Here is a 144,179-nt window from a genome sequence, read left to right on the forward strand (position 1 = left end):
AGTTATTACAATTTCAGAAAAATTGGAAAAGTCAACAGGGCGTTCATCAACCTCTGCCCTTTTTTTTTTTGGTCGTCAGTCTACTAACTGGTTTGATGCGGCCCGCCACGAATTCCTTTCCTGTGCTAACCTCTTCATCTCAGAATAGCACTTGCAACCTACGTCCTCAATTATTTGCTTGTCATATTCCAATCCCTGTCTTCCTCTACAGTTTTTGCCCTCTACAGCTCCCTCTAGTACCATGGAAGTCATTCCCACATATCTTAGCAGATGTCCTATCATCCTGTCCCTTCTCCTTACTAGTGTTTTCCCCATATTCCTTTTCTCTCCGATTCTGCGTAGAACCTCCTCAATCCTTACCTTATCAGTCCACCTAATTTTCAACATTCGTCTATAGCACCACATCTCAAATGCTTCGATTCTCTTCTGTTCCGGTTTTCCCACAGTCCATGTTTTACTACCATACAATGCTGTACTCCAGACGTACATCCTCAGAAATTTCTTCCTCAAATTAAGGCCGGTATTTGATATTAGTAGACTTCTCTTGGCCATAAATGCCTTTTTTGCCATAGCGAGTCTGCTTTTGATGTCCTCCTTGCTCCGTCCTTCATTGGTTATTTTACTGCCTAGGTAGCAGAATTCCTTAACTTCATTGACTTCGTGACCATCAATTCTGATGTTAAGTTTCTCGCTGTTCTCATTTTTTCTACTTCTCATTACCGACGTCTTTCTCCGATTTACTCTCAAACCATACTGTGTACTCATTAGACTGTTCATTCCGTTCAGCAGATCATTTAATTCTTCTTCACTTTTACTCAGGATAGCAATGTCATCAGCGAATCGTATCATTGATATCCTTTCACCTTGTATTTTAATTCCACTCCTGAACCTTTCTTTTATTTCCATCATTGCTTCCTCGATGTACAGATTGAAGAGTAGGAGCAAAAGGCTACAGCCTTGTCTTACACCCTTCTTAATACGAGCACTTCGTTCTTGATCGCCCATTCTTATTATTCCCTCTTGGTTGTTTTACATATGACCCGTCTCTCCGTATAGCTTACCCCTACTTTTTTCAGAATCTCGAACAGCTTGCACCATTTTATATAGTCGAACGCTTTTTCCAGGTCGACAAATCCTATGAAAGTGTCTTGATTTTTCTTTAGCCTTGCTTCCATTATTAGCGGTAACCTCAGAATTGCCTCTCTCGTCGCTTTACTTTTCCTACAGCCAAACTGATCGTCACCTAGCGCATTCTCAATCTTATTTTCCATTCTTCTGTATATTATTCTTGTAAGCAGCTTCGATGCATGAGCTGTTAAGCTGATTGTGCGATAATTCTTGCACTTGTGAGCTCTTGCCGTCTTCGGAATTGTAACCTCGAATTGGATTTGGTCCTTCCTGTGTCCTGCTATCGTACTATGTCATTCTTATTGTAAGAATTAACTTGATTGATACCCAAGGATCAGCTTCTCCCGACTTACGAGACACACTGCAAAACACCACCGCTGCTCCAGACGACACACCTTCCTACGAGGGTTGCATGATGACTCCAAAACTGATCCACAAGCGTATTCAACAATTCGGTCATCAAGTCAATCAGTAATATCAAACGCAGATATTTCTTTCTGGCCGTTTTGTGCTCCAGCCAGTAGAGCTCCTTTAAAATGCTGTTTCATGGAAGTGTTTAACTACTTTTTCTGCAACAGGTGTCGGAAAGACTCGCCCGTCGTTAGGAACCGACTCGATCTTAACATTAGCCTAGTGGTCTCCGACTACAATCCACGTAGCAGGATTAGGGCAACAGTGACCCATCATTTTATGGCCGACCACAACTCCCGTCCCCACATTGTCGGAAACTTGCCAATGTGATTACGTTAGCAATAAGGGATAACAAATATGTTGCCAAGGAAATGATGTGTCACACAGATTCCTATTTTTCGCTGACGGATAAATTTATTCTCCAAGAGTAATCGTAATACTGAAGCCGAAAAATCTGCGCACATGACGTAGCAATGGCTAACTTGTTTGTTCAAATTCTTTAAAACAGTGTCGATCGCAACAAATGTTTATTTTATTAGATAACCGGTTTCGATCTATAATTTAGACCACCTACAGGCCGAATGCACTACAATAGAATAGAGATACGTATTCAGAGGGGTTTCTTTGCACAGAGATATTAATACGACTAAAAATATCTAAAATAAAAGCTACAATAATAACAAAATATGATGTTATGCAAATGACGGCCGGTGATGGTGGTGGGCGGGGCAAGATCCTTTAGAAAACATGCGTCAACAGTTGAACAAGTGGGGAATACATACTGTTAACTCCGCTCATCGCATACTGTGTTACGTCATGGACAACCAATCCTGTACTCATTACGTGGGGCATGTTATATGAAATCGTATAGTTCAAATATGTTTGAAAAAATATACAAAAATATACAAAAAAAAACGCATACATAACTATTCACAAGAACACCTACCACAATACATTTAATCTAAAGAAACGCAATAACAGACATAATTTGTTCGGTTGTCTGTAGATTGCCCTCTATGGGCATTTGTTATCAACTCGTTAAAGGTAATCGTAGCAGAGATGGCTGTATTAGTTGCCGTAGCAATGGCCTGTTGGCGTCGATAGTCCAGCGAGGCCCACTACAGACAGAATGCGGAGGAGGCGGCGGATATCCGATGACTTGGAAGTAGATCGGCGGCGGCGGATATCCGATGATCTCGAAGTACGTCGTCGTATTTCAGCTTTGACTGACGATAGTAGGAAAGAAACTGACCGCCGCAGTTCGGTCTCGAATTGTCACAAGAACATCATTGAAGCGATCGCTCCGAAGAACTGTATGCTACTGTCAGGGAACCTAGTTATAATACTTTGTGGCAGTTAATGTTAAACAAACTATACACTTACGAAATCTAAACTGATGATGGAAGGAAGACTGACGACGATGTATTTATCGAAACAGAAAGCATTTTGTATCTGGCCTCTGTAAGGAATGCCAATAAAATGCAACGAAAACAGAAACATTGGATGAAATCAAAACCTTTAAAACAAGTTACATCTCTCTGTCCAGTCCCATTGATGTGAGAAATATAGAAACACAGCCAGTGAGGTTCTGGAAGGTATCGACAAGGATGTGAAGCCATGCACACTCCAGTGGCGTGACCAGCTGCGCTATGTTTCTCGGTTGAGGATACAAGGCGCGAACAGCCTGATCGCGATGGCCCCACAGTTTTCCGAAATGGTATAATCTGAGGAGTTTGATGGCCAGGGGAGTAAACTCGTCCTTGTGTTCTTCAAATCACGGATATGCACTGCAAGTTGTGTGACACGTTACATTGTCCTGCCGGTAGATGCTATCGTACCGAGGAAAATCAAACCCCGTGTAGGGGTGGACGTGGTCCCCATTGTTAATCCACTGTGCCTTCCATAATGACGAGATCGCCCAGGCCATAACGCTTCCTTCTCCGACCTGGACTCTTCCGACAGTCGAAGCAGTGTTTTTGCTTTCAGACGTTTCACGTCGTCCACGCTAAAGGCCATTTTTCCGATGGAGCATAAAACGTGATTCATCTTAAAAGGCTGTCTGGCGCTACCCAGTGTACTTCCAAAATGCACCCACCGTTTGTGATACAAGCAGTCGGCATAAGTGCATAAAGTAGGCGCCTGCTGCAGAGGCTCATATTCAGTAAGATTTACTGAAGATACTGGGGCTACAACTTTGCTTCCGCCGTTTTTTCTCAAAAGTCGAGGCTTTATTGTGGGCGTCTTACAAAGATTTACGTTTCAAAGTATTGGCTATCGCTTTCGGGCAGCATACAAAGCCCGTGGCGGAAGAACTGGGCATCTTTCGAAAAGATCCATGCATCGATCCAATTTTGCAATTGTTCATATGACAGGGAGCGCTGGGCAGCCTGGTCGTGTGACATTGAACTAAAAAGTTGTTAGGCAAAAGGAACAATGCCTGGAGAAGACGGCGGGTGAGGTAGGACTTCCCATTTCACCGTTTCCAGGTATGTTTTGGCGGGTTTTACGACATGTGGTCGAGGACTGTCATGCTACAATATCACCGTTTCATTATATCGTTGTACTGTGGCCGTTTGTCTTTCAATGTTCGGCTGAACCACATCAATTACTTTCGATAACAATATCCTGTGTTTGTTCCCGTCGCTTGCAGTAGCATCGAAAGCTTTCTCTCTTTGACCACCACGCCGGTCTTCAACGTCAAAATCACCGTTCATGAAGCATGGAAACCATTTTCTGCAAAGTTCTGTCACTATCAGGTGTCTCTTCATAGGTCTTACCCAGCTTTTGACGAGCCTCAGCCCCAGATTTCTTCATATCAAAGCAGAAAATTAAAACCTTCCGCAGATGACGAGAATTTGGCTCGTAAGTTGACATATTCAGCAGAGAATATCTTTAAGATGCAATCAAAAATCGACTGATATTTTGATGGCGTTATGTTCTCAAATGCCTAAGCTTACTGTGTGAAACTTACTACCTGCGACTTGCACCACTACTTTCCACTAATGCCGACAACTGCAAAACGGCAGAAGCAAATTTGTGGACCTAAGAGGTGACAGTCGCGTTAACTTACTGTAACGTGTATAACAGTGGAGCTACCATTAACAATGTCATCTCCGCACCATAGTAGCTCACATTGAAAACACTTCCATCGCGACTTTTACAGAGGACTGCCCTCTCACCCCATCTCCACCCCCTCCTCTCCACCCTACGTCAAATATATGAGAAACTACTGGTAACCCTATCACTTCTTTTCTCCTTGAATCTCTTGGTCGGTTGCTCTACAAACCATACACGAACTAGTTGCACAAGAGGGTCAACAACGTAGGCTGTTGGATTATTATTAGACCGTGGGCACGCTGGACTGCTCTCAGAGGGAATAACTCTGCCTGTACTGGACAAGGAACGATTTCCATGATCTGCTAATCGGCTTGCCTACATTCTCAGTTGTCTCAATCGTCCGTCCCTTGCGCCTCTAAGAATTTTCTAACGTGTCTACGTGTCTGCGCCTCATCGTCGTATTCATATGTTGAGTCTTTTCGCTAATCTGCCTTTCCTCGGGTATCCTGTCATTGTGTTCCCCCCATCCCCTCCCCCCTGAAAAACTTTCATTTATTGACTGCTTATGGTTCCCATGTGCCTCCGTCAGCCAGCTGCTACTAATAGTGATGGAATCAGCGACCCATATGTGACCAGATTATGCATGTGCCATAAACAAGTCACAGTAAACTTGCTGCGATAACTTTCCTTTTTTCCCAAGTGCATTCAGAATGTTTATTTTTGCAACGAAACTCTCCGCTTCACATTTTCTTCTCGGATTCAGTCACTCTCAGAACGTTCCGACACATTGCTCCCGCTGTCCACTTATGCAGTTGTGCTGCTAACCATAAATCTTACTTTCAGTAAATGCGTTGATATTTACTGACCCTTCCTCCAAATCGTCCTGTGAATAATCGAACTTTTATCTTCCCGTCGCTCTTTACGTTACTGCTGAGTTCCCTACTTCAGCCGTATATATTGTAAGTAGGCTGTTTACGCTTTTATGTTGGTAACGCCATATACCGTTCTATATGAAGATCACTGACTGTGCTGTGTGCAGTCTGTGGCTGGTTTGCATTGTTGGAATTTGCTATTGTAGTGTTGGTCAGTTGGCTGTTAACAGCACGTAGCGTTGTGCAGTTGGAGGTGAGCCGCCAGCAGTGGTGGATGTGGGGAGAGAGATGGCAGAGGTTTGAGAGCGGATGATCTGGACGTGTGTCCATCAGTGACAGTAAATTTGTAAGACTGGATGTCATGAACTGATATATATATATATTATAACTTTTGAACACTATTAAGGTAAATACACTGTTTGTTTTCTATCAAAATCTTTCATTTGCTAACTATGCCTATCAGTAGTTAGTGCCTTCAGTAGTTTGAATCTTTTATTTAGCTGGCAGTAGTGGCGCTCGCTGTATTGCAGTAGTTCGAGTAACGAAGATTTTTGTCAGGTAAGTGATTTGTGAAAGGTATAGGTTAATGTTAGTCAGGGCGATTCTTTTGTAGGGATTTTTAAGTCGGATTGCGTGGCGCTAAAAATATTATGTGTCAGTTTAATGTTGATCATAATAAGTAAAGAGAGTAATGTTGAGTACGTTCAGTTTTGCTCAGCTGTTTGAAAAGCAAATAATGTAAGAGGTTTATCAGCACAGTCATTCATAAAATTTTTCTAATGGGAGGCTTCAATATAAATCCATGGGCAGTCGCGCCTATTCCAGCTCTCGAATGCTACCCTCTGGGCTCCCCAGTGAGCATCATTGTGGTAGCACGAAGTTTCTATTTCGCCTCAGAACTCTGTTGCAGTGTCAAAAGCCGGATGCCCGTTACCGACTCTAGCTGCTGTGTTCTGACTACGTGCTTTTATGAATATATTCTCTACTTTAAATATATCTGTACTAATTATAGCGGATAGAATTTCTGTGTCTCCCATTTACTGCGGCGTGTACTTCAACGGCAGCACTCACGACTACGCGATCACCACGCTCCGACAACTCTTTCTAAATTCGCTTAACCAACTACGAGAATCTCACAAATTTCCGCCCATTAATTTTACATCGCCGTCTAAATTCTGAACCGTCCACCATATTAAATCCCAATCCAGTCAGTGTAGTCCAAATCAGCGCCGCGCCGAGTGGTCGCGCGGTTTGAGGTTCCATATTACGGCATGTGTGTGTGTGTGTGTGTGTGTTGTTCTTAGCATTAGTTTAAGTTAAATTAAGTAGTGTGTAAGTCTAGTGAGCGATGACCTCAGCAGTTTGGTCTCTTAGAAATTCACACACATTTGAACATTTCGCACAAATCAGTGAACTGGTTCAGAAATTCTACTGGGTGTGGAAGCTCATCTCCTGAAAATTTGTCACTCTCGGACGCCCGAGTGCCTGCCACTGAATACACCATCTTAATTATCTGCATTGTGCCGTTCTCTGTCCTACTGTATGTATTTTCACCTCCACTTCGTCAAGGTTTATTCCCTTGCATTCACCTGATAATTGGTTTTTTCTGCTGTCCTGACCCGTTTTCCATCCTCTCGTCTATGCTCTCTAAATTTGCTTTTGTTTTTCGACCATAAATTGCGTAAATAGAACCTGACTGTTTTCTGTCCCATCCATTACTTCATTCTCGTTTTTCTCCTCGTTTTCTTTTCATGTTTATCCTCCTTCTCTATTATCTCCTTTCGCTTTTCCTCTTCCCTTCTCTCCTTTCCTCTCCTTCTTCCCTTTTCCTCTTGACTTTCAACGATTCCTATTGTCTTTCAACTTGTCTTCTTCCCGTTTAGTTTCCTTCTTTTCCTCGTCTGTTCACTTCTTCTCCTTGTGCTCATCTTTCGACATTAATTGTAATCAATTCCCCTGGTTAAACGTCATCGCACTATCATTATATTAAAATTACAAGCTGCACCTTGACCTGAAATATTTTATAAATATAAATCCTGAGAATTATAACTCTAAAGAGATTCTCATAATATAAAGAAACATGAGAAATTACCACGGAAAGAAACGCACACAACACAGTCGGAAGCACAGGTGGTGATGCAGCTTTCACATGCTGATTCCCAACTTAGCAAGGCTTCGTCTGCTGCAACATTTGTTCGGCCCGAACCTCGAAGTTGCCGTTGCGTTGTGCGAAGTCACATTCGCGGTTGCAGCCAGAATCAACATCGTCTTGTAATCGGGATGAACGAGAGAAATTACGCGACGTTATGCGCCACAGATTTAATAAAAAACGTATATTGGCGGTCTCGGATTAATTCTCTGCACTGAAAATCAGTCTAAATACTGGTAGGCAGTCTCGCTTTGACTCAAATAATATTAATAAATTTCTCACAAGTGTAATGCCAGTAGTCAAGGCCTTGTAATAGCCCATCCAGTTTCTATAAGTTTTGGTATATATTACATACAAGCAAAAATTGTACGACATATTACAAGACGACACCTACCGGAGAATCGAAGGCGATCCTACCAACAGAGTGAAAAGGAAGACTACTGAGCTTCTCCAGAACACCTTCGAAGATAAGAAGACGGTGAAGAAACTTCGTCCACGTACGGTGTGCGGCGGCTGTCGGGTGAGTGGACTGCTGTAGCCTGTTGTGGGGTTGTATACCACTTAGGGCTACGGCGGGGACGGAGCCTCTACGTCGTTTCTAGGTCCCCAGTTCAATATATACATAGATGATTAAAACACAACGACAGTCTACACAGAAATCCCCTCCTGTCAGGATACCTGAAGAAGAAGCTTTGTCACCACGACGGCAGAGTTCCGCAAGCGGCCGCAGCCTCGGAAGGACTGCGGCCCGTGATCAGTCGCCGATCGCCGCGCTTCCCCCACCACCCGGCGCCGCCATTCCCCCACCACCGGCCGCGGACCGCTCGGAAGCGCCCAGACGGAGGCTGCGGGAGAGGGGTGGAGATTATATAAAGTCGGCATCCATCAGAGATTAATCAGACACCAAGAACGCCTGAAGCTGGCAAGATGTCGGCTTGCCAAAATATCGCGCCTTTTGGACGATGCTACCCGGCTGAATACCCGGGAAGTTTTCAACAAAACGAGCTGTTCATAACAAAATGCTCAGAAATGACAATGTATAGCACCAGTGTTGTTGGACTATGGAGAAGAAGCAAATACATTCCTGTACTTACTGATCTGTCATCATAATTATACAGGGTGAGTCACCTAACGTTACCGCTGGATATATTTCGTAAACCACATCAAATACTGACGAACCGATTCCACAGACCGAACGTGAGGAGAGGGGCTAGTGTAATTGTTTAATACAAACCACACAAAAATGCACGGAAGTATGTTTTTTAACACAAACCTACGTTTTTTTAAATGGAACCCCGTTAGTTTTGTTAGCACATCTGAACATATAAAGAAATACGTAATCAGTGCCGTTTGTTGCATTGTAAAATGTTAATTACATCCGGAGATATTGTAACCTAAAGTTGACGATTGAGTACCACTCCTCCGCTGTTAGATCGTGTGCATAGGAGAGCACCGAATTGCGTAGGGATCCAAAGGGAACGGTGATGGACCTTGGTACAGAAGAGACTGTAACAGCACATTACGTCCACATACTAACACCTTTTTATTGGTCTTCTTCCCACACCCGGGTTCCCGGGTTCGATTCCCGGCGGGGTCAGGGATTTTCTCTGCCTCGTGATGGCTGGATGTTGTGTGCTGTCCTTAGGTTAGTTAGGTTTAAGTAGTTCTAAGTTCTAGGGGACTGATGACCATAGATGTTAAGTCCCATAGTGCTCAGAGCTTTTATTGGTCTTTTTCACCGACGCACATGTACATTACCATGACGGGTGAGGTACACGTACACACGAGGTTTCCGTTTTCAATTACGGAGTGGAGTAGAGTGTGTCCCGATATGTCAGGCCAATAGATGTTCAATGTGGTGGCCATCATTTGCTGCACACAATTGCAATCTCTGGCGTAATGAATGTCATACACGCCGCAGTACATCTGGTGTAATGTCGCCGCAGGCTGCCACAATACGTTGTTTCATATCCTCTGGGGTTGTAGGCACATCACGGTACACATTCTCCTTTAACGTACCCCACAGAAAGAAGTCCAGAGGTGTAAGATCAGGAGAACGGGCTGACCAATTTATGCGTCCTCCACGTCCTATGAAACGCCCGTCGAACATCTTGTCAAGGGTCAGCCTAGTGTTAATTGCGGAATGTGCAGGTGCACCATCATGCTGATACCACATACGTCGACGCGTTTCCAGTGGGACATTATCGAGCAACGTGGGCAGACCATTCTGTAGAAACGCGATGTATGTTGCAGTGCTCTCCGATACACACGATCTAACAGCGGAGGAGTGGTACTCAAGCGTCAACTTTAGGTTACAATATCTCCGGATGTAATTAACATTTTACAATGCAACAAACGGCACTGATTACGTATTTCTTTATATGTTCAGATGTGCTAACAAAACTAACGGGGTTCCATTTAAAAAAACGTAGGTTTGTGTTAAAAAACATACTTCCGTGCATTTTTGTATGGTTTGTATTAAACAATTACACTAGCCCCTCTCCTCACGTTCGGTCTGTGGAATCGGTCGTCAGTATTTGATGTGGTTTACGAAATATATCCAGCGGTAACGTTAGGTGATTCACCCTGTATTTTGTGGTGTGAGAACAGTGCTTGGGTTGCTCTAGGTCAGTGGTTTCCAACCCTTGTTACTCTTGACTGCAATTAGTCATTAGCTAGTACCATGCCCCCTTGCCTTTTCTTCCCTTCCCCCACTACCCCATCCCCCATATTATTACCAACCTTAGCACCTAACTAAACTGTAGAATGAAAGACATTTCGTGAAACCCTCTTATTTTTAAAATGGTTTCTGTGCGTTTGTGTGTGTGTGTGTGTGTGTGTGTGTGTGTGTGTGTGTGTGTGTGTGTGTGTGTGTGTGTGTTAGGACGAATGAAGAAGTAATTAGTGGAGTAGCAAGCCGTGCGGGATTAGCCGAGCGGTCTTACGCGCTGCAGTCATGGAGTGTGCGGCTGATCCCGGCGGAGGTTCGTGCACTTCCTCGGGCATGGGTGTTTGTGTTTGTCCTTAGGATAATGTAGGTTAAGTTGTGTGTAAGCTTAGGGACTAATGACCTTAGCAGTTAAGTCACATAAGATTTCACACACATTTGAACATTTTTTTTGGAGTAGCATAAGTGCTACCACAACTCCTTCTCAGATAAGAAAGCTGATTATCCACAGTGAGGCTAGACACTAGTTACAAGCCATACTTCCCCTGCATTACCCCTCTCCATTGCAACACTTGCTTGACCAGCACATTGCAATCCTATTTAAATTGTGTTCTCTATACTTACCCTTCGTAAATCACGTGATTGCTGCCCTCCTAACTTCTGAACTGGCAGAAAGCGGAGGACTTCGGGCTACGGGCTGTTAATGCTTAGTGTCTGACCAGATCCACTAATAGTAACAGTAATGATAATAATAATAATACCATGTAAGCACTATAGTAGCCGTTATGTACTTACTGCTGTGTCGTGCTCTTTATTCATTTATCTGTTTCGAAACGACTAATTAAGCAATTTATCGATTACTGCAGGTACTATCTACAACTAGAGATATCTAGCATGTCTTACGTATATGTCTCATTTTTATAATCAGCTATGTGCCGGACAAAGCAAAACATATGCGTGTAGCGGATGGACTATGTGAGAAACCTCTAACGCCAAGTGCATGAATGCTACAAACTGAGAAAAATAATTATTAGTCATTTATAAAATCAATGTTATTTTCTTACGAAATTCTGATAATAGTAATGATCTTTCGAAAGTTCGTGATTGAAACAGAATCGAATCGTTTAGTTTTTATCCCTCAGAAAATTTCATTTTGCCCCTCAGGGGTAAATTCCCCCAGATTGGGAAGCGTTGCTTTAGGCACTTAAAACTTAATTTTTGGTTATGTAACGTGTCTGGTCTGAATATTCTTCGTCGGCAATACACCAACGGTGAACTAATATTTCCAAATACAACAGAATAGATGTTTTACTGTTTGACTCAGGGTAAATTCAGTAGATGTTGGTCAGTCAAGATTATACAGTCCTAAGAACTAGTCACTGCCACAATTACAGACTGAAAAGGGGTTTCCCGTTTACATTGGTAAATTTTTACGTTCACTATTGAAATATTTAACTGCTAGCTTTTCGTGATCAATATCTCATTTAAATTCACGTTACAATGAGATACGTCTTTGGTATTATGTTTCAGATTTTCGAATTTAAGTGTTGTGTATTCAGCCATATTGGCCACCCATCTCATTATTTTTGATGCAGGATATGCTATCATGTTATCATGAATTTCATCCATAATTTATTTTCGAAAGAAACCTCAGTCAGTCATGTTGAATGTATCAAATTTACAAATTTATACAACGACGTCTATATCTGTTTGTCCAATAACAGTCAGTCATGAGTGCTGGCGCGGTTGTTCGCATGAACTATCTTAAACTCATCTCGTAGAACCGGGTGTACTGCGGTGGTCCGCGTCTTCCCAACACGATATTTAGACGTATCTCGGCGTCTTCATCAGGTTTTCCCTGAGATTGACCTTGTCCCATATTTATTTCGGTGCAGTGTGTGCCGTTCACTATGCCGTCCGCGTCCACTGTGGCTACTTCCAACGGTGCTATCAGTCTCTAGGCGCTCCATCTTCGGTCCGCGCCCGTTGCGGCTCTCTTCTAAGGCAGCGGATATCCCAAGGCGTTCTGTAATGGGTCCGTGACCGATAGACACGATCCTAGCACTATCATGGCTCTGTTGAGGTTCCTTATGCTGTCCGCGACCGCGGCGGGTTTCTCTCGTGGCCGAGCCATTCTTCTGGCCTTCTGAACCCTGTATGCGCCTGTGAGGTACGTTTCCTGCGGCATGCGGCTGCTGTTGGAGGTGCATGAGATGCATGAAGCAATAGCGCACCACATGGTCAAGACCATGGTTGGAGAATCACTGGGCTCGCCTCCTCTTCGCCTTGAGCGGCTCCACTTCTACTCCAATACGGGCCATCATCTGTAATTGAAAAATCTTCCTGTTTTAGAAGTTGTCTGGTAGGACAAGCAGGAAAAGCAGCATGTCCTGCTTCTTCCTGGGCAACTACATGATCATGACCTGCCAGCTCGTCCTTGAGATGGGAGGTCTCCATCTGCAGAGGGAGAAGGTGGAAGACCAACAAGACCACTGGCACCGTGTTGTGGGTGCAGCAGTGGAGCTTCTCTGCCTCAATGAGCTGCATGGTGGCTCTGTACTCCTCCATCGTCCTGATCAAGAGTCGATACAAGTCTCGCCTGACACATTTGATGTTGGCGGAGGTTGTAACTGTTTCAAATTTGTCGAGGAAGGACTTGTAAGCGTCCTTCTATTAGACCATAATTGGGAGGGGGGTGGGGGGACGGGTGGACGGGTGCCCGCCGCTTTGGTGCCTCGGTGGCCTCCATGGCCTCTGGCTCATCCGCAACGTCTCCGAACGAGTTCACTGTCAGAAGTGGCTGCACTGTCTCAAGCCGTTTGGCCCGAGCATTGTGCCGCCACTTCAGGAAAACGAGCCTATTCCTGTGCCCCTAGTCTGCCTCAGTGAGGGCAGGAATGTCCGCGATCTTCTTATTCTGATTTTCTGGTTCCACCTGTGAACAGACTGAGAGATTTTGGAATAGTCATCCTCCTCTGTAGCGGCAGGCCTCTTTCTGGAAGGCTGCGAGGTGTCCATGCTATCTCCTCCTGAAGCAGGTCACCAAGGTAGACCTCTACTATGTCCTCCTTACTGCAGGAGGCTGTGTTACATGGCAGGACTGTGACGTCTTCTTTCGTCACGACTGGCAGGACAGTGTCCAGTGCATCTGGGGCCTCTTCACTGGAAGAGACGGGAGGGGCAACCAGCAACACACCAGTTTCTTCTGTAACAGGGACTGCTGGGGCATCACCCATTGGGCCGCCTCTGGCAGAACAGTGTCGTCTTCATTCGACATACCTGGCAGGGCTCCTTACGGTACTTTCACCTTTAGTGCGGACATGCGACTCAGTGACTGTAGATACTGCTGGTACAAGCGAAAAGCACGTTCGTCATCGGCACGCTCTGGGCACTCAGTGACTATGGCCAATCTGTGCATAATGAGGTACACATGCTCCACCATGAGAGGGCAGGTATCCGAGGAATAGGCAATGCCATTGTCTGTCGTACTGGGGGGGGGGGGGGGGGGGAGGCAGATGGGGTTGCCGACAGGGCTGACTCGGTCACCCGATCCCGTCCCGGGGGACGGTGATCCGCCGCACCCTTCGCCTGAGTAGCGTGGTGCATCTCGCACGGCATGCTAACTCAGAATGAATAAGGAACGTCGAGAGAGCCACAATAGTGCTAGGATCACGTCTATCGGGCTCGGACACAATACGGAACGCAGTGGGATGTCTGCTACCTCAGAAGTGAGCCGCAACCCTAGCGGACCGAAGATGGAGCGCCTAGAGACTGATACTACCGCCAGAAGTGGCCACAGTGGGTGCGGACTGCATAGGGAGCGCCACACACCGCCCAGGCATAAATGTGGGCAAGGTCAGCTCGTCAACCAGTCTCAGGGAACACCTGATGAAGACGCCGAGTTACGACGTCGAAATATCGTGTTGGGAAGATGTGGACCACCAGCAGTTCACCCGATTCTACGAGATGACAACTTATCGCCGGGAAAGTCTTAGAAACTATATTCCAAGACTCTGCGGGGATGAAATGTGCATGAAAATGAAGTTATTGGACAAGCTACAGCAGCGCAAAGAGATAGTGTTGAGCTCTTTCAACTTCCTACTAAGATGCAGAGAAGAATATGTAGTGCCTGTTTTTACCAAGATCAAACGTCGTATCACATCTAAGGCGGCTAATAGGATCAAGCATCGTGCCTGTATAACCATATCACATCTAAGGCGGCTAATAGGATCAAGCATCGTGCCTGTATAGCCATGGTAAAGGAAAGGATCCGGCACATGCAGCATAGACCGGACGTCAGCTCGGGAGCTACTACGTCTACATCTGGACTTAGCCAGCAACTTGACACCTGAAGACGGGGACAGGATGGATGGTACATCATGGGCGCTGGCGGTATGCATCAAACACAATGCTCCAGCTCTACAGATGGCTAAATTTGAGCACCTGAATAACAGGCTGCAACAAACACATGACACCCGCACAGTGGTAAATCTGAGCCGTCGCACACTTCATGATGTTACCTTGAAAGTACTCAGTAGGGGCCTGAACTTTGGTGTCACTCCCAGAGAGCTACCGGTTTCCAGCTTTATCAGCTCTGAGGAGCAAGTGGTCAACACTCTAGTGGCAAGAGTCGCAGAAGAGATTCAGAGAGAGACATGCAGGGTGCTAACCAGAACCAGGCCGCCCAGAATAAACATCTCAAGAAATGAGAGGATGGCGCTCAGGAGATTGTGTGAAGATAAAGACATGGTGGTGTTACCAGCAGACGAGGGGAACTCTACTGTCAAACTGCTAAAGACTGACTATGACCAGAAGATCTGTCAACATTCAGAGGACCCTGCTTATAATCCATTAGAGAATGACCCCACTGATAGAGTGGACAGGAAAACCTGGTCTCTTCTTAAGGAACGGGATAGCCTGAGGCACCAGTACCACCCACACTGTATGGCTTACCCAAGATCCTTAAACAGGTTGTACCGCTTCGTCCGATCGTCAGTAATATCGGCACAGCTGCTTGCTCTACAACCTCCTACCTTAAGAAGATGTTGGCACCATATGTGGGAAAGTGTTTCCACCACATCCGCCACTCCTCTGACTTTGTGGAACGTCTCAACAACCCGCGGATCTCGGACACAGACATGATGGTCAGTTTGATGAGTTGTCTCTATTCACCATGGTACCACTTCCGGACACACTTGATATAATTAGTGAGAAATTTGACAGAGCCTTGCTGGATCTCTTCAAGCATATTTTGACATAGACGTACTTCCTTTGTGGAGGCCAATTCTATGAGCAGATGGTATGAGTGGCTATGGGTAGCCCCAGTAGCTCCAGTAGTCGCGAACCTGTTTATGGAAAAATTCGAGTATCAGGCACTTAAAACTGCTGCCTACCAGCAGACGTGTTTCTTCAGATACGTTGATGACACGTTCACCATCTGGCCACGTGTCAAAAGAAGACTAGATGCTTTCCAGGACCATCAGACCTCAAGACACCACAACATCAAGTTCACCATGCAACTACAGAGTGATGATCAGGTCCCATTCGTCGATGTCCTAGTAAAGATGAAGGCAGACGGCACCTTAGGCCACAGTGTGTACAGGAAACCAACACACACTATCTACAGGCTGACAGTTGCAATTACCTAAAACAGATGCATGGAGTACTGAGAACACTCGTACACCAAGTCTAAACACTCTCTGACCTACACAGCCAGACAGCGGAATTAGAACATCTACAAAGAGTGTTCACAGACAACGGATACTCCACCAGGGACAACCGCAAAGCGCTCCATCCCACCAGACGACCTGAAGCAATGTTTAGCCTATATCTGCTAAGATATGCTAGATCGTGAAGAAAAACAATATCAAAAGTGTGTTCTGCCCACCTAACAAGATATGGACGCTCCTTGGAACTGTCAAGGATGATTTGGGGTTAAGGAAACCTGGAGTTTACCATATACCCTGTGAATGTGGAATGACTTACATCGGTAAAAGTACCAGAACATTTGAAATAAGATGTAAATATCTCCAGAGGCATACCAGACTACGACATGTAACTAAATTTGCAATAGCTGGACATCGCCTGGACCTTGAGCACACCATGGATTATGGCAAAACCAGGATCCTGGCTCAGACCCCCCGGTTCTGGGCTAGTGTCAGTAAAGAATCGATTGAATTCAAGATGGGGGAGAACTTGATGACCGGAAAGCAGGATATCAGATAAGTACTGCGTGGAATCCTGATTTGGAACTACTACGGAAACAACGGAAGGAAGTTCTCCCCTCCAGGAACGAACTACAGATGTCCAAGCGCGTAAGTAAAGGAAGAGAACGGCATACGCGATATCAGGCGGCAGCAAGCTCGTTGGAGGATGGCCATCATAATATGCACCTACAACAGCAGCCGGATGACGCAGAAAGCGCACCTCTCAGGCGCGTACTGGGTTCAGAAGGCCAGGAGAATGGCTCGGACACGAGAGAAACCCGCCGCAGTCGCGGACAGCATAAGGAAAGTCAACAGAGCCATGATAGTGCTAGAATCGTGTCTATAGGGCGCAGACCCACTACGGAACGCCGTAGGATATCCGCTGCCTCAGAAGAGAGCCGCAACTGGCTCGGACCGTAGATGGAGCGCCTAGAGACTGATGCCACCGTTGGAAGTGGCCACAGTGGACGCGGACGACATAGGGACCGCCACACACCACCCAGGAATAAACATGGGACAACGTCAGCTCGTCAATCAGTCTCAGGGAACACCTGATGAAGACGCCGAGTTATGACGTCGAAATATCGTGTTTTGAAGACGCGGACAACCGGGAGTACACCTGTGTCTACGAGATGACAGCATACCGCCGGGAAAGTCTTAGAAATTATCTCCAACTCAGTATCTCTACTTCATCAAATAACTTTATTTCCTTACGTGGTACCTCAGTTTTGTTTATATTCTTGGAACATCTTATCACTTTTGATGTCTGTAAACCAACAACTGCATATTACATTTGTTTCATTATTTTAACGAAATCGCTTCTCAATAGTCATGACGCATAGCTTAAATTTCCTACAATTTCACAGGTTTTTCGCTACATATGTCAGACACTTCTCCCGACTCAAACAACGTCTTCTAAATGTACGATTTGTTACAAAAAATTGAAGAGCTGGTTTTGCCTATGAGTTCACAAGTGAGCTGACGATAATATACAGTAGCATAAATTACATGTTCTTGGAAATTAACATGAAGCCCCATATCGGCTACGATCCAAACATAATACATATTAAATCGGTTTGCTGGATCACCGGCTATTCGTCCTGTACATTGGGGAGCCAGAGAATGATCCTCAGCCGACTGCCCACGTTCGTCGCAACAAATGCGAGACTGGTGGCACATCATCATCTGAGGAAAGCGATATGCAAATAATTCAGATAAATAGGAGACGGCTGTTTGTGTCCTTTTATGAGAGCACAACTGCTCAACGCCGCTGTCTTCTGTTTCCGTGACAAAACACCGCATTTCTCAGAGCCAGCATTACTCTGGCCAACTCTTGCAGAATCTGGAGGCATCCCGTGCTGTACCTTGCAGAGTTCATAGTCTTCACCTTGAGAGAACGAGTGAGGGCTCTGCCACTAAAGTTCGGATTAAGATAACGTTGTTGAATTGGTAGGCAACATTTGGGAGGCTTTTCTTATGTGTGATCGTTCGTATCGTAATTTGCGACGACCTATGCAGTTTTGCGGTATCACCATACTTTCTCAGGTACTTGTGTGAGGTCGCAGCGTTCGTTTGGCTTAATTCGTGAATTTCATGCATATCACATTTATTTTTTGCAGAAGACGTCGCTTTTGAATAATATCGTTACCGAAGAAATTCTTCTTTTTTTATGATTGTCAAAAAGTAACAAGAACCAACTCTCTTTCGTGATGAGTTTTGAACCTTGTAGTCAACTAGCTGATGGTGCCCATTTGCTGTTACCACATCCGTGAATGCCAGTGATAAACTTTCTCTCAAGTAAAGTCATGACGAACGCTATTACTGTATTATTTTCTGATTATGCTGCATAGAGGCATTATGGATAATTACTGTGTGGTATTTGAAACCAACTGTAATGACCCACAGGAGGCTACCTATCTTGTAAGAAATTTTTGAATGTTATACATTGGGGAGCCAAAGAAACTGGTACACCTGCTTAATATCCTGTAGGGATCCGCGAGCAAGCTGAAGTGCCGCAGAACGACGTGGCATGGACTCAACTAATGTCTGAAGTAGTGCTGGAGGGAACTGACTCCATAAATATTGCAGGGCTGTCCACAAATCCGTAAGAGTACGAGGGCGTCGATATCTCTTCTGAACATCTCGTTGCAAGGCATCCCAGTAATGCTTAGTAATGTTCGTGGCTGGGGAGTTTGTTGGAAGTGTTTAAATTCAGAAGAGTGTTCCTGGAGACACTGTAATAATTCTGGAAGTACTGGGTGTCCGTCGGAATGCACAATGGACATGAATGGACGCAGGTGATTAGAGAGGACGCTTACGTCCATGTCACCTGTCAGAGTCGAATCTAGACGTATCAGACGTCACACATCATTCCAACTGCACACGCCCCACACCATTCAGAGACTCCACCTGCCTCAACACTTCCCTGCTGTCATGCAGGGTCCATGCATTCATGAGGTTGTCTCCATACCTATACACGTCCATCCGCTCGATACGAATTGAAACGAGACTCGTCCGACCAAGCAACATGTTTCCAGTCATCAACAGTCCAATGTCGGTGCTGACGGACCCAGACAAGGAGCAGAGCTATGTGTCGTGCAGTCATCAAGGGTACACATGTGGGCCTTCGCTCCGAAAGCCAGTATTAATGATGTTTCGCTGAATGATTCGCACGCTGACACTTTTTGATGGCCCAGCATTGAAATCTGCAGTAATCTGCTGAAATGTTGCACTTCCGTCAGTTTGAACGGTTCTTATCAGTCGTCATTGGTCGCTTTCTTATAGGATCCTTTTCGACCGCAGCGGTGTCGGAGATTTTTTTTTTTTTTACCGGATTCCTGATATTCACGGTACACCCGTGAAATGTACGTCCGGGAAAATCCCCACTTCATCACTACCTCGGAAATGTTGTGTCCCACCGCTCGTACGCCGACTGTAACACCACGTTGAAACTTACTTGCCGTTGACAACCTGCCATTTTAGCAGCAGTAACCGATCTAACAACTGCGGCAGACACACGTTGATTTATACAGGGTGTTAAAAAAGGTACGGCCAAACTTTCAGGAAACATTCCTCACACACAACGAAAGAAAATACACTCCTGGAAATTGAAATAAGAACACCGTGAATTCGTTGTCCCAGGATGGGGAAACTTTATTGACACATTCCTGGGGTCAGATACATCACATGATCACACTGACAGAACCACAGGCACATAGACACAGGCAACAGAGCATGCACAATGTCGGCACTAGTACAGTGTATATCCACCTTTCGCAGCAATGCAGGCTGCTATTCTTCCATGGAGACGATCGTAGAGATGCTGGATGTAGTCCTGTGGAACGGCTTGCCATGCCATTTCCACCTGGCGCCTCAGTTGGACCAGCGTTCGTGCTGGACGTGCAGACCGCGTGAGACGACGTTTCATCCAGTCCCAAACATGCTCAATGGGGGACAGATCCGGAGATCTTGCTGGCCAGGGTAGTTGACTTACACCTTCTAGAGCACGTTGGGTGGCACGGGATACATGCGGACGTGCATTGTCCTGTTGGAACAGCAAGTTCCCTTGCCGGTCTAGGAATGGTAGAACGATGGGTTCGATGGCGGTTTGGATGTACCGTGCACTATTCAGTGTCCCCTCGACGATCACCAGTGGTGTACAGCCAGTGTAGGAGATCGCTCCCCATACCATGATGCCGGGTGTTGGCCCTGTGTGCCTCGGTCGTATGCAGTCCTGATTGTGGCGCTCACCTGCACGGCGCCAAACACGGATACGACCATCATTGGCACCAAGGCAGAAGCGACTCTCATCGCTGAAGACGACACGTCTCCATTCGTCCCTCCATTCAAGCCTGTCGCGACACCACTGGAGGCGGGCTGCACGATGTTGGGGCGTGAGCGGAAGACGGCCTAACGGTGTGCGGGACTGTAGCCCAGCTTCATGGAGACGGTTGCGAATGGTCCTCGCCCATACCCCAGGAGCAACAGTGTCCCTAATTTGCTGGGAAGTGGCGGTGCGGTCCCCTACGGCACTGCGTAGGATCCTACGGTCTTGGCGTGCATCCGTGCGTCGCTGCGGTCCGGTAACAGATCGACGGGCAAGTGCACCTTCCGCCGACCACTGGCGACAATATCGATGTACTGTGGAGGCCTCACGCCCCACGTGTTGAGCAATTCGGCGGTACGTCCACCCGGCCTCCCACATGCCCACTATACGCCCTCGCTCAAAGTCCGTCAACTGCACATACGGTTCATGTCCACGCTGTCGCGGCATGCTACCAGTGTTAAAGACTGCGATGGAGCTCCGTATGCCACGGCAAACTGGCTGACACTGACGGCGGAGGTGCACAAATGCTGCGCAGCTAGCGCCATTCGACGGCCAACACCGCGGTTCCTGGTGTGTCCGCTGTGCCGTGCGTGTGATCATTGCTTGTACAGCCCTCTTGCAGTGTCCGGAGCAAGTATGGTGGGTCTGACACACCGGTGTCTATGTGTTCTTTTTTGCATTTCCAGGAGTGTATGTTATGTGGACATGTGTCCGGAAACGCTTACTTTCCATGTTAGAGCTCATTTTATTACTTCTCTGCAAATCACATTAATCATGGAATGGAAACGCACAGCAACAGAACGTACCAGCGTGACTTCACTTTGTTACAGGAAATGTTCAAAATGTCCTCCGTTAGCGAGGATACATGCATCCACCCTCCATCGCATGGAATCCCTCATGCGCTGATGCAGCCCTGGAGAATGGCGTATTGTATCACAGCCGTCCACAATACGAGCACGAAGAGTCTCTACATTTGGTACCGGGGTTGCGTCGACAAGAGCTTTCAAATGCCCCCACAAATGAAAGTCAAGAAGGTTGAGGTCAGGAGAGCGTGGAGGCCATGGAATTGGTCTGCCTCTACCAATCCATCGGTCACCTAATCTATTGTTGAGAAGCCTACGAACACTTCGACTGAAATGTGTAGGAGCTCCATCGTGCATGAACCACATGTTGTGTCGTACTTGTAAAGGCACATGTTCTAGCAGCACAGGTAGAGTGTCCCGTAAGAAATCATGATAACGTGCTACATTGAGCGTAGGTGGAAGAAAATGGGGCCCATTCACAACATCACCAACAATGTCTGCCCAAACGTTCACATGAAATCTGTGTTGTTGACGTAATTGCACAATTACGTGCGGATTCTCGTCAGCCCACACATGTTGATTGTGGAACTTTACAATTTGATCACGTTGGAATGAAACTAAAATGAGCTCTAACATGGAAATTAAGCGTTTCCCGACACATGTCCACATAACATCTTTTCTTCATTTGTGTGTGAGGAATGTTTCCTGAAAGTTTGGCCGTACCTTTTTGTAACACCCTGTATAAGCGTTCCGACCGTAGTGCCGGGCTCTTCCAGTTTACATATCTCTGTATATGCCTATAGCAGTTTCTTTGCCGCTTCAGTGTAATAATGTTGGCATAATTTGCGTACATCTTTCACTGTATTAACATGTTCCCTTTGTCCGACCTTCCAACCATGTGGCTTTATGTGGTTGCATAAGAGGCACATTTCTCTATGGAGTATATTCCATCTATGGAGTATATTCCACGCATGCTGTTTTATTACAGTCAGAACTCAATCTGCGTTGCTTCACGACGGATTATCCTGCTGTCTTTGTTAGCATTTACAGCTATCAGGTAAATTACCGCGTTGGCGTTTGCTAATGCATGTAGTTGGCTGCAACGATGTAGCCAGACTAGTCTCTTGATCATCAATGTCACCGCTCTTGTCAAGAGTGGAAAGTTTATTCTGAGTGGTTACTTTCGTACTACATAGATGGCAAATACAGTTCATTAACGTAACAGCGTTCCTGGTCGAAACGTATTAATACGTTTATTTCGGAAACTGTTAAATGAATCTCATTGATACACTTGCGAAAGGACTACTACTGTTAGAATTAACGAATTAGGTGGCTTTATCAGGGAACCATGTCAGAAAATTGAACATTTCAGTTGGCTGTCATTGCCAGTATTTATTTTGGCAGTCTTATGATCATTCCTGTCACATTACCAGGTTTATTGCAAATTTCGGCTATTCATATGTGCAATCATGTCAGTATAGTTTCAGTTGGCTTATACCCTACAAGATTTTTTATCTTTCAGGGGTCTTCTGATTATTTACACCTGCAATTACCAGCTTAAAAGAAAATTGGATAATTAAATATTTAGGAATTTTGTGGTTAACAGTGAGCACACTTGCCACCAATTCAGCGAATATGGTTCATCATGTTCAACTTCAGATAGTCTCAGAATTAAGTACATGCCTGATATTCGGCATCACTGGACTATCTGTTATTAGAGGAATACGCAGTAACTGGAAGAGACTGATCTAATACCTTTCATAAACTGCGTGGATCACATGAATTGTCGTAACCGACATCATTACTCACTGTGCAGTTTCATTCTTGAATAAATCAGGTGAGAACATTTGGTGTGTGATTATTTATTCAATGTGTGAGGTACTACCTCATTTTCTTCGAAGCTTTCTGTCCTGCGCAAAGAACTGAAGCCTATTGTGTTTTGACCAAGTGTTGCAGCATTCTGTTCGGAAAACTTTAATCATCTGGAAGTTATTAGTGGGAATTCGAGCTGTTGTGCAACTCATTCCGTAAATGATTATTTTTTAATGCTACTGCTTCAGCATTTTTGTGGGTCCAGCAAAGTTAACCTATTTTCTTTCCTGCGTCATAAGTAATTTTAATGCGGTGTTGGTCTGTCACGACAGGGACAGAGGTGGTGAGAGTTAATTTTGAATGCTGGGACCATAGTCATCGAATACCTATACATTTCATGTAGTTGTTGTTGAGCGTGTGGGAAATTCAGTGTATAATATGTGCTTTGAACTTTGAATTTCTTGGGGTAAATTTTCAAGTGTAACAGTAATTCTGTGGTAGTAGCTTTGACTTTGCTTTTTGTGGTGCTGTGTAAAAGCAGTCCAGTTTTCATGTGTGTTTTCTGGAGAGATTACATTTCAGGTTGGTAGAATTTCTATGGGATCTTCTGGAAATGGAAAATAAATATTGCATCACTGAACGAGGAACAACATAATGAGCTTGTTTATTTTTGTAAACTTAGAGCGATGATTAAGTTTAAGATCTAGATTATTGTTGAAATTTTTTGCTGCAGCTGCTATTCATTTTGAGACCTTTCAGATGTTATTGTATGTTATATAGATACATTATTTAGGGTTGTTCTACAGAGGATTTTGCTACTGATTACTTGGAACGATGTCTCTTCACTTGATTTTACTTGTAGTGTTGATGCGATCTTAGTACCAAATAGTCTGAACATACTGGGAGGTCCTCATTCTTGTATCTGTGTGGCCTGTTTTCACATATTGCATTTTGTCTTTGTCATTCTTAATTGATTATAATTGCCACATGTAGCCCCATGATTAACAGGTGGAACCTAGGTGTACCTGGTAAAACTGTGAGAAAATTCATTCACCCATTACCGAACTTAATAGGATGGGATTACTGTATACACTAAAGCGCATATACTATTTCAACTATTTTGTGGAGGAAAAAATCAGTGTAAATAAATGTATTTAATCGTTATGGCTGATTTTATGAATTCTAAGCTCTGTTTGATCACATCGATAGGGCTTGTGCGTCATGAACATGTAGTCTCTCGATTGTTCCCTCTTGCCCCTGCGAGTTAAATGCTGATGATGATTAGTGGTGACGGTTTATGTGAATCTTGGGTTGGAACTCGACTGCTGAGATTAACAAGGCCTCTCTTGTGATTAGCACATGCATTATTTGTTTCTGAGTGTACCATGCAGACGTTCGGATTTTGTGTATTTTTTCTTGATAATTTCATTTAGTATTGTAAATAAATGGCGAAGATTTTTAGCTTTATGGTATAACTGATTAATTGTTATTATCAATTACCTTGGGGAATTTTTTGATGGTGTTATCAGACAGGGAAACGGAGTAGGAATGGGAGCGAAAGCATTGCGAGAAGAAAGAATTCTGTATCTGAGCCGTCGCCGTCGTTAAACACTAGTGCAATTCTGATTCCTTTTAGTCTCAGAAAGTGACCCGCCATGTTTAGTGCTGCATTTAGGGGAGTGACTAGTTAAGCAGGAAGTACAGATGTGTGTGGCAACAGAGCTGTATTTGAGAAGACAGGTTGTGTTACTGCTACTTTCAGCGCAGACCTTTGTGGACAAACTCCTCTGCTTCATCGAATTAGTAATCATGAAAACTTGTCAATAGTTAATTTCTTCCATTTTACCTTCGATAGTGTTAATTTAGCTCCTTCCGTCGCGCTGTGGTGCGCGAACTACTGAAATCCGTGAATCCGTTGGAAGATAGATTAGTTCAAGACCCAAAGTAATTCGGAGAGCAACAAAAAGATAACTATAGTGAGTTAAAGTATAAATTTGAAAAATCTGATACATAAAAGTCAATGTTTGTTTATTTCTTTGTATTTTATGCGTAGCCGTACCGTTCGTGCAAATGCTATAAGACTTTATGAACTTATTGCTTTATGTACCTGAAAGAGCATTTTAGCAGTGAGATGTCTGAATGTGTAGAAACAAATACATCATCGTTTTATTATGACTCTTTAATTTCTATGGTGATAAGTGTGACTTACGTCTATTCGAAATTTTTCAGTGCAGTAAGTAATTTTTCTGCTTTTTCAGTAACTCGATGAATGATATTTTGGTTGTACGACGTATATCGTATTAACATATATCATGCTACTTGCTTCGTACTCCCAAATGTTCATCGCGTAGCAGATCTACCAACGTAACACGTATAAACAAGTGAACTGGAGTTTCTCAAACAAACGAAGAACGACAAGCGAGTAACGAAGCATGACGTTTACGAACTGCGCATTCCTGTGCAACAGAAACTCAAGATCAACATACGGCAAGAATCGAAAGTTTACGTGCTACCTGATCACATTCATCACAATCACAAGACCAACATGCAGCGCAAATCAAAAGAGAAGGTTCGCGTATCACCCTATCTCGACGAAAAGTACATATTCATTTGAAGCTTGCTGCATTTCAGTTTGATGTCAACTATGATTGCAGTTTGCATCCCAGTGCAAATATCGGCAAAAATGGACAAGGTGTGTCAGCATTGCTGCTGAGTTAAGTTCAACAATGAACCACCAATAATGCATCTGCACGAATGGAAAACTTAAATTGCCGACACTGCACCCACCACCTGATCCACTGTTGTATTGATGTCGGGTTACCCAACTGATTCCAAACACTTTTTGCAGAACATTCGCAAATATAATTCAGTTTTTCAAATGACATCTTTTGGAGCTGACAGAGTTAGACAACATGAGTCCATACTTACTTTCAAAATTCAAGAAGAAATATCTCACAACGTTGGTTCATTTCTACCCGTCACTGACGACGAACATAAATTTCTACAAATATGTGTGACAATTACACAAGTTTATCAACACCACGATTCAATCCCATGCACCAAACTCCACGTTATGCACGGTGTCCCAGCTATCTTGTCCACCCAAAATATCTCTGGAACAATAACAGCTATTGGAAAACGACTTTCACCGGTATCAATGTAGGGCTTGGGCCCATGAATGTACATATTTGGAAACATTCTAAAACGAAAGCATATGTGTTTTTAAACACATACTTATGTTTTTTAAATGGACCTCCTGTATTTTTTCTTCAGCAATCCATAGCATGACAAGGCACATACACAATGGCGTTGATTGCATCGCAATATTCCCATTACGTCCCGAGATATTGAGACGCGAAGTTGACGCTTGAAACACCCGACATGCGCTGCTATCGCACGTCCTGAGGCTCAGGCGTGAACCCCATGCTACCCGTAATCGTGATGTGATTGACATGTATAATCACACCTCCACACTTATCAAGAGGTCCGAAACGAATAATACGGTCTGCTGCCATCAACTCTCATAAGCACATAATGGTTTGCACGTTTTACGTATCTACGTACACAATATGAACCAGTACCGATCGGTGTACACCCGTCTGGTTGTCTTATTTATCCTGCACACCCAAAATAAGGTACATCTAGGCGTTATACGACCCATTGTGCCTGTCGCGCAGGGCCTGGCTCTACATAGTCAAGTGTCCAATGTAGTTCCCACTACTGCCACAGTTACCACTTCGCCTTGTTTATGATTTGCGACCCATGGAAACTCCTGTACTCCACCACCCTCCGTGCATCCGATTTGTTGTTGCTTTGGCGTGTAGTACACCGCTTGCCAGTGTAGTCGTGCATCAGAGTAATCTAGTGACGGCACGGAGGTAGTACATATTGTGAATAAACATTGTGTTGTGGAACTTACACTGTACAGTATAATGCACACACATGAAGATATGGTAGAAATGCTACTGATCTATGGAGAATGTACGTTGACGGGAAATACGTTATGAGATTGCTTGTTTGTTGATAGTACTGTTAGCGAACATTATGATTATTAAGTTAATATGTCTGTTTTCTACCCTACTCTACATACCTGTACTGTACCCAAACTTTTTTTGCAGATGTTCTCTTTACCGACGAGGCATCATTTTCCAACAAAGGAATTGTCAATATGAGGAATATGCATTATTGGTCCGCAGACAATCCAAAATGGCTCCGTCAGGTAGAGCATCAACGTCCGTGGAAAGTTAATGTTTGGTGTGGGATTATTGGAGATACCATTATCGGACCTTTCTTTATAAATGGCACCCAAAATGGCAGACAATACTCCAGATTTATACGACACAATCTTCCTGTTCTCTTGGACACCGTACCTCTGAACCGGAGAATGGTCATGTGGTATCAGTATGACGGATGCCCTGCACATAACGCCTTACGAGCACGACGACTTCTGAACTGTAAGTTCCCTGGTAGGTGGATTGGACGAGGTGGCCCAGTTATGTGGCCTGCCCGATCTCCGGACCTTACACCGCTGGATTATTTTCTTTGGGGATCAGTGAAGGATGCTGTTTACCAAAATGAACCAACAACACCAGAGGACATGAAGCAACGCATTATTGATGCTTGTACAGCCATCAATGAGGAAACAGTAGCACGAAGTAGGGCATTCTTCATCCGCAGAGTGACCCTATGTATCCAAGCCAATGGGCATCACTTTGAGCATGAGATGTGAACGCTATGTTTAGTATGTAGTGCTGGTATCACAGTGGATGTTTCTACAAAGGGCCATTTTACCCAGTGATGTTAAGAAACATTTGTTTGCGACAATTTGTCATGTAACGCATTAGATAAACATAACATTGATAATTATGTGATAATAAAACTAATTGGTTAAACATGTTTACATTCATCTTCTATGTCCTACCTGAACTTCCCAAATCAAAACATTTTTACCTAAACAACGGTAAAACTTTTAGTCCACTTGCTCGTTTCACTAAAACCATCAACATGAATTTTACTATTACGAGTGAATGATTAACTGTCACTTGCTCTAGATCTACAGTAAAGTAAAGTTTTAACGTTGAACGGCATTACCTTTTTAGTAACGGATTAACGACAAGCGAAGTTACCTTTGGGACTAACGTTGCGGTACACAGATATGTTACAGAACCGCATCATCCCTAGCCTATGGGATAAATACCTGCTGGAATGTACGACGTTAATGCAGGATGGCAGCAGACCGTATTATTCGTTTCGTACCTTTTGATAAGTATGGAAGTGTGATTACGCATGTCAATCACATCGCGATTACGGGCAGCATGGGGTTCACGCCTGGGCCTCAGGACGTGCGCTAGCAGCGCATGTCGGTTGTTTCAAGGGTCAACTTCGCGTCTTAATATCTCGGGATGTAATGGGAATATTGCGATGCAATCAACGCCATTGTGTATGTGCTTTGTCATGCTATGGATTGCTGAAGAAAAAATATAGGAGGTCCATTTAAAAAAAACATAAGTTTGTATTAAAAAACACATACGCTTTCGTTTTAGAATGTTACCAAATATGTACATTCATGGGTCCAGCCCTACATTGATACCGGTGAAAGTCGTTTTCCAATAGCTTTTATTGTGCCAGAGATATTTTGGGTGGACAAGATAGCTGGGACACCCTGTATATTATTTTCAATCCTTTTTCCTCTAACAAAATGCACTGACAAAATTATTCGGAACTTCAGTTGACAACCTACCGGTTGATAATTAGGCAGTTCAAATGCGGACCAATAAAACAATACTCGGACAGCGTGACGTTCTCTGCAACACACCTACCATAAATGAAGTTGGGTTTGCCACAGTTAATGAAGCATGTGATATGCGTGATACTCTTCTTCAGCGACGAAATAATACAATTCAACGTGTCACTGAAACACTTCGATTATAACATGGAATACAGTATCTCTTAATTTTTTGGGAGGTTTAATCGTTGCATATAACTCTATAATAAGCGAATTATTCCAATTACAAGTTAATACAGATAATTTTATTTCAATTTGTGAAATGAAAATATTATTTTCTTTTTAACTTTCAGACATTCCTAAGTAAGATTTACATTTTTTCTTCCCTTTCTTTTTCTTTATATTTACAGGTGACCAGCCCAATAAAAAAATATCATCAGTGAATTATTACTCATACCACACAATCATACCTCAGAATGGAGCGAACCATATTTTGCAGTGCCATCAACTATTTCATCAACACTTGGTCGACACTTATTCCAAAATTGAATTCGAAAGTTTGTTAATCATTCACTTAAATCAAATATCGTTGCTTTCAGAAGAACACACTCATTTACGAGATGCAGTGGCAAGCGATGGAAAAGTTTCTGACATTGGGAAAATGGCCTTGCAGCCAGCAATGTTCAACGGCAGTGCACGTAGTTAGCAAGAAAGGCACAAGATGGCATTACATATGTGCATTCACATGGTTGCACTGACTTTTTCATCACATTTACATGCAATCCAGCTTGGGACGAGATAAAAAAGCATGTATTCCCATTTAAAGTCCATCTGATCAAAACGATTAGACACCACGAATATTCAAGCGGAACCTCACTAAACTGATGAAATTATATACGAAGAATCACATTTATGGTGAAGCTCGCCGATGGATGTATGTGACTGAATGGTAGACGAGAGATGCCCATTCTCTCACATGGCTCAAAACGAAAATACACTCAGCTCATTTCTGCAGAAATTCCTAATCCTCAAGAAGACCCACTGCTGTTTGATAGTGGGACGAAAAAACGTATTGTGCATGGATCATGCGAAGCAATGAATCCACAATGTTCTCGCATGGTAGATAACAAATATACAAACCAGTATCTGAGTGACTTAGTTCATGAAACACACGCCACACCGCTGCTGGTGGATCTCCACAATACAGCCGCCGAAAACCAGAAGATTGAGGCCATACCACAACACTCATAATGAGAATTGCTGACGCTGGAATCGACAACAGATGGATTGTGCCTTATTGTCCATTGCAAAAGAAAACATTAAAAGCTCATGTCAAAGTCGAATATTGTCATTGCGTCAAATCCATCAGATTATATGCAAATACGTCAACAAAGGCAGCTATATGGCAGTAGTCAGTATTGATAGACCTGATACGCACAACTATGAAGTGAGTAAATTCCAAACAGGTCGATGTATCAGCAGAAATGTGGCTGTTTGGCAAATTTTGATTTCCCCAATTCACAATCACCTTCCCAGTTGTTGTTCATCTCAGTATTCATCTTGAAAATGGATAAAGACTCTATTTCACGTCAGTCACTGTACGAAACGTTGTTGCTAAACCAGCGCACGCAACACTAACAGTGGCAAGGGTGTTGAAAGCTATCAAAGTGTACTCCCTTTGTCAGGAAAGTTCCACGGTAGATTTAAATAAAAAAAAATTGAGGACTTCACTTGTCAAGTAATAGACCTAGCTCCTTTCGAAGTAGTCCTCATGGCTATTTGTGCCCAGTTGCCAGCGTTTCTGGTGATATTTGAAGCAAGCAGGGAAATTTTCAACTGAGATGGCAAGGCGGGTGGTTGGGCGAGTATGGTGAATGTGCGATATCAATAGTAACAGAAAGCTTGGCCAGAAATTAGGTAAAAGATTAAGCAGTATTTTTACGCAGTAGGAAACAGCACTGAGAATGCCACAAATCAAGGCGGTGACGCCGACTAGGTTGTTGCACACTTTCAAGACATCCATGTAAAGAGTTTGGTTCACTGTTTGACCTGGAGGGACATACTCGTGGTGAACTGAACATTTACTATCAAGGAATGCGATGAACGTTATCTTTGTTCTTCAAAGCTTATAGTTTGACTTTCTTCGAGGCTTGTGATCCAGGACTCCGCCATTCAGCACTTTCACACTTCATGCGAGTGTGATACAGGTAGCACCAACTCTCACCCCAGCAATAATCATTGGCAGACATGTGCGATCACGTCATTTTCTGTTTGGTAATTCAGCAGAATTTCTTCGACTTTCCTCTTATGTTCGTCTGTTAGTTGGGGACTGGGGGGAGTTTTGCATTAAGTTTCTGTTTTTTTCTAAATCTTGGCATACAGTCTTATAACACACATCACAAGTTAAGTTCTTCTGATATCGCATGCACAGTTATATGACGATCTTCTCGCAATAACTGTCTTACGCGCTCCACGTTTGCGTCTGCATGTGCTGTAGACTGACGATCAACTCTGGGATGGTACTGCACTGAATTTTTGCTTTTATGAAACCTTTTATGCAAGTCGAAAACAAGACCTGTTGAACGTATCTTGCATGTAGATACTTAAGTAATCATTGTCCATGTTTCACGAGGGGTTTTTTCGATCTTAACGCCCAATTTTTGCTCTCATTCAGCGTGCATTGTATCATCGTAACTAATGCGGCAAGAACCAAAACAGTGAGTTGCAAAGCACAGCCGTAGTGAAACATGGCCAAGGTCATTCCAAAGATGCACATATACCATGTAATATAAAAACAATATTTGTTCTATTCAAGTATTTAAAACTCAGAAATTAAAGAAAACCTGTCCTGGAAATTTTCTGAGAAAAGGAATGTATTCCTCTGACGTAGTGGGCCATATTTACACAGTACGTTTAAATAATGCAGACTGTTACTGTTTGAGAATGTTGCTGGTTATTGTCAAAGTTGTCAAAGGCCCTGCTTCACTTGTAGATCTGAGAACGGTTAGTTGTATCGAACGACAGATGTACGGAGAAGTTTGTCAGAAGCTTCATTTGTTCCAAAACGACCAACAATTGACACAATATTGACGGACACGTGTGCCAGCTGTCATCTATAATGAATCCGAAACCTCAAAGATTTGTGGGAACAATTCAGAGAGGATCTAAGCAGAGACCGTTTTCAGCGTGCTCAAACTGTTAGCAATGATTGACCCACTGATTTTACGGATAATACTTTCAATCGATTGTTGACAAAAGCGTTACCGTCAACAACAGAGAACTCATTTTCTCGGCATGACTGCGCATGAACTTTTTACACTCGACCTTTATGGCCGCCATTTAGTGAGATAACAACAGTACAATGTTAATGACTTGTGTGCATCTGTTGAAAGGAACGAACAACTTTTGTTTGTTGAACTTAATTCGCCGGCGTCACAGTTACAAATGGTGGGTCAAATGGCAGAGGTGACCTGTTCTCTCTTGAGCTCCTGGAGGCATTGGGAAAACGTTCCTCGTGAGTTTGGTGTTGGCTCACTTTCGATCTCAAAATGGAATTGCTTTGACTTTTGCTTAATCAGATACTGCGGCTGCAGTGTTAGATGGTGGATGAACAGTGCTTCGGTGGTCAAATTGCCATTGGATATGCATTTCAGGGAAGTTCCAACTTGTAGCATTTCAAAAGTATGTGGCGTGGCTAAAGTTATGAATTTTTTTGCTAGTGCATTGTCTGGGACAAATGAACCGTGACTCATAAGAAATCACTTGAAGCACTAGGTCGAACTCTTACACAGCAATTCGATGGCGCTCTCTTTACATTACTTGGCGACTTTTGACGAACTCTTCCAATGATACTTACATCAACACCAGCTGATGAGCTCAGTACTTGCTCAGATCATCGCATCTTCGGAGAGGTGTGGAAAAACTCACGCCAACATGTGCATACATTTGCAATGCAATGGGTGGATAACCACATTTTCAAAACAGGCATTGAATACTGGTGAAGGAAAAGTACCAGTTCATGCTACCACAAAATATATTTCATTTACATTGAACTTCAGCGTCGTTGTGCCATGCATGGAACAGCTCATTCACAATGTCTTCCCCCAAATTGTCACTAGTTATAAAAATCACAAATGGCTCTGTGTGCGCGCTATTTTGGCAGCAATACATCTATGACAGTGCAGTCAACCATGGATTTTAAAAACAAATTCCAGGTGATTTTGTTTCCTGCAAATGGATTGGCAGTATCATGAATGCAGACAAAGTTGTTAATTATCGAATCGAGTTTATAAATTGGTTTGATCTTTCCGGTGTGCCACGGCACAAATGGTCACACAAAGTCGACGTGCTAATTATTACCTTACGGAACATTAATCAACCCTCCCTGTGAAACGGAGCAAAACTCTCAGTGAAGAATCCGATACCGAATATCATCGACGCACCCATTCTTCATAGAAAGTCGAAAGGAGAAGATGTGATCATTCCACTCATTCCCCTCATTCGAACCAGCATAACATTGGATTTCAAACCATTGCAGTTCCCCATTCGACTTGGGTTTTGAATCACCACCATAAAGGCACAAGATAAGTCACTTAAGTGTACAGATTGACTCTAGAAAATCCGTGGTTTTCACATTACCAGTTGTACATTGTATGCTCTGGAGTCCCACAGCCAAGAAGTTGGCTTTTTCTTGTTGAAGAATGGAATAACAAGAAGTATCGTTTACTCTTAATGACTCAAATAAGAAATTCAATAAAATAAAATGGATTTTGTTTTTGGTCATCACTCTACTAACTGGTATGATGCGGCCCGCCACGAATTCCTTTCCTGTGCTAACCTCTTCATCTCAGAGTAGCACTTGCAACCTACGTCCTCAATTATTTGCTTGACGTATCCCAATCTCTGTCTTCTACAGTTTTTGCCCTCTACAGCTCCATCTAGTACCATGGAAGTCAGTCCCTCATGTCTTTGCTGATGACCTATCATCCTGTCCCTTCTCCTTACCAGTGTTTTCCACATATTCCTTTCCTCTCCGATTCTGCGTAGAACCTCCTCGTTCCTTACCTTATCAGTCCACCTAATTTTCAACATTCGTCTCTAGCACCACCTCTCAAATTCTTCGATTCTCTTCTGTTCCGGTTTTCCCACAGTCCATGTTTCACTACCATACAATGCTGTACTCCAGACGTACACCCTCAGAAATTTCTTCCTCAAATTAAGGCCGGTATTTGATATTAGTAGACTTCTCTTGGCCAGAAATGCCTTTTTTGCCATAGCGAGTCTGCTTTTGATGTCCTCCTTGCTCCGTCCGTCATTGGTTATTTTACTGCCTAGGTAGCAGAATTCCTTAACTTCATTGACTTCGTGACCATCAATCCTGATGTTAAGTTTCTCGCTGTTCTCATTTCTACTACTTCTCATTACCTTCGTCTTTCTCCGATTTACTCTCAGACCATACTGTGTATTCATTAGACCGTTCATTCCGTTCAGCAGATCAATTCATTCTTCTCCACTTTCACTCAGGATAGCAATGTCATCAGCGAATCGTATGATTGATTTCCTTTCACCTTGTATTTTAATTCCACTTCAGAACCTTTCTTTTATTTCCATCATTGCTTCCTCGATGTACAGATTGAAGAGTAGGGGCGAAAGGCTACAGCCTTGTCTTACACCCTTCTTAATACGAGCACTTCATTCTTGATCGTCCACTCTTATTATTCCCTCTTGGTTGTTGTACATATTGTATATGACCCGTCTCTCCCTATAGCTTACCCCTACTTTTTTTCAGAATCTCGAACAGCTTGCACCATTTTATATTGTCGAACGCTTTTTCCAGGTCGACAAATCCAATGAAAGTGTCTTGATTTTTCTTTAGCCTTGCTTCCATTATTAGCCGTAACGTCAGAATTGCCTCTCTCGTCCCTTTACTTTTCCTAAAGCCATACTGATCGTCACCTAGCGCATTCTCAATCTTCTTTTCCATTCTTCTGTATATTATTCTTGTAAGCAGCTTCCATGCATGAGCTGTTAAGCTGATTGTGCGATAATTCTCGCACTTGTGAGCTCTTGCCGTCTTCGGAATTGTGTGGATGATGCTTTTCCGAAAGTAATATGGTATATCGCCAGACTCATATATTCTACATACCAACGTGAATAGTCGTTTTGTTGCCCCTTCCCCCAATTATTTTAGAAATTCTGATGAAGTGTTATCTATCCCTTCAGCCTTATATGACCGTAAGTCCTCCAAAGCTCTTTTAAATTCCGATTCTAATACTGGATCCCCTATCTCTTCTAAATCGACTCCTGTTTCTTCTTCTATCACATCAGACAAATCTTCACCCTCATAGAGGCTTTCAATGTATGCTTTCCACATATCTGCTCTCTCCTCTGCATTTAACAGTGGAATTCCCGTTGCGCTCTTAATGTTACCACCGTTTCTTTTAATGTCACCAAATGTTGTTTAGACTTTCCTGTATGCTGAGCATGTCCTTCCGACAGTCATATCTTTTTCGATGTCTTCACATTTTTCCTGCAGCCATGTCGTCTTAGCTTCCCTGCACTTCCTATTTATTTCATTCCTAAGCGACTTGTATTTCTGTATTCCTGATTTTCCCGGAACATGTTTGTACTTCCTCCTTTCATCAATCAACTGAAGTATGTCTTCTGTTACCCATGGTTTCTTCGCAGCTACCTTGTTTGTACCTATGTTTTCCTTCCCAACTTCTGTGATGGCCCTTTTTAGAGATGTCCATTCCTCTTCAACTGTACTGCCTACTGCGCTATTCCTTATTGCTGTATCTATAGCGTTAGAGAACTTCAAACGTATCTCGTCATTCCTCAGTACTTCCGTATCCCACTTCTTTGCGTATTGATTCTTCCTGACTAAAGTCTTGTACTTCAGCCTACTCTTCATCACTACTATATTGTGATCTGAGTCTATATCTGCTTCTGGGTACGCCTTACAATCCAGTATCTGATTTCGGAATCTCTGTCTGACCATGATGTAATCTAATTGAAATCTTCCCGTATCTCCCGGCCTTTTCCAAGTATACCTCCTCCTCTTGTGATTCTTGAACAGGGTATTCGCTATTACTAGCTGAAACTTGTTACAGAACTCATTCCTCTTTCATTCCTTGTCCCAAGCTCATATTTTCCTGTAACCTTTTCTTCTACGCCTTCCCCTACAACTGCATCCCAGTCGCCCATGACTATTAGATTTTCGTCCCCCTTTACATACTGCATTACCCTTTGAATATCCTCATACACTTTCTCTATCTGTTCATCTTCAGCTTGCGACGTCGTCATGTATACCTGAACTATCGTTGTCGATGTTGCTCTGCTGTCGATTCTGATTAGAACAACCCGGTCACTGAGCTGTTCACAGTAACACACCCTCTGCCCTAACTTCCTATTCATATCGAATCCTACACCCTTTATACCATTTTCTGCTGCTGTTGATATTACCTGATACGCATCTGACCAGAAATCCTTGTCTTCCTTCCAGTTCACTTCACTGACCCCTACTATATCTAGATCGAGCCTTTGCATTTCCCTTTTCAGATTTTCTAGTTACCCTACCACGTTCAAACTTCTGACATTCCACGCCCCGACTCGTAGAACGTTATCCTTTCGTTGATTATTCAATCTTTTTCTCATGGTAACCTCCTCCTCGGCAGTCCCCTCCCGGAGATCCGAATGGGGGACTATTCCGGAATCTTTTGCCAATGGAGAGATCATCATGACACTTCTTCAATTACAGGCACCATGTCCTGTGGATACACGTTACGTGTCTTTAATGCAGTGGCTTCCATTGCCTTCTGCATCCTCATGTCGTTGATCATTGCTGATTCTTCTGCCTTTAGGGGCAATTTCCCACCCTTAGGACAAGAGAGTGCCCTGAACCTCTATCCGCTCCTCCGCCCTCTTTGACAAGGCCATTGGCAGAATGAGGCTGACTTCGTATGCCGGAAGTCTTCGGCCGCCGATGCTGATTATTTATCAAAATTTAGGCAGTGGCGGGGATCGAACCCCGGACCGGAGATGTTTTGATTATGAATCAAATACGCTACCCCTGGACCACAGGTATATGGATATCATGTATAAAATGGATAGGACTTATACTGTACTGTTATATAACAGTAAGTTCCAATAAATGTATTCCCTATCGACATTGATGTAAGTATCATTCTTTCTATAATTCCTAATTAAACAAGATAATTTTTTTCTAATTTCTACCGATATTTGCACTGTTATTTCTTCTGCTCATGCAACGTGCTGGGTCATCAAAATGTGTCAGCATTCGAAACATTCAACGAAACATTGTCGATATGGACTTTCGAAGCCGAAGGCCGACTCGTGTACTCTTGAATACTGCACGACACAAAGCTTTACACCTCGCCTGGGCCCGTCAATACCGACATTGGACTGTTCATGACTGGAAACATGTTTCCTGGTCGGACGAGACTCGTTTCAAATTGTATCAAGTGGATGGACTCATATGGTTACGGAGACAACCTCATGAGTCCATGGACCATGAATATCGACAGGTGACTGATGAACCTGGTGAAGGCTCTGTAATTGTGGAGGGAATGTGTAGGTGGAATGATATGGGACCCCAGATACGTTTAAGTATGGCTCTGACAGATGACACGTACGTAAGCATCCTCTCTGATCACCTACCTATGTTCAAGTCCAATGTGCATTCCAACGTACTTGTGCGTGTCTGCCGGCCGGTGTGGCCAAGCGGTTCTAGGCTCGTCAGTGTGGAACCGCGAGACCGCTACGGTCGCGGGTTCAAATCCTGCCTCGGGCATGGATGTGTGTGATGTCTTTAGGTTAGTTAGGTTTAAGTAGTTCTAAGTTTCAGGGGACTGATGACCTCAGATGTTAAGTCCCATAGTGCTCAGAGCCATTTGAACGATTTTTTTTTTTTGGGCGTGTCTAGCAGAACAATACGACATCCACACGTCCAGAATTGGTACAGAATGGCTCCAGGAGCACTTTTCTGAGTTTACACTTTTCCGCTGGCCACCAAACTCACCAGACATGAACATTATTGAGCATGTCTGAAATCTCTTGCAACGTGCTCTTCAGAAGAGATCCCCAGCCCCTCGCACTCTTACAGATTTATGGACAGCCCTGCAGGTTTCACAGGTGTCAGTTCCCTGCATCAGTACTTCAAACATTAGTCGAGTCCATGCAATGTCATGATGCGGCTATTCTGCGTGTTCGACTGGCCCTAGACGGTATTTGGCATGTGTACCAGTTTCTTTGGCTTTTCAGTGTATACACAGACGTTGCCGACCGCAGCGCCGTATTATGCCTGTTCACATTCCTCTGTATTTGAATACGCATTCCTATACCAATTTCGTTGGGGCTTCAATGTAGCTCCTAATGAATGAGCCAATTTCTCACAAGATAAGTGCAATGGTATGTACTTCAGGGCGAAGGAGTGAGATTAGTATCTGTCTAATTCCATATCCATGTCAAAATATTTTCGATGTTTAACAAGTGAAGTTTGAAGCATTATCTTGCAGCACGACCACAGGATGGCTGACTGGTGATGTAAATTGTTTACTGTGTTTTTAATAACTGGACTGCTGCAGTAGACTTCGTAGTATATAATTTAGTATACATGGGGAAAACCGTCATGTAGTGCCACCAGATGCTCAGCTCTACCTCTAGGTGAAGCAAATCTCTTGCGACTTCAGATGAGATAATCTGCAATAGCTTTGTTGGATTACTAGCCGTAGCCTTGTATTAGAGCATTTGCTTGTTGCTTTGTTATTTGACATAAAGAGCATGGTTTTAGTAGCTGCTGCATGTTTTTTTGATGTTACGAAAATGGAAACATTTCTGATATGTGCAGAAGTACCATTGCGATCCCATATGTTATGTACAAGTCGTCTTTTAAACTTCGATAGTGGACGCGTGCTAGTGTGCCGATCTGTTAGTACGCTGTATGACAGTTGTCGCCGCGCGAAGTAGCGTTTGACAGGACAAGTGGGGCGGTAGCGAGTCACATGGAGGCCGAGCGAGGCCACCGGAAGCTGCAATAGCTTTGTAAGAGGGTTATTTGGAAAGTAAGGAACGATCAGCCGCGAAATGGAAAACTCAGTGAAAATGTGATGAAGCTTTGCACAGATGTGTTGGGCATTGCATCTAGTACGCCCATCGATCGCATCATGTCGCACATTTCAGTTCTGAGCTCACAGTGAGAAGGTAGAGATGACTAGAAATTAGCGTCTCCAGCCAAGTATGAGGTCCTGGAGAAAGATTTCGGCTGAAGCTATGCAATCCACATAACGTAACTGTCATGCGGTTCGTTCTAACGACAATTATCCGCCGCACTCTGCAAGGGCAATGAAGATGCTCCTGCAACGTTTTCGATGGGATGTGTTTGACCACCCACAATACTGCCCGTAATTGGCTACCCCTGAGATTCATCTCTGTTCAGATGAACCGCTGGCTGTGAAGACAATATTTTGACACAGACCACGAGCTGCAGAGTAGAAAATTGTGGAAAAGCCCTGGCGGCTGTCTTCTACAGCGCGGAATTTTAAAATCTGGAACAACGCTAAGACAGATGTCTTAAGTCTAAGCGGCGACTGTGTAGAGAAGTAGCTGGAAGGTGTAGCTAACTGTTGCAAATGAAACAGACGTCCTTTTAGCTGTGCTATTGAAACAGTCAGCTTGTCAATATTCTGACGCTTAACAGACGACAAAACACGCTCTGAAAGGGCGTGCTCGGTATTTCCAGTGCTGGAAGGCCGTTGAGGAGAAATTTCGTTTAAAGGTAGCCATCACAGACTAAATGAACTATTTAAAGATTGGAAATCAGATGTGTAGTAATAAAATCTGAACCCAGTAACATACTGGAAACCCAGTGCCACAGAAACAAAGGGGAAATTACAATGAGTGTGAAGGAATAAGTGGGAACCCATTCCATGAAAAGTTCGCAAGTTATTCTGTGTTAAGCAACTTATAAACTGTACGAAGTTTTAAAAATTATAGCTCGGTGACAACTACACCGATTTTCATAATCAAAGTGTTAGTGAATAAGTCTCGTAGAGACCTATCAGAGAATTAAACCAAAATTTAGAATTATAGACTGGAATGTGTGTTCCATGCTGAAAAATCAGCAGATTTAGCCACAAGATTAAATTATATCGTAAAGGTAGAGGCAGTATTAGAGAATAACACTAGTTAGGAAAGTATAAATAGGGTCTTATTTATTTGCTTGCATTTACTAACAATAATATCTCCAAAAGTAGCGTTATTCATGTTAAAAGTGTAGCTTTTGAGAAAAGAAGTGTGTGTGGTAAAAATCTGATGTCGTCACTGACAAGCTGATAAAATTTGGAAGTGAGTTCAGATGTAATACTTGCATGTATCAATAGATTTATATTTTTACATGACCAGCAAGCAAATATATTCATGTGACCTACGCGAGAATATGAATACCTAGCCGCCACCTTGGTTCGGGCAGGCTGGTTTGGGCAGTATTCGCGAGTAGTCTTTATGTGAGTTGGATAGGCGGCAAGTCGGTCGCTTCATGAAAGTCTTGAGATATTTCTAAGTGTCGAGTTGTGGGGTTGGAAGATTTGCGCTTGTGTCACCAGTGAACACTTAGAAATATTTTCGCATTGGGGACTTGGAAAACCTTCGAGTGTGTCACCAGTGAAAACTTTGCAAATACTGTCGGGTCGTGGACTTGGCAAATCACGTGTTTCCAGTGAACAATTAATAAAATTTTCAAGCTGTAGACGATTCGAACTCTGAAGTTTCGTCGACAATCTAATGTGTGGGTTCTAACTTGTGATTTTTGCCAGTAAGCACCTGACAACTTACAATTTTTCTAGGCTTTGAAGTGAGTGGACACCTACCTGAGATACTGCCTATTTGTTACCGTTCTCGCATAGGGTGGACATTCATCCTTGGAAGTTGATTAATCTCTTTGCTGTGAATCGTAAGGAAAATAAATCTAACAGTTCCGTGGAACTCAAAATCCTTTGAGTTGTGAACTTTGATCACAGTAAATCTTAATTTGTTCACATAGATACAATTACTGAACTTTTCCAAGTGCACCACTATTGCTGGAGGTTCCAACTCTGTAACAGGGTAGGCACGTGCACAAACAATTTACAGCGAGCGACACTAATAACAAGAATAATTTGCGTGCCATATTTTTCACTTAATTGAAATAGACAGGCTTCTAAGCTGGAAATTAACGTATCAGTCACTAGGCAAAAATTTTCGGGCTTGTGTGTATGGTGTAAAACATCACAGTTAACTAAAACATCGTTTATCTTTTGTGCTATCGCATTTCCGCACCTACGCGGCATTTTACTTTAGTAAACGTAATATCATGGTACCATTTAAAAGGTGTAGGTATGAACCTACGAAAAGATGAACATAGGGCAGAAAATGCCTTGAGCTGTGTTTTCGACCTGGGGTAAGGGAAATGTATTAATTCAGAGTCTTGAGAGCAGAGAAGACAGAGGCCCCAGCTCAGCCACAGCTACATACCAAACAAAAAGTCTACAAGAGGAAATGAAACCTCCGGGGTCATCCTCGTTCATTACGGTATTAAAATTCACAACACCAGTATAGAAATTACGATTTGCTAAGCTTTTCCTCTCTTAGAGGATATTGGTACAGTTTCTCTGTCTGTAAAGCTAAGGTTTGCTGAGGCTAAGGCCTTTCAAATTATTCCCACCCTCTGGTTATAAACCCATAAAAATCTGGTACTATTTTATCCTCTTACAACCATCTCATTTTGACATAACTCTACTATTTTCAGGAAGACCAGCCTTTAGAGTTAACGCTGTTGCATGAGTGTTGGTACGGTACGAGGGTCCTCTCGAATATTTGAGGGTTAGTCAAGGTATCTCCTAGTGTTCAATGTTCCTCCTCAACAACTGTTCATCCCTTCTGCTGACATCTCACACTGAGGGAATACTTATTTAATTTAACTTCTTTTACATTCCTGCGTACTTAAGTCAATACTGTCGTTTGCGGTTAACACGATGTTTCTCCATTAAGACCAACAATGGTCACTGCAACTTGTACTGAGCTACAGCATTACGGGACTATGGATCGAGGTCAATATTCACCTTGGATTACCTAGATCCGTAAGACACATGAACTGTCCCCTGCAGGGGATCTGAACATGGGTTTTCTATGAAGTCAGTCATTAACGTAAGGCTTTATTCATCCTGATTTATATAACTTTGGAGAATCACACCAGGAGTGAAGTTCTTTGATGTTATATTTTAGTTGGTAGTTACCTCTACTGCAGTCGCAATTTAACGGGTAATATAATATATGTAACGTCTTTTGTGACTGAAAGAAGAGTCATTTAGACCACGCCTTTGGCTTTATTTTTGAAGTATCTTGTGTAGTAACTTTATCAATGAGGTTTTTCTTGCAGATCTTTTTGCCAAGACTGTAAGCAATTCTCAAGTTTCAAATTTCTGTTGTAAGCAGTTTTAAATCGACACTATTACTCTTTTTTTGTATCCTACTTCATTACTATTTATCATCTACCCACAGGTGTTTCATTTTAGTGCACTTCACTTTAATGACACGGATATTTTTTGTTTCCATGTTCTTCAGACTGACTTACACCTAGTGTTGTTTGGTTGATGCTGCAAAGTACAAATTTCTTTTGTTTTTATGGCTGTGGCAGTATCTGCTATTCCTCCGTGTGAGTGTGTGTTTCCATTTTTCTACTAGAATATATACACACTATGTGAGCAAATGTGTTAGGACACCCCCAGAAACATACGTTTTTCGTATTAGGTGCACTGTACTGCCACCTACCGCCAGGTACTCCGTATCGGCGACCTCAGTATTCATTAGACATTATGAGAAAGCAGAGTGAGGCGCTCCGCAGAACTATCGGACTTCGAACGTGTTCAGGTGATTGGGTGGCACTTGTGTCATACGTCTATAAGCGAGATTTCCACACTCCAAAAAATCCCTAGGTCCACTGTTTCTGTCGTGATAGTGAAATGGAAACGTGAAGGGACATGCACAGCACAAAAGCGTACAGGCCGACCTCGTCTGTTGACTGCCAGAGTTCACTGAAAGTTGAAGACGGTCGTAATGTGTAATTGGCAGACATCTATCCAGACTATCACACAAGAATTCCAAACTGCATCGGAATCCACTGCAAGTAACATGACAGTTAGGTGGGACGTAAGAAAACTTGGATTTCATGGTCCAGCGACTGCTCATAAGTCAGAAATCACGCCGTTACATGCTACACGACGCCTCGCTTGGTGTAAGGAGCGTAAGCATTGGACGATCGAACAGTGGAAAAACGTTGTGTGGAGTGACGAATCACGGCACACAATGTGGCGATCCGATTGCAGGGTGTGGTTATGGCGAATGCCCGGTGAACGTCATCTGCCACCGTGTGTAGTGCCAACAGTAAAATTCGGAGGCGGTGGTGTTATGGTGTGGTCGTGTTTTTCATGGAGGGGACTTGCACCCATTGTTGTTTTGCATGGCACTATCACAGCACAGACCTACATTGATGTTCTAAGCACCTCCTTCTTTCTCACTGTTAAAGAGCATTTCGGGGTGGCAATTGCATCTTTCAACACGATCGAGCACCTGTTCATAATGCACGCCTGTGGAGGAGTGGTTACACGACAATAACATCCCTGTAATGGACTGGCCCGCGCAGAGTCCTGATCTGAATCCTATAGACTACCTTTGGGATGTTTTGGAACGCCGACTTCGTGCCAGACCTCACCGACCGAAATCGATACCTTTGCTCAGAGCAGCACTCCGTGAAGAATGGGCTGCCATTCCTCAAGAAACCTTCCAGCACCTGATTGAACATATGCATGCGAGAGTGGAAGCTGTCATCAAGGCTGCGGGTGGGCTAACACCATTCTGAATTCCTGTATTACCGATTGAGGGTACCACGAACTTACAAATCATTCTCAGCCCGCTGTCCGGATTCTTTTGATCACACACACACATACACACACACACATACGCCTTCATGTTGTTGCGGCATATATATATATATATATATATATATATATATATATATATATATATATATATATATATAAAAGCCGCAACAACATGAAGGTGTTGTTAGGCATAAACAGAAGTTGGCGGGCTTATTTCTACAACTGAAAGATGATAGCTGTTCAAACTTCGTCCCAATAGCGTTAAGAGTGGCACTAGTAGCGCCAGCATGAAGATGCCACTCAGGCTTGCGTTAAATAATAATTGTGATTAGACTGGATGACTTAATGTTAGTGAAGGATGTCCTTAAGGTGAAAACGACGCCATTGTCAACACGTCACTGAGTTTTAACGAGGTCGTGTAATAGGGCTTACACAAGCTGGATGTTCTTTCTGCGATGCTACAGTAAGATATGGGAGAAATGTAGCCGCTGGAATGTCGAAATTAGGTTCTTCATCTGCAATGACGATAGTAAAAAACGTTTCAGTGAAAACCGCAGTATACCATCAAATATTCTTTGTGTACGAAAACATCTCTGATCCGTTAATTTCGTTTTCCTCCACTGAATCACTCAGCTGAAATATAATATCAGAGTCTTCGAAGTTCAAAATCGCTCTATGTTCTGTCAATAAATCCACATCTAGCATAATTTCAGTTGTTAAAAGTGGGACGATCCTAAAAACTGCATAAGATATGTGGCCATGAAAAGCGGATTTCAAGTGTGTCTGTAGTCTTACGTCTATTCCTTTTCCAGAAACTGCAGCTCTGGCTTAAGTCTCTTGTAATGGGAATGAAGGGCAAGAATTACTCACATTATTAAATGCTGCATCACTAATCACTGTAACTGGAGATCCAGAGTCAAGTGGTGAAATGAAGTGCGTCAATTTGTATATTGGTAATCGGATGGTACACATTCATTTGTAGCTGTTTTCTTTTTTTCCTGCAGTAAGGTGTCTATTATGTCTTACAATGTGATAATACGTTCTGCTACTGCTATCATATGGTGTGCATATAATGTTTTATTGTTTACATCTACAGTAAGCTGAGCTTCTGGTCGCTGTCTGTCAGCAGGATAGAAGCGACTATCGGGTTCATTTAATACACAATATTGTTGCTGTCCGTAACTATCAGTTGGCCTGTTGGCATTGCGGTCACTGGGTCTGTAATTCTAATTGTGGTTTCGTTGTCTGTTGCCGTACCATCTGGCGTATGCTACGTGGCGATTGCGATGTTACTCATATATCGATGAACTTAATTGTTTCCCTGATTGTTGTTTTTGTAATTCTGCTGTGATCCGTAATCTTTTCTGAAACGAACTGTGCCTGCTATTATCTTGCTGCTGGAAGTGTTGGTAGTTCCCAGCAACATTTTGGCTTTGTTGCTGATTGTACTGAGGCTGTCCAGTAAAATTTTTTCGCCTGTAATAATTACTCCGATACCTCTGACTGTTGCCGTATCGTCTGTTGTGTCTGTTACTAAATGACCTGTTATGACCTTGATTCCCATTGCCATTGTGACCTCTGTTACTCTGAAAGAAATTTTTGTTAACGAAAGAATAGCTTTGCAGGTGAGTTTCAAGTAATTGAAGTAGATCGCGAAATGCACTGTCTTTCTGTTGGTCTGCGAGCAATGAAACACCTAATGAAGGAGGAAGTTTTGAGATAAGAAGTTGAATGACAACTGACGGTTCTATTGCACCCTGTACTGAAAAAATTGCGTAACCTGAAAATTGGGTAGGCTGATTAACTGGTCTTTGACGCCTCGCTGTGTCGCTTCCGACCAATAAGCCCCTGATTCTTTTCATTCTGCCTACGTTTTGCTCATATGTAAATCCATCTGACTGCCCACGAAAAGTATTTGAAGATTCACAACGGTTTTATTCATATGACACAATTTTTGCAATCTTGGGAAGATTACTTTTTAATCTTCTGTGCTTTTATGTTGTTCACTGCTTGATGGTCGTGTTGAAAATGCCGTAATGGAAGCAACGCTTTTGTTTGCGTTAATGGTGTGGGAGGTGTGTCTGTTGAATTTGAGTCCGTGTTAAGCTCTAATTGCCCGACCTTCTGCGAAACGTCTTCTATTTGTGCTGTAAGAGATTTCGGTTGTGTCATAGTGTCAGTGTCCACTTTATTAATTTCCGATTCCAAATGACTGATCTGTTCCGAATGCTTGAGTGTTTTGTGATGTAGTCTTGCTACTGCAGCACTGGGAACTACTTCATTTATTTTCTTAAGAAGAAAATCTTTCTCTCTGTGCATTGTCTGTTTAATATGTTTTAACTGATTATGTACTTCAACAACTCGTTGCGAAAATAAAGTCTGCAGTTGTTTCAGATGTTCAGGAAGCGCTTCTAAATGGTCAGAAATTCAATTTTGTGGTAATGTGGTTTCTTAGTCGACTCTCTAGTGTCTCACGGTAATTTGTGGTTAGTATGACTTGATACGTGACTAGCTAGCTTTTTGTTATGGTTTTGTTGTTTTCTGCGAGTAAAATCTGAAGCATAATCTTAAGATCATTGGCCCATAAAGAATTGCCGTTAATCAATGTGTGATGACAGAACTGTTCATCAATATTCTCATTTTCTATGTCCGGTCTCACTAGCCTTTCCAATGTCTGTGTTGTCGTGGTTTCGGCTGTCTGGACTCTTAAAACTTGTAAAGCTGAAGTAGGTCCATCATTGACGGAAGGAATACTTAGACTTGCAAACTCATTCCTATCCGAATTCGATGACATTTCCATATTGATCGGAACGTGTCTGCGAGGGAAGGATCTACCCCTAGAATTGCCGAGTTTCTCTCAATTTCTAAAATTGGATGCAGTAATTAGTCAGAAATTGCGGTGTTATTTTCTGTTCAATTGGACATAGCTGTTGGCTAATGAATACTGGTACGAGAACTATTGTTTGTCGTCTTACGCGGCATCGCAATAAGTAATAACATTCACAAGAAAAAGAAAGTCAAAATTAAGAAAGTTGGCCTGTATGGAAAAGAAAACACAAACGATTAATTTATATGTCCAGCCGAAAACATAACCACGAACGAAGTCTTACAGAGAGCAGTGTACATCTCTGACTATGAAATTCACAAAGGATTCCCCTAAACCTGAACCGAAAGGAGCCGTCACCAACTGAAAATTTCCTTCAAAAATAGTTTTCGTTTGTTTGAGATTTGCAATTCGTTCTGGTTAGTGTAACTTCACTGCCGTTCAGCTTTGTGTGGCTGTGCATTTCTAACTGCGAGAGAAACCAAAATACTTCTGCTTACGAGAATACAACATACTGGCTCTGTTTTGTAACTTTTCTATGAAATGTTCACACTGATTAAATCCTGAACTTTACTATGAATATCTTTAATAAACAAAGGGTTCCTGTGTGTTAATGATCTGCCTAATAATGCTGTTCATGAAATGGTCCTTGGGCATTGATAATTGTCGTAACAAATTGACCCTGAAATGAAAATATCTTACCTGTTAATGTAATTGCTTGGAAACTCGGTGCTTGCTGCTCGCTGGTGTCAGCTGCAAATTTCTAAGTACAATTGCTGAGAACTTACTGCAATGCTCCACACAACAAGAAACTATTTTATACACATCACTGAGTGAGGCATTCCTTTATAACTTGGATCAAGGATGTGGACAAAGCTCTTAAATGAAATATTCCGCTAGTAAATTGTTTTTAATCTGTCTCATGTATTATTACTTGTATGAAATTCATGTTGCAACACTCACTGACACTGACAAATGTCAAAATTGATACCAAACCCTTGCTCTCAAAAATGTTAGACAAATCATTAATAAACAGTAAAAATTACTCAATCATCAATGAAACAAGTGAATTTCCCTGATATGGATGTCTCACTCAATAATGATTCCCACTACTCACGAGTGCAGTGTAAATAAATGAAAATATTACCTTCATTCCCCTTCATGCTCTTTTCTAATCTAATTACATCTCATTTCACACTAAATCACTAATCAAATTTTGCTCCTCCGTTTCACACTATTCAAACACAAATGATTTTACTTAAACACAGATACACTTAACTTTCCATCCACACACATCAAAAAAAGTTTTTTATCACCCTGGTTCCCAGAACTCCTGAAGATAGACCTTGACTGTGTATATTGTACCACAGACACAGTCCCATTGACTGTTCAGAGATGTCACTAAACCCGCCCAAAAATGTAAACAACCACACATGAACAGCCACTATTAGATGGAGAGGGTCCGACAGCCCATCAGTTCCAGTCATTCCACAAGGAAGGAGGTACACGGCTCGTGATGCCTGTAGTTCAACCATGCCTAGATGATCAATACCGCGGTTTGATCGTGTCTGCATTGTTACTTTGTGCCAGGAAGAGCTCTCAACAAGGGAAGTGTCCAGGTGTCTCGGAGTGAACCAAAGCAATGGTCTCCGGAGATGGAGGAGACGTGAACTGTAGATGACATGCCTCGCTCAGGCCGCCCAAGGGCTACTACTGCAGTGGATGATCACTACCTACGGATTATGGCTCGGAGGAACCCTGACAGCAAAGCTACCATGTTGTATAATGCTTTTCGTACAGCCACAGGACGTCGTGTTATGACTCATCTGTGCGCAATAGGCTACATGATGCGCAAGTTCACTACTGATGGAGAGGTCCATCTTTGCAACCAAGACACGGTGCATCGCGGTACAAATGGGCCCAACAACATGCTGAATGGACCGCTCAGGATTGGCATCATCTTCACCAATGAGTGTCGTATATGCCTTCAACCAGACAATCGTCGGAGACGTGTATGGTGGCTACCCGGCCAGGCTAAACACCATAGACACGCTATCCAGCGAGTGCAGCAAGGATGGAGTCTCCGTGCTGTCTTTGGATGACATTATGTGGGGCGTACGTAAGCCGCTGGTGGTCATGCAAGGCGCCGTAACGGCTGTACGAAAAGTGAATGCCATCCTCCGACAGATAGTGCAACCATAAAGGTAGCATATTGGCGTGACAATCCTTTTCTTGGACTACAATTCGCGCCCCCGTCGTGCACATCTTGTGAATAATTTCGTTGAGGATAATGACATTGCCCGACTAGAGTGACCAGTATGTTCTCCAGAGGTGGACCCAATCGAACATGCCTGGGATGGATTGAAAAGGGCTGTTTATGGACGATGTGACCCACCAACCACTATTAGGAATCTACGCCGAATCGCCGTTGGGGAGTGGGACAATCTGGACCAACTGTGCCTTGTTGATCTTGTGGATAGCATGCCACGACGAATACACGCATGCATAAATGCAAGAATACGTGCTGCTGGGTAATAGAGGTAAAGGTGTGTACAGCAATCAGGACCACCACCTCTGAAGGTCTCGCTGTATGGTGGTACATCTTGCAATGTGTGGTTTCCATGAGCAACAAACGGGACGGAAATGATGTTTATGTTGATCTCTAATCAAATTTTCAGTACAGTTTCCGGAACTCTCTGTCCCGAGGTGATGCAAAACATTTTTGATGTGTGTACATTGACACAAGTTCTCTGCTCAGTGTCTGTCTCACTACTATTCAAACAACCGAGCACCCGTGCTCCTTGCTGCCAAGCAGCAATGACAAAACAAACACATCTTCCAACGACAGAGCTAGTCTGACCAAACACTGCGTTCGAATAATAAGCGATTCAAAATTATCGCTTAGTGTTTGATACATCAGAAGTATGTACAAATTCCAGAAATGCGAGTAACAAACTCCCAATTGACCTGTTTTGCCACGGCCATTTGCAACCAGTGGTGTCAAGCGAGAGCTCTTTGGAGGGCAGTGTGAAGGTCTGTTGTGTTTCTGATGAAATGTGGTTCTGCTTAGGTGCCAATAATGGCAGCGTGTTGGTTAGAAGGGGACCTGTTGAGGGCCAGCAACCAAACTGTCTGCATGCTAGACACACTAGACATACAACTGGCGTTATGGTCTGGAGTGTAATTTGGTTATCCTGCGCACCCTAACTGGAAGTCTGTATGTCAGTCTAGTGATTCGATCTGTTGTGCTGCGATTCATGAACAGCATTCCAGAGCGTGTTTTACATCAAGACAATGCTCGCCCACATATCGCTCCTCTAATCCAACATGCCCTGGAGAGTGTCGACATGTTGCATTGGCCTGCTCGATCACCAGATCTGTCTCCAGTCAAGCACATATGGGACATCATCAGACGATAACGTCAGTTTCATCCACAAACAACATCAACCATCGACCGAGTAAGTGCGACAGTCATGATGGTTCAAATGGTTCAAATGGCTCTGAGCACTATGGGACTTAACTGCTGAGGTCATTAGTCCCCTTGAACTTAGAACCAGTTAAACCTAACTAACCTAAGGACATCACAAACATCCATGCCCGAGGCAGGATTCGAACCTGCGACCGTAGCGGTCTTGCGGTTCCAGACAGCAGCGCCTTTAGCCGCACGGCCACTTCGGCCGGCCGACAGTCATGATACTCAATTCCTAAAACTGAAATCTTGCATTTGTATAGCCCAATGCTTCCACATATGCATGCTTGCATTCAATCAAGGTTATTAATGTACCAGCATTTCGGAATTTCAGTGGTTGCATTAACCTGTCATCTTGCAATGTTATTTACTTATATTTGTTACTCCATTACCAAGACAAAGTATTCCCAAAATTTCATTGCTCTAAATTAATGATTTTTGGTGTTGTGATTCTCTCTCTCTCTCTCTATGTGTATGTGTGTGTGTGTGTGTGTGTGTGTGTGTGTGTGTGTGTGTGTCTGTGTGTGTGTGTGTGTGTGTGTGTGTGTGTGTGTGTGTGCCAGGGCGGGGGGGGGGGGGGTTGAGTGTGTGTAGATACGGGTATGTGGATGGCTGTGTCTTTATGACACCTTCTCAACTGAAACTGCCAAGTTTTTTTTTTAATTTCAGCAATTTTGTACTGAGTGGTACAGTATCTACTACCCTCGCAAACTGTTAACTTCTATTTCATTTCCTCATTCCATTCTGGGAGATAAATATTTTTGGCAGGAAGTACAAAACATAACTGGTCCTTGATACCCTAGATACTGGCGCGCATTAGAGTTAATGGTTGAGCTGATTCCACAAATGGTCGATTGGGCACAGATCTGGGAGCCTTTCTGCCCATAGCACAGATAGTTGATAGGGATATGGGCTGTTGTGGACGATCATTGTCTTGCTGAAAAAATGGCGCTACAATATTGTCACGTGGGAAGTAGCATACTAAGGAGTAGGATGTCTGTGACGTACTACTGTGCCTTTAGAGTTCTGTTCGTCACAGTCTGTGATTAGAATCGTATCCATTGTCTCCACATTTGATGAGGCCAGAAGTAGCATTGTCGTGCCTCTCCAAATCACTAGAATAATGAGTCTCTCCTCATGAAGCTGTCATACTTCTCAATGATGGTCACCTGAGCAGTTCATGGACGAGCAGAATATGCCATTCACCAGGATCTACCCATACCACTTATGGCACTACTCCAAACGGAGCTGTTTCTATTGTGATATTAATGGTAGTTGCTGAATTTACAGTAATTAATTAGTCCAATTTGTAGTTGCACCACCGTTTAAGATAGGTAAGTTCGACTCAGTGCAATATTTCTGAGAGCACAATTTCCAGCCAGTTGCAATCCTGTTGACAGTAAGTTACACTGACCAGTGGCTGCGAAGTAGAATGGAGTACACAGAGCCATCGAACTGCTGAAAAGAGTAAACGCAACAGTTTGCACGGCGCAAGTTACAGGCAGAAGGGGCCCACTTGCCCAACCTAGGTGTTATGTGTACGTGACTCGGAGCAGTGCGTTAGCAAAACAGAGGCACACAGCTGAGTATATATTGGTGTCGGTTTTTTAATGAGGGGAATTCAACTGTGGCAGCTCTCCTGGACGGTGGAGCGTGTCACACCACCGGCTACACGCAGCAGCAGGTGGGGTGCAAGCATTCCAGTTACGGTGGGTCGCTGGTTCGACCCTCTGAGGCTGACACTGGGTCTGTAGCCAGAGAGCGGCGGGCAGTCTTGTTGGTTCCCAGCACACGCCGGTGGCAACCCAAAGTGAGTGCTGGAGATTTGGCTATCAGATCACAGGCATTTCTTGTCGCTGTGTTCTTAAAAACGACGGCGAAGAAGCTTGCAGCGGGCTACCCTGAGGTTCCCAGGGAGTGGCGCTGAGGCTACGGGGTCAAAGGCCACTGAGTCGGCTGTCAGCGCATCCTGACGTCGTCAAAACTACGCGGCTGTACACGGTTGGCACGCCGCAGTATGTTGCATGGGTCGATGAGGTAGCACTTCTGCACCAAGCTGTTTTGCAGACAGCAAAGTGGCGTCCTCAACATTGCAGGACCTTGTGACGTAGACAGACAGGAACGTGGCACTGTAGCTGGGAACAATGAAACACTTGCAGATCATGGCCGGGTTTTAATATGGCGCATCCTGACAGTTTCAACCCATGTCCTACATTCCTCCACCGTACGAGAACATCTACATTTGGCAGTGACAACTACATTTGGTGTCAGAATAGCGGGCGTCGTCTGGACAGTACGACGTTCGAGCCAGCTGCCTGCTGTACAGTCACAAAATGTGGTGAGTGTTGACCCTTTTTTTTTTTTTTTTTTTGAGTGTTGGACGTTTTCTTTCTTTGCATTGTCAGAGTAAGTGTTAGTGCGTTTGGGGCAGTAAGATTTATCTTTCTTTCATGGCATTTAATTACTTTTGTATTGGGTTGAGAATGATGTTTTATTTATCTCATCCTAAACGTAAGATGAGATACTGAGCTGCAGGAAGTCAGTTTACTTCTTCAGTTAAATGTTTTGTTTCTGTGGGATTTTATAGGTTGAAATAGGACTAACTGGTAACGAAAGCAACACAACGGCGGAATCAAGAGCGCAAGGTGTGTCGGAACCAGAAACGGTATGGATTTTGTTGGAAATGGTAGAACAATTAACAGAAGACAATACGCAGTTGAGAAGTGAATTAACATCTAGAAGTGAGCGGGAAACCGTATCTGATCAGTCGTTGTTGCCTACTGTGACGCAGCAAGAGATTGATCCAGCTGCTGTGAGTTTGAACGTTCCACTTTCTGACAAGGCATCTGAGGATGTGCGTTCGTTTGTGGTGGACTTGGAAACTTCAGCTGTGATGAATGGTTGGTCTGATGAACAGTTGTTGCATGTAGCCAAAATCAGATTAACGAGTGAAACGAAGACATATGTAAGGTGTTCTCAGGCCTTAAGGAAGGCAGGGCAGTTGAAGGAGCGGCTTTTACAGAGGTACAAGAAACAGAATAGCGCTCAGTACTTTAGGAAGAAGTTGAGTACAATGACGGAGAGACGGGGGGAGACGGAAGAGAAGTTGGCGGACAGAACATGAGAAATTAATGAGTATACTTACGAGTTGGGTCAGAGCGATGAAGCAAATAGTGTTCTGTTGAAGGAGGCGAAGAAAAGGGCACATGATGTATTTTTGAGGGATTACCGATGCATATGGCGCATGAAGGGGCCCCAAAAGATTTTTATTCGGCCATTCAGCAGACAATCCAATGTGAAGAAATAGATGTGGCATCGGGGGTACATGATAGACAAACAGTGTTTACAGCAGGTATAAAATGCTATGAGTGTGGTCGTATGGGACAAGTGCAGAGGCAATGTACCCAGTCACTGAGGAATAGAGGAAGGGTTGGAAATCAGCAGAGTGGAGGATGGAGTAGTGGAATTAGAGGTAGACAATCATTAAACGACAGAGGGGCCTGAAACCCACCTAAGGGAGCTCCCGTTTAATTTCAATGCTACAAATACGTATGCAGAGGTGGAATATTCAGTGGTAGGAACTAAAAAGTTTAAGGTTTTGTTGTACACAGGGGCACAAGTGTTAGGGGGTACTAAGAGTTTAATGGGACGAAAGAAGTTAGACCTACCACGTTATAGGTTGTGTGGAGTAGGGGATAGGGAGGTCACACCTTTGGGGTCAGTGACAGTTGACTTTCGCATGGGGAAAGTCCGATTTGACGCATGCTTGGAGATAGTACCATTTGTAATCGACGGCTACTAAACGATCCTAGGAGTAGATTTCTTGAATCAACATCATGTCAAAATTGACCTTGGACAACGAACTGTGCAATGGTGGAATGTTATTTCAGCTATGGGAAACTGTTGTCAATACAGAGCTGTTGCGAGGGGCTTTCAAAGGAACGAACAAACAAATTCAACCGTGTACATTAGTATTAAGGCTTAATTCGCATGAGTGTGTGTCTAGTGGCACCAGAAAGTCACTTTGCGTAATTGTAGAGTCAAATCTACCTGTGGGTACGGTATGTGTTATTGACCATTGGATGATAATGAAGTTTTGGATCCATTAGGTTGATTTTTGAAAGGTAGTACAAGAGGGAAACGACGGGCGAGTAGTCCCTGTGAACGTAGATAATTTTAGCGCTGTAGACACGAATTGGAGAAAAGGAGTTTTAGTAGCAAATTTGGGTGTGCCCGATGACGAAGACTGGTGTTTCAGAGGTAGGCGCAGTGATGAACCACTAACTGCCGATAGAACTGCATTGCGTAACGAAGTAAAGGATTTGACAGGAGGAGAAAAACAACATATGGAAGAATTGTTGTGGGAAATGAATTATTTGGGTTTTTTTCTTTTTTTTCCGAAAGGGCCGTTTCCAGCTACTCCAGTATTTCAACATACGATACCAACAGGGAACTAAGCACCTGTTTACCGTAAACCATGCAGAATACCGAGGTATTTGCAGCCGATTGTGGAGGATTTCATTGATCAGCACCTTGCCGACGGTATTATAGAGCACAGTAATAATTGATGGGGAGCGGGCATTATCGATGTGGCTAAAAATCTATGGATTTAACTAAGACATACAGTTTCTCTTGTGACTACTGATACCTAAATAATAAGACAGTAACGGAAGCATACCCCATTCCAAACACATCAGAGACGTTGGATCACTTAAGACACTGCCAGTACTTTTCTACGATGGATTTGACAAATGGTTATCATCAGTTAGAGGTGGCTCCTGAGGATCGTCCAAAAACTGATTTCTCTTCTCCTGGAGGCCATTACCAGTACATCAGAATGCCATTCGGCTTGAAAAACGTTCCGGCAACGTTTCAGAGGTTGCTAGACGGTGTGTTAAAGGTCTGAAACCACGGCATTGTCTTGTCTACTTCGAGGACATTATAATGTTTTCAAGTAGTATGGAGCAGCATAGACAGCGATTAAGGAAAGTCTTTATGAGGTTAAGAGTAGCTAGTTTCACGTTGAGACTGGAGAAGTGTCATTTTGCGTTGGAAGAAGTGAAATATTTGGGTCACATCGCCAGTAAGGACGAAATGGAAAAGGTAACGAGATTGCTACAGGCTGTAAGGGATTTTCGGGAACCGAAAACACTTAAGGAAGTGCAACCATTCGTCAGAATTTGCAATTTCTATCGAAAGTTCGTGAAGGGTTTTGCAGATTTATCACAGCCATTGACGCCATTGTTACGGAAGGGTGAGAAATTTCAGTAGACAGAAGACTGTCAGAAAGCGTTTGACAAATTGAAGGAAGTGTTAACATGAAGTCCGGTTCTTGTGTTTCCAGATTTTGAAAAGTAGTTTATTCTAGCTTGCGATCGATCGAATCAAGCGTTACTGTGTGTCTTCATTCAGGAAATTGGTGGGAAAGAACATCCCGTAGTCTATGCGTCTAGGCAGTTGATGCCGCAGGGTGGACTTACTCAACAACAGAGAGGGAGATGCTAAGTGTAGTCTATGGAATCAGATGTCTTAAATGTTATTTATATGGGAGAGGATTTCTGGTAGTGACAGATCATGCTGCGTTAAAGTGGTTGTTGGGGTTGAAGGATCCGTCCACTAGACTCACGAGGTGAGCAGTGAGGCTTACTGAATTCGACTACGAGGTGGTGCACAAGCCTGGGAAGAAGCAAGGTAATGCGGATGCACTGAGCACAAAGGTGGCAAGAAAAGATGTCATAAGTTATGACGTAGCTGTATGGAAAGAATTACAGGACGCTGACAACGATTGTAAATTGTAGCGGGCACAGCCACAATTTAATATGTACGACGGTCTTCTGTGCAGGTAAATGTCGTTAGGACCAAGCTGAGAGATGAGGTTTTAAAAGAAGCACATGATCCCGTGTTATCTGCTCATGGTGGGAGTAGAGCGACAAATAGGAGAGCGGCGGAGAGGTATTGGTGGAGTGGTTGGAAAGTAGATGTGGATCAGTATGTCTAGAATTGTATATCATGTGCGAAGAGAGCAGATTTGTGTCAGAAACGGATACAGATACAACGATTGCCGGAAGCGACATGTCCACTTTCTGTGTTGGGAATTGATGTCTTAGGGCCTTTTAGTCTAACACCATCGGGGAACAGATTCGTTCTGACAATAATAGACCATTTTTCGAGATATGTGAAGACTGTGGCTATGCCTAAACAACAGGCAGCAATGGTCGCACAAGCCTTAATAAACAACTGCATTTTAATGTTTGGTGTACCAGAGACAATAATTACTAAAGGACCAACTTCATATCGGATTTAATGAAGAAACAGTGTAAACTGTTGAATGTATAAGCGCGTTGCATACACAGGCGAACGGAAGGACAGAATAGGTACACAGAACAATCGGGAAGATGCTGCATTTTTATGTGGATTCTCATCACCACCAGTGGGGCGAGTATTTGAAGCAAATTGTACAGTGCAAAAATCCGTACCAATACAGGTCTGTCTCCGTATGAGGTAGCATATGGGCGAAAAATGCCGGCACAGTTTTATTTAGTGAAGCTGCAGAAAGGAAGGACCGTTGAATCTGTACATCAATTTGCGAGGACAATTCAGGATGTTTGGACACGGGTACAAAAGGCGAATACAAAGGCTTTGAAAGGCTGGAAGACGCAGTGAAATGGAAAGGAAGTTTACCGCAGTACACAGTAGGCCAATGGGTAATGCTATCCAGCCCCTATATGCCAAAAGGGAAAACGAAGAAGTACGTCACGAGGTGTCAAGGGCCGTACCATGTTGTTGAAACAATATCCCCCGTCAATGTTAAGCTTCATCTGGCAACTATAACAACGATAGTACACATTGGGCGGTTGCGGCCATTTAAGGGTTGTCCAGGTGTGATTCCAGGCATGTCACAAGAAAGGAAAGAGGAAGAAAGAGAGAGTGGAGAGAGGCGTTAAACGCAGGGAAAACCAGGAAGATAGAGCACAGCATGATGCTTTGCGATCCAGAAAGTAATACAGTATTTATAGTTTTTTGTTTTCTTGTTATGTATCATTGCGTTTGTGTGGATTAATTAGGCATTGTATTCTCATATTTTGTATGTGTTTTCGAGTATTGTGAGACAGCTGGGAACAGTAGTGTTTTTTAAGAAGGAGGTTGGGTGATGGTGATCACTGCCCTCAGGTTACTGAAAAGAGGAGCGTTGAGCAAGCTGGTAGAAGTAAAAAACTGAGGAGGTGTTGCTGATCTCGGCAGTTAACAGCAGGTACACAGAGATGAGAAGGGAGGAATTGCGGAGCTCATACAGGGAAGGGTGATCAACACCAGTCTGGACATATGCACGATGCAGTTATTTTTAGCCAGGAGGAAAGAAATGGACGGTCCAAGGGACATCGTGCAGCCCAAAATTGTGCTTGCAACGGGTCGGGATGCACAGGATCTTCTCCACCTACGAAAATTTAGTAGTATTATCTAATTGTTTTGAGCAGGGTGTATTTGCAGAAGCGAAATGTATAGAGCTCGAGGGGAGCGGAATTTTAATCAATGGAACTGCGTGTAACATAATAGGACCAACCTTCCATCTGCCAACGTCAATTTCAGAAGTCACACAATTGAATGTTAGACACCCACACCTGTACCGGCCAGAAACAACTTTTGAGTTTTGCCAAGGTAGAATCTGACCTTGTTAAATCAAACTCTGGACTCAGGTCTGTTGAGACCCATAAACCAGTTCATTTCACAGCAAGAGGGCCGCACATCAGCCAAGCAGCGTGTGCAGCATGTCGCTCAATATAGGTAAAGGCAATGCCAAGTAACGATCGGTTTGAACCACGTCTGTGCCAAGTGTCTTCACAGCCTTAACTTTGTTGTGTGTTTCCAGAATGAGATTTTCACTCTGCAGCGGAGTGTGCGCTGATATGAAACTTCCTGGCAGATTAAAACTGTGTGCCCGACAGAGACTCGAACTCGGGGCCTTTGCCTTTCGCGGGCAAGTGCTCTACCAACTGAGCTACCGAAGCACGACTCACGCCCGGTACCCACAGCTTTACTTCTGCCAGTACCTCGTCTCCTACCTTCCAAACTTTACAGAAGCTCTCCTGCGAACCATGCAGAACTAGCACACCTGAAAGAAAGGATATTGCGGAGACATGGCTTAGCCACAGCCTGGGGGATGTTTCCAGAATGAGATTTTCACTCTGCAGCGGAGTGTGCGCTGATATGAAACTTCCTGGCAGATTAAAACTGTGTGCCCGACCGAGACTCGAACTCGGGACCTTTGCCTTTCGCGGGCAAGTGCTCTACCAACTGAGCTACCGAAGCACGACTCACGCCCGGTACCCACAGCTTTACTTCTGCCAGTACCTCGTCTCCTACCTTCCAAACTTTACAGAAACTCTCCTGCGAACCATGCAGAACTAGCACTCCTGAAAGAAAGGATATTGCGGAGACATGACTTAGCCACAGCCTGGGGGATGTTTCCAGAATGAGATTTTCACTCTGCAGTGGAGTGTGCGCTCATATGAAACTTCCTGGCAGATTAAAACTGTGTGCCCGACCGAGACTCGAACTCGGGACCTTTGCCTTTCGCGGGCAAGTGCTCTACCAACTGAGCTACCGAAGCACGACTCACGCCCGATACCCACAGCTTTACTTCTGCCAGTACCTCGTCTCCTACCTTCCAAACTTTACAGAAGCTCTCCTGCGAACCATGCAGAACTAGCACTCCTGAAAGAAAGGATATTGCGAAGACATGGCATAGCCACAGCCTGGGGGATGTTTCCAGAATGAGATTTTCACTCTGCAGCGGAGTGTGAGCTGATATGAAACTTCCTGGCAGATCAAAACTGTGTGCCCGACCGAGACTCGAACTCGGGACCTTTGCCTTTCGCGGGCAAGTGCTCTACCAACTGAGCTACCGAAGCACGACTCACGCCCGGTACCCACAGCTTTACTTCTGCCAGTACCTCGTCTCCTACCTTCCAAACTTTACAGAAGCTCTCCTGCGAACCATGCAGAACTAGCACTCCTGAAAGAAAGGATATTGCGGAGACATGGCTTAGCCACAGCCTGGGGGATGTTTCCAGAATGAGATTTTCACTCTGCAGCGGAGTGTGCGCTGATATGAAACTTCCTGGCAGATTAAAACTGTGTGCCCGACAGAGACTCGAACTCGGGACCTTTGCCTTTCGCGGGCAAGTGCTCTACCAACTGAGCTACCGAAGCACGACTCACGCCCGGTACCCACAGCTTTACTTCTGCCAGTACCTCGTCTCCTACCTTCCAAACTTTACAGAAGCTCTCCTGCGAACCATGCAGAACTAGCACTCCTGAAAGAAAGGATATTGCGGAGACATGGCTTAGCCACAGCCTGGGGGATGTTTCCAGAATGAGATTTTCACTCTGCAGCGGAGTGTGCGCTGATATGAAACTTCCTGGCAGATTAAAACTGTGTGCCCGACCGAGACTCGAACTCGGGACCTTTGCCTTTCGCGGGCAAGTGCTCTACCAACTGAGCTACCGAAGCACGACTCACGCCCGGTACCCACAGCTTTACTTCTGCCAGTACCTCGTCTCCTACCTTCCAAACTTTACAGAAGCTCTCCTGCGAACCATGCAGAACTAGCACTCCTGAAAGAAAGGATATTGCGGAGACATGGCTTAGCCACAGCCTGGGGGATGTTTCCAGAATGAGATTTTCACTCTGCAGTGGAGTGTGCGCTGATATGAAACTTCCTGGCAGATTAAAACTGTGTGCCCGACCGAGACTCGAACTCGGGACCTTTGCCTTTCGCGGGCAAGTGCTCTACCAACTGAGCTACCGAAGCACGACTCACGCCCGGTACCCACAGCTTTACTTCTGCCAGTACCTCGTCTCCTACCTTCCAAACTTTACAGAAGCTCTCCTGCGAACCATGCAGAACTAGCACTCCTGAAAGAAAGGATATTGCGGAGACATGGCTTAGCCACAGCCTGGGGGATGTTTCCAGAATGAGATTTTCACTCTGCAGCGGAGTGTGAGCTGATATGAAACTTCCTGGCAGATCAAAACTGTGTGCCCGACCGAGACTCGAACTCGGGACCTTTGCCTTTTGCGGGCAAGTGCTCTACCAACTGAGCTACCGAAGCACGACTCACGCCCGGTACCCACAGCTTTACTTCTGCCAGTACCTCGTCTCCTACCTTCCAAACTTTACAGAAGCTCTCCTGCGAACCATGCAGAACTAGCACTCCTGAAAGAAAGGATATTGCGGAGACATGGCTTAGCCACAGCCTGGGGGATGTTTCCAGAATGATATTTTCACTCTGCAGCGGAGTGTGCGCTGATATGAAACTTCCTGGCAGATTAAAACTGTGTGCCCGATCGAGACTCGAACTCGGGACCTTTGCCTTTCGCGGGCAAGTGCTCTACCAACTGAGCTACCGAAGCACGACTCACGCCCGGTACCCACAGCTTTACTTCTGCCAGTACCTCGTCTCCTACCTTCCAAACTTTACAGAAGCTCTCCTGCGAACCATGCAGAACTAGCACTCCTGAAAGAAAGGATATTGCGGAGACATGGCTTAGCCACAGCCTGGGGGATGTTTCCAGAATGAGATTTTCACTCTGCAGCGGAGTGTGCGCTGATATGAAACTTCCTGGCAGATTAAAACTGTGTGCCCGACCGAGACTCGAACTCGGGACCTTTGCCTTTCGCGGGCAAGTGCTCTACCAACTGAGCTACCGAAGCACGACTCACGCCCGGTACCCACAGCTTTACTTCTGCCAGTACCTCGTCTCCTACCTTCCAAACTTTACAGAAGCTCTCCTGCGAACCATGCAGAACTAGCACTCCTGAAAGAAAGGATATTGCGGAGACATGGCTTAGCCACAGCCTGGGGGATGTTTCCAGAATGAGATTTTCACTCTGCAGCGGAGTGTGCGCTGATATGAAACTTCCTGGCAGATTAAAACTGTGTGCCCGACCGAGACTCGAACTCGGGACCTTTGCCTTTCGCGGGCAAGTGCTCTACCAACTGAGCTACCGAAGCACGACTCACGCCCGGTACCCACAGCTTTACTTCTGCCAGTACCTCGTCTCCTACCTTCCAAACTTTACAGAAGCTCTCCTGCGAACCATGCAGAACTAGCACTCCTGAAAGAAAGGATATTGCGGAGACATGGCTTAGCCACAGCCTGGGGGATGTTTCCAGAATGAGATTTTCACTCTGCAGTGGAGTGTGCGCTGATATGAAACTTCCTGGCAGATTAAAACTGTGTGCCCGACCGAGACTCGAACTCGGGACCTTTGCCTTTCGCGGGCAAGTGCTCTACCAACTGAGCTACCGAAGCACGACTCACGCCCGGTACCCACAGCTTTACTTCTGCCAGTACCTCGTCTCCTACCTTCCAAACTTTACAGAAGCTCTCCTGCGAACCATGCAGAACTAGCACTCCTGAAAGAAAGGATATTGCGGAGACATGGCTTAGCCACAGCCTGGGGGATGTTTCCAGAATGAGATTTTCACTCTGCAGCGGAGTGTGAGCTGATATGAAACTTCCTGGCAGATCAAAACTGTGTGCCCGACCGAGACTCGAACTCGGGACCTTTGCCTTTTGCGGGCAAGTGCTCTACCAACTGAGCTACCGAAGCACGACTCACGCCCGGTACCCACAGCTTTACTTCTGCCAGTACCTCGTCTCCTACCTTCCAAACTTTACAGAAGCTCTCCTGCGAACCATGCAGAACTAGCACTCCTGAAAGAAAGGATATTGCGGAGACATGGCTTAGCCACAGCCTGGGGGATGTTTCCAGAATGATATTTTCACTCTGCAGCGGAGTGTGCGCTGATATGAAACTTCCTGGCAGATTAAAACTGTGTGCCCGATCGAGACTCGAACTCGGGACCTTTGCCTTTCGCGGGCAAGTGCTCTACCAACTGAGCTACCGAAGCACGACTCACGCCCGGTACCCACAGCTTTACTTCTGCCAGTACCTCGTCTCCTACCTTCCAAACTTTACAGAAGCTCTCCTGCGAACCATGCAGAACTAGCACTCCTGAAAGAAAGGATATTGCGGAGACATGGCTTAGCCACAGCCTGGGGGATGTTTCCAGAATGAGATTTTCACTCTGCAGCGGAGTGTGCGCTGATATGAAACTTCCTGGCAGATTAAAACTGTGTGCCCGACCGAGACTCGAACTCGGGACCTTTGCCTTTCGCGGGCAAGTGCTCTACCAACTGAGCTACCGAAGCACGACTCACGCCCGGTACCCACAGCTTTACTTCTGCCAGTACCTCGTCTCCTACCTTCCAAACTTTACAGAAGCTCTCCTGCGAACCATGCAGAACTAGCACTCCTGAAAGAAAGGATATTGCGGAGACATGGCTTAGCCACAGCCTGGGGGATGTTTCCAGAATGAGATTTTCACTCTGCAGCGGAGTGTGCGCTGATATGAAACTTCCTGGCAGATTAAAACTGTGTGCCCGACCGAGACTCGAACTCGGGACCTTTGCCTTTCGCGGGCAAGTGCTCTACCAACTGAGCTACCGAAGCACGACTCACGCCCGGTACCCACAGCTTTACTTCTGCCAGTACCTCGTCTCCTACCTTCCAAACTTTACAGAAGCTCTCCTGCGAACCATGCAGAACTAGCACTCCTGAAAGAAAGGATATTGCGGAGACATGGCTTAGCCACAGCCTGGGGGATGTTTCCAGAATGAGATTTTCACTCTGCAGTGGAGTGTGCGCTGATATGAAACTTCCTGGCAGATTAAAACTGTGTGCCCGACCGAGACTCGAACTCGGGACCTTTGCCTTTCGCGGGCAAGTGCTCTACCAACTGAGCTACCGAAGCACGACTCACGCCCGGTACCCACAGCTTTACTTCTGCCAGTACCTCGTCTCCTACCTTCCAAACTTTACAGAAGCTCTCCTGCGAACCATGCAGAACTAGCACTCCTGAAAGAAAGGATATTGCGGAGACATGGCTTAGCCACAGCCTGGGGGATGTTTCCAGAATGAGATTTTCACTCTGCAGCGGAGTGTGAGCTGATATGAAACTTCCTGGCAGATCAAAACTGTGTGCCCGACCGAGACTCGAACTCGGGACCTTTGCCTTTTGCGGGCAAGTGCTCTACCAACTGAGCTACCGAAGCACGACTCACGCCCGGTACCCACAGCTTTACTTCTGCCAGTACCTCGTCTCCTACCTTCCAAACTTTACAGAAGCTCTCCTGCGAACCATGCAGAACTAGCACTCCTGAAAGAAAGGATATTGCGGAGACATGGCTTAGCCACAGCCTGGGGGATGTTTCCAGAATGATATTTTCACTCTGCAGCGGAGTGTGCGCTGATATGAAACTTCCTGGCAGATTAAAACTGTGTGCCCGATCGAGACTCGAACTCGGGACCTTTGCCTTTCGCGGGCAAGTGCTCTACCAACTGAGCTACCGAAGCACGACTCACGCCCGGTACCCACAGCTTTACTTCTGCCAGTACCTCGTCTCCTACCTTCCAAACTTTACAGAAGCTCTCCTGCGAACCATGCAGAACTAGCACTCCTGAAAGAAAGGATATTGCGGAGACATGGCTTAGCCACAGCCTGGGGGATGTTTCCAGAATGAGATTTTCACTCTGCAGCGGAGTGTGCGCTGATATGAAACTTCCTGGCAGATTAAAACTGTGTGCCCGACCGAGACTCGAACTCGGGACCTTTGCCTTTCGCGGGCAAGTGCTCTACCAACTGAGCTACCGAAGCACGACTCACGCCCGGTACCCACAGCTTTACTTCTGCCAGTACCTCGTCTCCTACCTTCCAAACTTTACAGAAGCTCTCCTGCAAACCATGCAGAACTAGCACTCCTGAAAGAAAGGATATTGCGGAGACATGGCTTAGCCACAGCCTGGGGGATGTTTCCAGAATGAGATTTTCACTCTGCAGTGGAGTGTGCGCTGATATGAAACTTCCTGGCAGATTAAAACTGTGTGCCCGACCGAGACTCGAACTCGGGACCTTTGCCTTTCGCGGGCAAGTGCTCTACCAACTGAGCTACCGAAGCACGACTCACGCCCGGTACCCACAGCTTTACTTCTGCCAGTACCTCGTCTCCTACCTTCCAAACTTTACAGAAGCTCTCCTGCGAACCATGCAGAACTAGCACTCCTGAAAGAAAGGATATTGCGGAGACATGGCTTAGCCACAGCCTGGGGGATGTTTCCAGAATGAGATTTTCACTCTGCAGCGGAGTGTGAGCTGATATGAAACTTCCTGGCAGATCAAAACTGTGTGCCCGACCGAGACTCGAACTCGGGACCTTTGCCTTTTGCGGGCAAGTGCTCTACCAACTGAGCTACCGAAGCACGACTCACGCCCGGTACCCACAGCTTTACTTCTGCCAGTACCTCGTCTCCTACCTTCCAAACTTTACAGAAGCTCTCCTGCGAACCATGCAGAACTAGCACTCCTGAAAGAAAGGATATTGCGGAGACATGGCTTAGCCACAGCCTGGGGGATGTTTCCAGAATGATATTTTCACTCTGCAGCGGAGTGTGCGCTGATATGAAACTTCCTGGCAGATTAAAACTGTGTGCCCGATCGAGACTCGAACTCGGGACCTTTGCCTTTCGCGGGCAAGTGCTCTACCAACTGAGCTACCGAAGCACGACTCACGCCCGGTACCCACAGCTTTACTTCTGCCAGTACCTCGTCTCCTACCTTCCAAACTTTACAGAAGCTCTCCTGCGAACCATGCAGAACTAGCACTCCTGAAAGAAAGGATATTGCGGAGACATGGCTTAGCCACAGCCTGGGGGATGTTTCCAGAATGAGATTTTCACTCTGCAGCGGAGTGTGCGCTGATATGAAACTTCCTGGCAGATTAAAACTGTGTGCCCGACCGAGACTCGAACTCGGGACCTTTGCCTTTCGCGGGCAAGTGCTCTACCAACTGAGCTACCGAAGCACGACTCACGCCCGGTACCCACAGCTTTACTTCTGCCAGTACCTCGTCTCCTACCTTCCAAACTTTACAGAAGCTCTCCTGCAAACCATGCAGAACTAGCACTCCTGAAAGAAAGGATATTGCGGAGACATGGCTTAGCCACAGCCTGGGGGATGTTTCCAGAATGAGATTTTCACTCTGCAGCGGAGTGTGCGCTGATATGAAACTTCCTGGCAGATTGAAACTGTGTGCCCGACCGAGACTCGAACTCGGGACCTTTGCCTTTCGCGGGCAAGTGCTCTACCAACTGAGCTACCGAAGCACGACTCACGCCCGGTACCCACAGCTTTACTTCTGCCAGTACCTCGTCTCCTACCTTCCAAACTTTACAGAAGCTCTCCTGCGAACCATGCAGAACTAGCCCTCCTGAAAGAAAGGATATTGCGGAGACATGGCTTAGCCATAGCCTGGGGGATGTTTCCAGAATGAGATTTTCACTCTGCAGCGGAGTGTGCGCTGATATGAAACTTCCTGGCAGATTAAAACTGTGTGCCCAACCGAGACTCGAACTCGGGACCTTTGCCTTTCGCGGGCAAGTGCTCTACCAACTGAGCTACAGAAGCACGACTCACGCCCGGTACCCACAGCTTTACTTCTGCCAGTACCTCGTCTCCTACCTTCCAAACTTTACAGAAGCTCTCCTGCGAACCATGCAGAACTAGCACTCCTGAAAGAAAGGATATTGCGGAGACATGGCTTAGCCACAGCCTGGGGGATGTTTCCAGAATGAGATTTTCACTCTGCAGCGGAGTGTGCGCTGATATGAAACTTCCTGGCAGATTAAAACTGTGTGCCCGACCGAGACTCGTATTCGGGACCTTTGCCTTTCGCAGGCAAGTGCTCTACCAACTGAGCTACCGAAGCACGACTCACGCCCGGTACCCACAGCTTTACTTCTGCCAGTACCTCGTCTCCTACCTTCCAAACTTTACAGAAGCTCTCCTGCGAACCATGCAGAACTAGCACTCCTGAAAGAAAGGATATTGCGGAGACATGGCTTAGCCACAGCCTGGGGGATGTTTCCAGAATGAGATTTTCACTCTGCAGCGGAGTGTGCGCTGATATGAAACTTGGAGCACTGCGTTGTGCGGTAGTGAGACATGGACTGTGGAAAAACCAGAAATGAAGTGAATCTAAGCATCTGAGATGTGCTGCTAGACTCTAATGTTGAAAATTACGTGAAATGATAAGGAATGAGGAGGTTCAGATCAGAATCGGAGAGGGGAACTATATGTGGGAAACATTGACTGGGAGAAGGGAGGGAATGATAGGACGAGGGAAAGACTTCCATGGTACTAGAGGGAGCTGTAGAGGGCAAAAACTGTAGAGACGACAGTAATTGGAATACACACAGCAATAACTGAAGACATACGTTGAAGGTGCTTCTTTTTAGATGAAGAGGTTGGCACACGAGAGGAATTCGTGGTGGTCCACAAGAAACCACTCAGAAGACTGGTGACTCAAAAAGGAAAGTACAAGAACTTCAGAACTGAAATGCAGATATCCCAGTGCAGTTAGATGAAACTCTCAAAAATTCTCGAGAAATCGATCTTTAAGTTTCATGAGCGTTTTTAATGTGTAATATTCTAATATAGATGGCATGTCGCTCTGGTAGAATACTCATATGTCATCGGAGGCACGCTTCTAAATGGGGGGGTGTACATTTCCGTGGCATATAAAAAACATAAAATTAAAAACATCATTAATTTGTAATGTTTTTCAATCTTTTGTCAGAAATCAGTAATTCATATTTTATATTTTAATGAAATCTGGATTTATGTGCGCAATATGTAATTAGGAACAAAATGACATGAAGTTTTCATAAAATGACTGGGTGTCCTAAGAATCAAAATAAGTGTTACTATAGAACTGGGTCTCCTGCAGGTCAAAGAATGATGTTTTTTCGTTTCGGTCTGTTAGTAATATAGTAGTAGGAGAGGTAGGTACAAGTTAATAGGCACATTTAATGAAATTTACATGTAAATGGCTTAGATATAAGAACTGAACAAAAAAAGAGAAAAAGATACGAAATAATAATTACCAAAACAAGACTAGATCCACCAATTTCCATTCCTGTGTGCTAGAGATGTTTCCCCATCATGTAAGTACTTTACACTTTACATAACATCTCATAGAACTTGCAGCGTTGTTTAAAAATCCGTTGGATCAGGAATGGGAGCCATGTCCCCCCTGCCACACGTAACACAACAGCATTATACCACAACGCCATGCTACCTATAGAATATAAACCTTACTTTAGTGCATTAAAACCCTCGGAAAACTTCAAATACGATTTTCCCGAGAAGTATTTAGAGCTGCGTCGAACTGCCATGGAATATTGATTTTGACTTCTGAAGATCACATACACTAAATATAAAAAATTATAAAAGTCCGATTGTGCATATGGTCTTCTTGTTAGTGAAGGAACGTAATGCTGAGAGGTGCTGCAGTAGATTCACTTGACATAAGTAGCTGATTGAGAAATAGTCACTTGTGTAAAAGGGGCTTTAGTATTGTAAGCTCTCCACATTCTCAGAACAAGAAAAATAAGAAATATGTGCCAACGGATATGGTAAAACATGTTTTCACTAAATAATATATCTTTTTAACTGCTGAAACAACTTCAGTCAGTCAATAATCAATAAATAATGGTCTACATATATTTGTATTCTTTTTATACATGGTGTAGGGTATTTTCTTTGTCAATTTATGGTAAAATATTAGTAAATGTTGGCTTTCAGATTATTCAGTGTCACATGTGGGAGAACACTATTACAAAATACTACCAGTCGCTTTTGCAACATTTGCGAACAACTAAGCAAAGTTTAAGAAGACACAAAAGCAAAAAAACCACTTCTAATACGTAATGTTGAAAAGTGTAGCAGTTCAGATCTCCAACCAGATATTCAGACTCTGGTTTTCCTTTACTCACTTAAGAGTAGGTAATTTTTCGGTAACATGATCACATGTTGAAATAATATGTTCGAGAAAAATATTTTAAGTTGCAATGAAAAATACTTAAGGTTTGGACTGTTTTGCCAATACATTAGAGGGTGCAATCTTTGATGTAACATTGTTTGTTTTACTTATTACAAAATTGTATTATTATTATGACTTTACATGCAGGGATGGAGTAAGCATCTGGTGTAATTAATGCTGGAACAGTATGAGACAGGACATACAATTACTATAACTGACACTTTGAGAAGGTAGTTTCATTCAAGGAAGGGACATACATTCAGTTTCATAAATAATTTGGCACAGAATGCAAAAAATATTTTGTAAAACGTACAAACAGTGATCAACAATCGGTGTTCGGTGTAATGTTCCTCATGGAATCGTATGGTTGGAGCTTTGTGTCATATAGGTAATATGTGAAAAATACTTCATAATCTTGGTTTCATGTTGGTGCTAACCGGCACATGTTGTTCAAAGCACATGACTGCTAAAATGCAAGTCGATAATTTTGGCATAATTACTACAAACTCATATTATCATTCATATGTGAAATGACAGAACGTAATGTATTTTACATCGCTTTGCAGCATTAAGGAAGAACCTTTTCTGAAGAATTCCCATAACTATAGGCTTACACATCATATTTAAATAGTTATTAGAATTGTCCAGTTTCGTATTTTAACTATAAAATAAAGAATCTGCCATGGAAATGCTCATAGTGATATTTTTGTGCGTCTACTACTGTTTCCTGAGGTGATAATATTCGCAAAAAAAAAAACAGAAAACAAGCATCATGACATAATAATAATAATAATAATAATAATAATAATAATGTCGTATGACGAGGGCCTTACGTCTGGTAGACCGCTCGCCTGGTGGAAGTCTTTCGATTTGACGCCACTTCGGCGACTTGCGCGTCGATGGGGATGAAATGATGATGATTAGGACAACACAACACCCAGTCCCTGAGCGGAGGAAATCTCCGACCCAGCCGGGAATCAAACCCGGGCCCTTAGGATTGACAGTCCGTCGCGCTGACCACTCAGCTACCGGGGGCGGACAGCATCATGACATAATAATAGCTTAATGCTGATGGACACACATCGTGTTGATAGTGAAGCATTCCACTTAAAATCAGAAACTTTTGCAGTGGAACACATATGGCACAATGAACAGCACGGAGAAGCAAATGAAATTAACATAATGGGAAAATGGAGGTGGAAAGTAGGAGGGAAAGTCTATCAGAGTCTGAATACAGTCAAGAGACCAAAGCCAAACACCAACTTCATAAACTATTTGTGTGTTTCATACTAAAATTTGTGGAGTATATTGTTTCCAGTCATGTTGTACAAGTAAGTGAGAGTACTTCGAAAGCAGGTGATACCACACTGAAATGTCATTTTTAGATTTAAAAATGGACTCCAGATGCAAAGAACATGCCAAGGAACAAAATAATCGATTTACATGACAGTGACAGCACAGATATAAGCCAGGTACGTTAACTAACTCTTTTTATTAAATATAATTTTTTAACAAACTGGCATAAATTAAAAGTCAATTCTATAGCTTTTAACACTGAAGATTCTGTTAGCAGCTGTCAGGTTCTGTGCGAAATATTTTGATGTAAAAATATTCTCCTCGTTGTTAGTTCATTTTCTCTACGGACTCGACGGTATGTCCTGCCCATCTCTCGTGAGATATAAGTAGCACACTGTTATTTTATACTGCCTATTTACATTTTTCTTGCACTATTAAATCATCTGTACTCAGTAAAAACAATTATTATCCTGCATGAAACTCCTCAATAAAGAACAGCATAGTGTAACGTAGTATCCGTACTCTGCTTCAAAACGCACTTATCCAAACTTTGATATTACAGCGTTCAACACCATGGTATATAAGACTTAAGCATTCATATGCCTTTACAATCGACATTAACTCATACTTCGAGGAATACCTTTATTTGACTTCTAGTATTAGTTTTCGGAGAAAAAATTAAACAAATCAGGTTCAGTTTGCTATTCGAGAAAGTACATCGTAGACCAACAAATTAAATCATTTTTGAATTATTGATAATTCTGAAAATAATGCATTTTTAGCTGAAATCTCTTCGTTCCACTTGGTGTTCAATAACCTAGATCTCTATTTGATTGTCTCAACTATGGAACCTGTAAAGTTGCTTAAAGATTTGAGCTATCTATAATTGTATTTCAGAATTACAAAAACTTGATAAAAATATAAATGGTTAGTATTTTCAACTACATAGCTAATAAAATGCTCTGACAGTATTCACAACAGAGTAATATGATTACAAAAGGACACTGCTTATCATGTAACACAAAAGAATTTAATTAAAGTATTATTAGTTGCAAATGTGTGTCTGTATTTGATGAATAAAGAAGTAGAGGATTTTGTCGTATGTATTAAACCTCTTCCTTCTTCTGCGGCTACATCATACTTACTGGCTCTTGTCGTTGAGGGCACTAGCGATTGTACATTTGACTCAGCAATGCGTAGTATGAGTAAGAGGCATTTACCAACTGAAAAACAAAACATGATTGCTGTGAACACCACAAACAATAATGAACAGAAATTAAATGCTATTTTCTAATGTCATTCCGATACCTACACATTTGTTATTGAATTGGCCCATATCTTAACGTCAATATACAGCAGAATTTTGGAACATATATTGTGTTCGAACATTATGAATTACCTCGAAGCAAACGATCTAATGACACACAGTCAACATGGGTTTAGGAAACATCGTTCCTGTGAACACAAATAGTTCTTTATTCACATGAAGTGTTGATGGCTATTGACAAGGGATTTCAAACCGATTCCGTATTTCTGGATTTACGGAAGGCATTTGACGCGGTACCACACAAGCGGCTCGTAGTGAAATTGCATGATTATGGAATATCGTCTCAGTTATGTAACTAGATTTGTGATTTCCTGTCAGAGAAGTCATAGTTCGTAGTAATTGACGGAAAGTCATCGAGTAAAGCAGAAGTAATTTCTGGCGTTCCGCAAGGTGGTGTAAAAGGCCCTTTGCTGTTCCTTATCTATATAAACGTTTTGGGAGACAATCTGAGCACACGTCTTCGGTTGTTTGCAGATGACCCTGTCGTTTATCGACTAGTAAGGTCACCAGAAGATGAAAAGAAACTGCAAAACGATTAAGAAAAGATATCTGAATGGTGTGAAAAGCGGTAGTTGATCCTAAATAACGAAAAGCGTGAGATCATCCACATTAGTGCTAAAAGGAACTCGTTAAACTTCGGTTACACAATAAATCAGTATAATCTAAAAGTCGTAAAATCAACCAAATACCTAGGTATTACAATTACAAACAACTTAAATTGGAAGGAACACATAGAAAATGTTGTTGGGAAGGCTAACCAAAGACTGCGTTTTATTGGCAGGACACTTAGACAATGTAACAGACCTACTAAGGAGACTGCCTACACTATGCTTATCCGTCCTCTTTTAGAACACTGCTCCACGGTGTGGGATCCTTACCAGATAGGACTCACGCTGTACATCGAATAAGTTCAAAGAAATGCAGCACGTTTTGTATTATCGTGAAATATGGGACAGAGTGTCACAAAAATGATACATGATTTGGGCTGGACATCATTAAAAGAAATGCGTTTTTCGTTGCGACGGAATCTACTCACGAAATTCCAATCACTAACGTTCTCCTCCGAATGCGAAAATATTTTGTTGACACCGACCTACATAAGGAGGAACGATCACCACGATAAAATAAGGGAAACCGGAGCTCGTGCGGAAAGATATTGGTGTTCATTCTTTCCGAGCTCTATACGAGATTGGAATAATAGAGAATTGTGAAGGTGGTTCGATGAACCTGCTGGCAGGCACATAAATGTGATTTGGAGAGTATCCATGTGGACGTAGATGTAATGACGTACTCAAATTAACTGTGATTCAGTGATTTCGGTCATTCAGCAATCCTAAATGTGCTTCATAAATATATCTTGAGTTTGTGTTAGTTACGAGGGAACTTCAAACAGCAAGTTACAGATGATGTCCAACGCTAAGACCATTGGACAGTAACAATGGCACACTGTCAGAAGACAGTACACGTTCCCTGTTTCCTGCAGTCACAGCACAGCTGTGGCATGGACAACAGGAGCATCATAATGTGAGAGTGAAATGACGAGGCAACTGGGATCGTACTCCAAAGTTGAAGTATGTGGGACAGTACGATTCTTGTGGACAAAACGTCTAAGTTGCACATAGTGACCAAATAAAATGTCGCGTCCCGGCGTAGTGTAATGGCGCAAACTGTTTTACCAAGGCCACACAGACATGTGTGATACTGACCGGAAAGGAACGCATGCGTACATCGTCCACAGACGACGATGTCCAGGCAACCTAGGAACTGACTCGCAACAGTCGCAGGTTCTGCGACGATGACGATGCTCATATGGTGCTCCTCGTATGGCTTAGTGACTAAGGAACGGATATCAGTCGTCAGCGAGTTGAGTGATCGATAGATCATTTTTGTCGGGATTTCCAGAGACTCAGTGATTACGTTGTAAGTAGTCTCATGTATCTCTGTCAATTTAATATCCAGCGACTATTCAATAGATACTACTTCGCCTGCCATAATAATGTGAAACATTATCTTAGATGTCCCTTCATTGGCCGGTCGTTGTGGCCGAATGGTTCTAGACGCTTCAGTCCGGAACCGCGCTGCTGCTACCGTCGCAGGTTCTAATCCTGCCTCGTGCATGGAAGTGTGTGATGTCCTTAGGTTAGTTAGATTTAAGTAATTCTAGGTCTAGAGGAGTGATGACCTCAGATGTTATGTCCCATAGTGCTTAGGGCCATTTGTTCCTTCATTGTTATTTACGTATTACAAGGATCAATTGATCTACTCGTTCATTGATGTGATCCAGAACGAGTTAGTTTACATTGCGTGCATGAGAAATAGACATGAAGAAATATGTATCGATAGAAATAATGATCGCTGAATGCTATGTGATACGGAAGCCCTTGCAACTGAACACACAACCGTTTAATGTTGTTAAAATACAGTACTACAGAAACTGACATCTAATTTTCGTCATTACGTCTTAACAGTCATCTTGCTTGCTATTAGCGTTCAAAGATGGAGAGAATATGTGTAACCTGGTTACCTGCCAGACTACACAGTCCATCGTCGTACATTCTGAACAGGGACAATGTATGCTTTTTGAGGTCCAATCTTCAGTGTTTAAGAGAGCGCTATGTTAAGCCACTGATCTTTGCTGCTTAAACCAGAGGCAGTGCAGACAATACTGGCTAAGTTACACCTATTTGCTGCGACGTCATAGGGTGCTGAGTACGTGCTCCCACAGCTGCAGCGACCGAGAAGGGTGGAAAACGGGTGGTGTCAGAGCATTCCAGTGAGGCTAGCACCTTGCCGTACCCCGCTACTGTTGGTTACCGTAACTAGTGACCGTGTATTGGGGACCAACATATGCTTGTTTGTTAACAGTGTTTTATTACAGTCTTTGGGCGCAGCAAGTCATCTGTCATCGAGCCACGACTCATCCATCTCCGAAGGATTACTGTCAGGTCTGATCCTGACGTCTACAACCCCATACAGTCAGCTAACGTACTGACCGGTTGCCGGGTCGTGTTGCTCCGGGTTGTGTTGCCGGATGATTACAATAGTGACACAATTCTATCGAGATGTCTTTTAGAGACTGTTGGCATGGTCACCTGAGGATTTTCTACTGAGCGCAATCGGTCATAACGGTATAAAATTTTATAAATACTACCCGAGGTGACTTCTGATTTACATTAGCTTGGATTATCTTGCGTTAGCCATTATTATTGACTCATTTGAGACGGTAGTATACCAACCGTAAGGAACGCTTCCTTGTCGATGGGGTAGAGGTGTCCGGCGGTGAGAACCAGCGGCTTCTGTGAGCGACTGATGATGACCCTCAGAGCACGCTTGAAACGCTCACTAGCGTCCACCCAAGAGCAGCTGTATATTGCTGCCGAGACCGCCTCTGCCTGTTGAAAACCGTAAGCATTACTGCGTGGATGTTTTAGCAATTTTGTTATTTTATATTTGGCTTAAAGTGAGAAGTGTACTGAAGTGACAAAAATAGTGATCAGAACATGTACAGTTAGTCGTGGAATCGCGTACAACAGGGAAGAGAATTGCCGGCGCAGTCATTTGTACTCAGCTGATTCATGTGAAAAGGTTTCCGAAGTGAGTATGGCTCCGCAACAACAGTTAACAGTCTTTGAACGCAGAATGGTAATCGGAACTAGAAGCATGGGCTATTCCATTTCTGAAACTATTACCTGATAGAGAAAGACATCCATTGTAGAGGCAGGCGACAGTTCAGATTTGACACAACTTTGAAGTATAGAAAGGTCTTAATGGAACAGATCTTTACTAAGCGTTACACGTTTCAAAATATTATCATCATACTGGAGCTGTGAAGTGAAACGTGCAAGAAAACTAGTGACAGAAAATATGTACATAAGTGTGCGTTAAAGTATTCTAATATACAATTAGTATGTACTTACATTAAAAGCAAACTTTAGTACAAATTTCAAGAAAGGGAGCACATAGAAGGAATGCAATATAAATCTCATCTCTTGTAGTGATATTTGACAGTGGAGTTGTCTATTCCAATAGAACCAGTGCAAAACTAAGTGTGGTGATTAAGCTATCAATGAAGTAAAGGATGGCCTTTCATACCGCATCCAATAACATCGCTGGAAAGGATGGCAATGCAATAGGCGGCGTCCGAATGGCCCATCTAGTGTCAGCGGGAGGAACTTTATGATAAGTGAGGACAGAAAGTAAATTTCCAAAAGGCTGAATACCTAAGCGTTGGACAAATGTAGAAAGCACATTGGTAAATGGCCAGCATATAAGGATATGTAAAGAATTTAATTGTTTGAAGAGTAACCTAAAAAGACGGAAAAAATAATCAGAGAATGCAGCCACAAGTAGTTTATGCGGAAACAGCTACACAGGAGCTATACCTTGTGTTATCATATTATAAGATGGGTTGGAAAGTAAAGAGGATGCGCTACAGAACTATTGTGAGCCTTATAATGATCCACAGATGCGGGTGTTATGAGCTCAGAGGCAAAATAAAAAGAGTTGGCGAAATGAACTGTCTTAAAAGGTCCTACATAGTGTCTCCGTTTGGACCAGTGGTCTAGGAGTAGCGTCTTTCATTAGCAATCAAACCGTCCTCGGACCCCTGTTCTAAACTCACCATCGCTTAAGTTTTGATTAATCATCATGGGCGGCCAAAGACACCATCATTCTGCCAGCGCCCTTGGCAAGGAGAGCTGAGGAGCGTACAGAGGTTCAGGGCCACTATCTTATCCTTGGGATAGGAAACTGCCCGTAAAGGAGGAAGAATCAGCAACCATCAACGTCATGAGGATGTAGAAGGCAACGGAAACCACTGCCTTAAAGATACATAACGTGTCTCCACAGGACATGTAGCTTGTAATTGAAAATGTGTGAACATGATCTCTTTGTGGGCAAAAGGTTCCAGAGAAAATATACTCCCCCAATCGGAAGTCCGGCAGGTGAATGCCAAGGAAGGTACCATGAGAAAACGACTAAATAATCAACGAAAGGATAAAGTTCTATGAATCGGGGCCTGGAGTGTCAGAAGCTTGAATGTGGTTGGGAAGCTAGAAAATCTTAAAAGGGGAATTCTAAGACTCAACCAAGGTGTAGTGAAGTGAAATGGAAAGAAGGGAAGGATTTGTAGTCAGGCGAATGTAGGATAATATCAACAAAGGGAGGAGATGGTGTAACGGAAATAGGATTCGTTATGAATGGGAAGGTAGGGCAAAGAGTGTGTTACAATGGACAGTTCAGAGGTACTGTTGTTCTTACAAGAATCGAAGCAAACCCACACCAACAACGACAGACCAGGTATACATGCAGACGTTGCAAGCTGAAGATGTAGAGACAGAGAAGGTATATGAGGATATTGAAAGTGTATGCACTACGTAAACGGAGATGAAAATCTAGTAGTCATGTGCGACTGGAATGTAAATAGAGGGGAAGGAGCAAAATAAAAGATTACTGCAGAATATGGGTTTCGGACAAGGAATGAAAAGAAGTAAGAGTAATTGAGTTCATTAATGAATTTCAGTTAGTAATAATGAATACTGTGTTCGAGAACCACAAACGGAAGAGGTTTGCTTGGAGAACACCGGGTCATACGCGAAATTTTCAGTTAGAATACGTCTTGCGCAAGCAGAGATACCGAACTCAGATACTGGATTGTAAGGCGTATCCAGAAGCAAACATAGATTCAGATCACAATGTAGTAGTGATGAAGAGTAGACTGAAGTTTAAGACATTAGTCAGGAAGAATAAATAGGCAAAGAAGTGGGGTATGTAAGTACTAAGGAATGACGAGATAAGCTCGAAGTTCTCTGAGGCTACATATTTAGCAATAAGGAATAGCTCACTAGGCAGTAGAGTTGAAGTGAAATGGACATCTGTAGAAAGGGAAATTACAGATGTTGCAAGGGAAAATATAGGTACAAAGAAGGCGAAGAAACCAAGGGTAACAGAAGAAATACTTCCGCTGATCGATTAAGAAAGGAAGTAGAAAATGTTAAGTGAAATTCAGGAATACAGAAATACAAGTTGCTGCGCAATGAAATAAATAGGCAGTGCAGGGATGCTAAGAGGAAATTACTTAATGAAAAATGTGAAGAAATTGAGAAAGGAATGATTGTTGAAAGGACTGACGTAGCATATACGAAAGTCAAAACAACCTTAAGTGAAATTAAAAGCAAGGGTGGTAACATAAAGATTTGCTGCTAGAGAGGAGAGAGCGGACAGGTGAAAACAGTGCATTGAAGGCCTCTGAGAGTAGTATGATTTGTCTTATGTGATAGAACAAGAAACAGGAGTCGATTTAGAAGAGAAAGGGTATCCAGCATTATAATCAGGATTTTAATGAGCTTTGGAGGTCTTACGACTAAATAAGGCAGAAGGGACAGATAACACTCCATCAAAATTTCTAAAATCATTGTGGGAACTGGTAACAAACGAATATTACGAATATTCATGTTAATGTGAAGAATGTATGACTCTAGTGACACATCATGTCACTTTTGGCAAAATTTCATCCACACAGTTCCGAAAACTGCAAGAGCTGACAGATGCGAGTATTACTGCACTATCAGCTTAACAGCTCATGCATCAAAGTTGCTGATAAGAATAATACACATAAGGATGGGAAAGAAAATTGACAATATGTTAGATGACGATGAGTTCGGGGTTAGGGAAGGTAAAGGCACCAGAGAGGCAATTATGACGTGGCAGTTAATAATGGAAGCAAGACTAAAGAAAAATCGTGTCACGCTCATAGGATTTGTCGACCTGAAAAGGCATTCGACTACGTAAAACGGTGCAAGATATTTGAAATTCTGAGAAAAATAGCTGTTAGCTATAGGGAGTGACGGGTAATGCACAATTCCCAAGGGGGAATAATAAGGTTGGACAACCATGGACAAAGTGCTCTGACTGAATAGGGTGTAAGACAGGTATGTAGTCTTTCCTCCCTACTGTTCAATCTGCACATCGAAGAAGCAATAATGGAAACCATAGAAAGATTAAGCAGGGGGATTAAAATTGAAGGTGAAAGGATATCAGTGATACGAGTCGCTGATGAGATTGCTATCCTCAGTGAAAGTGAAGAAGAATTACATGGTCTGCAGAGTGGAATGCGTAGTCTAAAAAAAAATGGCTCTGAGCACTATGGGACTTAACTTCTGAGGTCATTAGTCCCCTAGAACTTAGAACTACTTAAACCTAACCATCCTAAGGAGATCACACACATGCATGCCCGAGGCAGGATTCGAACCTGCGACCGTAGCGGTCGCGCGGTTCCAGACTGTAGCGCCTAGAACCCCTCGGTCACTCCGGCCAGCAGTAGTCTAATGAGTAAACAATATGGGCTAAGGGTAAATCGAAGAAAGACGAAAGTAATGAGGGCAGCGAAAATTTTACATGAGGACTGATGATCACGATGTAGATGAAATTAAGGAATACTACCACCCAGATAGCAAAATAAACAATGGTGACAGAGCAAAGAAGACATCAAAAGCGGACTAGCACTAGCAAAATGGACATTCCAGAGCAAGAGAAGTCTTCTAGTATCAAACATAGACCTTAATTTGAGGAAGAAATTTCTTAGAATATACGTGTGAAGCAAAGTATTGTATGGTAGTGAAACATGGACTGTGGGATAACCAGAACAAAAGAGAATCAAAGCATTTCAGATGTGGTGCTACAACCAGCGCTGAAAATTAGTTTGACTAGTAAGGTAAGATATAAGGAGCTTCTGCGTATATCGATAAGGAAAGAAATGTATGGAAATCACTGAAAAGAAAAAGGAACAGGATGACAGTACATCTGTTAAGGCATCACACAATAACATCAGTAGTACCCGAGAGAGCTGTAGAGAGCAAAAACGCTAGCAGAAGACAGAGAATGGAATACATCCAGAAAAAAAGAGATCACGTGAAAAACGGAATTATTAGGGAAATATCGAGACTCAAGGGAGCATGACAGGTCGAACAGAAGAACGGGTTTCACCTGTCGAAATACAACACATTGCCGGACGACAATGGCCAAAGCAAACTTTGATGTACCATTCTTAGAGGAGAAAGAAAAGACGAAGACAGAATGTTAGATGGAGTAAATGGGGCCAAGAAAAAAAAAGAGGAAAGGTAGAAGGCGAGTAAGCGTTAGAAGATAGAATCAGATGATGACAGACATAAGGGATTCAGCGACAGCTGTAGGAACACCACAAAAAGAAGGAATTATTTCTCACTTACTGGAATAAAACGAAGAAGATGTAATTCACTCATGTAAGCGGCACGCTTGCAGTGGCGTTATTACACCAGTTTTTTGGTGTAGTTCTTCTTTCTGGAGCCATTACGAAATTAGATTAGGGATACAAAAATACTGAAAGAAAAGCAACATGATGCGTCACTGGTTTGTTTAGTGTGTTTTAGTGTGTCAAAATAATGCCCAACAAACTGAATTGGGAGAAAGATGTAGTTTGCGGAGAGGCTTACTCACGATCCAAAATGAGTGAAAGAAACATACTGTATCCTTCAGTCTAAATCTATCGTAATGATTGCATCTCGAAAATTTCGGAAATTTGGCCTCTTACAGTGGTGTACCGACTGCATTTCTCCCAATGTGCCTTAGGCATGCTGTTTCATATATGTGCGTTTCCGTTCGGTTCGGTTGGTTTTAGGTTATTTTTTGGTCGGTTTGAACAAGTGTGACATGGTGCTTCACTTTCTATTCCGTACCTAATGGTAACAGTACGTAACGGATGCTCCTTCGTCACGAACAGGTTCCATCAGGTTTCCATATGCTGTGAACTCGCGTTCAGGGAACAGAAAGTGATCAAGGCAATCCGGTTCAGTTATTGTTTTAACGTGATAATGACTGGATCTCTTGAATAACTATCTTTATTACTATTTTTGGAAAGTTGTTGCAGCAATTTTTCTGATGAAATGAGCCGTTTATTAGATGTTGATGTGAATCCCTAGATTTCTGCAGTGCTATCCGATGCAGTGCTGTCGGACACAACATGTGAAAAATATAGGCACTTGAGATGCAGAAAGCATGGAAAGACGTTTGTTTTGAAATTTTTAACGACTTCGCTGACTATGTGCTCACTAAAAATTGGAATTTGGTAGATATCGAAAAATTCATTTTTGCCTAATAAGTGACGTGGTACGTTAGTTGATCGTTGTCAAGAGAAACAGAACTGACGTTCTATGAATCGGAGAGTGGAATGTTAGATCCCTTAATCGGGCAGATAGGTTAGAAAGTTTAGAAAAGGAGGTGGATATAACGAGAATTGGTGAAGTTATAAGTACAAAATCAATTAGGAATAGTGTAGGAGTACGTTTAATAATGAGTACAAAAATAGGAACGCAGATAAGCCTCTACGAACAGCACAGTGAACGCTTTATTGTAGCCAAGATAGATACGAAGCCCACATCCACCACAGCAGTACAAGTTTATATGGCAACTATCTCCGCAGATTAGAATGAGACTGACGAAATCTATGACGAGATAAAAGAAATTATTCAGGCACTTAAGGCAGAAGAAAATTTTATAGTCATTGGGTTCTGGAATTCGATAGTAGGAAAAGGAAGAGAAGGAAAAGTAGTAGGCGAATATGAACTGGGGGAAAGGAATGAAAGAGGAAGCCGCCTGATAGAATTCTGCACGGAGCATAATTTAATCATAGCTAACACTTGGAATGTAGTCAAATTAAGTCGGGTGATGCTGAGGGAATTAGATTAGGAAATGAGACACTTAAAGTAGTAAAGGAGTTTTGCTATTTAGGGAGTAAAATAACTGATGATGAACGAAGTAGAGAGGATATAAAATGTAGACTGGCAATGGCAAGGAAAGCGTTTCTCAAGAAGAGAAATATGTTAACATCGAGTATAGATTTAAGTGTCAGGAAGTCGTTTCTGAAAGTATTTGTATGGAGTGTAGCCATGTAAGGAAGTGAAACATGGACGATAACTAGTTTGGACAAGAGGAGAATAGAAGCTTTCGAAATGTGGGGCTACAGAAGAATGCTGAAGATAAGGTGGGTAGATCACGTAACTAATGAGGAGGTATTGAATAGGATTGGGGAGAAGAGAAGTTTGTGGCACAACTTGGCTAGAAGAAGGGATCGGTTGGTAGGACATGTTTTGAGGCTTCAAGGGATCACAAATTTAGCATTGGAGGGCACCGTGGAGGGTAAAAGTCGTAGAGGGAGACCAAGAGATGAATACACTAAACAGATTCAGAAGGATGTAGGTTGCAGTAGGTACTGGGAGATGAAGAAGCTTGCACAGGACAGAGTAGTATGGAGAGCTGCATCAAACCAGTCTCAGGACTGAAGACCACAACAACAACACTTGGTTTGGAATCATGAGAATAGGATGTATACATGGAAAAGGCTTGGAGACACCGGAAGGTTTCAGAATGGATATATATCGTTACAAGAGATTTAGGAACCAGATTTTGAATTGCAAAACATATCCGGGGGCAGATGTGGCCTCTGACCACAATTTATTGGTTATGAGCTGTAGATAAAAACTGAAGAAACTGTAAAACGCCAGGATTGAAGAAGATAGGACCTGGATAAACCTAAAGAACCAGAGACTGTAGAAGGTTTCAGAGGGAACATTAGTCAACGATTGACAAGAACAGGGGGAAGGAATACAGTAGAAGAAGAATAGGTTGCTTTGAGATATTAAATAGTGAATGCAGCAGGCAAAAAAAAAAAAAACAGAGAGGTTGTAGAAATACTTGGGTAACCCAAGATATATTCAGTTTAATTGATGAAAGGAGAAAATGTAAAAATGCAATAAACGAAGCAGGTGAAATGGAATATAGATTGGTTCAAATGGCTCTGAGCACTATGGGATTTAACATCTGAGGTCATCAGTCGCCTAGAACTTAGAACTACTTAAACCTAACTAACCTAAGGACATCACACACATCCATGCCCTAGGCAGGATTCGAACCGGCGACCGCCGCGGTCGCGCGGTTCCAGACTTAAGCGCCTAGAACCGCTTGGCCACTCCTGCCGGCGGGAATATAGACCGACAGGAAATGGAAAATGGCTAAACAGAAATGGCTAAAGGAAGAATTTAATGATGTAAAAGCATAATGGGTAAGGTAGATACTGCCAACAGATCTTTGGTGAAAAGAGAACCACCTGCATGAACATCAAGAGCTCAGATCGAAAACCAGTCCTAAGCAAAGAAGGGAAAGCAGATAGGTGGAAGCAGTATAAAGAGATTCTGTAAAAGGTAGATGTATTTGAGGGCAATACTGTGGAAATGGAAGGAGGACTTAGAGGAAGATGAGAAGGGAGATAGGATACTGCGTGAACAATCTGACAAAGAACTGAAAGACTGAAGTCGAAACAAGGCCCTGGAAATAGAAAAAATTCCATTAGACCTACTGATAGTCTTGGGAGAGACAGCCATGACAGACTTCTACAGTCTGGTGAGCAAAATGAATGAGGCAAGCGAAATACCCTCATACTACAAGAAGAATAAGAATCTCAATTACAAAGAAAGTAGATGCTGACAGGTGTGAAAATTACCGAACTATCAGTTTTATAATTAATGGTTGCAAAATAGTAACACGAGTCCTTTACAGAGGAACGGAAAAACTGGTCAAAGCCAATCTCGGGGAAGATTTGTTCGGATTCCAAAGAAATTTAGGAAACAGTGAGGCAATGTTGACCCTACGACTTATCTTAGAAGATAGGTTAAGGAAAGTCAAACCTACGTTTATAGCATTTGTAGACGTACAGAAAGTCTGCCGTGCGGGATTAGCCGAGCGGTCTAGGGCGCTGCAGTCATGGACTGTGCGGCTGGTCCCGGCGGAGGTTCGAGTCCTCCCTCGGGCATGGGTGTTTGTGTTTGTCCTTAGGATAATTTAGATTAAGTTGCGTGTAAGCTTAGGGACTGCTGATCTAAGCAGTTAAGTCCCATAAGATTTCACACACAGAAAGTCTTGACAATGTGGACCGGAACATTCTCTTTCAAATTTTAAAGGTGGCAGGGTTAAAATACAGGGAGCGAAAGGGTATTTACAATTTGTGCAGAAACCAGATGGCAGTTATAAAAGACGAGGTGCACGAAGGGCAACTGGTGTTTGAGAAGGGAGTGAGACAGGCTTGTAGCCTATCCACGATGTTATTCTGTCTGTATACTGACCAAGAAGTAAAACAAATTAAGGACAAATTGGAGTGGGAATTAAAGTTCACAGAGAAGAAATAAGAAATTTTATGTTGCCGATGACATTGTAGTTCTGTCACAGACGGTAAAGGACTTGGAGGAGCAGCTGACTGGAATGGACAGTATTTTGAAAGAAGGATATCAGATAAACATTAACTAAAGCAACACGAGGATAATGAAATATAACCGGATTAAATAAGGTGTTGCTGAGGGAATTAGATTAGGAAATATGACATTTAAAGTAGTAAATTAGCTTTTCTACTTGGGAAGTGAAGTAACTGATGATAGTCGAAGTAGGGAGGATATAAAATGAAGACTGGCAATGGCAAGAAAATCGTTTTTGAAGAATAGAAATTTATGAATGTATAGATTTAAGGTCAGGGAGACCTTTTTGAAGGTATTAGTATGGCAATATGGCAATCTTCTTAAAATATTTTTTTTTATTGGAGTGAGTGACCGGTTTCGACTCTATGAAAGAGTCATGTTCAGACTCCGGACCAGTGGATGGACACTCCTAGATGAGTTCCGTAGACCATCGACGCCTGTTACACGATGACTTTTCGTCAGTTAATAAGAACTCTGTTATGAAAAGCGCTCTTGTAACACGACAATGCTCGTCCCCATAAGAGCTGCGAAACCATGGCTGCCATCGCTGAAATGGCATTCCACGTACTGCCATAACCGCCTTTTTCTCCTGACTTGGCCCTGTAATTACTATAGGCCATCTTGAATTACTTTTGTGGAGGGTTTCGAGCCCACCTCAGGATAGTAGCTCGCAGTTCATTGAAGTCTGCAGAAAAAGATGTCCGAGCTGGGCTTCCTTCATAACAGCGAATAGTAGGTAATCAGGCAACCAGAAGAGGGCAAGCCAGGAGAATACGGCGGGTGTGGCAGTGCCTGGAACACAATTTCAGTAAGGGTAACCATGGTTTTTCGATTATTACGTGGAGAACAGTTGTGGATTTCCTCCCACTGACATCAGCTGCCTGTTTACATGCTCAATGTTTACGCCCTCTTTCCACAAAACCGGCTTGCCTGCGCTCTCCACGATGATCACACTCAATGTTGTTAGATCACATAATGACAACAGTAGGGAAAGTGACTTAGAAGGGATAACACTTCTGATGACTAACCTGCAATCTGCAGTTAGACCTAGGTACTACATACTAGCAAATGTAGTGACGAGGCACATGGCGCACCTTCACTGATGGAGAAAAATGAACTCTAAATCAATGTGGAAGATTCCCCGTATGTAGAGTAACTGAAATTAGTGACTGGATGGAGAGCAAAGGAAATAAGCCTCAGGATAAAAACGACCTAAGGTTTCTTGATAGATTGAATAGAATTACCAAAATTTAATTTCATATGTTTGTGAAGAGAAAAGCTTATCATGTGTGGCTATTAACAGTTTGGACTTAGGGTATTGAGATGTGGATTTTCAGTGTCAAAATCATCAAAAACTGAGACTTGCTCAGAGTGTCGGGAATTAATAAGAGGGACAAATGCATCACGGAACAAAGATGTGCCTATGAATGTTATGAAAATGAAAAGGAAGTGAATGAGACATGCAACTAGGCAAATCGATGGTAGATGGTTCAGGAAAATTCTGTGCTGAATGCGAAGAGGTAGAAGAAATATTATATGACGACCTAATGGAAGGTGGATAACTGACACTAGAAAACGTGCAGGAGCGACTTCAAAGCATGGAAAAATCGGGACCAGACCTTAATCCAGCGGTGGATGTCTAAAGGCTAATGATGACGACGATAGTGATGTTCAATAAAGTCCAATTTCGTTATTATTTGTTATATATATATATATTAGTTCCAGTCTCAAATAGAGCGACAGTATATAAGAAATTATTCACTTCTAGCCGAAGTGAGAAGAACATTGCGGAGTTTCGTGACAGTGTGACTGCCCAATGAGAACAGTTCGTTACCGTTCTCAACAATTGGACTTAAGCTGTTCTTCAGTATGGAGAATTCTCCGGTGTGATCATCATTACCGCCCCTACAAAATTCAGCCATCTGCCAAATTTCCTGCGAAACAATTCAGCTGCTCCATGAGCAGTTCCCGGAGCGCCTCATTTCCCGCAATGGCCACCAAAGTCGTAGGAATTAATTGTTTACGACATTTTCATTTGAGGTCATTTGAATCAATGTTGTATGCCAATAAACTCTGCAACATCCATGACTTGAAGGAGGAAATTCGACGTCCTGTCAGCGAAATGGATGTGGAATCTCCAATCATAGTGAATTTGATGGACAGAGCTAGTGCAAGTCAGATAAGTAGAGGTCATACGCTTCACTTTTGTCACACATCATATAGGAAGGTTATATGAACAAGTTTTTGTATTTTGTTTGTGTTTGACTTAAAAATGATTGTCTTACTTTGGTGTATCAAAGCCGGCTCTCTTTTTGAGCCACCTGTAATTGGTTTCAGAAAAATGAAAGCGCTAATAAACGAAACACCTTGGTTTGGGTTCCAGAGAGATATGAACCTCATATCAGTTGAATGACTGTAGAGGACATTGCCGACAAAAGCTTGGACACAAGTTAGTATATCAGTGCTCGAGGTTGATCCCATGCTCACCTGTGCTGTTACGTTAGTTGCTGCCCAACAATAAAGATACAGCTGGCCAACAGGAATTGTAAGGAAAGATGCACATTTCAGTACTGCACTGAACTCTTCACTCTGCGAAAAATCAAAAAGATATACGTAAGAACCCGAAAAAAAATATGTGGCTTGAATCACGTGTACAAAATGACAGCAACAAGTTGAAAAACAATGTTCTTGGTTACGGGTCTCATGAATTCATTATCGTAAATCTGTCTTTGTTTTACTCTCTTCTATGTATATGAAAGTGAAGATCTTTCTGCCGCTCTAATAAATCGTTGTTTTATCCGCAGAAGGTGAAAACCCAGCACACTAACTGGCTGTATATCTTCTTTCTTTCAACTTTCTAAACTTTTCTTAACAAATATTTTCCAGTGTAATCCTCTACCAACACTGTGTTACCGATTGTTTCGAGAATACACCAAGACAGAATAATTCTGTGCACATATATCAACCCAAAAATGTCTTAGATCAGTTTCACTTTAATTACCATTTTCGGAGATTGAAGATGTGTGATTAGCACTCCTGAGGGTAAAAATAACGAAGGTGACGTCGTCCCGAAGATAAAGTCGTCCAAGGTTGTACCCAACCCTTCCAATGCAATACTGGAGTAAATGACACCATAACACAGTACCATTTTATTTGGAGCCATTTTTACCGAGAGCTGCATATCTCTGACTGTCAGTGTAGTTAGCTTGGAGAGACATTTGTACTAATGGATCAAACATCGATGTAGTCACATTCATTCTACTTGCTGACTATTAGAATATATAAAAGACACAACAGAAATTTTACGAATCTCACTTATGCTATAGATTTCGCCTAGGCCTTACTTCAGCATTCCACTTTAATTTGTAAATTAGTTACAACATATTTAGAACAATTTTCAGAGAAGAATGATTAATTTATCATTGTGAAAGTAGCTAAACGCAATGCATTCTCAGGCAACGTATTTTTTCCAGTGAATAAAAGGAATAAATGATGTCTAATGCACCAAATACCCTCAATACTCTGAAGTAATTAAGAAAGAAAAATGATTGTAATCCCAAACAGTGATTAATTTAAAATATGATTTGTAAATTTGCATAATCTTATCTAGGAGGCTGAATCTCTGAGTCGATAATCAGACTGTTTTACTTAGGTGTTAGATTGACAATTTTACACATTCGGATTATTCAGTTTAAAGCCTACAATAAATAAAAGATGAATTATCGCACTGAATGGTAGCACTCAAAATCAAAGTACAATTGTCGTTACTCTTGTACTACGCGGATTTTTATATCTAGCTATTCGCAGCCACGTATTGCTGTAGTTCAGTCTGGTTAAATGGAAGTAAGTGGAAAGGGAACACGTTTCTAATGTGTATGTGAATTGAACGTACGTTCTCCTTCTGAACCTTTTCTCTCTCCATATCCCCCTCCCCCTCTCTTTGTCCACTTCCTCTTCCTTACCCCTCTCTCTCTTAAAATTACATCTCTTCCTATGCTCATCTTCTCCTGCCCTTCTCTCTCCATCTCTTCCTGCCAACCCCTCTCTCCACTCTTTCTGTCCATCGCCTCCTCTTCTCTTTCCCTGTCCATCTGCCCCTACCCTTCTCACTCCATCTCCTCTTGCCGCTTTCTCTACCCGTCTCTCTCTGTCTATCTCCACCTCCACTATCCTCATCTTCTCCTCGCCCTGTCGCTCAATCTCCTTCTGTTCCCTGTCTCTATCCATCTCCTATTTCCCAATGAATATTACATATACGCGTTATATGTGGCACTCTAGATGGTAGTATAGAAACACACATGTATTCGAAAGCAACATTGTGTCCCAATTTCAAAGCTGTCAGTGAATAGGAGGTTTAAGACTTTCAACCGACGAGCACTTACATTATTGTTTATGTAGTTATACAGGGTGTTACAAAAAGGTACGGCCAAACTTCCAGGAAACATTCCTCTCACACAAAGAAAGAAAATATATTATGTGGACATGTGTCCGGAAATGCTTACTTTCCATGTTAGAGCTCATTTTATTACTTCTCTTCAAATCACATTAATCATGGAATGGAAACACACAGCAACAGAGCGTACCAGCGTGACTTCAAACACTTTGTTACAGGAAATGTTCAAAATGTCCTCCGTTAGCGAGGATATATGCACCCACCCTCCGTCGCATGGAATCTCTGATGCGCTGATGCAGCGCTGGAGAATGGCGTATTGTATCACAGCCGTACACAATACGAGCACGAAGAGTCTCTACATTTGGTACCGGGGTTGCGTAGACAAGAGCTTTCAAATGCCCCCATAAATGAAAGACAAAAGGGTTGAGGTCAGGAGAGCGTGGAGGCCATGGAATTGGTCCGCCTCTACCAACCCATCGGTCACCGAATCTGTTGTTGAGAACCGTAAAAACACTTCGACTGAAATGTGCAGGAGCTCCATCGTGCATGAACCACATGTTGTGTCGTACTTGTAAAGGCACATGTTCTAGCAGCACAGGTGGAGTATCCCGTATAAAATCATGATATCGTGCTCCACGGAGCGTAGGTGGAAGAACATGGGGCCCAATCAAGACATCACCAACAATGCCTGCCCAAACGTTCACAGAAAATCTGTGTTGATGACGTGATTGCACAATTGCGTGCGGATTCTCGTCAGCCCACACATTTTGACTGTGAAAATTTACAATTTGATCACGTTGGAATGAAGCCTCATCCGTAAAGAGAACATTTGCACTGAAATGAGGATTGACACATTGTTGGATGAACCATTCACAGAAGTGTACCCGTGGAGGCCAATCAGCCGCTGATAGTGCCAGCACACGCTGTACATGTTACGGAAACAACTGGTTCTCCCATAGCACTCTCCATACAGTGACGTGGTCAACGTTACCTTGTACAGCAGCAACTTCTCTGACGCTGACATTAGGGTTATCGTCAACTGCACGAAGAATTGCCTCGTTCACTGCAGGTGTCCTCGTCGTTGTAGGTCTTCCCCAGTCGCGAGTCATAGGCTGGAATGTTCCGTGCTCCCTAAGACGCCAACCAATTGCTTCGAACGTCTTCCTGTCGGGACACCTTAGTTCTGGAAATCTGTCTCGATACAAACGTACCGCGCCACGGCTATTGCCCCGTGCTAATCCATACATCAAATGGGCATCTGCCAACTCCGCATTTGTAAACATTGCACTGACTGCAAAACCACGTTCGTGATGAACACTAACCTGTTGATGCTACGTACTGATGTGCTTGATGCTAGTACTGTAGAGCAATGAGTCGCTTGTCAACACAAGCACCGAAGTCAACATTACCTTCCATCAATTGGGCCATCTGGCGGTGAATCGAGGAAGTACAGTACATACTGACGAAACTGAAATGAGCTCTAACATGGAAATAAAGCGTTTCCGGACACTTGTCCACATAACATCTTTTCTTTATTTGTGTGTGAGGAATGTTTCCTGAAAGTTTGGCCGTACCTTTTTGTAACACCCTGTATGTTATATTATTATTTATATACATATATAGCAACGTCTCCATTCCAAAATAAGATTTTCACTCTGCAGTGGAGTGTGCGCTGATATGAAACTTCCTGGCAGATTAAAACTGTGTGCCGGACCGAGACTCGTACTCGGGACCTTTGCATTTCGCGGGCAAGTGCTCTACCAACTGAACTACCCAAGCATGACTCATGCCCCGTCCTCACAGCTTTCTGCCTGTACCTCGTCTCCTACCTTCCAAACTTTACAGAAGCTCTCCTGCGAACCTTTCTTTCAGGAGTGCTAGTTCCGCAAGGTTCGCAGGAGAGCTTCTGTAATGTTTGGAAGGTAAGAGACGAGGTACAGGCAGAAGCAAAGCTGTGAGGACGGGGTGTTAGTCGTGCTTCGGTAGCTCAGTTGGTAGAGCAATTGCCCGCGAAAGGCAAAGGTCACAAGTTCGAGTCTCGGTCCGGCAAACAGTTTTAATCTGCCAGGAAATTTCAAGTCTCAACTTCTCCATTGATTGCTTTGAAATTTTGACAGGAAGTGGCACTCTAACCCTCGTGTGTTAATGTGTGCCTACTAAAGTACCACATTGTTTATATCGATATACTCAGCTTGGGACTGGGTGTTGTGTTGTCCTCATCATCATCTATACGCAAATCGTCCAGTGTGCCATCAATTGGAAAGACTTGCAACTCGACGGCCGAACTTTCCCAGGGGGGGACTACCGGTCGTCAATGCCGTACGATGTATTCATTTTGTACACATACAGTATATATTTTTATGTATATAGTATATATTTATACACTATACGGCGCTCCAGTACGTACATACATACATGCGCGTATTGCAATACAAACCCCTCTGTCCGTGGCCACAAAAACTCCATCCTCCGTAAAGACACCTGCCGCGTTCACTTCCGAGAACCGGCTGCCCTCATCTCAGTCCATTTAGTTATGCTTCGGTCCCTCGCCAGCGCTGACCCAGAGTTTCAGGTGACCAGCAGCGGCATCATCGGACGCTTTGTTCACTAGATGCACCAAGCTCCATGTTGCGCATGCGAATGTCCAGTCTCGGCCATCTCATCTAGACTATTTGTGTCTTATATTCCAAGACATACTGGCGCCCAGCATACTGCACAATTTATTGCACGTATCCAATTTGGATCTCCAAATCGCAAGCATTCGTTCCAGGTGACAGAACCCTGTGGAGAGGAGTTTAGCATTCGGGCCATGTTAAGATAGGTGCAATCAGCTGATAAACGTCTCAAATCTTCCCAACAAACATCCTAAAACAACTCTGACATACCAGAAGTTCAGAAGACACCGTAGAGTTTGCAGCTAGCCTCGAGCAAAAGGATTCTAGCTTTCCCCGGAACCAGTGATGCAAGGATAGCCGCTTCTTGAGAGGGCACCGACTGGTGACATTGTAGTGATGTCATTAGGTATTAACAGGTAGCTCAAAGCTTTTTAGAATAGTGAGAAAGGAATGAAGACTGCTGTTTTTTATTTACCTTTGGTCTGTTTTTGCAGGGATACTCTGTTAAGGGAACAATTAATCCATTGGTGGACCATTATAACTGTAAACAGCATTCGTTGCCAAGATTCTTGGTGGGTATAATGGTACATTCAGTTCTTTACTGACAACGGAGAAAATGGCTTCATTTCTGGACTTGGCGCTGAACGCTTTGGTAGTCCGCGAGCTGCACTCTCAACTGGATCAGCAGACTCCTTTAGCAAACTGGGGACCTATATTCGACTCATTGGTAGAGTGATTCTAGCATCGTACTTGATGACAGATAGCCACGGTGTCGCCGTCCCGCACATATCGCACCAACCAAAGTGGTGAGCATAATAAGGAGCTGCTGCGTGTTATGACTTCCATGAGCTAAATGCACAGGTCCTTGATTACATCGCTCTCTCTCGTTCGTCAGTGCATTCTCATTTGCATGGGTCTTCTTTTCCTTTCCGCACATACAATCACCGTCATAGATGTTGTAGACAGGTCGACATATTTCACAAAGTCTGATACTTATGTGACTCCCAGATGTGTACCGTATAGCACTCCCACCAAATCACATTGCCAACTGATAGTCCACTTTTCTGATTCTCGTATGCCATGTTCTGGGCTTGTACATCTCTCAATTCAATGAATTATTTAGATGACAGTCCATTCTAATGCTTTTAGCAGTAATGCAAAGAGTTCACTTAAATCATGTCCTTGATTCGTGTAAATTTGGCTTCCCTCATTACATCAGATAAAATGCTAGGGCCACGATCTTCCATAGCATTAGTCAATTCGTTGCTTATGTCTATTCTAGCCTTGGTTCTCAAGGGTGTGTCTGCATCACGATTTGTTCTAGCTCAGTTAAATTCACTTATACACACTCAAAAATTGGCGTGGTTAACGGATGAAAGATAAACATTAATCTGTATAGATTTCTTTGTGGCAATAACATAGTTACTGGTCGTAAGTTCGTATGTAAGACTTTTTCTGTTACTATAAGTGTGTGACAGGGAAGTGTAAATTACTGTATCCAGGAGAAGACTACGAATTAGTAAAGAATCCTTAAGACATACGATTGTCGTTTCCTAAATCCTTTCCCATCTTTTTATAATGACTTGTTTCTGGGTAGGTCATCACGTTTTAATAAACAATGTTTCCTAATCTTACGAGGATTTGATGTGATCGACGTTGAGCTCTTGTCACATGTTTTGGAATATTTTTCAGCAGCAAGTCGCTTGGCTCTTTCAGTCTTCTGGGAGACTTCGTGGTTTTTACTAGTGCTGCGGGTAGTCATTCCTAGCTTAACATCCCTTCGAGGAAGTGAAAAGAAACCAACGAACAATGTGTTTAACTGCGTATGAAGAAAGTTATTTGATGGAGCCATCACAAGTGGTCCTGTCAGACTCCGCCGAAGCAGGAGAATGGTGGTACGGACACAATGGAAGCACTGATTCACGGAAAACATCCATTTTTAATCTAGGGTGTAGCCTTAGAGGAATGGCATTCCTTCAAATTGTGGCTTTGGTGTCAGTTATGGGATATACTGTGATATCGTGAAGAAGAACACTTACATAAGTTGCCTGAAATAACGCCATGCATGCGATGACAACGCTCATGACGAACTGCGTCATTGCAATGGGGCTCATGGTGTCCTGGAGGTACGCGACGAACCTAGAATAAGAAAGTGTTTTAAACAACACCATAAAACGAAATGTACTATAGCAAGTTTCATGTAGTCATCAAACATGCACTCGAGAACATTAATAGAACCAGAAATTCGTACGGTAATTTCATTTTCTGAGATTACGCAGTGTAGAAGCCAGACAGGCACTGGGTAAATTTGAAAGAATTAACCTTATGCTAGAATGCTATTTCTCTGATAAACAAAACTTCGTGATTTTTTAATTTGATTAGGTGTTGGGTCAGCTTAACTTTGAATGACACAATCTTCAACGCCTTTATGTTCAAGATAAAGTATGCAGATATTAATTTTTTTTGGCGGGTTTCATGTCCTGCTATATTACAATTTTGTCACAGATTTCTGACTTTTGCGCTAGGTTGTTTGTATAAAATACCCTCAATGCATTTGTGGTTAAATAAGTAAAATAAGTTTCAACTGCTGAACTACATTATTTCATCTTCTTTCACAAAATATTTTGAAACTGGAATACTGTGTAGCAAACGTTATGAATTAGCGAAATTGGTCTGTATGTCTACTAGAGATTAAATGTTTATAGCAACAGAATGAGATTCGGTGCCCAACACTGGAATTTGGTGGAACGACCATGAGCTGCCCCAACAACCTACATCTACATCTACATTTATACTCCGCAAGCCACCCAACGGTGTGTGGCGGAGGGCACTTTACGTGCCACTGTCAATACCTCCCTTTCCTGTTCCAGTCGCGTATGGTTCGCGGGAAGAACTACTGTCTGAAAGCCTCCGTGCGCGCTCTAATCTCTCTAATTTTACATTCGTGATCTCCTAGGGAGGTATAAGTAGGGGGAAGCAATATATTCGATACCTCATCCAGAAACGCACCCTCTCGAAACCTGGCGAGCAATCTACACCGCGATGCAGAGCGCCTCTCTTGCAGAGTCTGCCACTTGAGTTTATTAAACATCTCCGTAACGCTATCACGGTTACCAAATAACCCTGTGACGAAACGCGCCGCTCTTCTTTGGGTCTTCTCTATCTCCTCCGTCAAACCGATCTGGTACGGATCCCACACTGATGAACAATACTCAAGTACAGGTCGAACGAGTGTTTTGTAAGCCACCTCCTTTGTTGATGGACTACATTTTCTAACCACTCTCCCAATGAATCTCAACCTGGTACCCGCCTTACCAACAATTAATTTTATATGATCATCCCACTTCAAATCGTTCCGCGCGCAAACTCCCAGATATTTTACAGAAGTAACTGCTACCAGTGTTTGTTCCGCTATCATATAATCATACAATAAAGGATCCTTCTTTCTATGTATTCGCAATACATTAATTTGTCTATGTTAAGGGACAGTTGCCACTCCCTGCACCAAGTGCCTATCCGCTGCAGATCTTCCTGCATTTCGCTACAATTTTCTAATGCTGCAACTTCTCTGTATACTACAGCATCATCCGCGAAAAGCCGCATGGAACTTCCGACACTATCTACTAGGTCATTTATATATATTGTGAAAAGCAATGGTCCCATAACCCTCCCCTGTGGCACGCCACAGGTTACTTTAATGTCTGTAGACGTCTCTCCATTGATAACAGCATGCTGTGTTCTGTTTGCTAAAAACTTTTCAATCCAGCCACACAGCTGGTCTGATATTCCGTAGGCTCTTACTTTGTTTATCAGGCGACAGTGCGGAACTGTATCGAACGCCTTCCGGAAGTCAAGAAAAATAGCATCTACCTGGGAGCCTGTATCTAATATTTTCTGGGTCTCATGAACAAATAAAGCGAGTTGGGTCTCACACGATCGCTGTTTCCGGAATCCATGTTGATTCCTACATAGTAGATTCTGGGTTTCCAAAAACAACATGATACTCGAGCAAAAAACATGTTCTAAGATTCTACAACAGATCGACGTCAGAGATATAGGTCTATAGTTTTGCGCATCTGCTCGACGACCCTTCTTGAAGACTGGGACTACCTGTGCTCTTTTCCAATCATTTGGAACCCTCCGTTCCTCTAGAGACTTGCGGTACACGGCTGTTAGAAGGGGGGCAAGTTCTTTCGCGTACTCTGTGTAGAATCGATTTGGTATCCCGTCAGGTCCAGTGGACTTTCCTCTATTGAGTGATTCCAGTTGCTTTTCTATTCCTTGGACACTTATTTCGATGTCAGCCATTTTTTCGTTTGTGCGAGGATTTAGAGAAGGAACTGCAGTGCGGTCTTCCTCTGTGAAACAGCTTTGGGCAAAGGTGTTTAGTATTTCAGCTTTACGCGTGTCATCCTCTGTTTCAATGCCATCATCATCCCGGAGTGTCTGGATATGCTGTTTCGAGCCACTTACTGATTTAACGTAAGACCAGAACTTCCTAGGAGTTTCTGTCAAGTCGGTACATAGAACTTTACTTTCGAATTCACTGAACACCTCACGCATAGCCCTCCTTACGCTAACTTTGACATTGTTTAGCTTCTGTTTGTCTGAGAGGTTTTGGCTGCGTTTAAACTTGGAGTGAAGCTCTCTTTGCTTTCGCAGTAGTTTCCTAACTTTGTTGTTGTACCACGGTGGGTTTTTCCCGTCCCACACAGTTTTACTCGGCACGTACCTGTCTAAAACGCATTTCACGATTGCCTTGAACTTTTTCCATAAACACTCAACATTGTCAGTGTCGGAACAGAAATTTTCGTTTTGATCTGTTAGGTAGTTTGAAATCTGCCTTCTATTACTCTTGCTAAATAGATAAACCTTCCTCCCTTTTTTTATATTCCTATTAACTTCCACATTCAGGGATGCTGCAACGGCCTTATGATCACTGATTCCCTGTTCTGTACATACAGAGTCGAAAAGTTCGGGTCTGTTTGTTATCAGTAGGTCCAAGATGTTATCTCCACGAGTCGGTTCTCTGTTTAATTGCTCGAGGTAATTTTCGGATAGTGCACTCAGTATAATGTCACTCGATGCTCTGTCCCTACCACCCGTCCTAAACATCTGAGTGTCCCAGTCTATATCTGGTAAATTGAAATCTCCACCTAAGACTATAACATGCTGAGAAAATTTATGTGAAATGTATTCCAAATTTTCTCTCAGTTGTTCTGCCACTAATGTTGCTGAGTCGGGAGGTCAGTAAAAGGAGCCAATTATTAACCTAGCTCGGTTGTTGAGTGTAACCTCCACCCATAATAATTCACAGGAACTATCCACTTCTACTTCACTACAGGATAAACTACTACTAACAGCGACGAACACTCCACCACCGGTTGCATGCAATCTATCCTTTCTAAACACCATCTGTACCTTTGTAAAAATTTCGGCAGAATTTATCTCTGGCTTCAGCCAGCTTTCTGTACCTATAACGATTTCAGCTTCGGTGCTTTCTATCAGCGCTTGAAGTTCTGGTACTTTACCAACGCAGCTTCGACAGTTGACAATTACAATACCGATTGCTGCTTGGTCCCCGCATGTCCTGACTTTGCCCCGCACCCGTTGAGGCTGTTGCCCTTTCTGTGCTTGCCCAAGGCCATCTAACCTAAAGAACCGCCCAGCCCACGCCACACAACCCCTGCTACCCGTGTAGCCGCTTGTTGGGTGTAGTGGACTCCTGACCTATCCAGCGGAACCCGAAACCCCACCACCCTATGGCGCAAGTCGAGGAATCTGCAGCCCACACGGTCGAAGAACCGTCTCAGCCTCTGATTCAGACCCTCCACTCGGCTCTGTACCAAAGGTCCGCAGTCAGTCCTGTCGACGATGCTGCAGATGGTGAGCTCTGCTTTCATCCCGATAGCGAGACTGGCAGTCTTCACCAAAACAGATAGCCGCCGGAAGCCAGAGAGGATTTCCTCCGATCCATAGCGACACACATCACTGGCGCCGACATGAGCGACCACCTGCAGATGGGTGCACCCTGTACCCTTCAAGGCATCCGGAAGGACCCTTTCCACATCTGGAATGACTGCCCCCGGTATGCACACGGAGTGCACATTGGTTTTCTTCCCCTCTCTAGCTGCCATTTCCCTAAGGAGCCCCATTACGCGCCTGACGTTGGAGCTCCCAACTACCAGTAAGCCCACCCTCTGCGACCGCCCGGATCTTGCAGACTGAGGGGCAACCTCTGGAACAGGACAAGCAGCCATGTCAGGCCGAAGATCAGTATCAGCCTGAGACAGAGCCTGAAACCGGTTCGTCAGACAAACTGGAGAGGCCTTCCGTTCAGCCCTCCGGAATGTCTTTTGCCCCCTGCCACACCTTGAGACGACCTCCCACTCTACCACAGGTGAGGGATCAGCCTCAATGCGGGCAGTATCCCGGGCAACCACAGTCGTAGTCCGATCGGGGGATGCGTGAGACAAGCTGGCCGTCCCCGACAAACCCCCATCCGGACCCCCACAGTGATGCCCATTGGCAACAGCCTCAAGCTATGTGACCGAAGCCAACACTGCCTGAAGCTGGGAGCGAAGGGATGCCAACTCAGCCTGCATCCGAACACAGCAGTTGCAGTCCCTATCCAAGCTAAAAACTGTTTTGCAAAGAACGTCTGAACTAATCTACAGAGAGCGCAAACAAATCGACAAAATTTAAACGGTTATTAGAATACAAGATTGCCTAGTAAATGCAGTAATACTGCTACTTGCGCACTGCTGACACTGCTCGGCGGCGGAAGGAGACTACGCGAATTTACACTATTCAGGTACTAAAACGCGATGCTACAACTCTCAAATACTATAATACGCCCGAAATTTATGAATTAAACAATGCAAGTACCAAAAACACGCAAAGAAATTAGGGATTAAACTATGTAACAAATGAGTGAGCTAGGAGTATACGACCTGCTGCTGCAGCTGCTTATCCAACGGCGGTAGGGAGCACACTTTCCAAATCGTAGCATATTCAGGAAAGCACAGAATGCAATGCTTTGTGTCCGATTTGACTGCTGTGGGTACAACACGTTATTGCTATTTTTACTCTTAGATGATGACTGTAAACCCGTAACCGGAAATATATTTAAATAAATCAAAATACGGCCAACATTCTGAAATCGTCAACTTGTTCTTAATTTAAATCTTAGGATCGAGAGACCACATAGTCAACAAACTCATGTGGTTGGTTGTGGATGAGCGCCAAGCGTAAGCAGCTGGCAAATTGTACAATGGATGACATATGAGGTACATGGACAGGTCCGGGATGAAACAAGAAACAATTCGAGGAAAGCATGAGGTCAAACAGAGCGCTCATATATCAACTTTCACTCAATTTCTCTAATTTTACACTATCACACAGTGTTCTGGAAAAATGAACACTGAAGTGTTTCGTATGAGCTCTGGTCTGTCATTATTTTACAACAATGATAATTTCTCCCTATGAAGTTGGGTGTCAACAAAATAATTTCACAGTCGGAGGAGAAAGTTGGAGATCTCACCGCACCGAAAACCGCCTTTGCTACCCTGATTCAAGCATCATGTCCGTAACAGTCTCTCCCTTGTTTTGCCACAGTACAATACTCGGTGTCCTTCTTCAAGTTTTGTCAGTGTATTCCGTCAGTAGAATCTGGTAAGGGTCCCATACCGCACAGCAGCATTCTAGCAGATGACGAATGATCATAGTGTAGGCAGTTTCTTTAGAGCTATCGCGATCCACAGAGCTGTGGTGGCATTGTATGGGGAAGGTCACGCACCGAGTGTGAGCGAGAGCTCGGGTCTACGCCCAAAGGCGTCACTGGTGCAGTGTTATAAGCAATAACGTTTATTTCGCACGTAGCGTTTGCAGAGATACAACGCATCTTCAGGGCTGCAGCTGGCAGCCAGGCATAAGGTCGTATCCTGAAGACTGGCTCACACCTCTACAGCGAGCCGTGACGTAGCCCCGCAAGTCAGAGAACCACAGCCACGAGTCGTTCGGCAGCAGGTGGGGAGATGAGAAGGTGTCGCCTATCCAGACGCTCTACGGCACAGTGCCCGCCTCCCACATCAACACACTCGAATACAGCTCGTTGGGCACTTAGATGAGTGTCGCCCACTGTGCTTCAGGATGCCAGTTGTTTTGAAGACAAGGCTCTAATCATCCACCATGGATCCTGTAGCACTGCAGACTCGGAAAGGGGGCTGCGCGAATGTGCCTCGTCTGGTAATTGTGAAGGCGACAAGTTTAAGGTGACCCACGATGAACTTCAATAGAAAGAAGCTAGCTGCCCATCAGGATTCTCTTCATTCACAATGCTACAGTAGGCCGCAACGGCAGATCATGGCTGTAGTACGCATCAGTTTTGCCGCATCCCGGTGTGGAATTCAGAAAAGAGATAGCAGACTGACCATCACCGGCTAGCCTCTTTTGGTTTCACTGAAACTGAACCCGCGGTCGCTCGTGTATATTTTTGTCACGTTAACTTCCGTGTTAGAGTTTTTCTGACAATAAGACCATGCACCTTTTTTATCTCTTTGTGTCAAAGACACGTTTATGCAATAAACCATTTCTTTATTATCGCCAAAGCATTAAAAATTAGTATAAACATGGTATGGCATATGCAAATTGCTAAACTTAAACATGCAAAGAATTCAGAAAATTTTTTATTACAATTACAACACCTGTGTGGACAGCAGTTCGTAATTTTTATAGCAAGTGGTGAATTAGGCTAACCACACTCCTTTTTACTCGTCAGATTCAGATATTGCTTCTTGTTACATACACTCCTGGTAAATAAGAACACTAGATGCTGTATGTTCATCATAGATAGGGCTGGAACAATGATGGCAGCGATGCTGTGTGAAACTGTTTTCCCTTTTAGGGCAGTAGTGACGTCTTGTTTTATCTGTTGATTCATTTTGTTCTTTAGCTGTCGGTAGTTTGCAAATGGGTACAACACCTTTTATTTCATCCTTCAAGCAAAGTGATATCCTCGGAATCGACATGCGTTTGATCATGTGGGCTTTTGTAAGCATCATACCTAAATCTGTGATGAATCTTCTCCGCGGAATTAAGTCATTTGTGTTTACCTTATATATTATTTGAGCATTTAATGTTCTGATGTTCTACAAGCTGAAAAACAATGTAAGAGGCCAGCGGTTGCTTATTGTTGAAATAGAATATTCTGATTTCAAACGGTCGACAACATATACACCTTTTGTGAGATTGTAAAATGTAATGACTTCAGGTTTGTTCGCTACACCACTGTCAGCGTCTATAGCATCGTCGCTGTGGATGGTGGATAAAATTAGAGCATTCCTTTCCTGTTTCCCTTTTGGGATGTATGAGGAAATCAAGCAGCTGTTGGATGGTTTGTCTCCTAATGCGAATATGCTGCTGTTTAGTTGCCTACGCTTTACGTCCAGAAGTTCCGGTGGAATTTCTCTTTTATTCTTCCGTAGAGTACCTACTACTGTGATTCGATGATTGCCGTACATTTTGTAATCCAATGGCATAGATGTATAATAATTGTCCATCGTCACGTTTCTGCCTGTTTTGTCAATCGGTCTAATCAATCGTAACACCACATTGTCTTCATCACTGGGTACTTGATGTGGCCCAGTAGGCTGTTTGCCCTCATATACTTCCATATTTAGCGTATAAAACGTTCTGGCATCACGGAGCGCATATAAGCTCATGCTATATTTTGCAGGCTTGTCTGATATATACTGCCTGAATTTGCAACGTCCACGGAATGGTTCTAACATCTCGTCTATCGTTGTCAATGCACCGGTACTATCGCTCTTCTTGCAAACATCCACAAATTCGTCAAATATTTCTGTAATAGGTGCCAGATTATCTGTTTCCTTTCTCTGAGCTCTCGTAGATTTGTCACAAAATCGTATAGCTTCGAGAAGTGTGTGGAATCTTTTTTTGTTCATCGATGCAATAAATAAATGCGGAGCAGTCCAACCAGTGGCCCATAGCTCGTCAGTATTGAGATGCTGTGCCTTTCTCACTCCGGCGAGATATAATTCATCAAAGAAAGCAAATAACTCTTCACAATCTGTTAGTGGGCAGTCTCGAGCACTCCGTGAGTAAGATGCTGCCTTGTGTTAAGTTCTTGGTTTCTTTATTCTACAAAGCGACCAATTACATTATCTGGAAAAAATTATTTCCAGAATTCCAAAACTGTTTTAGAATTTTTTGCTACACCCTTCACACCTGGAAGCAGTGTTACAATACTCTGACGGGAAGTTTTTGCTGGCGGAGCGTGTTGCTTCAACCATTCTGTTATTCCATCCTTACCAAGTAAGATTTCACGATCTGTATATTGAGAAATAGCTGTAGCACAAGTATCAGATTCGATATCTGACTGAGCTGTTGCGGTATTGATCTCTTCATGCTCAGAAGGTGCGTACGTATCTGATGACAAACCCTAGATGTAAATATCCTCGTCTAGTGGTTCATCTAGCCACATCAATATCTGCTCCTCTGACATGACTTCTTCCCTGAAAAGTTTTATATATTTTCGTTTCCGACAGAGAATGTCATGTGCTCTGTACAAACAAATTGCTTCATTCAATTCGTAAAACCCAATAAGAATACTTACTTTTCTTATAAAAGATGTAACATACGCTGAACACTTTCAGGAGGAAACAAACGAACACAGCCGCATGTTCCAACAACAAGAAACAGACTAAAAGTGAAGCAAGGCGGTATTCCACGGAAGTAGAAGTAATTGTTACATAAAGACTCCCGAGTTAGAAGAAATCTAACACTGCGCACCACTCAAATAATGGCACAATTAGGAAGTTATTGTTGAAATTTTTTGGTATAGTCACAGATTAATTGAAGCACGGGATATGAAAGAAAGAATGTCTTGATCGTCAGTTCATTAGCTTTGAAATGTGCTGGAACATTTAACTAAAATCTTAAATGATAGATATGTTCTAAAAACAGCGATCGCGGGTTAACAGACCATCATTAGCTCTGATTCTCCCACCATGGACAGAATGCCAGCATGATTGAATGTTCCTTTGTGCTTCGAAAGTATCGTTATTTAAAGGGCCTAGCGCATCCCTGTGGCGAGGTGGCTCTGGGTGTATGAATACAGTACGGTCAGCGCTCCTTGCCTCGCTGTGGTAGTTCAGTGATTATTATGGGTCACTGAGCATCTCTGATGCCATGGACACTGTGATGATCAATCGCTCAGGAGGCAGTACAGTTGCAGAGAAATGGACATCTCTAAAGAGGCCTGTCACAGGAGATGGAAAGAAGAAACCATGAATAACAGACGAAATACTTGAGCTGATCGAAGAAAGAAGAAAAAACGAAAATATGCAGGGAAATTCAGGAATACAAAAATAAAAGTCACATAAAAAATAAATCGACAGACATTTCAGGAAAGATAAGGCACAATGGTTGTATGAAAAGTGTGAAGACATCGAAAAAAAAATGGTTGCCGGAAGGATGGAGTCAGCGCACACGAGAGTCAAAACAGTCTTCGGTAGAATTAAAAGCAAGTGTGGCAACGTCAGGATTTCAGTGGGATTTCCACCCTTAAATGCAGAGGAGAGGACTTCATAGAAGAAACAGAAGCCGACGGGGAAGAGTTAGGCGGTACAGTATTAGAAGCAGAAGACACAAGATTATATAAGGCAGAGGGGATAGTTAACATGCCATCGGAATTTCTAAAATCGTTGAGGTAAGTGGTAACAAAACGACTGTTCACATTTGTGTGTAGAACGTATGAGTCTGCCGACATAACAATTGACTTTCGGAAAAATATCATCCACACAGTTCTGAAGACTGCAAAGTGGACAAGTGCAAGAATTATCGCACAATAAGCTTAACAGATCATAGGTCCAAGTTGAGAAAAAGAATAATACACAGAAAAATGGAAAAGAAAACTGAGGATGTGTTAGATGACGATCATTTTGGCGTTAGGAAAGGTAAAGTACCAGAGAGGCAGTTCTGACGTGCGGTTGATAATGGAACCAAGACTGAAGAAAAATCAAGACACGTTCATTGGATTTGTCGACCTGGAAAAAGCGTTCGTCACTGTAAAATGACGCAAAATTTTCGAAATTTGAGAAACATAGGGGCAAGCTACAGGGAAAGGCGGGCAATATACAGTGTATTTAAGAAGCAAGAGGGAAAATTAAGACTGGAAGACCAAGAACAAAGTAGTCGGATAATGGAAATGCCGTGTGGCTAGGGCCTCCCGTCGGGTAGACCGTTCGCCTGGGGCAAGTGTTTCGAGTTGACGTCACTTCGGTGACTTGCCTGTCGATGGGGATGAAATGATGATGATAAGGACAGCACAACACCCAGTTCCTCAGTGGAGAAAATCTCCACCCAGCCGGCAATCGAACCCGGGCTGTTAGATATGACATTCCGTCCCACTGACCACTCAGCTACGAGGGGTAGACAGTTGTCAGATTAAAAAGGGTGTAATACAGGGATGCAGTCCTTCGGTCCTACTGTTCAATAGGTACATCGGAGAAGCAATGAGGGATTGAAGGAGAGGTTCAAGAGTAGGATTTCAATTCAGGGTGAGAGTATTTCAATGATATGGTTTATAGAGGGCATTTCTATCCTCAGGGAAAAGAAAGAAGAATTGCGGGATGCGTTTAACAGAGTGAACGGTCTAATGAGTACAGACTATGGACTGAGAGTAAATCGAAGAAAGATCATGGTAATGAGAAGTAGCTGAAATGGAAACAGTGAGAAACTTAACATTACAAGGGGGGATCACAAAGTAGAGGAAGTTAAGGAATTCTGCTACCTAGGTGGGTAAATAACCTTTGACGGACGGAACAAGGAGGACATAAAATTGAGACCAACACTGGCGAAGAAGGCATTCCTGGCCAAGTGAAGTCTGCTGGTATCCAAAATGGGTCTTAACGAGAGGATGAAATTTCTAGTAGTGTACGATTCGAGCAAAGCGTTATTACAGACATGGTCTGTGGAGAAACAAGAGCAGAAGAGAATTGAAGCCTTTGAGCTGAGGTACTACAGAAGAATGTCGAAAATCAGGTGGACTGATATGGTAAGGAGTGAGGAGGTTCTTCGAAGAATCGGGGAGGAATGGAGCATCTGGAAAACACTGAAAAGAAGAAGGCAATATCTGTCTTTGTTTGGCTTTGCAGTGGCTTTCCGGTGCTGAAGTTACGGAGTGATACTTCTCACAACCGTGTTGTGTAGCGCTGCGACATTTGCTCTCCGGCTGTCCTCTCGCTGGGGTCGTCTAGCAATGCTCGATTCATGTCCTGACGTGCGTTACGTCGGCTGTACTTCCTGCTGACATTCTGGTTGGCACACCGGAACAGAGACAGCCTCCTCTCTCGTGAGCTCGCCTGGTAACACTTTAAAAGATTTAAACATGTGCGATAAAGCTATTCTGCTGCGCAATATTCTTCCCTTGTTTAAAAAAAATTGTCCTTAATTTTTCCTTTGATTATCCTCTGCAAAGATCACTTAGATCTACTTACATAATAGTACATCATGCCTATTGCACCAACATTTTTGCTCGTGAGAGATGGCTCATATTAATTTGGTCTTTGTTTCACAGTACTGCACCATTGTTCTTACGTTTCAGTTAGCTAAGCCCTTCGCACAGTCATTGGCATTTTCCTTATTTTCGTGTTTCCGAGTTACCATAGTGCTATAGTTATCTTAGTCTATATTTCCTATATGATATTTCAGCGCCTGTATTGTTCAAAATTGCGATACAACGTTCCTTCAGACATGCATGCTCGTGCGAAGGATAAGGCACTGCGCCGTATAGCAGAGTTGAAATGCCATCCTGACGCACCTGCAGAGGCTGCTAACCGTCCTCGAATAGAGGATACTGCTGATATGAATCTATGAACTTTTTTCTTCTTTATCTCGTGCATTTGTCCTATATCAGTACAGGATCAATTTGCTATTTACGGAAGTGGCGTACATAGTTTAAGGTGTTTGCCTAATGTCTTTGATATTACCACCAAGCGCTTTTGGGTGATGGATCTCACATTCAGACACAGAAAAGTCTAATTCTACCAAGACACTGCCACCATTCTTAATGCACTTCAAACAATTTGGAAAAGTGAGATTCTCAGAATCGTCAACAGCCAGTGGCATCCTACCACTAAGTGAATTGTGGGTCTATGTCGTTAGGTCACGCATTCAACGAATGAAGGTATTGATGTGGTACAAAAAAGCATTGTCCACAAGTGGGGTACTCAGTTGAAGATTTCTTTAGAACTATTTTCAAGAGTATCATAGTGGACCATTGTTCCGAAATCCAGGGAAGAGGATCCTGTAAGGCACTCAGCCATGTACTTGATGTGTACTCCCTTGTGTATGATTTAGCAAATAAGGGTACAGCCTTTTCTCTCTTCCAAGGAATACTCCCACTAAACACATATCTTTTAATGTCCAAATTACTGCTGGTGATTTTTGCGTTATATAGCGATATCTAGCTTGCAATTGGAAGTGCCCGATATATATTGATCATACGTGAATGTACCACACATTTAATGTTTGGGAGCATTACCAGATATCACATTCCCTTACCAAAATTTGAGATGAAGAATCCGGATTTGGAGGTATATATCATAAAGCCAAAAGATGATAAAGAACACCCTGTACTGAAGAAATAGAAACATTTAAAGCATAAAAGGCCTGGAACTATGCGATAGCAAGCCAAAACAAGTTGATGAGCATACTGTGCAAAATAAAAACAAAAGATCAACAGCGTAAAGTAGATGGACTTCTCTACTTCTCAAAAGTATCTGGTTAGTTCCCCAACCTCCAGATATTCGTTGTTATTCTCTGCGGCTGATACACAACACTACTACTGGATTAAAAATATGCCTCTCCCATTTTCATTCCAGTTGTCAAAATGTCGCAATGCAAGGCATTTTTGTCAGAAGCCTCAACCGATTCTGTATGCACGAGTATTTAGAAAAGCATCTAACTGACTGCTCTAGTCAGGAACAGGTACACATGGAGAGTGCCTTCTGAGTCAAACAATTTCTTAAAGTTTGAGAATGCACACCAGCAGTAGGGATGTCCCTTTGCTGTATATGTGGGTTTCCCATGCTTCCTAGTCCTTGTAGCACTTTGTGAATATGACCCCCATTGTCTCCCATACAACCTTCACAGAACTGCATGTGCCATATGTGGCAGCATACAAAATTGTATGGTCATATGATACCACTCTTAAATACTTCGTTCCATCAATTGAGCATAACCCTACTGGATGATTGCTCACTAAGCTTGAAGAACTTGCATGAAGTTTATCACAACAACATTCCCATAATTAATTTGCTGGAGAATGCCTTATTATGAGGAGTCAGTTGACTGTCACCTTTATTGGCATCAGTCGTGTAGGAAATTGGAAACTCCGTGAAGAGACCACTGTCATCCAGCGGCGTGATCTCTGGTTCAGCAGAAAAAGGGTGCGACTTGAAATACCAACTACCATAAGACATACCTGTTCTCTTCCATAATTTGAGAAAGTATGTTTCTTACGGCCTTGTTCAGCACTAGGGTGATTTAGGGCTGAAAATGAAAAAAATCAGGGTCACATGTGACACTTTCAAAACATATCTTTCACTTTTCGAGCGAACCACCCTGAGAATAAGCTCTGTTTCCTGGTTACGGTACGTTTTATCCACATGTTTCTTCAAAAACTTGCTGAGACAATCGTCAGGAGAAGGTGGATGTCACCACAGATACATATTCATGTGATGCAAAGTTCAGCTTGTGACAAGTACCTAGATTTAATGATGAGACTCGATGGAACACTACTGCGAGGCAAAGACACATTCTCCAATAAACTTACAGGCAGGGTCACAATTGATAGTGGATACAGGCATGCAGTGAAAGTTTGGCACGATTTCAACATTCCTGATTTATGGGAGTATGCTAGAGTATACAAGAACCCAGACTTAAACCAGCTTGCAGATAAATTTGAGAAATTCTAGGGTGAGCGCATATATACATACCGGACACAGCCTTCTATTACACCACATCAGGGCTTTCGTGGGACATAGCGGATAAAGGAACATGTGTCAGCATCTAACTGTCGGCTGAAGTTGACGTGCTACTCTTTTTCGAACACAGGATTTTCAGTGGGGATTGCTATTGTATGCAGGGGTACACAAAGGCAAGTTCGTGGGCCTTACATCGAAATTTTATACGTATCATAAACAAACAAAATTTCAACCAAAGGCGGGCTAAGGCTGTGTATCGTGTGACCTCAATGTCTCTCACTGTCAATGATTAGAAGGCGTGTCTGCTCGCTGGTGACAGCAGTGCTCCGTTCTGACCTCAGCATATGGACCGCCTGGTGGTGTTACGACACAAGGGGCTACACAGTGTGTGTATCACAGCAGAAAGTGGGTCTGTCATGCCATGATGACAAGCAGTTCATCTGTCACGATATGATAGGAAACCTCCCGGCAGTACACTGTTCACTTGAGTCGTTGAGAGTGGATGCGAGTTTATTTGTAAATAGTGTCTGTGCGTGAATTGTACTAGTATGGACTATTAGATATTGGTGTGCCTGTCTGAGACAGGGTGTTCCAGAAATGTGGTGACGAGCTTCGAATAGTTTTGGAGAGTATGTTGAGGAACAAATCAAGGAGAGGAACCTGTGTCCGTAAAAGCCATCCAACGATGCTACAGAGCGCCGAAGTTATAGGCGCTGCCGCCTGCCACTAAGCCACCCCTTCGACAGTAGGCGTGCCTTTCTAAGCTAACGGCTCGTAGGAGGAACTTCTCGCAATGTTGCTTGTTCTACAGTGACGGGTGACTGACCGCCTTGACTGCTAGTGGAGAAGGTGAAGCTCGCTGCTGCGTGGACAAGCAATTACTCCTGTGAGGAGGTGAAGGAGGACATTAGAGTTTAACATCCCGTCGACATCGAGATCATTAGAGACGGAGCTCAAGCTCGGATTAGGGGAGGAATGGGAAGGAAATCGGCCGTGCCCTTTCAATGGAACCATCCCGGCATTTGCTTGAAGCGATTTAGGGAAATCGCGGAATACCTAAATCTGGATGATATGAAGTGGGCTTGGACCGTCGTCCTCCCGAATGCGACTCCAGTGTGCTTACCAATGCGCCACCTCGCTCGGTTTTATCCTGTGCGATAGACTGTTGCCTTGGTGGATGACGGTAATGGACACAGGTTTCCATCGGCAGTTTATCTTTCTCTTGTGTACCGGAAAACGCTAGAGCCTGTACACAGTTCCAGGGAAAAATGAAGTGCAGAAGGAAACCTGTGTCCAAAACCACCATCTACTGAGGCAACAGAGCGTCTCATTCATAGGAAACAAGGCGTTTCTAAGCGGCAGCTAGCTGCATCTTCTCCACATGAACGAAATACCGACACCTATGGACGAAGCAAAGATTGACTCTACTAAGGGTCTGTAGGACAGTGAATGATTGACGCTAACGGAAGAGACAATGGGAAGTCATTGTGTGTCAGATACATATTAAATCTGGCAAAGCATGGCTGGCATCAACAATGCTCAAAAAATTATAAGCCCCTTCTTCAAGCCTACCGAACTGCAAACTTGAATCTAAATGGTATTTTCATTTCACGTAAGTTAAATAGCCTGAACGAATTTTTATATGCAAACAATATCGACCATGCTTTGGTTCAAGAGTAAATGGGTATAATGCTATTTTTAACTCTGGGAATTGAAGTGACTAGGGTCAGCAATACTAACGAAAGAAGGAATTGTCGTTAATGACGTTGGAACACTTCCTAGTAGTAGAGTAGTTGCTTGCAGATTCCGTGACACGAGTATTATCAATATCTACGCACCGCAAGGAAGCAGTACGCGACGCAACATAGCAGTTTCTCAAACAGGAAATTGCTCATCTGTTTGGTGTGCGCCATGACAGTATCATAATTGCGGGAGACTTTAACCATGTTTTAAATCCCTAAGATCGAAACTCCAGTTTTAATGCGTCCATTGAGATAGCATACATAGTCAAAGAGTTTAGAGTATATGATAAGTGGGTGATTAAAAACGTCGACGTGCCTGACTTTATTTTCATTACGAACTCTTCAGTGAGCCATTTAGAGAAGATCTACGTGCGTAGCATCTTGAAAAAAAGAGTGCTTCCAACCGAGGTGTGGCCCATAAGCTTTTCCGACTATGCTACTTACAAGTACATACCAACATTATCTATGGAACGCCAGAAAGCTGTTGAGCCGGCTGTGGCGGCCGAGCGGTTCTAGGCGCTTCAGTACGGAACCGCGCTGCTGCTACGGTCGCAGGTTCGAATCCTGCCTCGGGCATGGATGTGTGTGATGTCCTTAGGTTAGTTAGGTTTAAGTAGTTCTAAATCTAGGGGACTGATGATCTCAGCTGTTAAGTCCCATAGTGCTCAGAGCCATTTGAACCAACTTTGAAAGCCGTTGACTGCGGGGACACTGGAAATTAAAAGTCGCGTATATTCAGGATGCCGCAGGTCGAGAACTGTTCAGCAAGGCGGGAATACGAGAGGAAGTTTACTTCTTATAACATTGACAAAGCTGTTGAGCCAACTGCGGCGGCCGAGCGGATCTAGGCGCTTCAGTCTGGAACCACGTGACCGCTACGGTCGCAGGTTCGAATCCTGCCTCGGGCATGGATGTGTGTGATGTCCTTAGGTTAGTTAGGTTTAAATAGTTCTAAGTTCTAGGGGACTGATGACCACAGATGTTAAATCCCATAGTGCTCAGAGCCAGGTCTTCTAGGCGTCACTGACACGGAAATTGTTACAAATATATAATGAATCTATGAGATTTTACTCGAAATCGCGGAAGATTTCATGAAAGGAACGGTTGTACTCATTCCACGACACCCACTTAGTGTCTCTTGGAAGCCTACGACCCATCATAGCGATTAGCAGTGATTACAGGGTAATGACCCGTATCATTGCACGAAGTCACAAGACTCTGAAAAGACTTTTGACATGGTCAACCATCGATATCTCCTAGAGACAAAGAGCGCCTTCAGATTATCTCTATGTTTTATCAACATGATACATACAATAATTAAGAACGAATCACCAAGAATTTCGATCAACGGTCAGTTGTCGAGGAGTTTTGATTTGAATAGTTCAGTGGTGCATTGCTGCCCGATGTCGATGGCCTTGTGTTCCCTACATCGCTATTGGACCTTTGCTCGTCACTCTGCAGCAAAAGCTTCGAGGATTACACGGGCGAGTCTGCAAGGCATACGCCCAAGATGTAGGTTTGTGGTAACAAACGAAAACGACATACAGGTCGCAATACACATTATACGCGCATACGAAATAGGGTCAGGTGCAAAACTGAAGTAGGCAAAATCAAGGATAATGAATGTAGAGTGATGACTTCTCGGGCAAAACACTCAGGAAATAAAAGTGGTTTCCCTCACGCATACATTAGTAATCGAGTATATGTGTAACATAACACACACCAACTCGGCCAGGTACAAGAACATCATAAGGAGCATGCATGTTGCAGTCCAGGCACACAGCTTCAGAAACCTGCACGATGTTCAGAGAGCAGGACTTGCAAATACACACATAATATCATAAATGAACTATGTGGACCAGTTGTTGCCAATACCAAAGGACATAGATATAACAATAATGTCAGGATCAGGACGCTACATGAGCTGCGGCAATAATTTCAGAGTAAAATTCGGCAGCCTGTCTCTTTCTGTAGAAAACAGAGGGTTGTAGTTCACTGACGTCAGTGTTAAATCGTAATTGTATACTTGAGTAACATCTTCAAGCCCAATAGTTTATCGGCCCATTTACTGAATGAGATCACTCCTGTTAATGTGAATACGACCTTACATGTGCAGCACATTCCAAACCGTTTTTATCATTTCAAGCAAATTTTAATAGAATTTAGTTGTATCCAAATGACACTCGCTGCTAAAAGTATGGCAAAACTTAAAGGTTGAAATTAATAGAGGACAAGAACAGGAATGTGACGGAGCAGAAATACCCTCACTACGACAGGAAGAATATTTGGAAAAAACATTAGTACTGGAACTTACCTTCGCATGTGAAAGCGTCTTGGTACAAGGCTGTGCACAGAAAAACACCTACCAACTCCAAATTTCACTCCATCCACCTAACAGGGTCCTCTCTGTATGCTTCTTGTGGCTGAATGGATACCGAGGAACTCAGATTAATTTGCGTTAAAGTGTAGGACGTCTGGCAAACTATGAAGCGGAAGTTAGATTCGATATTTAAGATAGCACCGAAGTATCACACCAGCAGACTTTTTATACACAGATGAAGTTGAAGTTGCACACCCGAAAACGAAAAGGAGTGCCAACAGTTGCTACAAGCTACAATCGATTCATTGGATCCTGACAGGAGATGCCAAATGTAAGGAAGAAATTTTTCTGTATCTTACCATGCAGTATCAAAAATTATCCGACACGAAAAAATGTAAGGACACGCATGTAATTTTTTTGAAATACACAATACATAAGGTAGAATCACCATTGTGTTGCATTATGGAACAGTGTGCCGTTATGGTTACATGTCATTTACTTTCCCTCAATCATTTGGATAACAATAATGTTCAGAACAACATGGATAAGTTAATCACCACGAATGAATGTAGCAGAGTTGAGCATTAATTAAAAAACTGGATGGCACAAGAAAGAAAAGCAATCCTCTTCATTGTATCGTGCGTGATTATTTTCCACAACTTTTTTAAATCAAGAGGATGACATTTACTTGTATTATGTGAAGGATTAGAAGATGTACAGTAGAAAATGCTCCATCTAATTCAGGCGAATAAAACATTTCATGGCAAAGCAATCCCAAAGAAGTTATTTTCATTTCAAGATTGTTGAGTCAGGAAGGAGGAAGGAGGTTCCCCAGCCCCCCCCCCCCTACCTCACACAATAAAAAAGAAAAGGAAAGGAAACGGGCTGTGGTAAAGTGCTTGCTTGATAACGGAGACATCACGGAACGAATCTTAGGTAGGAAACGAATTTCTTATCTGTCTTTTATGTAGCAACCACCTCTCAATAATATAGAGATTCATCACAAACGAAACGTGTTTTGGATTCCATTTTGTCTGTTGGATAAATGGCTTTGGAAAGGCAATTCGTCGATCTGACGTCGAACCAGAACACTTACGACAGGACAACAAACCACGCGAAAGTGTTTATACGAAAATCCTCCATCTATATTTGTTATAAATCTAATTTCCACGCAGCCCGTTTCTACCTATACTTGGAGGCTAATTGCACGAACTAGTAGAGATTTCGATACGGTTTCACGAATAGATACATTGATTAACGAGGGAGGTTGGTGTATGTATAAATATTTGATGCATATCTACTGAGCTACGGTGAATAACAGTCCCTGAGTACCTTCTTCTGTCTGCATATGAAGGCTTCTCTCAGGTACTACTGTACAGATATTGATACATGCGACGCAGCGGCGCAGTCTTCCTTGTCGACAAATGATCGACTGCCGTGCCTTTGATGAAAGGATCACACACTTAGTGGTTTGCCGTCTGGCAGAGTGCTCACGATTCCCGGCACAGCGGCCAGCGGGCAAGCGGTCCGTGCTGCTTAAATCGTTTAAGTTATATGAAAGCGATGATATTGAGATACCTCAATTTGTTCAGTGACAGTTTTCCATAGCTCTACGTAGAGCCCCTTAAACGAAATTGCCGCTACGGCAGACAAATACACTGCCGAAAAAAATTAGTACTCCGAGAAATACGACGTCGATTTTAATCCGATGACCGCATATGCCTGGGACGCAGTGGATGTAGTGATAATGATTTCAACGTCGCCCGCCAAGAGATAGTGTAGTGGCATAGCTATCAGTGCACCATCTGTGTCTACCCTTTAACAGGGAATGCTCACTGACAGAAGGACTAGTTTGGTGCACACGTGTGAATCAAGCAGGCAGCCACGCCACGGAGACGTGCTCTCTACAACCAAGTGAGCAAATTTGAAAGACGTCAAACTGTGGAGTCTGACCTTCCGAGTCTCTAGACAGTTCTTTGGGAGAACTGCCACTGAAGTTGGACGTGCTGCGTGACTTGTGCAACAGTGCTGGTATCAGAGGTCAGGTGAACTTTCTCACGTCCGTAGAAGAGGTTGTGAACGCCTACCCACCACAGACGCCCGCCAGGATCATCGTATCGTATGGGCTTCATTGCCAGATCGTACAGCTACCACAGCTTGTAAGGCCAGACGTGTGAACAGAAGCAGTTGTAAACCGGTTATTAGCAGTGGGACTACGGGCACCCACCCCTCTGTGGCCGAGCAGTTCTAGGCGCTTCAGTCTGGAACCGCGCGACCGCTACGGTCGCAGGTTCGAACCCTGCCTCGGGCATGGATGTGTGTGATGTCCTTAGGTTGGTTAGGTTTAAGTAGTCGTAAGTTCTAGGGGAGTGATGAATTCAGATGTTAAGTCCCGTGGTGCTCAGAGCCATTTCTGAACCCACCCCTCTAGCCCATCTTCCACTCACGCCACGGCACCGACATGCACGGCTCGGCTAGCGCCGTCAGAGCGTCACTTGGAATGGTGCGCCGTGGCCTTCAGCGATGAAAGCGGATTCTGCCTGTACGCAAGGGATGGTCGTTTGCGCTTACGACGTAGATCACGTGAACGCTGGCTCATAGAGTGCTTCATCTGCATCTTCATGGTTACTCTGCATATCACACTGAAGTACCTGACAGAGGGTTCATCGAACCATCTTCACAAATCTCTGTTATTCCAATCTCGTATAGCGCGCGGAAATAACGAACACCTATATCATTCCGTACGAGCTCTGATATCCCTTATTACATCATGGTGATCGTTCCTCTCTATATAGGTCGGTGTCAGCAAAATATTTTCGCATTCGGAGGAGAAAGTTGGTGATTGTAATTTCGTGAGAAGATTCCGTCGCAACGAAAAACGCTTCTTTTAATGATTTCCAGCCCAAATCATTTATGTGACACTCTGCCCCATGTTTCGCCATAATACAAAACGTGCTGCCTTTCTTTGAACATTTCCGACGTACTCCGTCAGTCCTATCTAGTAATAATCCCACACCGCACAGCGGTATTCTAAAAGAGGACGGACAAGTGTAGTGTGGGCAGTCTCCTTAGTAGGTCTGTTACATTTTCTAAGTGTCCTGCCAATGAAACGCAGTCTTTGGTTAGCCTTCCCTACAACATTTTCTATGTGTTCCTTCCAATTTAAGTTGTTCGTAATTGTAATAGCTAGGTATTTAGTGGAATTTACGGCTCTTAGATTAGACTGATTTATCGTGTAACCTAAGTTTAACGAGTTCCATTTACCACTCATGTGGATGACCTCACACTTTTCGTTACTTAGGGTCAACTGCCACTTTTCGCACCATTCAGATATCTTTTCTGAATGGTTTTTCAGTCTGTTTTGATCTTCTGATGACTTTATTAGTCGATAAACGACAGCGTCATCTGCAAACAACCGAAGACGGCTGCTCCGATTGTCTCCAAAATCGTTTATATCGATAAGGAACAGCAAAGGACCTATAAGACTACCTTGGGGAACGCCAGAAATCACTTCTGTTGTACTCGATGACTTCCGTCAATTACTACGAACTGTGACCTCTCTGACGGAAACTACAAATCCAATCACATATCTGAGACGATATTCCATAAGCACGCAATTTCACTACGAGCCGCTTGTGTGGTACAGTGTCAAAAGTCTTCCGGAAATCTAGAAATTCGGAATCGATCTGAAATCCCATGTCAATAACTCTCAACACTTCATGTGAATAAAGAGCTAGATGTGTTTCACACGAACGATGTTTTCTAAACCCAATTTGGCTGTGTGTCAATAGACAGTTTTCTTCGAGGTATTTCATAATGTTAGAACACAATGTATGTTCTAAAATCCTGCTACATATCGGCGTTAACGATATGGGCCTGTAATTTAGTGGATTAATCCTACTACCTTCGTCCTACTACATTCGTCCAAGACACACTGGCCCCACCTCCTGGCGTCATGTCCTGGGGTGCGATAAGCCAGAACTCCCGTTCAATTTTGTCGTTTCCGGAGGGGACGCTAAACAACGTTCGGTACATGCAGAATGTTACTGAACGTTTTCTTTTGCCATTCATACAAAAGGAGGGGATGTGTTGTTCCAACAAGACAATGCTCGCTCACGCATCGCCTATGAAACTCTACGTGTCCTGCAAGTCATGGAGCACCTTCCCTGGCCACCACGATCTCCGGGCTTGTCTCTAATCGAGCACGTGTTGGATATGCTAGAATGACAAGTGACTCGTGTGACTTGTCAACAAACAACTATTAGAGAATTACGTGAACAAGGCCAGCGGGCGTGAACGTCCCCCGGGACAGTACTTGCCGTCTGTACGATCAACTGGATACCAAAGTCGGATCCTGCATTACGTGCTAATACGGGTGTTCCAACATGGGTCAGTACTTCATAACTCAGAACCGCTTGTGCTATTGATCCATAAACGTAATCATTTCGTCTTCTCCATATGCACCGTTGCAGTAATAAATTTTGAGTGAATTGGAAACCTATGAAAGGATGTGCAATTATATTTCTTCCGGCGAAATAGTTCTACGCGTAAGAACAGGTGGGAAGCGGTGGTGCATATTATAAAGTCCCCTGTCGCATTTTGCTGTCTATATGTGAAGACTAATCTCGAGAGCTGTTGTAGGGATTTTTACACTGTTTTCACTATGAGATAGACTGATGATCTGTATCTATAATTTATTAACGCTACGGTAGACATGTCATCCGGTCACACTTACTCCGTGGCACACGAGAAAAGCTGCAGCAGATCACTAATACTTATATAAATGCACACAAAAGAGTGCAATAATGTACGCATGAAGCCGTAAAACTCTAAAAAAATGGTTTCGTTTTAGACGAATATAGTTTTGGCTATCTATTAATATATAAGCGTCCGTCCCTGGTAGCTGAATGGCCAGCGTGACGGATTGTCAATTCTCCGGACCCGGGTTCTGTTACCAGCTGGGTCGGGGAATTTTCTCCGCCCAGGGACTGGGTGTTGTGCTGTCGTCATCATCATCCTATCATTATCTTCGACTGCAGGTCGCCGAAGTGGCGTAAATTTGAAAGACCGGCACCCGGCGAACGGTCTGTCCAACGGGGGGCCCTAGCCAAGCGATTAAATAAATAAATGAAATATACAAGCTACTTTGTACATGTGTTTGTATACGGTAAATGTACATAGAACGTAAAGGTGAAGTTACGATGTTCTATACCAAACTGTGTAACTTCTAGGACTGGATAGTAAAAAGCATTTAATATAAAGTGTCCGCGAATAATCTGTAGAAGAATCCGTTACAATTCTGAGAGTTACAGATGTTAAACAGCGTGTAATATCATTTCCGCAATAATCAGAGTGATTCACCTAGTCAGTTATCTTACTGACGTAGCGAAAACTTACAAATTTTCAATCAGTAACCCACCTACTGAGCGCCAGAGACAGTTTAACTGTGTGGGTTGTGGAGGTAGAGTACACGTGTCGGACATTTCCTGACGAACAAATTTAAATGTATTACAGCTTATCTGCATGTTGCTAGTGTACATCATGTCTGTAACTTAGTAAAATTTGGCTATGGAACAATATGTAACAAGATTTAAGCCTTCGGAACGTGAGAAATATTGTCATGGAACAGAATTTAGATATGAGCTATTTCAACTTGAGATGATACTACTCGTACAATCAGTTATTAACCAATATCGATTTGCTTTCGAGCACAGTACAACGTAAACGAGTATTATTGTTACGATATTCTTTGAGATGTAGTGCGTCCATACAACTACTGAATGTGTATAGCACGAAATCAAATAGCTGTTCACTTAGTTCCACAGACGCACGACTTCTCCAGGAAGCTATTAATAGTAACGATATTAATAATAACACAGAATTAATTAAGGAACGACACAGATAGAATAAGTTGGTATCAATGTGCAACAATGACAACAATAGTGACGGAGCCAGAACTTGATGTTCTAAGATGGCAAACTATTTGTTGCAACATTTAATTATCAATATAATAGTTAAAGAAAGATTTCACCTTGTTTCGTAAGCAGAGAAGGAATACCTATTACTATGTGTTTGCAATCAGATATCGTGCAGTGTGACTTACCCGAGTATATCTTGGTGAGTTTTGATACAAACGCGCAACTCGTCGTACATGTTTTGATCAGATTTGCTGTCAACTTTCTTCTTCTCCAAAACGGCTGTCTCCTTATACACTCTGTCCGCGTCGTTTCTGACGTCCAAGAGACGGTGTACGAGGATCTCCAGCTGGGCAGCCACAATAATCATGACGGATGCGAACAGGCAGTCCACACCCAAGCTTATCTGACTCACCCAGACAGCCGACAGGCATTGCACGATATAGGAGATCCCATAAAGGTTGTTGTTGTGGTCCCACTGGTGCTGAACAAAGGGCAGACGGCTCTCCTCTGGGTAGGCTACGAGCGGCACCGACATCCACAAGAGAGTCTGCGACAGCATGAGCAGTAGCAGCCCCTTCGTGAGGCGCGCAGCTTTCCGACGGGATGATGCTAAAATGGCTGCCAAGTTAGGGTCCTCTGAGCAGGACCCACGTTGGAGGGACAGTAGCTCGTCTAGCTGGTTAGCCAGGGAGTGGTACTGCCGTCTGTTGTAGGCAAAGACAGCCATTTTCACGACTCCACTGCCACCGGTGAAAGTGATGAGCAGAACAAGCGTGGTTAGCTCAAAGTTCCCCCAGATGAAGTAAACAGCTACAGCACGATCCACTATGATGAAAGCGCCCATCCCGAATGCGATCATTGACTGTAATGTGAACAGGCTGGTTTCACCCAGTTCCCAAATTCCCAACACCCACAGGTGGCGGATGTTGACCATTAGAACAGATTTGCCACTGGCTGTCCAGGACAAATTATCGTTCATTTTGGCGTTCTTTGAATATTTTATCCGAGCAATATAACAACGAGTACCTAAGATATTTTGTTGATTACTGTACTTTCTGTTTGAATACTCCACTCTGACTACAGCTGCCCTTGTCAGCTAACCATGGTGAGATACAGAGCTGAAGAAAGTCGACCCACCGCCTCTGTAGTTTACTGACTCTCTTCTGTCACTGGCGCTGAGCCTGTCATTTATATATAAATACATCTATGTCATTGCAAAATCTTACAAATTGCAGTGGCGGAAGTAAGTTATGAATTATGAAGACCCACTGCAGCATTTTGAGGATGACTTATTTAGGTACTTTTGCAAGTGGTCCCATCTGAGTTATATAATAGGAAACAAACGTAATTCGTCGATGGCGATAAATTATGGAAACTTCTCATTTTTCTTTTCCACCAGACTGATCGAAAGTGACAATTAACTTTAAAATTTTAGTCTCACACTTGAAACATTTATTTGTTGTGTGTCAACGCAAGACCGTTATCAATATGAATAAAATACTGACAATAGTAGGCTCCCTACATAAAAGTAACGTATTCTGTGAATTATTAAAATATTCATGTCGTAGGATCAGCAAACAAATCACAGGATACTTACCTCGTAGCGACGGCAGATAATACGAACACGATGTAGGGGGAATATGTGATGTACCATGAAAAACGCGTCAGTGATATACAAAGGTGACTCAAATGAAAACCTGAGAAGTGCTAGAATATGTTTATTGTAACGATGAACGGAAAACTCAAGTGTCATTTTCGGCATAGTCTCCCTTACGTTGCATCCACGTATTCCACCGCTTTGGAAGTGTATAGACACAGCGATGAAAGAATTCTTTTGGCCATATAAGCAACCAGTCGTGCACGGCGATTTTCACCTCTTTGTCACTTCTGAAACGCCTGCCTCCCATTGATTCCTTTAATATACCGAACTGATGAAAGCCACTAGAAGCGAGATGTGATGAAAAGAAGGATGTATTAGACAATCAAATTTAATTTTGGAAATTTGTGGTTAGGCCTTACGGGACGAAACTGCTGAGTCATCGTTCCCTAAGCTTACACACTACTTAATGTAAGTTAAACTAACTTACGCTAAATACAACACACACACCCATGCCCGAGGGAGGATTCGAACTTCCGACGACGGGAGCCGCGCAAAACACGGCAAGACGCCTTAGACCGCGCGGCTACCTATCGCTGCTCAAATTTAATTTCGTTACTCGCTGTATGCAGTCCGTTGTTGTCATGCAGTAGCAACACTCCTGAAGTCAGAGGTCAGCATCGTTTACCCCTGACTGCACGGTGAAGTTGATCTTTCAGGATGCCTGAGTAAGAATTGCTGGCTACTGTAGCTCCCCTATCCATCTAGTACTCCAGAATCCCTCCATTTTCATCTCCGATGAGAATGAGCGTATCTTTTCCAGCAGACAGCTGAGTTCGTAAGTTTTTTGGTTTCCTTGATGAGCTATAGCGCCATAACCTGTTTGACCTTTTCGTTTCTGTTGATAGTCACAAGTCTCATCACCTGTAACCACTTAACATAGAAATGCGTCAATTTGGAAGTGGAAACGACGGAAAAATTCTTCACGTGCATTGAAGCGAGAGCCTTTGAATTCGACAGTCAAATGACGTGGCACCTATCTTGCAGACACCTTACTGAAGTGAAGTACATTGTGAACTATATTTTGCGATGAACCAATACTAATTTTCAAACTTCTGCCTATTCCATTCAGCGTTATTCATCTGTTCTCCCTTAAAAGCTGCTCCACTAACGCAGTGTTCTTGTCCGTCACTATGGTCTTGGGGCACCCTCCACAGAACGTAAGCCGCTTTTAAACTTCCTGTACCACTCGTACCTTTTCTAGAATGAAAAACAAGAATCACCATACTGCGGTGTCATTCTGCAATGAATTTCGATTGATTCGACATCCTCACTAGACCGCTGCTTAATAGCGGTGCATACTCACAGTGGGATGGCCATCTTGTAGTGGACGCTTCTGCCAGCTGTCTATCAGTTTCTGAACGTCAGAAAACTTTACTGCCACCTATCAACCCCACCACACAACTTTTTGAAATTTTGTGGCAATTTTAAGTTTTCCACTTGAATCACTCTCGTTGTTTGTGATTCTGTCTTACAAAGGCTGAGTTCATCACAAAAATACAGCTTCGTTTCTCTAGAGGTTTGACACCAACTGTACGCACTGCACCGTACTCCCTTGGTTGTTACCAAGGGATTGGTCAACAGAACTGTGCGTATTACCAAATACTGGAACCAAATATTATGCAGTGAAGCAGTTGTATACAGTACTTCAGCTCTTGAAGTACATAGAAATAGTAGTTGATCCAGTAGTCAAAACATACGATGGTATTACGCTTGGTAAAGAACACCATTTCGCTTCCTTCTACCATTAGAGCGAGTTGCTAGTATCTTCACAAGATTGACATTTTTTCGAAAAACTGTGGCATATTGTTACAATTTTTACTGTAGAGTACTTTCTCAGTGATAACTGCATCAGCTGCAAAGAGCGTTAGATTTGTAAATAGCCTATCCTCAAAGTCATTTACCTATAACTTGAAATGCAAAAGCATTACTACACTCCCCTGCGGTACAGCAGATACAGTTTCAGTATCTAGAGATGATTCTGTTTCCAGATAAAGTTGCTGCGTCCTGTCTGGGAAAAGTCTTTGGTTTCCTAAACTAAATTGATGATTACAATGTCCGCGTTTCTACAGCGTCCGTATCTTCGCAATAACATTTTATTCTGAACATCCATGCCTGGTGGGCAAAATTGACTTTATGGTAATTGCCCTCCTTTGCAGGAATCACAACTTGTGCGAGCATAAGGATTTGTGACTACGGGAGATATCGAAGTTGGATCCGTCCTGGAGGCACACTCGGATTGCCGAAGGGTTTATGGCGACCGCTTTAGAAAAGCGGGAAGCAGGGTTCGATACCTGGTCTGGCACAAATTTTCATATGCCATAAACAGCTCTTGTCAATGCGTAGTACCAGAATGAGAGTCTATTGCGTAATGTTTACGACAGCTGTAATCGTCAGTGGCAGTTTCTATTTCTACAGACACGCATGCATGTTAGAAGAACACTGTATTTCGACATACGGACACTGTATAAACACAGACATTGTAAACATCAATCATGTATCCATGCTGCGACAGACAAAAATGACAATGACTCCACGATTTTATCCTGGTATATGATGAAAGATGGGAGGAGGAGGAGGAGGAGGAGTAGGAGGAAGAGAGAGCTTTCCCTGTGGAACAGCTTCCAGCAGAGAAAACGAAACAGAAACAGTCACGTAAGTATTGAAAAAAATCTGTGTAGTAGTAGTAGTAGTTTTGTAATTTAAAAAAAAACATGTTTTATGTTCTTACAGCAACTTTTCTAGAGGCCACAGACAGACCGCCGGAGACTGTTCATCAACTACAAGAGTCTCCAGCACCCAGTGAAACAGCTGAGAAGCCCTGTAAGTGGAAAAAGAGAATTTAAATATATATTTTTTTCTTCTCTAACAAATCTGTATAGTCTTCGTTGAAGGTAAGGTGGATGGAAGATGGCTGTAGAAGAAGAGCTGCAAAGCCAGCAAGACCCTTTTTTGATGAAAGGCTCTCGCCTTTGATGTAGAGTGGGGAAGGTGATTTCTCCTTCACTCACTCACTCTGCAGACGATATACTTAGTTTTGTTATTGTACAGTGGTCTCGTCACCACAGCCACAACATTCTCTGATGCAGTTACCTATGGCAATTAAGCCTGCCTTGACGAAGCGGGGCCCAGTGAGATGCACCTCACCGGCAAGAGCGCCGCTACTTGTGGTGGAAGAAGCTGCGTCCGCCGCAGCCGTCGGTGGCCCCTTACCGGCCTGGCCTCTGTGGATTGAGCCACAAGTAACCACCCCTACAGCTAGCGGGTGAGGCCTGCAGCAGCTATTGCCGCAGCCAGGCTCCTCCCATTGGCCTGACCTGGTAGCGCCGCATCATCCTCCTACTCATCGTAATAACAATCGCAGACCTTGCAAGGTACATGTGCGTCTACGTGTACCTCATTGCACCTCACCGTCATCAACAGGATGCACAGGTGTGCATCGCATCATCGCCTAGTAGTAGTAGCAGCAGTAGCAGTAGTAATAGAAATGATCCTGTGGCTAGCGGCAGTTCCCTCTCGTAACCCTTTAGCAAAGGACATCGGGTCAGTGACACCATACTGCAGTTACAACACTAGGTGATTGCGGACGCCTTTGAGGAGCGAATAACGTTCACTAGGACCCAGAATCTGGCAGGGTGGTACCCTGACCGTGATGGGTTTCTATGAGCGTGCCTTCCTGCAGTGGAAAAGGAGGTTCTCGGGGTTATTAATGATCCGTGGTATCTCACCGTAAACTGTGGTGCAGTGCTGTGTATTGAAAAGTAACCTCCTCCCCAAAGTGCCTGTGATGTTGAAGAGACAAGCCGTAATCCTCTTTGGGGGAAAATGGCGTGATAACTCTGAGCATATCAACCACTGAGTGGTTTTGTGAATCCACCTCGAGAGCTGTATTGGCCTGAGATGGAAGTTTGGTGGTCAACTAAAACACTCAGCTAAATACTGCATCTGGACATCAATACATGTCTATGTTCCAGCAAATAGAGGGCCCAGCTATACAGAACTGCCTGAAGTTTAGCTCATAAGAAGGCATGCATTAATGTCCAAAATAAAACCAATCAGGCTTGGTTTGCATGGTCAGTTCTGGCTTGTGAAAGAAACTACACAACACATACACAGCAGACATATCTATTGTTATTCGTAAGTGTTGTGACATTCGTGGTATCGAGTTCACCGTCAAGATCCATATCCAGAACGTACACAATTTTGAGGGGCAGGAAACTGGAATATTTGTTCATGTTTATGGTCTGAAGAAACGCAAGTCAGATGAGCAGAACAAGCATATGTTCGTCGGCGCCCTCCGTTTCTCAAAATTTACCGATGAGCGTAAGATGCATGTAAACACGCTCTTATTAACAAAGGAGCTAAGCAATTGTTTGGACCAAGGACACGTTCCACCTTCTAGCCCCCAAATGAGTAAACATAAAGATTAAAAGCATATTGGCAGTGCCTTTTCGAAAAGCGAGTATTTAGCAAAGCATCTAGAAGAGTGCGCGTCCAAGTACCTGGTACGTGTTGTATGCCTGCTGAGGAAAGCAAATTTATGACGTTTAAAAAAGAGCACAATCAGGAATGATGCCCGTTTGTGGTGTATGCGGACTTCGAGTGCCTCCTCGCTCCTCGCTGCTGTCATGGGGAACCTATGGCCTCACATACCACTTTTACAGAAAACCACATACCATATGCGGCGCCTGACGAAATTGTATCGTCCTATGATTCAAGTCTTAAGCGCTACAAATCTTATGTCGGGAATAATCCTGCGATTTGGCTTCTCACTAAGCTCAAAAATTTTCATGGGGGGTTGAGAAGCTTTACAGTGACAACGTTCCCATGACCAAATCGGAGGATGAAATTTTGTACAATAACGTGGTTTACTGTCTTATTTGTGGGCTGCCATTAGACATGAAAGCGGAAACTCCTCGTAGGGACCGCTGTCAGTTTATGGGTAAGTTCCGTGACACATCTCACAATAATTGCAATTTGAAGTACCAGTTTCCAAGGTACATACTCGTTATATTCCCTAATTTAAGCAGGTATGACGCTCACTTTCTTGTCGAATACTTGGATGATTCCAGCATGGAGATATTTCACGTCAGTGTCTTACCTGAGAGCGTTCAGAAATATATTTCATTCTCCAAATGAATAACGCCAAGAATTACGCTCCGCTTCCTTGATTCGCTATGTTTTGTCTAAGCTTTTACGCAGCCACCACACCAGAAACTCGTTGAAACTCTACCTAGGGAGGCTATGCATATCACTCGAGCTGCATATCCCCACGAGGAAAAGTTTCGACTTATGACTAGGAAGGGGGTTTTCCCACACGAGTATCTGGATAGAATGGCAAAACTCAAACCAGGCTACTACACATAAATGCAGTCTCCAGAAACCTTATAGGTGATGCAACCTGTGAATGTCTGGTGGAAATTCGACATCTCCAATTCAGGAGAGTACACACGGCTTCACATGGCCACAGACATGTGCTTACTTGCGGAAGTTTTTGAGAAATTTCGGAGTCTGTTCATGACCACATATTCTCTGGATCCCGCCTTTTATTGTTAGGCACCTGGGTTGTCTCGGGATGCAGTGCTAAAGAAACCGAAGCGCAGCACCGAACTATTGACCGATTCCGACATGTTTCTTTTCTTCGAGCGAGGCATCCGCGAGGGACTTTGCCAGTGTGGCGATAGGCACGCCAAAGCAAATAACCCACTCATATCTTGACTAGAGTTACATCATGTACTTGAATGTAAATAACGTGCAACATGCTATGCAACAATCACTGCCCACTGGAGAGTTTCTTTGGACGCCCGAAGACGCATACAAGGGATAAGGTGGAAAAATGAAGCGGTGTATGGTGGCTGATTCTGACGTTGGGTATGTGGTGCAGGCAGAACTCACACACCTTACTAGTCTGCACGATGTGTATGCCGATTTGCCCCTGGGTCCAGAGCAACTAGTTCTGCCAAGAGACTCCACCCCAGAACTGATGACAACGCTGGAGAATAAGCAGAGATACATATTCATCATCATCATAATCTCCGGAAGCGTCTCAGCTTGGGGATGGAGCTAGTTAAAATAACACAGGTTATCTCCTTAAAGAAGTCCACCTTGTTGAAGTAATAAATTGATCTGAATAGACATTGAGGCCTTCCGTGACGTGTGACTTCGATAATGATTTTTAAAAATTAATGTATAGCTAAATTTCCGACAAAACACTGGATAATTTCAAGGAAAAGAGTGAAATTTTGATTAGAACCGAATGGGATTGGCGTTATGGCTTAAGAAAATGCATTGCCAGATCAAATTTTAAGAGGGTCACCATACTGAATATCAACTTTATTCCTATCGAGATGGCGAAGACTGCTGTAGAGTTTAGAGTTTAGAGAGCCTGTTTATGTGGGTATGTGCATACTAGTCCTCTCCAAACTCCATATGTACCGATTCCACTATGAGTGAGCGAACAATCATTTCACAGATCCTAAATTACTTTACATCGATACAGATAGCTTCATCTCTTCGGTGAAGAACTGATAAATATGAAGTAATAAGGTACCACAGAAATGAATGAATGTGTGACCGATAATTCCTAGGCTACTGTTCTAAAGTACAAGAAGGTTGTCTGCCTAATTAACGACGAGGCGAAAGGATGCCCGATTGTCGACTTTGCAGGTCTGGGATCAAGAATGTATGCGTATTGCACATTGGAAGCTACCACCCAGAGGTGGGTTAAGGGTGTGCGTCGTACGGCATAGAGAGTCTTCTTTGTCGACGACTATTTGCAGTGCCCGTACAAGGGTGTTCGCTGAGCTGCACCGCAGTCGCTGCATATGGTGCCGCAAACTGGTATTCGATCGAGAGGACAATACTTGTACACTGTGCTGCAGTCTAAAACATGCCTGTCGTGTGGTGACGATAAAAGGGTCTTTCATGATGACGGGATTAAAACAGTCTATTACTCACACTCTTTACGTGTAGCAAGAGATGGGTTTGGGGAACTCTGGTTGAGTGAAAGGCAGAGAATGAGTGATAGAGACAGTCTGTGTGTCTGCAGAGTAGTATGATACTTTTTATCATAGTTCAATAACTCTTTCTGTCTGCGTGTGTATATATTTATTAACTTATTTATCCCCACAATATATGTGTGTTGTGAAGTATTGCAGTATTTCTATTGCTAGTCATCCAAACATTTACTTATTTACACAAATCGTCTGTGCTGTATACAGGGTGTCCCAGCAATCTTGTCCACCAAAAATATCTCTGGAACAATAACAGCTATTGGAAATCGACTTTCACCGGTAGCAATGTAGGGCTAGGGCCCATGAATGTACACATTTGGAAACATTCTAAAACGAAAGCACATGTGTTTCTTAACACAAACTTATGTTTTTTAAATGGACCTCCTATATTTTTTCTTCAGCAATCCATAGCATGACAAAGCACATACACAATAGCGTTGATTGCATCGCACACCCGACTTGTGCTGCTAGCGCACGTCCCGAGGCTCAGGCGTGAACCCCATGCTGCCCGTAATCGTGATGTGATTGACGTGTGTAATCACACCTCCATACTTATCAAGAGGTCCGAAACGAATAATACGGTCTGCTGCCATCAACTCTAATAAGCACATAATGGTTTCCCTCCTGCACATTTTACGAATCTACGTACACAATATGCACCAGTACCGATCGGTGTACACCCGTCAGGTTGTCTTACTTATCCTGCACACCCAAAATAAGGTTTATCTAATGCGTTATGTGACCCATTGTGCCTGTCGCGCAGGGCCTGGCTCTACATAGTCAAGTGTCCAACGTAGTTCCCACTACTGCCACAGTTACCACATCGCCTTGTTTATGATTTGCGACCCATGCAAACTCCTGTACTCCACCACCCTCCGAGCATCCCATTTGTTGTTGCTTTGGCGTGCAGTACACCGCTTGCCAGTGCAGTCGCGCACCAGAGTAATCTAGTGACGGCACGGAGGTAGTACACATTGTGAATAAACGTTGTGTTGTGGAACTTATACTGTACAGTATAATGTACACACGTGAAGATATGGTAGAAATGCTGCTGATCTATGGAGAATGTACGTTGACGGGAAATACGTTATGAGATTGCTTGTTTGTTGATAGTACTGTTAGCGAACATTATGATTGTTAAGTTAATATGTCTGTTTTCTACCCTACTCTATATACCTGTACTGTACCCTGTTGTAGGTGGACGAAATGCTGTTCAGGTAGAACGACTGCACAGAAGACGATTCCCTGACAAGCCATCGCCTTCGCGCCGGATGTTTGGTCGTCTCACATCTCGTCTACGTGAAACGGGAAGCTTAAATCCAAGACCTTGACATCGTCCTAGAACACGCACAGATCAACGTGCTGAAGTTACTGTGCTCGCTACCATAGCTGTGAATCCTCAAATCAGCACACGTCAAATTGAACGTGAAGTTGGTGTGTCGAAATGAAGTGCACAGCGTATTCTTAAACGTCGCAAATTTCATCCTTACCATGTTAATTTACACCAGGATCTTCATGGAAATGACTTACGCAATAGGGTAACATTTTGTCGGTGGGCTCAGCAAAAACTTCTGACTAATCAAATTTTTTTTGCAGATGTTCTCTTTACCGACGAGGCATCATTCTCAAACAAAGGAATTGTCAATATGAGGAAAATGCATTATTGGTCCGCAGACAATCCAAAATGGCTCCGTCAGGTAGAGCATCAACGTCCGTGGAAAGTTAATGTTTGGTGTGGGATTATTGGAGATACCATTATCGGACCTTTCTTCATAAATGGCATCCAAAATGGCAGACAATACTCCAGAGTTATACGACACAATCTTCCTGTTCTCTTGGACACCGTACCTCTTAACCAGAGAATGGTCATGTGGTATCAGCACGACGGATGCCCTGTACATAACGCCTTACGGTCACGACGACTTCTGAACCGTAAGTTCCCTGGTAGGTGGACGAGGTGGCCCAGTTAGGTGGCCTGCCCGATCTCCGGACCTTACACCACTGGATTATTTTCTTTGGGGAGCAGTGAAGGATGCTGTTTACCAACATGAACCAACAACATCAGAGGACATGAAGCAACGCATTATTGATGCTCGTACAGCCATCAAAGAGGAAACAGTAGCACGAAGTAGGGCATCCTTCATCCGCAGAGTGACCCTATGTATGCAAGCCAATGGGCGTCACCTTGAGCATGACATCTGAACGTTATGTTTAGTATGTAGTGCTGGTATCACAGTGGAAGTTTCTACAAAGGGCCATTTTACCCGGTGATGTTAAGAAACATTTGTTTGCAACAATTTGTCATGTAACGCATTAGATAAACATAACATTGATAATTGTGTGATAATAAAACTAATTGGTTAAACATGTTTACATTGTTCTTCTATGTCCTACCTGAACTTCCCAAATCAAAACATTTTTACCTAAACAACGGTAAAACGTTTAGTCCACTTGCTCGTTTCACTAAAACCATCAACATGAATTTTACTATTACGAGTGAATGATTAACTGTCACTTGCGCTAGATCTACAGTAAAGTAAAGTTTTAACGTTGAACGGCATTATCTTCTTAGTAACGGATTAACGATAAGCGAAGTTAACTTTGTGACTAACGTTGCGGCACACAGATATGTTACAGAACCGCATCACCCCTAGCCTATGGGATAAATACCTGCTGGAATGTACGACGTTAATGCAGGATGGCAGCAGACCGTATTATTCGTTTCGGACCTTTTGATAAGTATGGAAGTGTGATTACGCATGTCAATCACATCGCGATTACGTGCAGCATGGGGTTCACGCCTGAGGCTCAGGACGTGCGCTAGCAGCGCATGTCGGGTGTTTCAAGCGTCAACTTCGCGTCTTAATATCTCGGGATGTAATGGAAATATTGCGATGCAATCAACGCCATTGTGTATGTGCTTTGTCATGCTATGGATTGCTGAAGAAAAAATATAGGAGGTCCATTTAAAAAAAAAACATAAGTTTGTGTTAAAAAACACATATGCTTTCATTTTAGAATGTTTCAAAATATGTCCATTCATGGGCCCCAGCCCTACATTGATACCGGTGAAAGTCGTTGTTCAATAGCTGTTATTGTTCAGAACAATAAATAAATAAATATATATATATATATATATATATATAATGTGAATCATATAAATAGAAATAATTTTTTAATTTCCACTGTATCGAACCATTCAGTCTGGAAAGTTCTTAAGTATAGATGTATATTGAAGGAAATAGTGCGCATATAGTATTAGGAACGGAAAGTTGGTTAAAACCGGAAGTGAACAGTAACGAAATCCTAGACACAGAATGGAATATATACCGCAAGGATAGGATAAACGCCAATGGTGGAGGAGTATTTATAGCAGTAAAGAATTCAATAATATCCAGTGAAGTTATTAGCGAATGCGAATGTGAAATAATCTGGGTTAAGTTAAGTATCAAAGGTGGGTCAGATATGATAGTCGGATGCTTCTATAGACCACCTGCATCAGCAACCGTAGTAGTTGAGCGCCTCAGAGAGAACCTGCAGAACGTCGTGAAGAAGTTTCGTGATCATACTATTGTAATAGGGGGAGACTTCAATCTACCAGGTATAGAATGGGATAGTCACACAATCAGAACTGGAGCCAGGGACAGAGACTCTTGTGACATTATCCTGACTGCCTTGTCCGAGAATTACTTCGAGCAGATAGTTAGAGAACCAACTCGTGAAGCTAACGTTTTAGACCTCATAGCAACAAATAGACCGGAACTTTTCGACTCCGTGAATGTAGAAGAGGGTATCAGTGATCATAAGTCAGTGGTTGCATCAATGACTACAAGTGTAATAAGAAATGCCAAGAAAGGAAGGAAAATATATTTGCTTAACAAGAGTGATAGGGCACAAATCGCAGAATATCTGAGTGACCACCATCAAACGTTCATTTCTGAGGAAGAGGATGTGGAACAAAAATGGAAAAAATTCAGGAACATCGTCCAGTACGCCTTAGATAAGTTCGTACCGACTAAGGTCCAAAGCGAGGGGAAAGATCCACCGTGGTATAACAATCATGTACGAAAGGTACTACGGAAACAAAGAAAGCTTCATCATAGGTTTAAGAGTAGTCGAATCATAGCTGATAAGGAAAAGCTGAACGAAGCGAAAAAGAGCGTAAAGAGAGCAATGAGAGAAGCATTCAACGAATTCGAACATAAAACATTGGCAAACAATCTAAACAAGAACCCTAAAAAGTTTTGGTCATATGTAAAATCGGTAAGCGGATCTAAATCCCCTATTCAGTCACTCGTTGACCACGATGGCACCGAAACAGAGGACGACCGAAGAAAGGCAGAAATACTGAATTCAGTGTTCCGAAACTGTTTCACTGCGGAAAATCGTAACACGGTCCCTGACTTCAGCCGTCGCACGGACGCCAAAATGGAAAATATTGAAATAAACGATATCGGAATTGAAAAACAACTGCTATCACTTAGTAGCGGAAAAGCATCCGGACCAGACGAGATACCCTTAAGATTCTACAGTGATTATGCTAAAGAACTTGCCCCCTTTCTATCAGCAATTTATCGTAGATCGCTGGAAGAACGTAAAGTACCTAGCGACTTGAAGAAAGCGCAGGTCGTTCCCATTTTCAAGAAGGGTCATAAATCAGATGCGAATAATTATAGGCCTATTTCGCTTACGTCAATCTGTTGTAGAATAATGGAACATGTCTTGTGTTCTCGTATTATGACGTTCTTAGATAATACAAATCTCCTTCATCATAACCAACATGGATTCCGCAAACAGAGATCATGTGAAACTCAGCTCGCCCTATTTGCCCAAGAAATTCACAGTGCCGTAGACACTGGCGAGCAGATTGATGCCGTATTCCTGGACTTCAGGAAGGCATTTGATGCGGTTCCGCACTTACGTTTAGTGAAAAAAATACGAGCTTACGGAATATCGGATCAGGTTTGTGATTGGATTCAGGATTTCCTAGAAGAAAGAACACAACATGTCATTCTTAACGGTTCAAAATCTGCAGATGTAGAGGTAATTTCGGGAGTACCGCAGGGAAGCGTGATAGGACCTTTATTGTTTACAATATACATAAATGACTTAGTTGACAACATCGGTAGCTCCGTGAGGCTATTTGCAGATGACACGGTTGTCTACAAGAAAGTAGCAACATCAGAAGACTCGTACGTACTCCAGGAGGACCTGCAGAGGATTAATGCATGGTGCGACAGCTGGCAGCTTTCCCTAAACGTAGATAAATGTAATATAATGCGCATACATAGGGGCAGAAATCCATTCCAGTACGATTATGCCATAGGTGGTAAATCATTGGAAGCGGTAACGACCGTAAAATACTTAGGAGTTACTATCCGGAGCGATCTGAAGTGGAATGATCACATAAAACAAATAGTGGGAAAAGCAGGCGCCAGGTTGAGATTCATAGGAAGAATTCTAAGAAAATGTGACTCATCGACGAAAGAAGTAGCTTACAAAACGCTTGTTCGTCCGATTCTTGAGTATTGCTCATCAGTATGGGACCCTTACCAGGTTGGATTAATAGAAGAGATAGACATGATCCAGCGAAAAGCAGCGCGATTCGTCATGGGGACATTTAGTCAGCGCGAGAGCGTTACGGAGATGCTGAACAAGCTCCAGTGGCGGACACTTCAAGAAAGGCGTTACGCAATACGGAGAGGTTTATTATCGAAATTACGAGAGAGCACATTCCGGGAAGAGATGGGCAACATATTACTACCGCCCACATATATCTCGCGTAATGATCACAACGAAAAGATCAGAGAAATTAGAGCAAATACGGAGACTTACAAGCAGTCGTTCTTCCCACGCACAATTCGTGAATGGAACAGGGAAAGGGGGATCAGATAGTGGTACAATAAGTACCCTCCGCCACACACCGTAAGGTGGCTCGCGGAGTATAGATGTAGATGTAGATGTAGATATAGATCCACCCATTTCGTTTTAAAGTTTTCGTCTGTTTGGGATGAACATGTGGATCCATCGAGTTCATTGAAATTATTTCGTCTGTGTATGTGGAATTTATTTAGTGTTAGTGTAAGAGAAAAATTGTCTTTGCATTAGTTATATTCCTTTGCATCTGTGACGTGACCCAGATGCTTCAAACAGTACGACTTTGAATCTCTGATGTGAGTGAAATATTTCCGTCAGTGATGCTTTAAATCTGTGTTGTGTTCCAAAAGAACTCTGTCTGTAAATTATTTCAAACAGCTCTAATATGAACCGAAAGAACTCTGTAAAGTATCTAACATTATATACATATTTCTGAATAAAAATGAATTCATTACCATACGTCTCTGTTGTTATTTCACAAATCCCTACCCTCGCAAATTTATGCAAAGGCTGTGCTAGATGCACAAGGTATTAGTCGAAGCTAGAGGGAGGTGAAGTTTATGATGGAGAAAAATACATGAAATGGTGACATGTGGCTTTACCCGTCGCGCTGCCCGTTTTGGGTCATAGGAGCAGATGGCATGTAGCTCCGTCCATCTCCAAAAGTATAGCAAACATGTCTAAAATCATATAGTCAGTGCTCGGAATAATTACAGGTGCAGTATATGAGATAAGCTATGTGGACCAGGGTGAAATCAGTAACAAAAAACAAAGTATACAACATATTATTGCGTAAAAATTCATTTATTGCTCATCCAACTTAAAAGTAATTTTACATTTTCATAACCAGACGCAACACTATTTTCACACTTTTTCTTTGACTTGAGTCGATGGAGAGCAGGACACTCGTAGAATTTCAGGTTTTGAATGGTAGAAAACTTGAAGATTCGACGCATGCATGTGATATTCTCTTTCCCCTTCATGTATGTAACGGTACCTGTGTGGTCGAATAGTCTAAGTGGTGTCAATAATCTTTATAGGATACACGAGCATCATACCAGTGAATTCCATGGTAGAAATGTTTTAACCACTTTACTGTCCTCTGTGTTTTAGCACACTTCACATCTTTGAAACACCTTGGTGATGAATTGTTTGCTGAGAGTGTCTCTATTATACCTGCAACTTTCGTGCATACTACGAACGCAATATATTTAAATACGAACTGTTATGCTCATTATCATAGAAACCCAAAACATGTGGAATTATGTTCACACCTTGAGATATTTTTCTGGAGTGCTCTGAGTAAGGCGCAGCATGTCATATGCTGGACTGTTTACATTTTCATCCCACTGTAGGTGTAAATTATCATATGGGCAGAATCAAGACTTCAAGTATTCTCTGGCATTATTTAACTAGCAATTATTAAATTTGGTAGAATCATTTTCTATATTCCCTCTTGTATTGGTCTGAAACGCAAGTATGATGAATCCAGGAGTTTCTAATTGAGCAAAGGCTTAATTGATCGTATTAGTTGAAAAGAGTCTTGGTTGCCATTTTAGTTTTTTTATTTATCAACTACGTATTTCACCTTATTTAGACATCTTCAGGATGATCTTAATTTGGTATTTCTTAGGACGATCCCTTAGACAGTGTAGCTAAAGGGCATCGTCGAGTACATCAGGCCAACATCTCCTTCGTTAACTTCAGTAAATACTTTCTAGATGGACATTAGTGACTCCAAGACCTGCATAACGCTATTACGTTCAGAGGAGCACATTACAGAAATTCTATTATGTGCTCCAGGGCTCTTTTTGCTGCATACATCGCTGTCAGGATACTGTTTTACAACACCCCTTCTTCTTCATCGTTCTTTTCTTCTTCTTCAGTCCACGATGTACAGTGTTGATAAATTGCTTGAAATTCACACCCAAACCCAACTTTATTCTACCACAGATGGTTTTATCAATCACAAATGCTGAAATGCGCTGTCCTTTACCATTATACTTTCTCACACTTATTGCGTTGGCAGTTTCAGCTAAAATTAGATCTGCAGCGTGGCGTCCTGGGAAATCTTTATGTTTTGCGTATGCAATCTCGTGTTCCAAATAAGCATCCTCAAGATTGTTAATCCCATTATCACCACAAGCCAAACGATTTGGAAGCTTTGTACCGGGTCTGCAGTAATTATACCCCTGTGAAGTTTGTCGAGAATAACAACATCTCCTATAATGCATCTCCCTTCACTCATGTTATGCTTCTGTGGTGGCTGTGCTCTGTGCGCCCCTTTATGTAGCAAATCATCGATATCGATCCAGCTGATTTGTGTTGGAAGAAAACCAAGCCATTTAAGTCTTACCCTATTCCCTCTATGTTTTATGAAACACTCTATGAGAAGCACCTGTGGTTCTGAGCTTTTCTGCATATCTTCAGTGTGAAAGCATGCTGAAATTTCAGTGCCACAGCTATTCTTTAATATGTAAGTTCTAGGATTTTATCTCTGGTCTTTGGAAACTATAAACATGTCACTTATCCAGTTCGGACGGTATGACGTCTCAAATGTTGTCTTGTATTTTTTCTGTTTACCTGGACCGAGCACTTCAGTATGATAACACACCTTACCCATGAGTCCATTATCGCAGACATCGACTGGCTTCATTTTTTTTTTTTTTTTTTTTTTTTTTTTTTGCTATGTTTGCTTAGATTATACACTGGAATAATTTCTGGGAGGGGATCTGTCCAGTTCTATAAGCCGTGAAGATTAAAAGGCATCCTTGTTAGAACTTTTATTGTTCTGTTGAAACAGTCCACGATACTCACCTTCAAATGGATGAATGTTGTTGTAGTGATATGTTCCATACCGTTGCATTTAGGTCTTGAAATACCTATTGTAAAACCCTCCACTGTGATCGGTTGGGAGATTATCAGGGCATCGATTCATCCCGGTCTCCAACAAATGCTCAAGCACCTCTGCGACATTCCTGCCCATTTTTGTTGTTACAGGTGATTGAGCCGTGACTTCCTGTGACGATCTTGGCATGGTAGTAGCGCTGTCGAAGTTACGCGCTTTGCAGCGTCCTGGTCAGCTAGCGCCCCATTATTAGAACGGCTGTGGCTCGCGAAAGGAAACCCGGTCGGGGCACATAGGGAGACTCACTCGGCCGCAGCGATAGATGGAAGACAGCGCATGGAGCATCCCGACTAGTCAGTCAACGCTTGGTGTACTGCGAGGACGCTCGGTGTTGACATTCCGGCGCCTAGGTCTGGTGGCGAGCGGAGCTGGAGTGCGGAATCAGTCACCAGTCAACATCGTCTCTGTTTAAGAGTCGTATCTAACTCGAATCCTGAGGAGAGCGCGGGAGTTTAGCCGCGCGTGCACGTTAACTGCGAGCTCCTGGACTAACTTTACGTGGTGAGCAATTTCGTGGTGGAACTTCTGGATGTCATTGCTCCGTGAAGCCCCTTTCATTTTCATTAGTCATTCCTTAACTCACTTGGACGTGGGTCCGAGATACTTCGTATTGCAAGTCCATGTAACAGCGCTGTGTCCTGGTTCTGTTGCATTACAAATCTGGCCGATATTCAGCGATTCCTTTTTTTAAATTATTGTTAATATGTCAAGTGGTCAGTTTTATGACTCAATGTTTACTCTCTATATAAGACTTCAGTCGCCAATTTAAATTGGAATTGCCAAATTCCTTTTGGTTGGCAACTATAACAGTAACAATTTTGGCCCGTCAAACAGTGCTTGGTATTGTAGTGTGCGAAGTGTCTGGTCATTATCACCTTGAACTCGTTCTGGTTTATAAATTTATCAAGCGAAATTTCACGTCATTGGAGATTGTGTAATGAACTATGGCTTTAGTAGTAACTGCGGCTGTCACACCATAACATGTAAGATTTCTTTCCCCATTTGGTGCTACCCAGTAATTCGCAGCTGGTTTCAGTATTTTAGTGAACTGTGTATTAATAAGGTACGTGTACCAAATAAGGCCCACCTAACGTTTAGGGATTTCGTATTCAGTATGTGTAAGTGGTAAGATTCCGAGATCATAGGTGCAACATCATACAGCTAAATTCATTTCAAAACTAAATGAACATTGAAAATTTATTTCATTAATATCACCACGTTAAGAAAATGTTTAACTCTAGCAAATGTGTCTTGTTAGGAGACCTTGTTCCTAATATGGCCCATAGCCAAATCTTGTTCATATTAACGTTCTGCAACATATAAATGGCTGGAAAACTGTTTGAATACACTGCAAGAGTTGTAATGTAATTTTGTTTTAAAAATAAGTGGAATGAGATGATGTATAGACTTTTATAATTACCTGTTTCTACAACAAACGCTTCATACAGAAATGTTGGTACTTACTGCTTATTAACTATTCAGATTATTAAATTTCATCAGCAATCGAAATTGTTCTGACAGCAGTAAGTTTCCTTATTGCAATAGGAACAATAATTATAATAATTACATTTTCAGTGAGCACATGAATAATGATTCGTCAAACTGGTTTGGCTCATTTAAATTATTTTTTACAGGTGGGGCACAGGAAATTTCGCACCTTTTTTTGTGTCAAGCCTACACAATCTTCATGCACATTTTCATACATCTTTTGCAAAGCCTTTTGTCGAATACCCTGTCTTCACAGCACACATGACAAAACCAGCCAACCTGTTGAAACCCTATCTTGGAGGCAGAGCTGCTGCTTGCTTCACCGTAGTCTTTATTTTTAAATTTTTTCTTCTGAATATTCATTGCCGACAGTGAAATTTTTAGCAGTGTGTATCTTACATAGACCCAGTGCATCGTTGGTACCATTTTTCTTTTGATTGTGCGTGGACAGTGCCTTACATTCGACTTGCGCCTTGAAATTTAATGCCTTCTACCACGGTGTCTGTTTTTTTTTTCTTCAGCTTTGGGGTTTGCAAAATTTCCTTGAAAGCACAATCGAGATCTTCAGCTGTGTCACTATCTTCGAGACGAAGTAACTTGAACTATCCTTTACTGAATATGCCTCTCTTTCTGCTGAACTGGAATCAATGGACTGGCGTCTCTTTTTTTTGGCAACCCTTTGGGACTGATTGAGTCTCTAGTGGTTTCTCTGTTTCAGGCGAGCTGTCATGTCCTCTTCCGGGTCAGGAAGCTCTGATAGACGAGAGGGAGCAAATGTAGTGTCTGGAATAGCTTCTGGGTCAAAAAAATAAATCCCTGTATCACAGAACCCAGACACGGCATTTACTTGGGATGCTGCTTTTGGCCACACTTTTTTGAAGATTTTTCCAAGCACACGTCTATTAATTGCTCCGTTTTCTTCCCTTTCATGTGTAGACCAGTACAGCTGAACTTCGTCATCCCAGTAAGACTCAAACGACTTGAACACGGATAAATCCGTGGGTTGCAGCTCATGTCCTGTGTTGCTGGTCAAGCACTAAAGTCTGGTATTCTACTCTTCAGCAAAGTCGTAAATTTCGGGGTCCAAATGTGACGATGCTCCATCAGATATTAAAATAACATGTTTTGCAGGCTTGTATTAGGCAAAATGACGTATCTGATGAATGTCGGCAGTATTTATTGAGCCATATCTGTCATTTCTACTGCTATCGCAGGCGGCAAATAGTCTTCCCATTCTGGTTTGCGTCGCTTTCCTTTGAGAAATATCACAGGAGGAAAACCTGTCCAATTTCATTCCCACATGAGGCAATGGTAACATTTTTCCCATATTCTGGGGAAACAAAGTGCAATAGTTTCTCACCTTTCTTCGCTAAGGCTTCAGGAAACTTGGGGAGTGAGAGGCGATATCCCTTTTCGTCCATATTGTAGATAAGGTTGGGTGTGTCGAATAACTCCAATTCGGACAAGACCGTTTTCAGTTTATGAAAATGATCATTTAGAATAACCTTGGTTGGCTTTTCAGCTCTTCCTAGCTTCAAGTATTGTGCCTTCCTTCTTGCAATGTCTGAGTGTCTTTGTAGGAGAGTTTGAACCACTTCCATCCAGCCGATCTCCTCATTTCATTAAAAGTATTCTGCACACTAATCTTATCACAATATACATATACACATTTTCCGAGCACTTTTCCTGCAATTGGATACCAAACTTCACCGAGTCGAAAACTTCTTTGGAAAATTTCTCTTTCGTGAGCTTCGTCCAAACAAGTTTTTCATCCCAAACTTTGGTTTGTTAGTCCATAAATTATGTGGTTGCATAACGTACATCGAGGAATCCTGTATGTTCCTGAAGCGGCTCTGACAGGCATCCCTTCAGCAACAGCTTCCATAGTTCCTTTTTAAATTATCTGCATTCCATGTTGCTCTGTTTTTCTGTGGCTTCATCTAAAAACAAACATTTCCAGTAAGCCTAACGTTGCTGAATTAGGGCTGTAAAACTGTGATTGTATATTTTTAAAGTACCGTACTACATGTATAGCTACTACAAATTATTGGTCCAAATGCAGAACGCCCTATCATAAGGATTATCAAGAAGGAATTTAAAATGTTTTCTGTTGATTTTTTTGCAACGACCAACTAATAGCTCAGTAAAAATGTATAAGATAATTTAGATTTAATTTACAGATAGTAAAAACGTGTTACATGAGCTTTCCCACGACACGCTAAAATTACATATGCATTGTCGTTATGTGCAGCTCTCTACAACAGGGTGCCTAATAAGGCCCGCCCGGACCTTGTTTGGAACGCCACGGATGGGCCTTTTTGGGAAGAAACTGTTTAAAACAGATGTGCCTTTATTGTTTAAAAATAAACGTATAATTAGGAAGATATGCCACTATGTGATGGTTAGTGTTACTGGCAATAGCGTCAATCTCATGGCTGTATAATTTCGCTGAGAGTTCATCGGGAGATTCAATAAGTGTTTTAAGCGTTTCTTGCAGTGCCTGTTCTCGATAAAAATGTCCTAACATCAGCAACTGTAACTTCTCCCAAATTGACTTCTGAGCAGTGATGATTTAATGCTTAGGTGACATCTTCCGATGTACTAAGCGGCCTGCTTTATAGGCTGCACCTCGTATAAATTTTGCTCAAACTTTACAGTCACGTACTTTCTTTTCTACTCCATCAACCTTTACTGCTAAGTCGTCTACTTTCTTTCTCAGACTGAAGTGGGCGTATGTCTCTAGTTCCTTTATCCTAGAATCTAATTCGTTGATCAGTCTCAAAAGGCTGTGGGCATATATCTCCAGCTATTCAACTTTACGTTTGCCGCATTCTCTTCCTATACACACCTACTCTCTCAGACTCAGTGCCTGACATACATGCGACCTTATCCATAGTTTGACGTACACTAAAATACCCATAACATTTCTCATAGCAGCATATATAGAAACACCTTGGAGATCCGTCTTTACCTACCGTTATTCAGTTTTCTTGATCTGTCAGCAACAAGAAACCTGTAATGGGTGATTCCAGAAATCTGTACATATCTCTTCAAAATTATTGAATGACGTGTCAGTTCCTACATACACATGTTAAATGTGTTTTACATTGAACTTGTATTGCTTGATGGGGAAAATAGGATTAGCATAATCCCTCTCCAACTTTTTAGGGATTATACAATATGTTTAACTCAGAAAAAGGTCAATACCCATATGACGACTGTAACAGTAACGTCATAGAATTTGATCTTGGTTTTCGACAGCTACATTGTCAAATATTAACACTGTGTTTGACTTTATTTTTTCTGGCTTGGGGATGTGGCTGCTTTGACTGAATGTCATTAGTGTCTTTTGCAGTAGCTGGTACTTGGATTGATGCAGAATTTTTGAAAATACACACACATGCTCTAAGGAGACTACATACAGGTTTGTTAGTACTGACACGAGAACATTAGTCATGCCACAGTTGACCGGGCCCACAATAATTATAGCTCATAATGTTATCTGCAAGTGGTATCCTTTTATTGTTCTTCTTTTTCCAGTCTTCTTCCACATCATCACAGGACCAGTCACTTACATCAAATTCCTGAAGCTTCACCGACCATGCCTACACTGTGTTTTTATATGAAATTGTCACTTGTAGAAAAAATTTTAGTAACAATAATAATAATAATATGTGTAGCTACTATAATCCAATCAGTTTACTGACTGAGCTACCGCAGCTACGTTATAATGAGAGAGTCATGAAGTAAGAAATAACTCATAGGATTTGGTATTTTATATACACACATACATTTTATTTATAACTAATCCAGTGGATGAAATTGATCTACAAAGTCAACAGATCTTTTCTCCACATTCTTTCCCGTACAGAATTTCCCAAATAATGGTTTCTTGTATGTGTTGAATTCAGCTTGAATATCTCTCAAACTTATAGGTTATCATTTGATTCTGTAATTTATTTGGCCTATGTATTGATACACAGGTGTAGATCGTCAGCATGCAAGCTTTTCACTCGGAGAAAGTCTCCATATCATTGTAAAAAGTTTTAATAAAATGCAGCCATTTGTTCAGTCTTTCCAGCACACAGCATAACACCATCACTAGACAGAAAATATTTGTAAGAGTGTCACAGATAAATGATTGTGTTTTCTGAATTCACATGGGGTGCTGAGAGTTAGAGCAGCTAGAACACCATAGTTAATGTCTGGTGGGGTAAAAGTTGGATAATACTCGTTGATCATCTGATGACTGATAAGGCTTCTGCAGGTTTCATTTCATCCCACCCGTGTTCATTAATCTGCACTATAAAATTTTTAGGTACATTTTCGATTTCTAATAACACAAACGAGTCACTGGCTTCTACAGTTGTTAATACACTGATACGTTAATAAGTTTATCGGGTACAAAGAAAGGATGGAACACCATTCCACTACGTTAACCAGGTCCATCTTGCTATCTTAGCTTAGTGTATGGAAGTCTCAACGCAGAAACAGTCACGAATATTATGGAAGGTATGCGGTCCACCGATAGGAGTAAAATTCTCTTTTCGGTTAAACTACCTTCGTTTGCCGAATTGGACGAACTGTTAATTAAAATTGAATATGTTCGTTATGGTGATGGCAAACGCAGAGAATTAAAGCAGGCTCTAGTGGGGTTAGTGTAAATAGTATTGACGTTCAGCATCATCAGCAGGGTTCGACAGCTAATGGAGTATGCTACTGTTATGGAGAAAAAGGGCATTTCGTTAGAGATTGCCCGCGTTGGAAGAGTAGAGGAATAAAAGGCTGTCGCCAGAAGAAAAAGGTTCCATCAGCCTTCCGCAGAAAACCGCCGGCAGGGGGTCGTAAAATATGTTCTGTAGATGGTGGCCTCCCTGGTTGTACTTTACTTGATTCAGTCAGTAGTGTTTCCCTCATTCATTACGATTAGTACCAGAGATACCGACGTATAGCTAGATTACCGGTGTTGGGTCCAGTTGATCATTCTTGTTGATCTGTGGATTGGCGGCCACTTGAAGTAATAAGTCAGGCCGTTTTAAATTAAGCATTCAAGGCCTTGCATGTCCCTTCGAATACCTTGTTGTTAAAGGACTGGCAGGTCAAAGTCCTAATGCGATGTATTTTTTGCGCTTAACGCTATAGATAGGGGATTATGAGAGTGTAGTTTTTCTTCTAAGTTCAGGTCAAGTGATAATTTTCATTTAGGCCCTCATAAGGGTACGGCGAATGCTTGCAAGGTGATTGTTCGGTGAACAGGGCAGATGTGAGTCATCTGCCGGAAACTCAAGCAGCTGAGATCATTAAGTTGTTGGACGAATTTCCTGAAGTATTCACGGATCGGTTGGGCGTAAAATCGAGTTTAATATTCAACTCAAGGATCAGAACCCGTACCGATTGACTCCTCTTAAAATGAAAAAAACAAAAGCTTCGTGATATTGTAGATCAACACTAGCAGATGGTGTAATTAATCTTCCCGTCTCACTAAATGCATCTCCGATTTTCCTAGTTCCCAAGCCTTATGGTGAAGGTTTTCGGCCAGTGGTTGATTACCGGGCCTTCGATTGTTTCGGAATTCGTTCCACTTCCAGAGCTTCATAATGGCTTTAATTGATTTTCTGGTGCTAAGGTTCTCATTGTCCTTGACTTGAACCAAGCATAATATCAGATACTCCTGCCTGAGGAGTCTGAACGTTATACCGCACTTTGTACTGATTGCAATTTATTCGAATTGCTTTCTGGGTTGGCAACTGGTGCGGCGGTTTTGTCGCGTCTATGGGGATCGATCTTGGACGACCTGAAATTAAAGTCTGTGTATAATTATTTATGTGATGTGGTTATCTATAGCGTGAATTTCCAGAAACACTGCAAACAACTTAGGGAAGTTTTCCGCCATCTCAAGGGACCAGGGCTCACCGTTAAACCCACTAAGGTGACTCTAGCCCCTGAGCAGACTTCCTTCTTGTGGCCCATTGTTTCTCGAAGGGGAGTCGAGGTGGACCAGAGCCCCACTAAAGCCGTCAGTCAGTGCACCGTTCCACGAAATAAAAGGTCGTTGCCCGATTTATTGTCTTGGCTAATTTCTTTCGTAAATTTATCCCTAATCAGTCCCTTAATCAGTTACATAGGAAGAGGAAAGTTTATTTGGGTAGAACAGCAGCAAGCCGCCACTGAAGGGTTGAAGCAGGCGTTGAGCACGGTACCGGTGTTAGGTATACCTGACTTCGGCTTGCCCATTGTAGTACAAACAGACGCATCCGGTGTGGGGGTGGCGGTGGTTCTGTAGCAAGACACACGTTAGCCTACGCGTCTCGTGCATTGTCAGCGACTGAAGCTAAGTATTTAGTGTATGAGTTAGAGCCATTAGCCGTGCTGTTTGTCCTAGAAAGATTCAAATATTATCTTGGGCATAGCAAATTCAGACTTGAGACTGATAACCAAGCGCTAAGTTGGGTTTTGTCTCGAACCTGCTAAACTGGGCGGATAGCCCGATGGTTGTTTAGGATATCGGCCTTTCAGGTTGACATTTGCCATATAAGAGGGGGACAGAATCAAACTGCCAATGCCTTGAGCCTCAGAAGTAACGTGGCATGGAGCCTCAGGTGGAAGCGGGTCATGCCATGGGGGTCTTATTATTTACTAATCTCAAGGCAGAACAACTACTGGGTCCTGAATCAGAATCTGTTCGGATAAACTAGAGGTTGGTGAACAGGTGCCCGGATATTCCTTGCACAAGGACTTCTTGTGTTATCAGTCACGTAGAGATAACCAGACTAAATTGTGCGAACCTAAGAGCTTAATATCAGGTGTGTTTAGTTATTTTCACCAGTCCTTGTGCGGTGTTCATCTGGGATTTAATGAAACCTGGATCAAGGTTGAACAACAATTGACGTGGAGGGGCCTGGATAGGGTTATTCGCACGATGATTGCCCAGTGGGAGGTGTGTAAAGCCTCCAAGCCAGACACAGGGCATAGGAGAGGGTTCCTTCAGTCTACTTGGGAATTTCAACCTATGGACAAATTATATATCGATTACCTAGGACCTATACCTCGCACTGAGAGGGGGAACCGATTCGTGTTAGTAATTGTAGATGCTTTCACCAGGTTCATCAGGCTCATCCCTAATAATAGTACTACAGTATCCAGCATTTGAAGACGACATTCGCCGGTTATGGACCGCCCAAGGCGATAATGCTCCGGATTTTACTTCGAAAGAGTTTCGGAAGCTTTGTTTCGATCAGGGCATAGAACATGTCGGCTCAACACTCTATTACCCGCAACCCTCCTTTTCCGAAATGATTAACCCTGATTATGTATCATTCTCCGCTGAGGAGATGGGATCTATCCCTTAAGGGGAAGTCCTTCACACTCAGCACCGCAAATTCCGAGGTGCATAGGACGACTCCCACCAAATTAAAGTTTCCTTTCCGAATGAAATCACCATTGGCCAGTTTCTGGACTCTCAACGTGTTGAAACTTCCTGGCAGGTTAAAACTGTGTACCAGACCGAGACTCGAAATCGGGACCTTCGCCTTTTACCGGCAAGTGCTCAACGATCTGAGCTACCCAAGCATGACTCACGCCCCGTCCTCACAGCTTTACTTGTGCCAGTACCTCGTCTCCTACCGTCCAAACTTCTCAAGGAGTTGTTGCCAATACAGTTTAGTCCTGAGGACGTTAAGTGGTCCTGGGAGGCACCCAAAAGAATCATCAGAATAGCGCATAGTCGAGAAAGAGAAAGGTATAATAAAGGTAAGCGTGGGGAAAGAGTGGAAGTAGTGGACAGAATAGTTCTGAAAAACTTCCACATGCAGGCTCAAGGCAGCCAGGGGATTGTAGATAAGTTGTTGCCGAGATTTGTGGGACCATGCCTGGTCTTGAAGAAGCTATCACCAGTGAACTTCCTACTCAGGAATGCAAAATTAGGCAACCAAACCAGGGTACATGTCAGCCAGATTAGGGCAGCCGGAGTAGGTGACAGACATAAGGATTCCAGTCAAGAGAATGGAAATTGTTCCCTTCCAGTTCCGCAATAGGGTTAGTGGGGAAGGAGGTTGAGCCGTGACTCGATTGGCGGCAGTGACAAGGGGAAGACAGTGCGCGGAGCATCGCGAGCACTCAGTCGGCGCTTGGTGTACTGCGATGACGCACCGTGTTGACATTCCGGGGCCTGGATCTGGTGGGGAGCGGAACTGGAGTGCGGAAGCAGTTACCAGTTAACATAGGCTCTGTTTAAGAGTCCTGTCGATCCCGAATCCTGAGGAGAGGAGAAGAGTTTACCCTGGTGTACATGTTAACGGCTAGCTCCGGAACTAATTTTAAATGGTAAGCCATTTTCGGTTGGACCTTTTGGATGTCTTTACTCTGTGTAACCACTTTCATTTTTCCTAGTTATTACATAAACCACATGGACGTTGGTCCGGGATACTTTACTTTTATCACCTACTTTCTTTTCTACTCCATCAACCTTCACTGCTAAGTGAAGATGAAGGATGAAGTGGGTGTACGTCAGCAATATCGTATATCAAGTCCGCCTTGATGCAAAACACCTTGTTATTTGTTTACTTATTTATTGTCCAAAAACTAGTTTCGGCGACTAATGTCACCATAATTTCTTTAAAATATAAAGCATGCAGAAAATGACATAGTTTTACAAAAACGATAAGTCGTCATTAAATTTTTACTGTTCGTTTTTCCAAATATAGTTTCCTATGGATACTTTCATACTATCTTATGTATTGTACGCTATGCCATGTTTTTAAGAATTATTCTCGCTGTTTGCGGCATATTTTCTGTTGCCGTTTTTTTCTCTCAGCGTACATCATTGCATCTCTAGTTCCTTTATCATAGCATCTAATCCGTTGAACAGTCTAAGAACGTTCTGGGCATATATCTCTAGCTATTAAACATTACGTTCGCCAGACTGAAATTTTCTAGCCATGTCGGGAAAAATTATCATCATGAAAGAGTTACGGGGCATGCAACCATTGTACGATGATCTCTGGCCGTTATGGTGCTTTGTGTGAGCTCCACTGGGCCCATAGGTGCCCATGTGAATGTTCCCCAGACCATAGCGGGGCCACAACCAGCTTGTCTCCATCCTGCAGTACAGGTGTCAAGGAGCTTTCCGCGTGGTAGATGACGGAGTCGCATATTGCCATCGGCATGATGGAAAAGATATTGGGATTCATCAAATCATCCAACGATCTGCCACTGCACCAATATAGCATGCCAATGATCATATGTCCATTTCAGTCGTAGTAGCCAATGTCATAGTTTTAACATTGGCATATGCATGGATCGTCTGCCGCGGAGGCCCATCTACATCTACATCTACATCTACATCCATACTCCGCAAGCCACCTGACGGTGTGAGGCGGAGGGAATCTTGAGTATGTCTATCAGTTCTCCCTTCTATTCCAGTCTCGTATTGTTCGTGGAAAGAAGGATCGTCGGTATGCCTCTGTGTGGGCTCTAATCTCTCTGATTTTATCCTCATGGTCTCTTCGCGAG

At 43.2% G+C, this 144,179-nt stretch overlaps 1 protein-coding gene and 4 non-coding genes across 5 annotated transcripts; all 5 read right to left on the reverse strand.

The window, feature by feature from the left end:
• Nucleotides 1–59,922: 59,922 nt before the first annotated feature.
• Nucleotides 59,923–59,997, reverse strand: Trnal-caa. The gene has a single exon. It is a non-coding gene; the product is annotated as a tRNA-Leu (tRNA).
• Nucleotides 59,998–61,427: 1,430 nt separating this feature from the next.
• On the reverse strand, nucleotides 61,428–61,502 carry Trnal-caa. Its single transcript has one exon. It is a non-coding gene; the product is annotated as a tRNA-Leu (tRNA).
• A 1,430-nt stretch (nucleotides 61,503–62,932) lies between these two features.
• On the reverse strand, nucleotides 62,933–63,007 carry Trnal-caa. The gene has a single exon. It is a non-coding gene; the product is annotated as a tRNA-Leu (tRNA).
• A 1,129-nt stretch (nucleotides 63,008–64,136) lies between these two features.
• On the reverse strand, nucleotides 64,137–64,211 carry Trnal-caa. The gene has a single exon. It is a non-coding gene; the product is annotated as a tRNA-Leu (tRNA).
• A 6,009-nt stretch (nucleotides 64,212–70,220) lies between these two features.
• Nucleotides 70,221–116,866, reverse strand: LOC124545812 (odorant receptor 43a-like). The gene is made up of 5 exons (XM_047124759.1): nucleotides 115,912–116,866; nucleotides 91,776–91,875; nucleotides 85,216–85,317; nucleotides 73,690–73,845; nucleotides 70,221–70,349 (listed from the first exon to the last, which is right to left on the reverse strand). The coding sequence occupies exons 1-5, from the start codon at nucleotides 116,703–116,705 to the stop codon at nucleotides 70,293–70,295; spliced, it is 1,209 nt and encodes a 402-aa protein (XP_046980715.1). The 5' UTR covers nucleotides 116,706–116,866; the 3' UTR covers nucleotides 70,221–70,292.
• Between the last annotated feature and the right edge of the window lie 27,313 nt (nucleotides 116,867–144,179).

This window comes from Schistocerca americana, chromosome 8, assembly GCF_021461395.2.
Source record: "Schistocerca americana isolate TAMUIC-IGC-003095 chromosome 8, iqSchAmer2.1, whole genome shotgun sequence".
Lineage (NCBI taxonomy): Eukaryota > Metazoa > Arthropoda > Insecta > Orthoptera > Acrididae > Schistocerca > Schistocerca americana.

Excerpts from the sequence above, each read along its gene's own strand:
- LOC124545812 (XM_047124759.1), bottom strand. The coding sequence starts at position 116,705 with ATGAACGATAATTTGTCCTGGACAGCCAGTGGCAAATCTGTTCTAATG. Across the intron at positions 91,876-115,911 it reads ACTCACCAAGATATACTCGG|GTTCGTCGCGTACCTCCAGG; the intron begins GTAAGTCACACT and ends TTCTTATTCTAG. Across the intron at positions 70,350-73,689 it reads ACAAGGAAGCGTTCCTTACG|TTGGTAAATGCCTCTTACTC; the intron begins GTTGGTATACTA and ends TTTGTTTTTCAG.